The sequence below is a fragment of the Hippichthys cyanospilos genome, chromosome 1 (assembly GCF_059441005.1).
Source record: "Hippichthys cyanospilos isolate Australia breed blue-spotted pipefish chromosome 1, RoL_Hcya_1.0, whole genome shotgun sequence".
NCBI lineage: Eukaryota > Metazoa > Chordata > Actinopteri > Syngnathiformes > Syngnathidae > Hippichthys > Hippichthys cyanospilos.
Window position 1 is genome coordinate 4,536,063 of NC_142369.1, and position 131,438 is coordinate 4,667,500.

The following is a 131,438-nucleotide window of genomic DNA, read 5'->3' on the forward strand; positions in this document are numbered from 1 at the left end:
AAATAAGACAACTGAAAGACAATACGGCTACATTTCGACGAAATCTTAAATCATCATGGTGAGATTGAAAATCCTCATGAAACGATTAAGGTTAGCCTTGCTTTTGTGCGACGAGGCCCTCGGTTAGCTCGCTCCACATGTAGCCATGTTTACATGAAGCCACTTCAATGTGGCGACATGAGGGCTTTGATACCATAAGATGCCTCGCACACACACGCACACACACACACACACACAACTATGATCTTAGAGTTATTACGATGCCGTCCGCACACTGTGTTGCCTGTGTTGTTAATTCTGGAATGAAAAGTCAAACAAATTCATCTGTTGGAATTGAATGGCACATTCAAACACACAACACACGTGCATCAAATCCTTGCTCGCATTCCCAAGCAAAGTTGCACCTGTTGTCTACTTTTTTTTATTATTATTATTTTATTGGAACCCCAAGATTTGAGAAGAAATTTGTTAGTGGCATTTTGAAAAAAAAAAAAGGTGCTAAAAAAGTAGAGAAAAACTATTAAGGTGATGATTTTCTGTTTACTTTAGAAGTTATTATCCACTGTATGCTGTGATACTGATCTGGGAAACATTAAAGACATTCATAGCCAGTGTGTACCTGCCGTCTTCATTGAAAATGCTATCCGATTAATGATATTAACGTTAATAAACCTTCTGAAGTGCAATCATTTATAGATATCACAACTCGTCTCCCTGCCAATTGTTTGACGTATCGGTAACCACAAGATGGCGCCAGACCCCGCTGTTTCAACCACAACCTGATATTTGGGTGGTGGTGTGGCGGTGACTATCGAAGTTTACGTTTCACATTATCGATACACATGATCGTGGTTCATTCTGTATTTTAAACATTTTATGTATACGTATGCTTTTCATTTTTTATGTTTCGACTATTTATTTTTTTGTCAAATCTAACGAATAGGTTCCCCTGCTTGTGGCGCAATCTGTAAAGTTATATGCTGTTCGAGCGCTTGTTTTGAATTTATTTAGGGTTTTTTTTCACGGTTTTATTGCTGATCCAGTCACTCTTTAAGAGTTTCGGTGAACTGTAAAACGATTTTTGTCATGTAAAAATGAAAAAGTGACTGATGATTCTATTTCCGGGTCACGGCCGGATACTTCGTGGTAAAATGCCGATATGGCAACAAATCAAATGTTAATCCTGTTTTTATGACTATTATTATCCGCCGCAGATGAGAATTCCGGTAAGACGTCTTTGGTTTGAGTATTTTTTTCTTCTTATTTACACAGTTTTGAATAAATCACAATAAACATTCCTTGTCAATACAACGGAGAACAACGCAACAGAACATAAAACAATAACACAAATACGTATAAACAATAACACAAATACGTACAAACAACCAGACATTCCAAATAATCATGGTATCCATACATTGAAAGAATATTATTGCCACACTTCAAACAAATTAGAATAAATATCCAGAATCATTTTTCCTTTCCTACTGTTTACAAACTTAAGAAAATGAAAATACACATGAATATTAGTTTTGAATATTTTAATACATGGAGTGAAATTAAGAACAAAATAGCTTTATGAATGTTAAATTTCCCAAATCAAATAAAAAAGGCAACTAATATTGCTGATGTCATTGGGTTTGAAATGTGTAATATACTTTTATCTTGAAATTTAATTTTGTGATGTCCTCTGTTTTCCAATCACTTCAGGAAACAGACATTTATTGACATTAGATGAGCGCTATAAGAGCTACTTCCGGTTTTGTTCTACTTCCGGATCACAGCTACAACCGCTTGTCTCAAGATGCAACTGTGCTGAGCGGCGTGAAACGCGAAGATATTCAACAATTATCAGCCTGGGGTAAGTGCTATCGCGTTGGAATTGTAATGTAATGTGAATCCGACAACGAAAATGCGTTTAATCGCGGCAGTTAGCCTATTTTTCACCCAACGCTACGATGTGCGTCGCTCGTGACGTCACGCAAACGGGGCCCCAGTGGAATTGAGTCGATTTTGTTCCGACGCAGACGTTCGATCGGGACATGAGCGAACCTCGCAATCCGCGAACGTCGTCGTCGTCGTCCGCCGCCGACATCGACCCGGTGGAGTACACCCTCCGCAAGCGGCTTCCCCGCAAGCTGCCCAAGAGGCGCAACGACGTCTACGTCAACATGAAGACCGACTTCCGGGCGCAGTTGGCGCGCTGCCAGAAGCTGCTGGACGCCGGCAGCGGCCACCGCGAGATCTTCGTGCACGGCTTGGGCCTGGCCATCAACCGGGCCATCAACATCGCGCTGCAGCTGCAGGCCGGCAGCCAGGGGGCGCTGCAGCTGGCCGCCAACACCTCCACGGTGGAGCTGGTGGACGACCTGGAGCCCGAGGACCCCGACGAGGCCGCCGAGCCCATGACGCGAACGCGCAACAACTCGGCTATCCACATCAAAGTTTTTTACCCCGACCCCCAGTGAAGCCTCCGTCTTTCTGCCTCATTTATTCGCGGGACTGAATTGGCGGGCGGAAGGCTACTTCTGCCTCACCGAAATATATCAGTCGAGTCATCCTTGTGCGGTGTTTTGTCCCGATCTTTTCGAAGATAAAGCTTTCAAAGAAAACACTAAGGAGCTGAAATTTCACCCAAATGGTGACAACGTCGTCGTTAGTTATCACACCGCCAGAAGTGTGACATCCTTTGGCTGAAATACTGCGAGATTGATGTGGAAGAAAATCAACTGGTTAAATATGAGTATTATGCCTGTTAAAATATATATTTTAGGGAGGGGTCATTTTCTTGCCACATTCTTGCAGTATTTCCACCGCTGCATTTGGGTGAAATTTCAGCATTCCTGTCTCCTCTTTCAATACTTTTCCTAAGGTCAAAAGTCTTTGAAGTGAAAATGAAACGATTGGACAAAACACTGTACAAAAACATTAGAAGTTTTAACATAATTTCACCGTTCTCTCGTGTCCTGATAAGATGTTGTGATACTTAGCTATTTTTGCCTTTTTTAAGCACAGATTGCTTGCCAAATGCAGCTACAGTAGCGCTTTAAATTAAGAGGACGTTTTGCTGCGTGGTGTGGCAGCATTCTAAGTTTTGCATGCTTGCCAAATACAGCGAGTGTCCTTTTAATTTTGCACCCAGTGTTGTTGTTGTTGCGTTGCATGTCCACCAGGTGTCAGGAGTTGATTGGTTTCACATAACAGTTTTTCATCAAGTTCCGAACATTTGCTCGATGTCTTGTGTCTGTAAACTACAAATAAATTGAGCTTGTAAGACAACAATTTCACTTGTATTCTTCAACTTTGCAATAGTACACTTACGGACGCGTACTTCGTTCACTTGGGAAAAATGTGTGTGTGTTTAAGGGAATTGTTAAAAACTGGAAAAATAGAAAAAAAAGATAAAGAACAAAAGTTATCTGAAAAACGTAAAACTTGGAAAAAAAACGCTAAAAAAATAGCTCTTCAAAAACAAAAAATGAAGAGAAATGATTGAAACCCCAAAAACTGAGGAGGTTAAAAAACGTTTGTCTGCCATTAAACAAAATCCCGGCAAATGCTTTTTTTCAATCCCCCAAAAAATCGAAATGACTTCTTCAAAAACTAAAAGCCCCCCCCCCAATAAATGAAAAGAACTACAGCAAAAACTTATAAGAATTGTTGAAAAAAAAAAAATCCAAAAGCTAAAAAGAGCTGTCTTCAAACATAAGAAAATTAAAAAAATATATATATTCTTGTAGGTTTTTATTCTAATTTTATTCAACATTTTCATTATATATATATATATATATATATATATTCAACTGAAAATGATCCAAATAAAATGCATGAAACAGAGAAAATATGAATTTGAAAAACAAACTAAAGCTCCAAAAAAAAAAGAAAAGCTAGGGGTGGAAAAAACAAAGCATCCACAAAACTGGAAAACAAATTCCCCGCTAACAGGAAAGCATGAAAACCGAAAAGCGTGCTTGCATGTGATTTTCTTTTTCCCAAGTGAACGAAAGCCGCTTTTCTCATGCCCCGACGCGGAAGCGTCAACTTGTTTTGAGCTCCCGTTTGTTGACTTGCCAGCAGGAAAGACGAGGGACACGCGTCTTGTTTCTGTCCTTTCTTTATCCGAGAATAATATTTTGCATTTAAATAGCAACTTGTACAGTGATTGGACTGGTGTGATGTGAAAACAGGAAAGGGGAACAAGTGCAAACATCCTCCCAAAGCATCTTGCCCAAAAACAAGGAAGAATAAAATGGACCGGTTTGGGAATTGCTGAACTGGCGTCGGGTCCGCGCGGATTCCGGGGACGGGACCGCTTTCCCGTCGGCCGTTAGCTTGCAGGATGTTTTTGTTTCTTTTAGCAAGCTATCACCGCGCGGGGGCTCGGCTTGATTGTTTTTTGGGGCGGATAATGACGAAGCAGCTCCACGGTTCTCATGTCCTCGTGACCTTTCGGCCCGCAAATTGAGAAAAAATACAAAGCTTCAAAAGTAGAAAATCGGTATAAATAGTCAATGTTTACAAAAATAGGCAAGAGTAAAAACACAAGACGGCAAAAGTGTGAAGGCCCTCGTTCACCTTTTTCGGGGTCATCCATCATTCTCCGGGTCCCCCTTTTTTTTTTTTTTTTTTCCACTTTCAAAAAGGTTCAGGGACGCACGTGCGGTCCCAACTGGCACAAGGGCCGTGCGTCTTCCATTTTTCTCTCAGCGTGTGTCCACGAGGACATTTCAAGGTGCGATTCTTTCACTTAGTTTAAAAAAAACGAAAAAAAAAACAAAAAAAGAAAAGATGGTAGTGGCAGTTTGCTTCATTTTTCGGTCTTCTTCATTCCACACCACTTGTAGCAGCTAGCAAGTAGGTCATTAGTGTCGCCTAGCCGGGCCAAAGCGGCTAAAGCTTGGAGATGGGGGGCGGGGGCGAGGGGGGGGGGGTGTTTGGGGTTGCGGGGGCATCAGCTGACGTCTTGCTGACAGGCCTGCGCGTCGCTGAGGAGCAGGCGAACTTTGCCCCGCAGGAAGTTGACGTGCACTTGGAGCAGGTCAGCAGCCGTGGTGGCACGCCAGGTGCTCCCCGGGCCCGTCGAGCTCTCCGGAGCCGTGTATTCCTTCAAAGAGGCAACCCAAAAAGAAACAACGCTTTCAAAATGACTTTTGTCAAAGTTAAATACAACTGAACTCCTGGTTGTTGTTTTTTTTGGCAGAAGTTGGCGTTTATGTAATTTCCCATGTATTGTGTGCATTTTTAAAATTTATTTATTTATTTTTTGCTCGAGGAGTATTTCGGCCATTTTTTAGTCATTGTTTTCCCCCCGCATCATTTTCGCAGCATTTTAGTCAAAGTTATTATATGTAATGTCTATTTTGATCATTTTTGGATCATTTTCTACCACATCATTCTAATAGAATTTTAGCCAAGGGATGGGACACTCTTAGTTGCGTGATAACTAAGTGGTCGTGCCTTTTTAACTTTGACAGGGTGGCACCATCTGGGTGAAATTTCAGCTCCCTTTTTTTTTTAATTCTTCCACACCAGGAGATGGCACACCCCTGCTAGAGTGATAACTAAGTGGTCATTCCATGTTGAACTTTGACAGGTTGTCACAATCTGGGTGAAATGTCACCCCCCTAGTACCTGTTTTTGACCATTTTAGGTCATTTTTTTCACATTTTTGGGCCATATTCTTCCACATCATTCTCGCAATATTTTAGCTAATTGATGCCACACTCCTGGCAGAGTGATAACTAAATGGTCATACCATGTTGAACTTTGACATGTTGTCATCAACTAGGTGAAATTTCAGCTCTCTAGTGTTTGACCATTTTGGGGTAATTTTCTTTCACATTGTTCTCTGAGTATTTTAGCCAAATAAGTAGCACATTTTTGGTAACGTGGTAACTAAGTGGTCATGCCATGTTGAACTTTGACAGGTTGTCACAATCTGGGTGAAATTTCACCCCCTTAGTATCTGTTTTGACCATTTTTGGGTAATTTTGTTCACATTTTTGGGCCATATTCTTCCACATCATTCTCGCAGTTATTTTAGATAATTGATGCCACACTCCTGGCAGAGTGATAACTAAGTGGTCTTGCCATGTCGAACTTTGACATGTTGTCGCCCTTTGGGTGAAATTTCAGCTTCCTAGTGTCCTTTTGAACCATTTTGGGTCTGATTTTTCCCACATCATTCTCATAGTGTTTTAGCCAAGGAATAGCACACTACTGGTTGTGTGGTAATTTAGTGGTTGTGCCTTGTTAAACTTTGACACAATGTCACCATCTTGGTGAAATTTCAGCTCCCTCACGTCTTCTTTCAATGCCTATCATGTAAAGATCAAAGGATCGACCCAAATACTGCACAAGGGTTAATTAAAAAAAATAATAATTGAATCAGAAATAGCACTGTACATTGGCATAACGAGACAATGATGCCATCTACTGGTGATTGTGCATCAATAAAGTTTTTAAATGACAGTTTTGTTACAGTTGTGATCACCTGTGGGCAAACTCAAATACGGAGCGAGTTTGTGCAGCTAAAACTGCTTCCACGATAGTGTGGGAATCGGAGAGCATTTATCAGGTCAAAGGTCAGTGGTTTTGGTGTTTTCCTGGCTTCTTGCACCTCATCCAAGCAAGCCTCCGCGGACCTGCTTTTGTTTGTTCCCTGGGGCGCAGTCATGCCTTCCCCAGACTTTTCCCACAAAGCGCACGGTTGTCCAAAATGTCTCGGTAAGTTGAAGGACCCAAATAAAACCGCCGCAAATTTGACGCCGTGAGGTTGGGGCCTCGCTTGTCCAGCCGACGGGAATGGAGAATGAAAGCGCTTTCAGGCGTGGTTGAAGGGCAACGTGTGATCAAAGAGCAGACCGGCTTGGCTCTTGTTTGAAGACACAAAACAAGCTCACTGTTTGACAAAAATGGAAGCGGTCAGCATGCTGATCCTTATTTGGATCAGTGATACTTTGACTATTGCTTCTCAAAAGGGGTGAGAAGTGTGTGTGTGTGTGGGGGGGGGGCACTGTATTTTTTTTTAAGCAAATTAATCGGAACATGTATTGCTAACGTATTGTTATGTTTTATAGTGAATGGATCTTTAATCTGTATATTCTTTTAAGGGTGCAATGTTGAATTTGTTCATTGAAAACTATCAAGTAATGATTATTTTTAGAAATTGTTTCAAAGATGACGAATCATTTTTCAACATATATATTATTTTGATAGAGATTTTACATTCTCTATGAAAATATCGTATAAGATGAAAAAACATTCATTTCGTTGAATTTTAATAAATAAATATATATATATATATATATATATATATATATATATATATATATATATATATGTATATATATATATATATATATATATATATATATATATATATATATATATATATATATATATATGTATATATATGTATATAATGAAATCTACAAGATTCATTTAAAATAATTATTGATTACTTGAATCTGAATTTGAAGAATTTTTTTTCATCATATATAATGTTTTCATATATATATATATATATATATATATATATATATATATATATATATATATATATATATATATATATATATATATATAGAGAGAGAGAGAGAGAGAGAGAGAGAGAGAGAGAGAGATAGATATAGATAGATAGATAGATATATGATGAAAAAATGATTTGATTTGTTACAATTTAAACAAGACCGAAGTTTACAATAATTATTGATTACTTGGATCTGAATTCAGAATTTTTTTTAATCAAATACATAATATTTTCATATATATAGATCTATGGGGGGCCCTCTGCAAAATAATTGCGAAGCACAGGTGGAACAAGATGGGCGGCTTTATCATTGTTCTTAAAAGGCTTGTAATGTTAGAAACGCTTTGTTTTGAGCAGTAGTTTGAGTAGTTTTTCCGCGTGAACGCCATTGCAGGTTGTTCTTCGGAAGAACCGAAGCAGCTGGGGAGGAACCAGTATACGGTGACCGCGTGGTGCCGACTCACCGGAATGTTAAGGCTGCGCAGGACACCGTTGATGCTCAGCACGTTCCTCAGCAGGTTGTCGATATGTCCGTGCAGCGCCGCGTTGGTGACGGAGCTCCGCAGCAAGCCCAGGGCCTGCTGCAGAAGCCGCAGGCCGCACTGCACCTCCTGGGCCTTCTCCAGGGCCTAGTCCACACGCGCAAGCCCCAACGTTAAGAACGGGTAAGCAATCGACAGAACTAAAAAAAGAAAAAAAAAATGGCGGCGGCGGATCTCTTACGTTTTTGCTCTCCCAGACCTCAAAGTCTACTCTGCTTTGGGGAACGCTGACAGAGTGGGACAGGGTGCATCCGTCCCGACATGACTTCTGAGGAGACACGTTGAGGTTGAGTTGGATGGACGCAAAGGCCGTACGGCCATCACGGCGGGCTCACCATGGCGATTTCGGCGTCTTGCGCTTCCTTGATGAAATGGTTGAGGACCCTCAGGTCGCAGATGGGCCTCAGTGGGGATGCGAGGCTTGGACAGGTCCACTCCAATACCAGCAACAGCAAGGCAAGTAGTCCTGCAAGAAAATCTTCTGCTAAGTTCCAACCCCGTGTTGATATCAGATGATAACCGCAAAAAAAAAAAAAACAACAAAAAAAACTCTATTGGATTTTATTGGTCAACATTCTGCTCAAGTTGACCAGTCTGCACCGTGTTCTTTTGTATATAATAGAGAAACAAGTACCGTATTTTCCGCACTATAAGGCGCACCTAAAAGCCTTTTTTAAAAACAAAAAAAAAAGCTGATGGTGCGCCTTATTATCAGGTGCGCCTTATATATGGCTCAATATTGAGATTGGGATTCGTAGACGGGGAATGAAGTGATAAAGTAAGCTTTACCTGTTTCTTTTGTGTGTTTACGGTTGAACAAGGTTGCTCATAGAATTATTATTAAGAGTTATTATTTGAGTTATTATTGTTATTACTTTGAGTATTACTATATTGTGATTGAAAAAGTTTTATATAAGCCTTATAATCCGGTGCGCCTTATATATGGACAAAGTTTAATAATATGTAATTAATTGTGTGCCTTATAATCCGGTGCGCTTTATAAATGGAAAAGGTTCAAAAATATGTCATTAATTGAGGGTGCGCCTTGTAATCCAGTGCGCCTTATATATGGACAAAGTTTTAAAATGTGGCATTAATTGAGGGTGCGCCTTATAGTGCGGGAAATATGGTAAAATTCAAGTTTAAGTCAATAAATCTGTACTATATGTCAATCTATGTAATATGCAAAAACTAGTCAACTTCATCCTCGAGTCGATAAAATGCACTAGATATCCGTCTGTATAAAAAAAAAGAAACTAATCAACTTCAACCTCGAGTCGACGAATCTGCACTAGATGTCCATCTGTATAAAATACAGAAACTAGTCACCTTCAGGATCCATTCAATTAGTCAGTAGTACCATAGTCAATCCATGTAATTATGAAATTACTTCTGGAACAAATTAATTTTGGAAGTAGAAGTACCACTGTATCTACATATTGCCATCCGTGAAATGTGCAGCATTGAATAGCTGTTAATATTTTGTTTGTTTGTTTTTTTTAAACAAAATGAAAATATTATATATATATATATATATATATATATATATATATATATATATATATATATATATATATATATATATATATATATATATATATATTTATGTATATATGAATTTTTTATATATATTTTTTTTATATTTTTATATTTAAATATTTTTATATATATATAAAATGTATATATATATATATATATATATATATATATATATATATATATATATATTTAAATAAATTGTCCTGTATGACCTCTGTGACCCGTTTTGTCGGATGCCCCCAATAATTGCACTCTAGGCAAATTGCGCCGCACGTCATCGGGACTTAATGCGGCCTTCATCTGATGATCGCGCGTACGGTCCCGCCCTGCGTCACACTGGGGCCGCCGTGAAAGAGCGCATTGAGCTCGAGGTGCACAGGGGCCAGGCGGCGTGCCCACATGACGAGACAACAGGAGATGCGCTCTTGTTTGCCAAGCACACCCGCTGAACCCGACTCCAATCAACACCGTGCTTTAGCGGCACCGTGCAAAACGGCCAGAGACCAACCGCCGCAACTACAACCCAACCATTGGTCCGATTCCAATCACCTTGACAAAATTGGGCAAAAAAATTCGCAAGGTTAGCCGCGTGCTGCGCCACGTTTGAGTTAGCATGTAGCGTAAGCCGACACTGCGGAACAATAAACAGAAGGTGTCTCACATGATGGAATGTGCTTCATCAAAACTGCTCTGTTTGGGTTCACAAATCATCACGTGAGGACATCGTGCACAAGGCTTTAATGAGCCTCATTTTTGAATGGCATAGCTCACAGGTGTCAAACTCAAGGCCCGGGGGCCAGATCCGGCCAGCCGCGTCATTTTATGTGTCCCGCGATATGCCAATTGTGACTTCGAGTGTCTGGCTAAAATATCGACTTTTACAAATTTGGGGGGAGGCACGAGAGGTGGTCAACTTACATTTTTTTCGCTGGGCCGACATTCGTCAGAGCCCCGCCCCCTTTCCATCATCTTCGCCCCGTCATTTTTTTTTCAAGCCAGGCGAAATCGTAATGGTCGATCCGTCAGTCCGTCAGTGTATTTTTGCCCACCCTTCCGCCGCCACTAGAGAGCGAAATTTGACTTTTTTTCTCTAGTCCGTCATTGTAATCGTCGGTCGGTCAGTGTGTTTTGCCCACCCTTCCGCCCCCACTAGAGGGCGACATTTAACAATGTTTTTCTGCTCCGTCATTCGTCAGGCGCTTTTCTACTTCTGTCTGTGCTCAAACTATTTCTTCTCTCTGTTTTTTTTTTACTTACACATAAAATTAACACCATGTCAGTCATGTGAAGACAGTTTCATTATCATTCGTCTAAATGTCATCTTTCACATATGCTACAAGTAAAACAAAGTTTTGCTGGGTGGGCTTGAATAGACAAAAAAAAAAAGCCTTTAATTATGGAATTTAAAAAAACCTAGATTTTACATTTCTTGGCCAAGAGACAATTAGATCTAGATATGCAAATGATGAGGACGTCATGCCAATCTACCAGGCAAAATCAATTGATCTGCGGGACATTCGCGCCGCGCGTGCGTAGCGCAGAAAAAAAATGACCGAATAGAACGTAAACTGAACGCCAAACACAAGCCTTCAATAGCTCACCAGGCTTCAATCTGAAGGATTTTGTGGACCATTTGTGGCTATTTATTGGAAAATGGCATCAGAATCCTCTTTTCAAACTTTTTTTTTCATATATGGGACACATCACATTATAAGGCGCATAAGAATAGGAGCTACAGTAGTGGCTGGGCTTTCGTTATGAATCCACTAGATGGAGCTGCGCTAAAGGGAATGTCAACAAAATAATCATAAATTAGTTTATTGATACTTTCTGAAGAACGGCTGAAAAAAAACCATCTCTTATCACATTCAGCTGTTTATAATTCATAGGTGTCGAACTCCAGTCCTCGAGGACCGGTATCTGGATGTTTTCGAACCCTCTCTCTCAAACACACCTGATTAACACAAATGATTAGGATCATTTTCAAGCTCCCGCAGGGCTTGTTGACAAGCTAATGATTTGACTCAGGTGTGTTGGTGTGAGAAAACCGGAAAACATGCAGTATACCGGCCCTCGAGGACTGGAGTTTAATGCCAAGACCAATCAAGAGTTTAAGAGAATATATTTAGGATTCAATTCAATTTTAACCTTAGTTTTTTGCTTCCAAATTGCAACCAAAAACCTTGGAATATATTGGTATTTCGTCCCCCCCAAAAAATTCTGGATTTATTTTATAAAATTGTGCTTTCTTTAATAAAATTTCATGTTTTTTGCACCCTGTCCCCTTATAAATTACTTCACGTATAGCATCTTAGGGTGTTATAAAAACTGTAACATTCATTATGACCAGCCCACAAAGTTGGGGGTCTGACGATCAACTCAGAAAGAAGGCGCCAAGTCGCGCTTTTAATGATTGACGGATTCATTCGAGACGGTCAACACTTTCTTGAAGGTATGCAGTAGCGGCAGAAGTGCGCGCAAATCATTATCCTCTTTTGCAAACACAACAAGCGTGTTACTCCACCGTCAGGATTAACTTTGACCTCTGCCCCTCCGCCGTTGCCTACGTGAGAATGTGGCGACCCGCGTTATCACCTGCCGCGGCGGAATCCAAAGGGCTCCCCCGAGCCGTGTCCGCCAGCTAACTTTTTTGCAAACGCCGTCCATCACGAGTAGCTTTGGACGGGCGCGCATGAGCTTGAGGCGAAATGTGTGAGTGAGCCGAGGAGGGGATACCAATCAAAGCTGCGTGGCCTCCTGACCTCTTAGGCGTGATGTCACTTCCTCCAGGGCTGCAATCCCGAGCGCAACTTCTGCACGCCCCGACGACGTGATAGCTTTGTTCTAATCTGCACAGTCAGTGTCTATGCGATGAACTCTCCGCACACGTTTGTAAATTTAAGCCGCCGGTGTCAAACTCAAGGCCCGAGGGCCAGATCCGGCCCACCACATCCTTCTGCGCGGCCCTCCAAATGTTGTTTTGACTTTTCTGGCTGAAATATCAAACTTGCAAGTTGTTTTCCAAAAATCAAACATTTTTTACTTCCCGATCTGTCTTTTGAACAGTTTTTCCCAGCCTCTGATTTAAAACTAGGTCGTTTGTGCTAACTATGCTAACATCAATTCCGGGTTGTGGCCAGCTTATGACATTTGGAAGCCTTTCGATGACTGCGAACTCCCATCATGCAAAAGTCTTCAAAAGTCATATTACCGTATTTTCCGCACTATAAGGCGCACCTAAAAGCCTTGATTTTTGATGGTGCGCCCTATAATCAGGTGCGCCTTATATATGGATCAATATTGACATTGGGATTGGTGGATGGGGCACGAACCGATAAAGTAAGCTTTACCTGTTTCTTTTGTGTGTTTACAGTTGAACAAGCTTGCTCATATTGACATTGAGTTATTATGCTATTGAGACTTTAGATTTATTATTTGAGTTGTTATTGTTATTACTTTGAGTATTACTATATTGCGATTGAAAAAGTTTTCAAATATGTCATGAATTGAGGGTGCGCCTTATAATCCGGTGCGCCTTATATGTGGGAAAAGTTTTAAAATATGTCATTAATTGAGGGTGGGCCTTATCCTGCGGAAAATACGGTCCTCTGAAAACGACAGAATTAATATCCCTATTTCAATTTTATAAATGCAGGGTGTTTCATAATGGTTGAGCCCATTCTAAATGGCCATATCTCTGAAACTACTTGATTTAGGTATGCATAAGCAGGCCTTGCCTTGAAATTTATGATGCCAAGTCCTAATTTGTTTTGTAGTTGGTGCCTTCTTTGCAAAAATTTGTGAAGAAGGCACGCTTCACTGTCCGAGCTTACGCTAACGCAAAATGCCTTTTCTTTTGAAGTCATATTGTCTGTCACAGGCTATTTTGTAGCTATAACTTCCCTCATTGGGAAACCAAGTCTGATTTTTCAAAATTGACTTGGTTTAAACAAATTGATGACTTAAGTCATTTTGAAATCACAAGTCAAGGATCGCTTTGTTAAAGTTACTGTAACAAAACTATAACATATTGGAAAATCTCTACATTATTCTTTACTATACAGCGGTACCTCTACTTACGAATGCCTGCTGGAAATGTAACATAAGAATGTACAAATTAAACGTCCTAAAAAGGTGTCCTTCTCGGCACTCCAACACATCAGCACCACCTCAAGGCAAACAAGTGAACTGCATTCATATTGTCAACTGCTACGAATAATATGATTCATTCAAAGGGTTTGGGAGTGTTTTTTTCATTATTCTTTTCATGATATATTTTGATTATTATGCACGAGTGTCATTTTAATATTTGTTAGCGTTTTTGATGTATTTTTCAAGCTACGCACAAGCTATGGCTAACATTGTACATATTCTCATAAAAACACATATATAGCATAGCACTTTGGGCTGTCCCGTCTGACGTTCATGTTGTTAGCATGTCCTTAACACGTAAGCTATGACATCACACAGGAAGCACTTCGCATGACCCCAAAGTAAACGTACATGCTCAAAATAATTCATAAATAAATATTATTGGTCCTGTGGAATTGTAAATAATTCTTGGATCACTGGAAATGTAAAATAAGAACGTACAAATGAAACGTCCTAAAAAGGTGTCGTCCTCTGCACTCATCACCAACACACCAGCACCATCTCAGGGCAAACAAGTGAACTGCATTCATATTGTCGACTGCTACAATTAATAGGCTTAATTTAAAGGGTTCTGGAGTTTGTTTGTTTTTTTTGCTTATCCTTTACATGACATATTTTGATTATTATGCACTAGTGTAATTTTAATATTTGTTACCTTTTTTTATGTATTTTTCTAATTTAACAATATTCATTTAAAGCGTGTAGGAGCATTTTGGGGGGTTGGAATGAATTGATGAATGAATGATTAAATGAGGCTATTAACGTGTAAAAAGCGGCTCTGCTTATGAAATATTCGCAAAATTCCTCCCGTAACAAATTAATTTCAAAAGTAGAAGTACCACTGTACATGACGAGATAACATTTTGGAGATAACTTTCGCAAGGGATCATGGAATTCGACGGCCACGTAAAACGATGTGGCCCCCCGGGTCTTGAGTTTTACACCTGTGGGTTGGAAACCACATGGCTCAAAACAAAAATATTTCAGTTAGTACATCATCCAAAAAAAAAAAAACGGTTGAGAACGATTTACTGAACTGCCTCGAGTCACTTCCTCTGAATTTCAAGACTTTTCCTGATCTCTCCAGCCTGTTACTTGTTTCGTTTAATTGCCGTTTCTTTTCTCCCTTACCAAGACGCCCAAAATAACTTTTCTTCCGAGAAACTTCACTTGAACTTTTGCTCCGCTCCACAAGTTCGGCTAAGTCTAATAAAAAAAAAAAAATCACTTTTTGTTTTCCTCGTACTGACTGTGGGCTGCATGGCCATTTTTGATTAAAATAAACACTTTTGTGTGGATCAGTGGTTGCTTATATGACTTATAGGGAGCATTTTTTGACCGTAAAAAGGTTGAAAACAAATCTAAATACTTTACCGGCAATTGAATGTCTGGTCTCTAAAAAAAAAAAAAAAAAAAAATAGGAAAAATCTTAAATGATGTCATTGGGATTGATTGAGTTAGAATGTTTTGTAATACCCACATGTCATTTCAAGATACTGCACGTTCCGCACTATTAGGCGCACCTGAAAGCCTTCAATTTTCTCAAACGGTGCGCCTTATAATCTTTTTAAGGCGCATAAACTGTGACTTTTCGTTTTTTGGGGGACGAAAAAAATAACAAAAGCAGCAAATGAGCAAATCCAATGGATTGCTTTTTAATGCCATGACAGGAGCACTTTTTTTTTCTAATTGAGAGCAAATTAATTGGAACATGAAGCAGTTGATTATGAAATTGTTTTAGTGCAGTTTTTGAATGTACTCAGCAAATCCAATACAGTGCTTTTAATGTCATGCAAGGAACAGTTTATTTTTCTTTTCAAATGAAGAGTGAATTTATGAATCAACTTATTGCTCAATTGTGTAGTAGAGTGAAGTTTATGTATGCATGTATCGGAGGATCTAATTCAATCATTTTTAACGCCATGCCAGCAGCAGCTCAATTTTCTTTTCAAATTAAGAGCAAATTCATTTGAACATATTGCTAAATTGTGTGCTAGTGCCGTTTTTGCATGTATTGATTTCATTTTAATATGATATATATATATATATATATATATTTATTTATTTATTTAAAGAGTATCTGTAAAAGAAAGCGTGATTTTATAAAATAAATCAAGAAACTGTTTTTAAGTCAACAAAACAATAACCCTAACAGAAACCCTAAACCCCAGCCACTTCTGTAGCTTCTATTCCATGAGCCTAATAATGAGGTGCGCCCTATATATGAAAACACCTTTAAAATAGGCTATTCATTAACGGTGCGCCTTATAGATAAAAAATAGGGAGCATCCGTGTCATATCTATTGAAAAAATGAAATTACATTTGTGTTTAGCGATAATTCTCTTACAGTTCCAATTCGTTTGCTCTTAATTTGTGAAGAAAACGTTTGTGCTCCTGTCATGTATTAAAAAGCATTGAATTAGATTTGACTGATGCATCCAGAAACTGTTCAAATCTCACATACCCCCTGAGGTGTGTTCGGGTACACCCTTTTGAGAACTGCTGATATGGAGCAAAAACACTGATGAGTTCTTGTTTAAGGGAAGCTCAATCTAGTGAAAACTTTCACGTTACAATACATCAGCTCTTAATTTGAAATTAAAAATTGTACTGTTCCTCTTATGGCATTCAAAAGCATTAAAGTAAATGGAAACATTGCAAAATACAGGCACATTTTTAGCAGAGTCCCTATGACATCATTTAGCAATACTGTACTTTGCACGATGTTCATTTAAAGAAAATATTTTTTAAGAAATGATTTTTTCTTCATGTCTTGAAAAAAATCATTACATTAAATTGAAACTTTGCAAAATAGTCACACATTTTGTAAATCAGTCCTTATAGCCATTCGCCAATACTTTGCATCATGTTCCAATCAATGTGCTCTTAATTTGAAAAAGTACTGTTTCTGTAATGCGTTAAAAACATTAAAAGAAATGGAAAGGTTTAAAAATAAAAGCACATTTTTAGCAAAGAAATCCCTATGACATCATTTAGCGATACTTTGTTCAATGTTAATTTAATTTGATCTTAATTTGGAGGAAAAAAAATTTAATTTTTCTTTCATGGCATTAAAAACATTAAATGAAATAGAAACATTGCCAAATAAAGTCATGTAACGCGTAAAGGAACCTTTATAATCATTCCCCAGTACTTTGTTTCATGATAGAATTAATTTGCTTTGAATTTGAAAAAAAAAAAAAAAAAGCCTATTTCTCTCATGGCATTAAAAGTAATTAAAGTAAATGGGAACTCTGCAAAACAAATGCACTTATTCTGCAAAGGACTCCCTATGACATTATTGAGCAATCCTCTGCTCAATGTTCACTTAATTTGCTCTTCATTTTGGGAAAAAAAAATTCTTTCATGACACTAAAAAACAACTGAAATTGAAACGTTGCCAAATAGAGTCATATATTTTGCAAATGAGTCACCATAACCATTCGCCACTACTTTTTTCATGTTCCAGTTACATTGCTTTTAATTTGAAAAAAGCCGTTTTCTATCATTTCGTTAGAGTCCCGATTACAACTTTGCAACGCTATGCTTCGTGTTCCAATTATTTTGTTCTTGATTTGAGAAGAAAAGCCCACTTTTCTTGTCAGCGTTAATTTAGATTTTTTTTGAAACCCCTGAAGTGTACCCGCATTTGAGAACCCCTGGCCCAGAAATAATGCATGTGTTTACCAATGCAATCGATTCCCTGCGTGCCATCCGCTGCATTTTCACCACACCAAAAAAGTACATCATCGTATCCGACTTGACCGATTCGGGACCCGGACAAAGTTCTCTTGCATTCCAGAAACTGGCTCCACTAAAAACGCTGAGCAAATCAGTCAAAATTCCGAATCTGATCTCGATTCGGTGCAGAAAAATGATCACGTGCACGACAAATCCAAAAGCGCTCAAACGAAACTTGGCGCTGTTGTTGTTTTTATCTGTTGACGTGATCCTATTTCTTTTTTCTTTTTTTTTTTCTTTTTTTTGGGGGGGAGCGTGAATGAGCGTCCAAAATTCCACGGCGGACAATGTCAACATCGCCTATTTGCGCACACATGCTGGATCATGCTTGGTCAGCACATGACGCACCTGATCGGACAACGTGACGAAGCTCTCGGACTTACCTCTACCGGTGTTCTGCAACATTCGCACGAGGCTGCCTCATCTTTCAACAACATGCCAGCAAATGCGCATCAATCAAGCGAACGGCGGCCAGAAAAGTTGCAACTTCCCACCTCCCGCACCCACTCCCCTTTAAAAACAACACAAAAAAAAAATCTCCGTGCAGGCGCGAGGAAGTCCGCCTCCATGCGTGGTGGATAGAACCAGACCAGACCCCCTCCCTCCCCCAGCAGAAGCGTTTGCATCACCGCTTGTCTTTGGCCCCAACTTTTTTTTTGTTTTTGCCTCACCACACCCACCCCCGCAGCCAAAGGCGCGAACGGCGTGGGCGAGGACGCGAGTGGACCGGAGGCGGAAAAAAAAAGATTTAAAAAAAAATTAATAATAATGATCCCGGCTCACTCACCGGGAAAGTCCATTGTGGTGTCCGCATCGCTCGCATCGGTCCCGGTAATTAGAAAGCAGGATCCACGCCACTTATCCGGTAGGTGTTTCTAAAAAGTGTTCCTTTTTGTTTTGGCAAATACTTGATGCCCAAGGAGATAAGGTCGCTGCATTGTCCGCGTGGTGACAAGCCCACTGCCCCCAAAAACTGTTTTCGCTCATTGTTAAAGGCTTTGGTGGCTGTTTATAAAGAATGGGTCCCAAAAGGTAAATAGTGGCTGGCTAAAAAGGTGCGGAGACTTCCCATCCATTGTTTGGATGCTTTCTATTTGATTACGCGGGACAAATTATTTTTCAAGTGGCTCTTTATGTCTACAGAGCAGGCAGTCCTCATCATGCAACAAGGCAGGGACAGGAACGCACTTCAGGGGGTAGATTTTTTTTTTCTGCAGGTATCAACAAATCAAAGTTAATGGAAGGTAATTCCGTGACGTGAAATTAAGAGCGCATTTGGGGGAACTTGAAGCAATTTATTGCTCGAGTGTCTATAGGGTGCTCAAGTGTCTTATAGGGTCGTTTATGCACGTTTCAGCAAATCCAATCTGTTGCTTTTCATTGGCATGACAGGGACGCTTCAGGTTTCTTTTCAAATTGAGAGCGGGTTAATTGGAACATGTCGCTTATTGCGAAATTGTGTTAGCGCTGTCCATGCATGTATTCAGCAAAAGTGTTTTAAAGTCACGCCGGGAGGAGTATTTTTTCTTTTCAAATTAAGAGCAGATTAATTTGAGCATGAAGTACCCTATAGCTAAATTGAGTTATAGTGCAGTTTTATAGTGCATATTTGTGCATGTATCAGCAAATCCAATCCAATGCTTTTAATGCCATGCCAAGAACAGTTTGTTTTCCCTTTCAAATTAAGAGCAAATGACTTTGCACATGAATTGTCTTACTGCTAAATTGTCTTATAGTGCAGCGTATTTATGCATGTATCATCAAACACAATTCAATGCTTTTATGGCAGGAAGAGTTATTTTTCTTTTCAAATTTAGAAAAATATCATTAGAACACAAAGTAGCCTATCGCTGAACTATGTTTGCTATGCCTGGACTCTATAAAGGTGTAAAAATACGTCTTTGGGATTGACTGAGTTGAGTTCATTTTTCCGATTCCAGATTCAATTGAGCACCTGTGGAAATAACTGCGTAGGAAAAAAATGCTGAGTAATGATCCGCATGGGAGCTGGTCTTAGGTTCATACCCCCCCATATCCCCACCCCCCCCCCCACCCCCAGGCACAACTCGGCGGTTTTCCCGATTATCTCATACATTCCTTGACATATCTCCTCAATGTTCAGTTGTGGCTTACTGCATCGGAAGCCCCCTTCCTGATCTTGTTTCCATCACCCAATCAGAAGGATGACAATTTTCCGGTCCAGGAAGAGGCAACGGATTCCAGGAATCTTGTCCCTGTGAGCTGGCAGTGTTTCAAAAATAGGCGAGACACCATATAGCTTCCTTGTGATGCCATGACGCTAATAGCCTTCAGACACACACAGGAGACACCGCCCCCATTTCACTAGCAGTTAGCACGTCAGACCTCCACGGGAAAGTCAAACACTCGCCATGACCCCTATTCAAAGCCATCGATCCTTCCCCAGAGTTCTCTCCGTGCGGCCCATAGGATGCTGTCATGCAGGACCGGGAGGGGGCAGGAAGCGTGTGTGCGTGCGGGGCTAATGCAATGTCACACACTTCGGTGACGCAAGTGGCAGACGCCATGACACGGGGGCGTTCGGTTCGCATAGGTTTGAGTGACACGCTCCTCCTTTTGCTGACCTTTTTCAGCGTATCCGGAAAGTATTCGCACAGCTTCACTTTTTCCACGTTTCGTCACGTCAACAACCTCATTTCAAACTTTTTTTAAACCCCTAAATGTAAGACACGCTTTTTGTTGACAGAAATGAAGGCCAAAAGTAGGGGAACTCAAAGCTTAGATTTATAGTGGACCCCCGCCATACGAAATGAATCCGTTCCGGAGTTGGGCTCATAAGGCGAAATGGTTCTATGGCGGGCAATAGAAACTAATGCTAATGAGCTAATGCTCGCAAAACCCCTGGTAAAAACATCAACATTTTGTACCTGCGTACTACAAAATAGTATAGTAAGTACTACTCATATATAACATACATGTATGTAACTAACATCATAAATAAAATATATTTAAGGGATTTATTTATCTTTGAGTGACGTGACTTGAGCTAGTTTACGGCCACAATCCCTGACGAGGTTAACCGTGCGCGTGCCGTCTTGATCATTCTTGATTATCTCCAGTTTCGTTTCCATGTTAATCGTCTTCTTACATCACCAGCAATCCTGGGACCCATGGCTAACCAATTCAAGTTTGAATTAAACACTAAAATGCAAAAAACATATCATAAAAAATTTGAAGTCGAGCAGCATCCGTATTTTCCCCGAGTTTAGGTTGGTGTGCACATGCCAAAAAACTGCAATTAATAAACGAGTCAAAGAATACCGTGTTCTCTAATCGGCAAACTCTTAATTGAATCAGAGGGTAAAATCGTAACTTTTACATGGATCCTCTAATATTTGTGTGTGTGCGCAAGAATGTTTTTTTTTTCTAATGAGAGGGTAGCCAACACCCTTGACCAGGGCTTATTTTAATATTAAGCCAATTGAGCACTGTAGTGATGAACGGTGATCATTGGGTGGCAGTGTTGCTCACGTTGGGGAAGAAAGCCAATTCACACTACACATACATTACATAATCGGGATTCAAATTAAGGGATGGAAATCATTCTTTCATACTATGCCACCCTTGTGCCAGCTAATCGCAGGGCACGGAGGAACCAACAACCATTTATGCACCCAATCACACATAAGGACAATTTATTATGTCCAATACACCTGCCATGCATGTTTTTGGAGTGTGGGAGCAACCTGGAGCGCCTGGAGAGAACCCACGCGGGCTCGGGGAGAACATGCAAACTCCACTCAGGAAGGCCAGAGCTAAGTCAATTTAAACTCAGGTCCCTGAACTGTGAGGCGGACGCGCTTATCACTGCTCCTCTGAGCCGCCACACTCAATTTAACCCCCAACAAACACGGTATATAATATACAGACATGAACTCATGAAAAATTGAAGAACTTTCAATGAGAAATGTTCCCAAACTGTTGGTGTCCCCTCCCCCCACTCTGAAGTCAAAAGTGCTCTGGAGTAGGTTTTAATCCAGGACATCTCAGTATATTGCTGCATTCATTTTCCCTTTGATGATGACATCCCCGTAGCATGATGCTGCCACCACCATGCTTCATGGTGTAGGTGGTATTGACCTGGTGATGGGCGGTGCCTGGTTTCCTCCAAACATGACGCCAGGCATTCACACCAAAGAGTTCGGTCTTTGTCTCATCAGACCTGACTCGCTGCTGCTCTCAAATGCTGGCAGCCACGTGCGCCTTTGCGTGATTAACGACATGCTCAATCGGCGTTCAAGTAAAGGAGACAATGTTGACCGATTGTCGCAGTGTTTGCTCTCGCAGTGGGCTGTTTGCTTTTGTCTGAACCAGCATGAGAGCGCGGGGAGAGGGGGACAACGTACGTGCCGCGAGCCATGCTTCACGATCAGAGGGATCGAGGTGGGAGGTGACTGCGGGGGGTTTCAGTGTCTCTGTCTTTGTGTGCGTAGGTGTGTATGTTTTTGTGTGCGCGCATTGGCCTGCGTTTGTAACGTTGATCGGTTTGCCAAGACCAATGCCTGTGGGTCTACGAGCGTATATCCGGGCCACTGCCGCCGGCGCTGCGCCTTTCCATTTCTGGTCCACCCTAGGCAGCTCGGTCTACTCCTCTGGCGCGACACAAGACAGGAAGCTGACATAAAAGAATGGAGGGGAGGGGCCAGGGGGGACACCGGAGCCGAGGTAGGAGCCGCCGACCGGGGGGCCGGAATTCCTTGTTTGGGCTTGTATGCGTCCACGGTGACAAGAAGACGGCGACCTTGTTGTGATCCCGCCTCAGTGACATCATATGGCTGGGCGGGGGGCATTCCAGGACATGAACCAGGTGGCCCAGATTTCCCTATTTGGAAGCTTGTTTGATCACAATTGTGCCCCGTACGTGTGAATGTGTAGTGAGTATAGGTTACGTTTTAAATACAATGTTTCCCACAATGCATCTTGATTCAAATGGTCCATCGAAGCTTGAAGATAGTTTTTAGCATCTAGCCTTCCCGTTAGCCGATCTTCACCAAATATATGCCAATGGGTCAAAAATAAGCGACTCCTGACTAGTCGATTCAAGCTTGGAGTCGACTAGTCGCTAATCACTTGTTTTTTTTACATCTTGGCTTCCTATTAACCACCTTTAGTCATTTTTAGGCCAGCCTGTCAAGATATATCTTTTCATGTCACAAAACAGTCTCATCGTGGAGGCCGGTCCAGTCTACTCTAGCTTGAAGTGCCAATTTTCGCTATTTCTAGTCCAGTCTGTCAAAGTACATCTCTTCGTGCAAGTAAACAGTTACACTCGCGCTGTCTAGTCGACTCAAGCTTGGAGTTGAATTGTCACGAATCACTTGTTTGCAGCGTCTTGTTTTCCTATTAGGCAATTTTTCCAATTTCTAGGCCAGTCTGTCTTTGTGCAACAAAACGGTTACACGAGTGCAGTCTGTCCACTCAAGCTTGGAGTCGACTGGACACCAATCACTCGTTTTTAGCATCTTGTTTTCTTATCAGCCAATTCGTTGCTATTTCAATGACAGTATGTCAAAGTACGTGTCTTTGTTGCAATACGGCTACACGAGTGCAGTCCAGTCGACTCAAGCCTGGAGTCGACTCGTCACCAATCACTTGTTTGAGCCAGTTTTATCTACGGGGCGCAAGTTAATGGCGCTAAAAACAACTGAGGGTCAAATCAAATTTCATTACCGCATTTTCCGCACTATAAGGCGCACAGGATTATAAGGCGCGCCCTCAGTCAATGACATATTTTAAAATATTTTCCACATATAAGGCGCACCGGATTATAAGGCGCACCCTCAATTAATGACATATTTTCAAACTTTTTCAATCACAATATAGTAATACTCAACGTAATAACAATAATAACTCAAATAATAACTCTAAACTCTCAATAGCATAATAACTCAATGTCAATATGAGCAACCTTGTTCGACTGTAAACACACAAAAGAAACAGGTAAAGCTCACTTTATCACTCCGTTCCCCATCTACGAATCCCAATCTCAATATTGATCCATACATAAGGCGCACCTGATTATAAGGCGCACCATCAGGTTTTTAAAAAAATTAAGGCTTTTAGGTGCGGAAAATACGGCACATTGCTAGCGATAGCAGAAAAAATTGGACTGTGCAACCCGTTATGGCCCGGGAAAAAACATTGTTTTGATTCATGTATTAAAAGACACTCATCTTGAACTAATATGTTAGAACATGTTTATTTGTTCAGCAGTTCTGTTTTGTTTTTGTTTCATTATGCGAAAGCCTTCAGCTGGCATTGATCCGTTCGGTTGTAATCCCGCAACAACAATGATGTCATTAGCATTCCAAAACATCCTTGGCATCCCTGCGACACAAATGAGAGCACAGTAGTGGCACTTCCTTGTAGTGGAACTTTGTCAAATGTCACACGTTTTCCTCTCTCCGCTTTCTTCCGTAAACAAGGAGACCGTCAGCCGTATCCTTCACAACCCCGGCGCGGCCTTTGACAAAGTGTGGCGCTGAGATTCAATTCCTGTGTCCACATCATGAGCAGCGTCTGTTTAACATGGTCCGAGCCCGGCGCCAAACGACAAACAGAACATTGTTTGATGAAGCGTGTTCATGCTTGTATGTCCCAGCGAAGGCAATTCGCCAATGATTGACTTGCATTCTTTTTAGGAACAATTCAGAGCGTATACTGTACCTCCAAAATAACGACAACGTTTGACTTGTAATTGTTACCTTTACAAATGGCGTTTACATCAACTATTGATGAATTTACGTTTGATTTGCCACGAACGCCCAGTCAATCCCAAAGACGTATTTTATCTTTTTTTTCAAGACTTGAAATCATACCAGACTCATACTTCCATATTTTTTTTCAAACGTCTGCCTAAAGTAGTGTCTAAAATGGCTGTTTCTAAGTGAATTAAGCACTTAAGTAACCAATTACTAAGTATTATAGAAGTCAAACACTTAAAGTAATCAATTACCTTGTTTAGTACTTGAGTGCCCGAGGTGATTGAGTTCATTTTGTGCGCATTTCCTAAAGTAATGGATTACTTTAGCACTTGACCTCAGTTACTTAGTACCTCGGTTACTTCGGTCGGTAATTAGGCACTAAATTGGGTTACCTTTGGTACTAAGAATATTAAGGACTAAAGTAATCAGTTACTTTAGGTAAAGAAGCTAAAGAAATCAAATACTTTAGATCGTCAAATATTAAAGTCTTCAATTACTTTTTACATTAATAAATTACTTCAGGTACTTTAGGGGGTAATTAAGTATGTAAATTAATGGATTCTTTTATGTACTCAAACAACTAAAATAATTGGTTACTTATGATAATCCATTAGTTTAGTACTTGAGTCCCCGAGGTGTTTGACTTTTTTTTTTTGTGTGTGCATTTCCTAAAGCAATAGATTACTTTTGTACTTGATTACATGAGATGATCAATTACTTTGTACATTTATCAATATCCCCATCCTTTATGAGGTAATTAAGCACTAAAATAATGTGATAACACTTTTACTAAGTGAATTAAGTACTAAAGTAATCACTTACCTTAGGTAATTGTAATACTTTAGGTAAGCATTAAAGTATTCAATTCTTTTGTATTTGTTACTGAAATGCAGAGGTAAAAACGTAAAGAATTTACATGGCGATGAAGTTATTTTATTTTTTTCGTCCCTCAAAAATGAAAACTGGCGGTTTATCACTGTATAAGGCGCACCTGATTATACGACGCGCTGTCAGCTTTGGAGAAAATTGAAGACTTTTGGGTGCGCCTTATAGTGTGCAAAATGCGGTCATTTTTTTAAATTCAGGGTTAGCCCATCCTTTAGCCAAACTCTTTAAAAATTAATGAACAATTCTCCTGAGTGTTTGACAAAAATACAGTTTGCTGCTATGCAATTGTGAATGAAATAAAACTCGAGAATTTAAAGAAAAATCTCAGTTGTTAATGTCAAGTAATTGTTTAAAAACCCTTGCGATGAACCTGCAAAAAAAAGCTTCAGGAAATTCGAAAATTGCTCCTCCAATTAGATCCAAATGACCATGGCCGTTTCTAGCCCAATTTTTGGGGTGTTCAAGCACCCCTACATTGAACCCCAGCAAAGATTTGGGGGGGTTATTTTTAATGTATACCCTCTATAAAAATCATCTGTGTCCAAATGATTAAATGTTAAATGTTGTTACTATATTTGTAGGGGTATCTCTTGGCATATTTTATTTAGCAATTCCAAAAGACAGAATGAATAACATGTTCATCTGCACCAAATGTTTTCTAAAGAAGTCACTATAATGCCGCTTGGCAAGAAGTTGCTTCATGTTCTTACTAATTTGCTCTTAATTTGAAAATAAAAATGATCTGATCCTGTCATGGCATAGAGAAGAATTGTCTCCGTAAATTATTGGGGAGGGAGGGTACTTAATTCATGTGAATTACTGTGGCTTTAAGGCAGCGCTGTGAGGAACCCCCATTTGGTTGAAGAAGCTCTTCGGAAGCAATGTAGCAGGAGGTTCATCCTACACGCATGAAACATGGTGCAGAAGGGCCTCCACGGTCTATTCGCCTCTAGGTGCACTTTCCCCCCCTGCTGGAAGTATGAAGAGCTGCCTGGAGAACAGCAAAACATTTGCACAGTTGCAGAATGTCCAGCGGCATTGCAAACAAATTACTATCGTAAGTATTGTTTTTATTTAATAATAATAATAATAATAATAATAATAATAATAATAATAATAATAATAATAAACATTGTCATTGTTTTTCTCAGGGACAAACAATAGCTTGTGACTGTCGTCCTCAAGGATACTAACACAAACCCTTTTAATAAAGAAAAAAAACTGTATGAAATTGAATTTAATACAACTTTTTCTGTATAGTATGTCTTTGGGTCATGTAATTTAATGGGAAACAAAAAGCTTTTTTTCTTTTTTTTTTTTTTTACAATAAATTCTACGGAGCCACCCTTGTCTAAACACGGTATTTTTGTTAATGTTTTGTTTGTTAAATATTAATTAAGCAGCAAAATCCATCCATTTGTATCCTAATCAGGGGACACCCATATACAACTATGTTCAAATTTTCAAAACAAATCTCTATAGGTTTTGTAACCCTTCATTTGTCCGAATAAAAGAATGCGATGTTTAAATTCGTTATAGAATGCATTAAAACGCGTTTTTTTCCCAATACATTTGCACTAATGTGTGTGATTTTTGACATCAGCGTCAATAAATATTAAATCTAGCGATTCACTTTTTTCTGTATTATTTTTCAACAAAGGCAAACCATACATTTTTCAAGCTATCGAGATTTTTTTCTACAGTATTGTGAATAAAATCACATCAAATCTGCCATTACAAATTTACAGAGCTACAGTTCACATTCATATATTTTCTGTAACTCTTTTACTTATATAAATTTGATATCGATAGAATTTATGAATTAATATAAAGTTTTGTTTTAGTTATGAGTTGACGTCGGTGACGTCACTTTGTAGGACCTAGGAGTTCGCATTCATATATTTTCTTTAACTCTTTTACTTATATACATTTAAGATGGATAGAATTTATGGTTTAATTAATATAAAGTTTTGTTTTTGTTATGAGTTGGCGTCGGTGACGTCACTTTCTAGGACCTGTTTTCCTGCAGCACTTCCCTGCACTCAGCACGGTAGAAAAATGCAGTTACACCAAAACAGGAAGTCGATGCAAACCGAGTCATTTGCTCTTACAAACAGTTAATGTAGTTGTTCAACGTTAGTCGTTGCATTACAACAGCTCGGCGTTGTAGAAGTCTTTATAAATATGGACCAAAACGATCGGAACTCCGGTGATGACATGGCGATTGATTGGGGTGGACACGCTGCTGGAAATGTAAGCATTAAACCGGGAGTGACCCCTCTGTTGACGAACGTCCACGTTGGTCTACCGCCCCCTGCTGAAGATCCTCTAAAAATCAGCCTGGCCCAAGGGGACTACCGCTACTACCATTACGGCTGCGATGGACAAGATGACAGAGGATGGGGCTGTGGATACCGCACCATCCAGACCATGGCTTCCTGGCTGGGATTTAACATGAAAACGCAGGTCCAAAAGAGACCTCCGCCAAGCATCCCGGAGATCCAGCGAGCCTTGGTGTCCATGACGGACAAGCCCAGCTCCTTCCTGGGTTCCAAGGAGTGGATCGGGACATTTGAAGCTTCTCTGGTGCTTTCTTATTTTTACGATGTTCCCTGTAGGTTGGTGCACGTCCGAAGCGGAGGAACCGAGCTGGAGCTGGTGGCCGTGGAGGAGCTCCATCGGCACTTCGATGAGCAAAGATGTCCCGTCATGATGGGCGGGGACAGGGACAATTCGTCAAAGGGGATCTTGGGGGTGTGCTCCGGAGCGGCCGGGAGCCACCTTCTCATCGTTGACCCGCACTACTATGGAGGTCGGCTGGAGAGGAACCAGGTGCAAAAGCAAGGCTGGGCAATGTGGAAACCGTTGACTGTATTCAACCAATCTTCTTTTTATAATCTCTGCTTGCCTCAGATCAGCAGAAAGGTCGCGTGAACGAGAAACGTCAAAGATTTTGTTTAGGGGCGCAGATAGATTTTTTTTTTTTTTTTAGTGGGGGGCAGGTATATAAGAAAAATTATGACATCACGGAAACATAGGAAACCAAAAGGACATGGATTGACCACTTTGTTTTATGGAATGGTTATCTTTTAGATAACAAACCTATATAATGAATTCATGTTGAGTACATGCAAAAAAAAAATAGAAAGCTACCTTTACTTATTTCCTTTTTATGTTTAATATACCATGCTTTTCGTTCAATGTGATGGTGTCATGGCAGGAACGCCTTTGCATGATTTTTCTTTCCTTTTTTTAACTTCTCACCTCTATAATTTGTTTTTCATTTGTTATCATTTATCTACATGTGAATAGTCAACATGAATAAATATACTGCGTTCCCTCGCTAGTTGGCGCTTCATCTTTTGCGCCCTCGATAATCGGGATTTTTTTTCTTTAAAAAACGATGGTGTTTGATGACGACGACGAAAACGACGATGTTGACGATGATTAAATGTTGATGACGACACGGCGATGAAGATGACGGCAGCGATGAAGACGATGAGGACGATGTTGATGACCACGCGACAATGAAGACGTCGTTGAGGATGTCGGGTGATGACGACGATTGTGTTGACAACGTTGATGATGACAGTGCGATGAAGGCATCAATGGCGATGATGTTTGACAAGAACGATGGTGACAAGACAATGACGACGATATTGATGACGACGATAACTGACAATTATGATTATGACGAAGACGAGCACAATCTTGACAGTGACACGTTGATGAAGACGACGATAATGACAATGTTGATGGCGACAACAATTAAGTCGATAACGATGTTTGATGACCGACGACGGTGACGCTCATGACATTGACGATGATGACGACAACAACGACGATGGCGATGATCATGACGACAATGACACTTATGACTACGACAATGTCGACGATGATATCGCGACATTGAAGACGTCAATATGCAACAACGATGTTGATGATGACGACAACGATGATAACGATGTTTGATGACCGGTGAAGACGACGGCGACGATCATGACGACAATGTTGATGCGATCATGACGACAATTATGACGATGACGACATACAAACAGAAAATCGAAACAATGCTTGAACAACGATAATATTACATTTAAATCCAAGTGGATGAAAGAAAAATAACACTCTAAAAAGTATTTCACAAAACTACCCACCAGTAATAATATATATAATACAATGTAATAATATATTTTACCTTAATAGATCCGCAGACACGGTCGTGTTTACTTTTGAACGATAGCTATTTGCTCATCTGAGGATACTTTAAAGGGGAAGTCAACCTAATTTTCTTTCATTGTAATATTACTGGTACAGGGCTCATGAATGCGAGCGAGACGGACTCTTAGACTTTTTTTCCCCTCCCAGAGCTATTGACTCAGAATAACAATAAAGCAATAACACACCGAAATAACATTTAACGATTTCACTCCTGTGAAACTTTAATTCCTATTGTTCATTCCGTTCATTATTTGTGTTTAATATGCACTAATTGCTTCAGTATAATCAGGGTAATCTCGCCATTCGATTCTATCCACCCCAACTGGTTCGAACAAGACTTTTTTAATGATATTGCCTTAATGGAGCATTAGTCAAACCGCAAAATCCATCTATTTTAAGCCATTTTTCAATTTGCTCTCGTCTGAAAATGACACCATCAATGCTAAGGCTAAAGTGAAATAATCTGAAATGATCATGGGACCCTTGCCACTACCAATATGTCCGCCGCAAAAGTGCGTTAGCTGGGTTGGCGTTGCTAGTATTCATCGCTTCAAGCTGTCACTTTTAAAAGTGACATTTAGCACGTTATAACTTCATAATCGAACTTTTTTCGGATGTTGGGGGAATGCGCTTACTAGAGTCCGTATTTTCACTTTCAAACGTGTTTTTTTTTTTTTTTTTGCAACACGAAGATTTTTTTTGCTTGAATACTTTTGCCACCTCTGATTGGCCCGCCCGCTTGTCGGTGCAGTCACGTGGTATTCCACGGACGGCCATGTTTCCGAAACACAAACAACAAGACTAGCAAGGCTGCATACACACACACACACACACACATACACAGATGCGACCGTTGGAGGAAGGCGAGGGAGAACAAAAATACGACATTGGCCACGGAGCGCGGCTTCCCGGGAGTCCCATCGTGTTGAATGAACGTGTTGACGAGTGTTCGGACAGCCATGCGTGCAGTCGTTGGGCTGTAGGCGACGCAGCCTGACTGGCGCTTGTTCTCGCAAACAAGTGACGAGAGGTAAGCCGCGCTCGCTTCGCTCTGCTCGGCTCCTGCTTCCTCTTCCTCGCTAGCTTGTTAGCTTAGCAAGCTAGCGTTAGCCGCCGTGCTAACATGGCGTCTTGTTCCCACTTGCTCCAACCCAACGCGGCGTTATTTTTGGGGGGGATTTCTCGCTCCTTTCTCGCCCTCCGTTGTGGACTTACCATGCGAGCGCCGGGGGTTGGCGAGCAGGCCCGAGGAGCCTGATACTCCGCCCCCCTTCCGCCATCATTGCTGCTGGTGTCATTTGAACCTCGGAGGCCTCGGCCACCGACGCCGAGCTTTGGTGCTGTTACCCTGCACAAATGAGGGGACCCCCCCCCCCCCCCCCCAAAAAAAAAAAATCGATTCTTTCGCCAACATATCGTAGTTTCCCAACATTGATATCGCGTGGGGTATTTGCTAAAGGCTGCAGCTAGCTCTTGACCCCCCCCCCCCCCCACTCGTTCCTATTGAAGGTGCACCACGGAGCGAAAGCGACGTAAAACGCCGTTTTTTTTTCCTTCAAGTCAAAGTGCGTCGCAGAAATAAACGCGAGCAAATACAATTTTCGAACGAAACGTCACCAAAAACATTCGAATACGGTTGGTATGCAGAAATGGAAAAGGAATGCTAGGAAAGTCATTGCAACAATTAATGAAATCCACCCTTAAATTACAGTTGGATTTACATAGTTATTTACAGAAAATGTTTTCATAGCGTGGGAACTTACACTGAATGACGGATTTAATTGTTTCTAATCAAAGTAATGAGTAGAGTTGTTTGAAACCATTTGTTTTTTATTTGTTCAGAACAAATGCAGTACGTGTGCTCAACTTTAATCATCGATAAATACGATTGCATACTGATACCACTAATATATTTGATACTTTTTAAAAAAAATTGAAATTATTGGCAACCACATACCGACACCACGCTTACATTTGATCTTTTTTTCAATAAAATAATTGTCAATATTCTATCCTTGTAATTTGTTATCTCTACTTTGATTTTTTCAAACTACCCCAAGAGATTGGCCGATACCTCCATGCAAGTAGCCATCTCGGGACCCCCGTCCAATTTTTTTTAAATGAAGGTTTTCGTAGACGGTTTGCTGATCATCTTACTTGGGATGTTCTTTTCCCAAGTGACGAATGTTGTGAGATCAGAGTGTGTAACGTTGCCATTCGCTGTTTGTGTATTGTTCAAGCACAAGTGCAAGGGCTGAAGGAGACAAGTCAAACCGTCTTTTCTTTCTCAATATGTGTCAAAGTCCACTGGAAAAATGATCCACACAGCCGCGTTGTTGACAACAAAAAAGCAATAAGATGGCGCTTGACGAAAGTTCATTTTTACAAAGTTCTGTGCAAATGCTCCAAAACGGATGCATGCTATATCAAATTCTAAGTGCAAATATATATATATATATATATATATATATATATATATATATATATATATATATATATATATATATATTAAGCATTGTAAATTATTATGTGACTTATTTTGCACTCGAATGAACGTTATTCAAACACAAATATGTGGAGAAAGTCTGCCTATTTTTGCGGATATAAATTGACGCTTCCTAATCCAGGGATTGAAAATGAGGGGAGAAAAATTCTACTTGTACACAGAGAAATACAGTACTCCAAAATAAATCCTGTGCAATATGTTCAGATGACAATCATTTATACTTATTTTAGATGCTTTGATGTGAACTAGTTCAAAGATTGTGCAGAAAATAGTAATTTATTCATAGCATGTAGGCAACTTGATTAAATCCAACATTATGTAGTTTGTAAAAACTCTTGTTTTTAAAATGATTTAGCTCATTTACAAATCTTTGATTTTATTTATTTTTAATGACTAATGAATAGAATTTATTCAATTTATTGTCCAGCCAAGGTCTGATTATAAACACTCAAGTTGTGGCATCAGGGTGAAACCTCACAATATGGTAAATCCCAGATTTTTTTTTTTTTTGACAAAAATCTTAACTATGGGTTACTGAGCAATTTAATACGACGACAATGGCTTTCTGTCTTTGATGATGCAATGTTTATGGTTGAACAAGCACGCTGCCCAGCACTATGATATGTTTTTACGGTAATGTTGTCGGTGCCCTTGTGCAGGATGGTTGCTGAAAAAGCTACTGTGCACTTCCAAGTTTTGGCTAACAGTCGTCTTTTCAATTTAGAATCAATTTGAGCTTTTTCATACTGTTTGCCAGGCCTTTCACTTTCCAAATAACAATGTTTGGACTCGGAGATAACCCAAACACATTATACAAGCACAATAATAAATCACTTTAAGAGGGCATAGTCCTCTAATGTGTTCTCAGTGTCAACAAAGATGATATAACTGGACTTCTCATTAATTAATTGGGATGTCAACCCTATTTATTGTTATTTTATTATTATTATTATTATTTTCATTTTAACACACACGCTTGAGATTTATTATTCATTTTTAATACGGTGCAAATTAGTACAAGCACATAATCACTATTAATCATAATTCTATAACATTCATATCAATCATGAAACATTTCAAGTTTTTCATTTATTGGGAAAAAAAAATCAGCTAATTTTTATACTTTCCAGAACAAAATCATCTTGTGGGCCGGATTAAAGACACATGCAGGCCAGAACTGGCCCGTGGGCCTTATGTTTGACACCCATGCTCTATGCACTCAAAACACTGTATTCTGTTCAATATTGGTTAGTGGTGGTCATTTCACATTTTGCTGCCAGCTAAAAATTACGTCACAGGACTGCTTATTACCCGAGCCCTGAGCAACTGTGATGTAATTTTCAAGCGTCAGCCAATGAGAAAATACTTGTCCCCTGTGATGGATTAAAAAAACAAAAAAATTCTAAACTTTTCTCAACTCATTCTTATTCCGCAAACGCAACATTAGAACGCTTCATTTATATCATATTGTGAAGATTGACTTCTTTAACCGTTCCTTCGGCTATTGATGCTAATGCTAAATAGCATCTTTGTTGCGGTACTATAACCCTTTTAGAGGATACAAAAGTTATTTGGCCAATTTGAGCAGTATATTGTGGATAATTACCTTGATAAATAAAGTATTTTCATGTACATATAATACCTATAAAAACACATTTTCCTCTTGCGATTGACTAAAAATTATATAATCGGCTCAAGCCTTAGGTAACAACCAATCACAAACCAAAAACATGTTAGCCACATTTACTTTGTAAAGTTAACTGCTATGTTAATGTTTGCTTGATTTTGCAAATAACTATTTTTTCCCTTTTTTTTTTAAATATTGTATGTGTGTGGGTGTGTGTGTGTATATATATATATATATATATATATATATATATATATATATATATATATATATATTTTTTTTTTTTTTTTAATATTATAAAAACCTAATTTCAATATTATTACTTTGGAAGACTGTTGCATTATGGGAGTCCAGGCTAAGCCAATCAGAAGATGTTGAAAGGCTTGCAAATGTCCTAAATTGGCCTCTAGCACCACCCGGTGGTTTTGGGGTGTCAACAACAATTTCTATTGTGACTTGTTCGCATTGAAAGGATCAGTGGAAAAAAGGGGAAAATGCAAAAACATCGGGTTTTAAATATGTCCAAAATTGACAATATTTCCCATTGAATGGGAGTAAATGAGCCCCACACGAGCTAAATTTGACACCTATAAGGTGTCCCTCTTGACCTCCCGTTTGCAAGCATTTAGAAGGGACAGCAGGATGGCATATTGAAAGTTAACATGTTTTGACAATCTATGCAACATTTTAGCCTCCTAGTATTTTTTTTGTATGCTTTATCTTTCATACCACACATCACAAACATCCAAAAGCCCGAATCGGGTAAAAATTTCCCCCAGCGATTAAAATAAACAAAAAAACAACAACAAAAATCAAACCAATGTTTTCAACAGCTCTTTTTAGTGAACTGTTCATGAATGAACGGCTCGTTTTAAAGGGCCAAATGTCCCATCATACGTGTAAAATGAGTCAAGGATTGGATCAAATGGAGCCTGCTCTATATTTGTTTTGTTGCCATGACATTTTTTAAAGACAAATAGCTGGCACTCCATCAAGAGGACTGCGGATTTCTCTCATCGTTTAAATAGAATTCTTAGGTTTCTGATTTTAGCACTCGCCTGGAAATAGTTTGCTGTCTCATTTATTCAGGAAATGTGTGCATGTATTTTTCTTAGCTCCGTATGTCAGGAAATCTGAACTGCAGCCGTCCACTTCGCCTTTATTTTCCAAATTGTGCATCATTGCCAAAACAACATCAATAGAATTACAGGCTGTAATGTATCAGGGTGTGTTGCTCAGGTATTTATTTTTCTTTGTTTTTTTTTTTTGTTTTTGTTTTGTTTGTTTTATTCCAGTGGCGCAGAGGAAAGGAGGACAGGAAGTCGAGGCGTTACCTGGAAGGGTCTCCGTCAGTCCACATTTTAGTCGGAGCGAGCAAGACGCCAAGAAAAGGGAAAGGAAGGAGAGAGTTCACGGACAAGAGGAGGTCGCCTCTGCTCTCGGCAGCTGTTCCAGCAGCCTCTTTTTTTCTTTCTTTTTTTTTTTTTTTTTTGCTTTTTTTTGGGCTGTGACTTTTTAAATGTTCCTTTCTTTCATTTTTTTTGAACTGGTTCAGGTTCTGAGTTTAAATGTGAGATCTAACTGCTGTAAAAACTAAAACAGATAGAGAGGCAAGGGAGAGAGGACTAATACTAGCAATTACTCTATTTTTGTTCCATCGATAATTTCCAAAGTTCCTTTAATTTTTTTCAACGTTGGACAACCTTAACGGGCTGTGAGTAGCAGGAGCTTCCATTCTCCGATCTGAAGCCCTTCCTTTGCAAGCTCGGACTGATAACCTGGTACCCTCAAGCACCTACAACTGGCAGCTATTCTTGTGGATGTGTATTTTTTGAGGAGGGGGGCGCCCTGTGACCACAGCTCAAGCACCACTCGGCCTTTAGTCACCCAAGCCTAACTAAACCTAGCCAGCTCCAGCCTGGTCCTGCCCAGTCCAGCCTACTCCCATATCTCTGGACGGGGTAAGCTTGGACACATGCCATCACTAGCACAACAATACAAATGTGTGACGCTACGAATGCGTTTGTGTTCCAGATACTCACTTCTGTGTGGACGTGAGGAATATGACTGCTGAGACTCTCAACTTCGGCCCAGAATGGTGAGGGACTGCACAGTTTGTCACCACAGATCCGCATGCAAAATATGCATCGGCGTTAAAGAGACTCTTGTGGTTATAATTGTGTTAAAAAGGATTAAGAAATAACATTAGGTGGTTAATTTGATAATTGTAATTGAAATTCAAGTTGCTCTAGTGTCTACGAAGGCCCCGCAAGTGATGAGTTGATGAGGCGTTATGGAGCATGTCGGCAGGATGACTCGTTGAGTTGAAATTGTTTCACTAAATACTGACACCTGCTGGACTTTCAAAATCCCGCTGAGTTGATGACCTAGCGCAGGGGTTCTCAAACTTTTTGGAGTCAGGGACCCCTTATAGAAAGCAAATTCTCCAAGTCCCCCCATTGGAAGTGTTTGCAGAAACAAAACAAAAAAATCTTTTAACCCCAAAATCATTTAAAATCATTTAAACCAAACATAAGTGCCCTTTATATTCAGCAAGATATTCAAATTGACAACAAGTATATGTTATTTTTCAGCTATGCCTCCAGATAACAAACCGGGTCAATTTCCCCCCAAAAGGTTGCTGCCATTTATTTAGTCAAAAACAACATTAGAAAATAAAATGCCACTTTAGCTTTACTGGCGTCATCGCTTCGTTAGCACGTAATTGTAGACACAAAATGCATTTTGACAAATTAAAAAATCATTGCATTTAAAAAAATATATAAAACGGTTGAATTGAATGCTTTATTGAAGAGCCATGAATTATTTCATGTAATATAAAATGAACACACACACACACATATATATATATAATTTTTTTTTTGTATTACTAACCCAATGTTCTGTCCGCCCAAGATGTTCCAATGGCTTCTATCTCGGTAGACAGCCAGCCAACAGCAAATGAGTGTAACTCTTCTGTAATTTAGTTGTATCAATTGTGCAGCTCTCACTCACTGAATGGTAAAACTGTAAAGAAAAGAAAATACACTAACGCAGGTAAGTCCCATATGCAGAAATTATAATTCTTGTACGGAAATTGCATAGATCAAATCAATCATTTATCTGAATTGCAAATGATAGTCTTCTTAATTCGAAGTGTTAATCAGATGCAAACAAGTATGATTATCAATGCAAAACGTTTGCATATGCTAACATTTACCAAAAGGAAATACCTAGCTCAAACGAAAATTCTAATGAGCTAAACACATGCAAGGCAACTATATAACACGCTGAAGATAACACTAACGTTAGCTAGCATGTTATCTACAGTCGCAACTTGGTATCAACACATGACTAATTTTGGGCATACTGCCATAAATGATAACATCACAACAAAGAAAACACAAGTCATGGGCCAGATCTCACAAAGAGAAGGAGCAATTCTTGCGCACCGACAGCATATGCTCCCAACTGAAGCCCCACCTTCTCTAACCAGTGCACACTGGTCCACTCTTAGTTGAATCAGACGGAGCCATCATCATGTTTTCCTTTCGGTTTTAGTAATATTCCTGTGTGTACACAAGAAAGGACTCGGACTGTGGTTCTGTCTGCTCGCTTCTTTTATTGAAAAATAATGCCGTAACAGCCTCGGCTAAAATGAGCCTCTGTTAGCTCTAACAGGCACATTATGGCATTTTGCAAACAGCATATCCTCACCCCAAAAATTGTGCCTAGTTTGAAAATAAAATAAAAATGGCACACCTCCTGTTAGGATTATGTTATGACTATTTGACTTATTTTTTTTCTTTTCATTTTCTTCAAAGTCTTGGGCAGTTACGGCCGCCTCCCGATTTTGTAGATATGAATGCGGACAAAGTCATCGCTTGCATCTGAGCTCCCGTTCTGCTCGCTGGCGGATGTTTGCGCAGCCATTTGGAAGCGTAGCCTGCCGTTTGGTCACAGTCCATTTTGAACAGGCCGGCACTCCGGCGAACGTTCCTGGTCCGCTGCCAGATGCGGAGCAAATTTCTCTCCCTCTGCACAACTGCAGCTGCTTGCCTGTCACGCTGGTCCCAATTCCACTACCTTTGAAGCAAAATAAATAAATCAATAAATAACCAAAAAAAATGAGGAATAATTTGAAGAAATTGCTCACGTGTAAGAAAAATTGCAGTTCATTCAGTGTGGCCAACACACACAGATGGTTGCTTTATGAATCCAATGAGGAGTTAAGAAGGTTTGACCCAACAGGCTTCGCGGTTTTGCTCAGTTCGTTGCGCTTTTGCCAACACCGTTCTCCCTCCTCCTCGCCGAGGTACATATGGTTTAGATGTGGGCCTGTGAGTCAATAACGCTCCGCTGAGAGGCAAGTGAATGGTGCCATTGTTAAGTTGCCGGCCTTGAAAGCTGGTCCTCCTTGTAACAGCTTTTTTTTTTTTGCTCAAATTGAAAAGTTAATATATCACATAGCAGAGCATATTCAGTGTGCGGTTGATTTGTTATGTCATGTGAATTTAGTTTCTTGTCAGGTGCGTGAGAAATGTTTTTTTTTGTTTTTCCAGATACATTTACATAGTAGAGTTTATTCTGCTTTTTGTGTACTGTATTTCCCCAAGTACAAGTTTTTGTTTTTCCTCATTTTCCACCCCCATATTAGGAGGATGGACTTAAAACTGCAATACTCACATCAGACCAATTTTTTTCCACGTATCTGTATTTGAATAAAATTAATTCGAATGCAAAATAAGTAATATGTCATTTACAAGACTTAATCCTTTGAATACTAAATCTTTTTTTTTTTGTATTTAAAATTTTATATATATATATATATATATATATATATATAATATATATATATATATATATTCCAAGTCTAGGGTACTCGGAAAATTAGTTAAAAATAGAATTCCCACTTCCATAACGGCAACAGTATGTTATTTGATGTACGATGTAGAAATGCCTCTAAAAGTAGCATAATTTTGTCATTTTAATAACACGCACATCATGTGCTTTAAATTCAAGATTCAAGAGATTTATTGTCATACAATGTTAGAAAAATATTGTTATTCTTCTGACAAATACTGCCATTTCAATTCAATTTGCAATTTTCTTCAAATCCACCTGCCTCGCAATAATTAAAAATAATTTGGGATATCCCGATCACATTTAGCACTAGAGTCCTAGGCACCTGATTTTGATGATTTTCCATTACTGAGTCCCGATTTGATATACGTTATACACAGTAAATAGAGTATCCAAATTGTTTTTTTTTTTCTTTCTTTCATATATAAAAAAAAAGTGTATAACCTTGTCTAATATATCTAGTGAAGCAGTGGTTTAAGCCAAGTCACCTAAAACATTTAAGCTTTCTCCCACTGGCTATGTTTATGTTTGCTGTTTCCTGCTAGGTTGCTGTGTTGCATGTAGTACACGTAAACATTTTTTTTTTCGCAATGTCTGTACTTCTCGAGCTATGAAAAATGAAAGAAGAATGAATAGAATGAATTTTTCCTACCCACTGACGTCAGCTGTTAGCATGTCCCTTGTTTTGTGTGTGTGTGTGTGTGTGTTGTGTGTGTGTGTGTGCTAAAGAACTGATTTAGCTCCTGTCTTATTTGATATAAACACCATTCTTACACTTTTCTAAAAAAAAAAAAAAAAAAATCCAAACGCTTCAGCGGTAGTCAGTTTTTGTACTGTTTAACTGCCTTTCTCTCATCTTTCCCTCCAATGCCAAATTGTTGCTAAAGTTGAGCTGCGTCTGTCCCAACTCAGGCTCCGTGCACTGTCCAGTGGGGGGAGTGTGACATCCCCCCCTCCCTCCCCCGCCATGCCAAAGTACAAGCTGGCCGACTACCGTTACGGCCGAGAGGAGATGTTAGCACTTTATATCAAAGACAACAAGGTAGGTTGCGCCCCACGCAGCTCGAGGAAGCCTCGCAGTAACGTTCCGAGCCGTCTGCCGATGGCCGTGTTCCCTGATTGCTGTTTATCTTAGGTCCCGGAGGACATGCAGGATAAGGAATTTGCTGCTATTCTGCAAGATGAGCCCATGCAGCCGCTGGCACTGGTGCCTCTCACTGAGGAGGAGCAGGTCAGCCTCTCAGCACAAAGCGCAACGACGCGGCGAGATGAGCCTTTCCATTGGCTGACATTCCTCACATTCTTCCCCACTCTCGCCCTGCCAGAGGAACTTCTCCATGTCTGTGAATAGTGTGGCTGTACTGCGGCTCATGGGAAAGGGGGCGGGTGGAGCAGCCCCGGCCGGAGTGGTCCGAGGACGGGGCACCACGCGAGGCAGCAGAGGTGAGATTGCTCCGATGGAAAAGTACAGATAACTCTGGTGGTGGTTCTTAACCTTTTATTCATTTTTTTTTTTTTTTTACCACCAAACTAGCGCAAACCATTTTAAAATTAATAATGACAACATCCTCTAGCCGTCTGCTTTGCAAGTTTATTTTCTACGCCTGACATAGTGTTCTTGACAACAAAAGCTAATGTTTGTGGTGGAACCCATTTTAAGTAGATCTTTTTTTATTGTGAAAAGCCCAACAAGACGTGTGGCTCATTTTATATATGCGAGTGAACACAGCATTTTGTGGGTCTGGAAAATGTCATAAATTTCTAAGATGCTTGACTGAATGAGGTTTAACTATGCTCAAGGCTCCAAAATTGAGATTTTTGATTAAAGTTGGCCATTTAACTTATTCGTTGACCGCTATTTTCAGACAAATCAAGTTTATTTGTATAGGCCTGAATAACTGCTTCTCGGGTTAAAAAGAATTCATACAGATCATAATTACACAACAGCATCCCCTAAACAAAGCTCCCAGAAGGGGAAGGAAACATTCAAAAATCCCATCTGGGGAAAACAAAAAACCTTCAGAAGGGACCGCAGGTAGGGGGAGTCCCCTTCCAGACTCAACAGGTTGCATTAGATGCAAAAAAAAAAAAAAAAAACCCACACTGTGCCATATTATGCTTCGTTCACACCCAACGTGAAATATCGTCTCATTCATTCGGTAGGCTTTCAGTCGCCAGGTCTTAACAGCCGACATTTAGCTTGTTCATACAATCGCGCCAGAGGTGGGGGGTGAGCTTTTTGTGCACTTTACAGCGGATCCAGGAAGGAGAGCCCCGCTGAGAACTTTCTCATTTCTGGGATGTAGCAGAGCCAATGTTTTCTCCTACATCACCTTTCTTCTTTTTTTACATTGTTGTCCCTCTCTTTGCGGCAATACCCGCCCGAAAATAAAAAAAAAGTTTCAATCGCAATCAAGTGGTCGATACCGTGCTAAATACTGTGCTGTTAATGCTGCACTATTGCTATCTTGGCACAGTAACTACAGTTTAACAGACAGAAGTAAATACTGCAAATACCAGTTATCCAAAGTTGCCCCTCCGCCATTCAACAAGCCAGGTGAGTGCTCTTACTTGGCTCCATTTTTGTATTGAAAGCTCAGCTGACCATGTTGGATAGCTCCAGGTGACCGCAAACCGCTCGCCATGATGCATTCCTGGCCCCCTGTGTGAGACGTTGAATATTCCCGAAGCCGATTGGCTGTCGTGACGCGACAAGCGATGAAAGTTTAAAAAATAAAAATGAACTTGGGGCTAAATTAGAGCTATCTCATGCCGCTATCAATTTCGCATTGCTCGCGACGCGTCGTTCGCCTCGCCCAATGTTCCATTGCGCAAACTACATTGACTACAATATAAAACTGTCCGCTTTTTCGCCTTGTTCACGTTTGGTGTGAACGCAGCATTAGGCAGGAAGTGTCCTGTGCAAAGAGGCCTTGAATGATGTACAAATGTGACTTTGCGACTGAATGAGTTAATATGTTCAAAAATGAAAAGTGTTGGGGTTCATCTGAAATGGGAGCTATTTAGGGAAATAGTTAACTGCTGTTTTCCTCCAGTTTCTCTGCCATCTTGGTGTTCGCTCACTTCCTATTTAGTGGGCTTTGTCCAGTCACATTTGTTTCAGTGTGTGTTTTTGTCCGTGCGCAGGCCGGGGCCGCGGGGAAGGTGGATTCTACCAAAGAAGTATTGAAGATGCTGAGGTCGGTTTTGGCCGTAGCTCCAGAGAGATACACCGGAGCCAAAGCTGGGATGACCGGTAAGGAAGTCAGAGCTTCCTCTTCTTCCTTTTTCGTTTTTACCACATCTGAAGAAGATTGAATTGAAGGAATGTTCAAAGAGGATCTTAGTTTAACAAGCAATCCAACCCCCATTTGCAGAGGTGAGCGTCGATTTGAGAAGCCACTCCGGCGGGAGGTGGGCCGCGCCGGCTTTGAGGAGTCTGCTGGTACCGGGGGCCCCGGGAGGAAAGAGTACACAAGGGCTGACAGCGATAACTGGCGCACCCTCCGGGAGGAGCAGGAGGGGGAAGAGGGGGAGCCGGGAAGCAATTGGAGAGTTGCCGGACCCCGCAGGGATGGTATGAGCAACACAAACACTCCCTCAAGAGGCTCAAGCTGGAGACTGGGCTGAGCAGGGCTTCTTTTGGCAGATGGCGGTCCCCGCTCAGCAGGCTGGCGGGATCACGGTGGTCCGAATGACAGTCGCCGTCGCAAGTTCGATTTTGACTTTGGTGGTCCCGAGAACCTTGGCACCGGTAGCCGGCGACGTGCCGGGAGCGAGGGGCCTGAGGACGACAGGGACGGCCTGCCTGAGTGGTGCATGGATGAGGAGGACGGCGGAATGGGAACTTTTGACTCCTCTGGCGCCTTCATGCCTATGAAGGTGAGTTTTGGCAAGCGTTTTTACCATTTGTTTGTGGGTCATTGAAAATCACTATCACTGAATGGATTTTTTTATGGAACAAAAAAAAAGAGGTCCTTAAAGGCATTATATACAACATTCAGAGGCATCCATACATCCATTAGCTTAACCACTTATGCTCACAAGGGACGCGGACATGCTGGAGCCTATCTCAGCTGTCTTCGGGCAAGTAGGCATCGTACTCTCATTCACATTCATTGGCTCTTTGTTCTCCAACTGTTGCAAAAAGTTCCTCAGGAACTCCAGAATGTTACACATCTAACCTCACCTTTTATTTCTGGCTTCATATTAAAGTTAAAAAGTAAAGGCATGCAACCTTTTGCAAAGGCGCCACAATAACACAATATTGTGTTTGTATGCGTCTAGTGACTAGGTTTAATTTACCATAAACAAAATGGGCTGAAGTCCATAACTTTCTTCATGTTCAAATTAATTTACACCGAAAGTTAAAAAAAAAAACTTTCCTTTCATCAATGTCCTACATAGAACAATAATTCCACTAAGACCAACAATAAAACATGAATCACTTTAATACTCCTTTTAAAATTACAGTAAATCTTTTTCATTACAGATCACTATGTATTATTATTAAACTACTCTATCAATGAACTAAATAGGGGTAGCTTGGTGGCGCAGTGAATAGCACGTCTGCCTCACAGTTAAAGGGACTGAGTTCAAATTCACCTCACTCCTTTCCTGTGTGGAGTTTGCATGTTCTCCGTGAGCCTGCGTGGGTCCTCTCCTCTCCAGCTTCCTCCCACACTCCAAAAACATGCATGGCAGGCGAATTGGACATATTTAATTGTCCTTAGGTGTGACTGGGTGCGTGAATGGTTGTACGTCTCCGTGTGCCCCGCGATTGGGAGGCAACAAGTTCAGGGCGTTCAGGGAAAAAATTAAAATCCACTTCTTCGTCGAATATCGAATAACATACTGTTGCGGTTATGGGGGGGAGGCGAGGCAATGTGCGCATAGAAGCAAATACTGCTTGCAACAACGAACTGATTTGAAGTTTCAATGCTTTATTTTTTGACACAGCTGTATATTCATTTGTCCAAGCCCTAAAAGTCATCATCACTATGTAATACACCAAATAGCTCCTCCCATTTAGGACTCGGACTCTCCTATCCCTTCGTCAATTGTTACAAACATCCTTGTTGCTCTTCCACGGGTAGTCATCTTGGTACCCGCCCAATTTGTTTATATTGAATCAAATCTCCACTTGTACTCGGAGAAATGCGGTATTTTACAAGCTTAGTAGAAGATACCTGTTGAAAAATGCAATTGACTGATGAAGTGTGCATGTGTGTATCTGGAGTAGGACTTGGACCTTATGTGTGTTCTAAAATTGCTGTAATATGCATGAAATTAGACTTGCTCATACCCGCAGAAACTCTGTTTCAATGTTTAAATACAATTCCAAAACGCTAGTCTGTGTTGACGTTTCTGTCTTGATAAACGAGCATAGCTTTTTAATTACCCCTTAACCTTTGCCGGTGATCTCTTAGAAGGGTGGCAAGGAGACAATCCTGGAGGAGGAGTTGGAGTTCAAGGGCATTGAGGAGGAGGACGAAGAGGAGCTCCTTCCCGACACGGAGAGAAACGGAAGCGACGTAGACAAAGACAAGGGTTAGTGGATTCTTTCCGATAATCTCAGGCACAAATCACCTTCATCTGTCCATTGATGACTTTTTCTTTCTGTCTTTTGCTTCCTTCAGAGAGTAAGGAAGCCCCATCAGCTGCAGTCGATGGGGAACCCAAGCCAGAGGCGCCTTCCTCCTCCCCCCCTGCCCCATGTGCCCCTCCCTCCATGGAGCCCCAGCCAGGCAACAGCGGCCCAGCAGCGGACGCCGCTCAGCTGAGCAGCAGCCACCCTTTAAAGGACGCCAGCCCACCAAGTGAAGGTACCAAGACCAAGTGTTGGCGTTTTGCTTTGATAGCTGCTTGTTTCCTGAAATGGCCGCTCCCACTCCGTCGCGCTGTCCCTCCTGGACAAAATGCCCGTTAGCGAGGCCCGCTGCGCTTGTCTGTGTGTGAGATGTGGCTGTGTTTGCAGGATCCAAGAGCAAGGTGAGCCCCAACACTGCCTCCTCCTCAATGCTGCCTCCACCACTCCCATCTTCTGCTGCTGCCCTCCTCCCCACGGCTGCTGGAGGAGACGCTGAGGATGACGAGGGCATGAAACACCTGCAACAGGTATTTGGTCCGCTCTCATTCACTGAGGTCAAACCTCAGCCCCGATCTGAGGAGTCCTTTCTGCCCTTTCTTTCTGACGTTAAGGACCAAACCAGTTACCAAATAGAACGCTGTCTTCTTTTATATAATATTTTCCCATTAAAAATATTTGTCTCAAACATTTCTGTCTTGATAACGACGAGCATGACCCCTTGACCCCTTTCCTTTGCCGGTGATCTCTCAGAAGGGTGGCAAGGAGACAATCCTGGAGGATTTTATGAGCACAACTTGATGAGTAAAATATTTAACACTTGGACCTTGAATGAAAAAGACCTCTAAAGTGTATGTTAAGGCACAGTCTTTGCAAAGCTCCTATTTTGAACATCTCATTAAGAATATCTTTTTTTTTCTTCAAGGTTTTCTGTTCTACTCGCGACTTACTAATTTTTATACTGCTAAATGTTGCCTTCACAAGAACAGCATGCATTACTTTTTGGGATGTTATATGCCGAACATAAAGCTGTTTTTTGAGCTACTTCTTAATTTGAGGCCTCTTCCACACCAGTTGCCTTCTTTGACATTTGGTTCTTAAGATCGCAAATGATAAACTTAAAAAAAAATGAGGTATTTACACCAGCCCTAGCGATACATGCTGCAACTCCACTTGCTATACCTCGGAATATATCATTAAAACCTGGTTTTTAATACGACAAGGCGACTATGAATAAGAAAACCAACTAAGAATGAAAATATGAGTTGTAATGGACCCTGTAGAATCTTTGCTTCCTGACCTTAAGCATAATGCAGTGGTAAATTTTGAGGGGGGAAAAAAAACTATCATACAGAAGCTTATGAGCCGCAGACACACATACTAAACTGCTTCAGTACGACTTTGTTATGTCGCAATTTCATGACGAGCTGAATGCTTTTCGTGTGTGTTTAGGAGGCAGAGAAGATGGTGGCGTCTCTGCAGGACACCTCTTTAGAAGAGGAGTGTTTCACGCAAGCTCTGCAGCAGCAGCAACAGGAGAGCAGGAACACCGCAGCCGCTCTGCCTCTGTCGCACGAGGCCGCCATGAAGTGGTTCTACAAGGACCCGCAGGGAGAGATTCAGGGTACAACTGCCGATTCACGTCGTATTTTTCCAATGGCCTTAGTCTCACCAAAGGGATTTGACCGCACATGCAGGTCCGTTCACCACGGTGGAGATGTGCGAATGGTTCCAGGCTGGCTACTTCACCATGAGCCTCCTTGTCAAGCGGGGCTGCGACGAGGGCTTCCAGCCCCTGGGCGATGTCATCAAGATGTGGGGCCGTGTGCCCTTCGCCCCGGGGCCCTCCCCGCCGCCCCTGCTGGTGAGACAGCCACCACCGGCGCAACGCCCGCAGCCCGCCCGGGGGCCCGCCGGGACTGTGAGTCCGAACTCGGCCTGCATAGACCATGGGAAGGGGTGGATGCACGAGGGAGGGAAGATGGATAGACAGGCTACGGTAATAGATTTTTACATCTTCTATGGATTCACAGACATCTGTACATGCATCAAAAGATGTCTTTCCTCTTCTGTGTTTGGGCTGTTCCGCCTCTGTTCATTCTGAGTGAAACCCTGCTTCTTTAAAATTGCGTAGGAAAAACAAATCGACACTTGAGACCCGCTGCTCTATCCCAATTTTATTAAATATGGAAAAAGAAATTCCCAGCACTTTTTCATCTATGTTGAGTGACACGCAACCTTTGTGTTCTTGACAATGTTTGTGTGTCTTACTGCAAATTTCAACTTCAAAATATGAGTCGGAAGGATCATTTATATCAAACATTATTGGACCAAGTGCTAGAATTGGATTACATGTTAGCACCTCTTTCCAAAAAGGCATTTTATTAGTTTATTTTGTTAAGTTAGGGCTGTGTTTGATAAGGATTCCATTTGAAATTGGTTGGCCAAGCCTATTTTTTTGCTCCCCAAAAAATACTGGTAACTAAAAGAAAACATTGGAATTTTGAAAACCCAACCATTGATTCAATCTTGGTTGAAATTTGAAATTTTGGCTTTCCGTGTTATGAATGACGTCCACGTGACTTTCAATTTCACCAAAATTTAACAGGAAGGGGTTTCAAAATGAGGCGGGATCAGCAGTTTGTAGTCAGAGATGCTTGCTTTCCTTTCTGGTGGGATTCTTGCCACAAAGTAAGAGTTCTCTGTCATCACCCTCAGGGGAACCTGGACCAGGAACGTCTGAAAAAGCAGCAGGAGCTGGCAGCGGCAGCTCTTTATCAGCAGCTCCAGCAGCAGCAGTTATTCCAGCTCATTAACAGGTGAGTGCGGCCAAAGCTCAGAAGCTTCTGTGTGTGGCTCGCGCTTCAACCGGCATTTACCTCCTGACTCGCAGGTGCAGTGAGCAGGGTATGATGCCTTCGATGAACAGGTCGATGTCAGTGCCAGATACAGGGTCCATGTGGGACATGCATACCTCAGCTTCACAGCCGTCAGGTGCGCGCCGGTCCGCAAATGTGCTTGAGCGACGATGGCACTGCGTTCTGCTAAAAATGCCCTGGTGCTCTGCACGTAGGTGGTGAAGCCAGTCTTTGGGACATAACAATGAATCCTTCTACTCAGGGTCCAACTCTGGAACAGCTTCAAAAGGTTTGTTTTTGGCCCTTGAAATGACGCATTCACTGCAGATTATTTTTGTTTTTACCTTTTTAAGTGCTCCCTGTAGAATTTTCTTTCTAGAGCCAGACTGCTTCACAGACATACACACACATATATATATATATATATATATATATATATATATATATATATATATATATATATATATATATATATATATATATATATTTTTTTTTTTTTTTTTTTTTTTTTTTTTTTTTCATACAAAGTCCAGATATTCAATCCCAGGTATTTGTGTGCACTTCAGTATCTATGATAATGAATTATTTCGGCTCGTAGTTATAATAGATTGAAAATCAATAATATACCAATGTATTTATATACTAATAGAATTGTTTATTACTTTATCATTTCAAGTAATTGAACATTTTATTTAATTTTTTTAGTGCCATCCTTTAGCCAAACGTGTGAAAAAATTGGGGGGGAGGGGGGATAAGTACCTGAAATTTAATGACAGGAAAGAAATCATCTGTGTAATGGTATTTGATGTTTATTTTCACATTTTATCTTTATGTTCCCAAATATTTACAGCGGTTGCATACAAGTAACACTGATGCCGTTAATAATTACATAAAAATCCATACCGTGGCCTTGTATCCTTCAATGCATATCATGAAATTTTGTGAGGTGATTCTGCCGACCTGTCAATCACAATAAAAGGGAATCTTATCTTTATTCGATGACATTTGGCAAATCAGTGGGCCGGAATATACACAGTGTAGAGAAGAAAAATACTTTTTAAGGGTATTTTGGGGGTCCACGATTGTGTTATTGACAAGATTTCCATCCAGCTCCAGCAGGAGAGGCGAGATGCCGAACTCAGGGCGAAGCGGGAGGAGGAGGAGCAGCAGCGTAAAAGAAGGGAGGAGAAGAGGAGGCAACAGGAGGAGCAAAAGAGAAGGGAGGATGAAGAGCTCTTTAGACGCAAACAGGTGGAGAGCCCCCCCTTCCCCCCCATCGTTCCCTCCTACCTTCGCATTGTGGTAACGCATTTGTGGTGTGGTGTGTGGTCGGCAGCAGGAGCTGATTTTGAAGCTGCTGCAGCAGGGGCCGGTGGCGGGCGGCTCTGGCTGGAGCGGGGCTTCTTCCTCTGGGCTCTCCAAATCAGCCAAGCCCCTCTCACTCCTGGAGAGGCAGCAGGAGGCTGAACGCCTTCTCAAGCAGCAGCAGCATCAGCAGCAGCAGAGAGCCCAGCAGCAACGGGAGCGGGTAGGAGCCCGTATTACTTACAAGGGCAGCAATTCGCCATTTGTTCAATGAGCCTTTAATCTGAAGAATATTTTGTCGGTTATCCCATGAATCCGACATAAACAGGACACTATTTCAAATTGACAGTGCAGTAAAACGAAGCTAGAGTTATTTGTCATGTCAGTATGTAAAAAGACCCCCAAAAACTTAAAAATATGTTTTGGCAGTTGAATGGGTTAACGTTCTCATTTTGTGTGTGATCTGCAGCACTCGGGCATGTCGATGGGAAGCTCCTCCATGGGAGGCCAATGGGGAGACGGCGTGGGCATCTGGGGGGGTCCGGGCGGCATGGAGGGCAAAAGCAGCGGCGGCATGGGCATGTGGGAGGAGGCCATGAAGAACCAGGCCGGCCTGCGCGGCAACGGCAATAGCAACTTGGGCTTGAAGAACAGTCGCAGCAGCCCTTCGCTCAGGTGCGTCTGCCTTGCCCCCGCTTTTCTTTTGGCGACAACTTGGCTTGGCCCCAACCCGCACGCCCGCGTCTGCACCTGTCTTTCCAGCGAGCAGTACATGATGCGTCGTAAGCGCACCGACGAGGAGGAGAAGCTGCTGAAGCTGCTGCAGGGCATGAAGCCCCAGGACGGCTTCACCACCTGGTGCGAGCAGATGCTACACGCCCTCAACGCCTCGGCCAGCAACTCGTCTTCTCCGGATGGTAAGCGCTCTCCCGTCGCTCTATGCGCGGCAGAGGCCACCGTTTTGAATATGGCATCGCGGCCATTTGCAGTGGCTACAATCGTGGCCTACCTGAAGGAGGTGGAGTCTCCCTATGCCGTGCTGGATTTCATCCGGTCTTACCTGGGAGACACAGTGGAAGCCAAAGAGTTCGCCAAACAGTTCCTGGAGCGACGTGCCAAACAGAAAGCCAACCAACAGAGGCAGCAGCAGCAGCAGGTAAACAATAAGCCGCCCCACCACAAATCCCGCTCTGCCGTCTTGGCGGCACTTGTGAAAGCCTATCGCTTCCTTTTCCCAGCTGTCGAAGGAAGTGGCTGGCCTGAACATGAACTTCCCTCTGCAGGTAAAGGTTTATGCTGACACCTTGATCAGTTTAATTGGGGGGTACACTTTTTTTTATTGACGTGCGCTTTTTGAACAGGACACCATGCGAGGTATGAACGCAAGCGCCCTGCAGTCTATGTTCCAGGCCAATCACATGGGCAAGGCTGCTCTCTATGACAACCAAGGAGGGAAGATGAAAAAAAAACAGCCCATGATGCTGCACTCTGATCCCAGCATCTTAGGTAGGTCACCTCACGAACTCACCCACTTTATGCCACTTTACACAACACACACACACACATCATGTGTTATAATTGGACAGCCATGATCTACGTCATTACTGAAGTCAGGGGTAGACTTATAACCGTGTTTTTGTCAAACTCACCCAAATTGAAGTAAAAATGTTTAAAAAAAAAAGGGGGGGGGGGGGCGTGTGGTGAACTTGTACTCTGAAAAATTGTTTTGCTTCAATTCAATAAGTCTGGCAACTCCTGCATTTTGCCCCGCCCGCAGGCTACTCATTCCACAACACGGCCGAGTGTCTGAGCCTGAATGAGATGGAGATGGTGGAGGATTACTGATGTGATGACGACGCAGCAGCAGCAATAGCTACCTGAGGCCTTCTTGTCTTTTAATCAGACAAACCTGATGACGAATGTGCACTGCTAGGGGAACCCGAGGGCCGGGGGAGGGAGCAGTCCTAAGAGGAGGTACGGGGATGCAGGGGGGGGGGGGGGCACACCCCTCTCTTGTGGCTGTGACAAAGAAAGGGGGTGCCCTGCTGCAGCAGTTGAGCAGGGACCACGGGGGTGGGGGTGGGGCCTGCGTTTCAAAGAAACATGGGTATCCTCCGGCACTCAACATTTTAAGCACCTTATAACCACTAATGCACTTTATTGAGATGGGATTTGATGATTTTTTTTTTTGTCTGCGTGCGTGAGTGCGCGTGTGCTCCGAATCAAGTGTGCATGCGGTATGTGTGCATCACAACTGGAAGTGTTAACACAGGCGGGGGGGGGGGGGGGGGGGGGGGGTTGTGGTGAGCGTTTCAAAGTCGGGGACCTTTAAGTTGAGAGCAAATCCTTTTTCTCAAAAGACAAACACTGTTGCTATTTCTGTTTTGCATTTTTTTACGTTTATATATATAAATATATATAAAAAAGTAAAGCTATTGAAAAGTGGATTATGAAAACTTGAAGATTTGCACTTGCCTAAAAAAAAAAGAAAATCCTTAAAAAAAGGGGGGGGGATTAGCCGTAGAAGTGGTTATTTTTGTGAATGTGTGTGATTGACTGATGTGTGATTGGTTCTTGTCAGTAATATACCAGTGTGCACAATGTCTTTTTTTTTTTTAATTTGCTTACCAATATGTGTGACAAACGTGGCCATTTTTGAGTTTTTTTTTTTTTCTTCTTCTTCTTTTGTACTTTGCTGTTTGCGTGCGCGAGTTGAGGGCGAGAGAGGGCGATTGCACAACACACCCTTTCCGGACGCAGCTCTTTCTCCCGACTCCGTCAATTGCGTTTGAGCGAAATGGGAACGGCGGCAGATGAAGATTACGTGTGTGCGAGCGAGATTTTTCTTTTCTGTCGAACGAAATGAGTTGAGACTACAGGTACTCATTTTCAATAATGTGCTTTTTTTTTTGTTTTTGTTTTTTGTGTATGAATGCACATTTGTGCCTAAGAACTTGGATGAGTGCGTGGCCATTGAGACATTAGCTCTTTTTCAGAGTGAGTGTGACGTGTGTCAGTGCTCAGCACAGTGTATGTTTTTTGATATATATATATATATATATATATATAAATATATATATATATATATATATATATATATATACATATAAATATATCGTTGATGTTTCTAGTTTGGAGGCGATCCCATCAGAAGGTTCGATCACGTTGCCTTTTGTTAGCTCGAACTTGTGAATGAAAGGTTGAGGGGAAAAAAATTGCAGCATCTTAAGGGTGCATGCAAAGTTAGCATTGTTACTTGTTCGTTGTTGCAATTTGATAATGACGAGTTTTCTTTTTTTATGAGAAATATATACAAAATATACATTATATACAAAGTTTAAAAGTATTTGGACTAAGATGATGAGCACTTGGGGCTGCTATTTTTGTTGCGTGTGTGTTGTTTTTCTTTTTTTGTTTTGTTTTTATAAGTTGTGATACTTTTTGTTTCATTCTCGCCATGTGAAGTGTATTTCTTTCTTAAGAAAATATTGAATGTATTCCAAAAAATGACAAGAAACCCGTGCTGATATATTTTTTCCTCAGAAGATTTCAAAAATGGAAAGAAAATACAAGAACGCTTCAAAGAGGAGATTTTTTTCTCTTTTTTTTGTAAAGTACACAGCGTAGGAGGAAAAAAACTGTGGATGGAAACAGTTGAACACACTGCCTCTACAATCCTGATCGTACAAATGGTGACTAAGAATGAAAAGAAAGGACTATTTCTATTCCATACTGGAGCTTTGGTTGTTTACAAACCACATGGATATCAGTGGGTGCAACCCCCAACCCCCGCCCTATTTGTTTTGTTTGTTTTTTTTCCCCATGTAAAAATGGGCAGGGTTTGAAAGTGCGCTTCTGCCATGATGGACATTAAGTGGTGATTTTCAGGAAAGATGGACAATATCTGCCTAATTGGAGCTTTTTTGGGACTGTGGTGCAGAGAGGGGAAATCCAAGGACTGCCCCCCCCCCCCTTTTTTTTTTTTTCTCGTAATTTGTGTGCGTGGAATGGGGCACAGGGCCAGTCGGAGAAAGGAACTGAGAGGCAATACGAGTCCCGGGCTCAGTCCTCATCAGCACTCACCCTGCCCGAACCAACTTCACCTATGCACTTTTGTTTCAATTCAAGCTGTGAGGTACCAATTTTTTTCCGGGGGGGTGGGGGCGGGAGCACAACGGGAGGATGATAACGTCACTGAAAAAAAAATCCCAAAAAGAACTGAAAGACTGGAGCCTCCTGTATCCTGTACATAAGCATATTTTTCTATCACCTTTCAGAGTAGACTACGAGATGACCTGCGAGCAGATGAAGGAAAACCTCGTGATGCGCCATTTATGTCTTGAGTCCAGATTTTTTTTTTTAAGACAAAAAAAAACTTTTTAAAAGACTTTTTTTTTTTTTTGGAGGGGGCTTAAAAGACTTTTTTTTTGGGGGGGGGGGGCATACAAACAAAAGAGTAGCTCCAGCAAGGAGGACTCTTAGTAAATGGATGTTGCCGTGGCTGAAATAACCACACAAGGTCCGACCCAAACTTCGACACCGGTAAGACCCACGAACCTGGATCACTTCATTGATATCTTGCCTTTCGCTTAATGTCCTCATCTCATCTTCTTACAGGCCCGCGCCGCTTCGGGATGAATCCGACCCGGCAAGCTCGGACCTTTTGCGATTTCCCGGACAGATGTGAGGACACCCACCTGAAAAGTGGGTCCTAATCTACCAGCAGGACCTGTTTGCACGGCAAGGACAAAAAAAAAAAAAAAAAAAAGGCCACTTGGGCTTGGAGCGGATAAGGAGCCGGCGCCGAACCCTGAACTTAAGCCCTTGTACGAAAAAAAAAAAAATGTGACACAACTAACACTTTGTTCCATGTCACATAGATATACACACACACACACACACACACACCAGTTCAATTGGGGCTTTGTAAATACTGTACATTTTTCTTTTTTTTTCTTTTTTGCATTTCCCCTCACTAGTTTTGCTTTAATTCTCCACTTCAACATGCCTTAAAATTGTACAGTCCAGTCATGAATGGCTTAACCCAAAAGAATACAGAAGCGCACAACAACCGGCGCGGTCAGCTTTTCTTGACCAACATGGATGTATATATTTTCTTGGCTAATTTTCTTGGCTTTTAATTTTTGTCAGGGTTCACTTTTTTTTTTTTTTTTTTTTTTGAGGAGTAGTGTTGTTTAGATGCGCAACTGGTGCAGACAATATAAGTTCTAAAGTCTGTACTGTTTGGAGCTGAGCTGAAAGGACAGAAGCTAGATTTATTGCCGCGTGACCAAATATCAATCGGCTATATTGAAACGGAAGCCAAAATCCAGATCATCATTCAGTTCAGATGAATGGTTTGGAGGCTTATTCTTTATACAGAATTTATACATTTACTACTCTTGGATGCTAACTACGAGTCCCGTATTTGATGCATGGTTTGGAACTAATACATTTTGGTGTCCTAATGTGATGTCAGGTGACACCAGGTTTCAGATTTCTTTGATGCTGACAATTACAGGTGATTTACAGATTTATTTTTGAATTAGCAGCATTTATTTGACTTTTATTGGAACGCATTTGTGTCTATTTTGATTGAGCCAAAAGTTATGACATGTAGACTTAAGCCATGCCGGGTCTATTCGGTAAAAATGTTTGTTTTCAAGATAAAGCACAGCATTCTTTGGTTTGCAGTAGAAATTGTTGCAGTTAGTTCGCTGCACTGCTGATTTTATGACGAGATTTACATTAACTTTGTATGTAAGAATTGTATGCATATCTGATCTGGCTGTATTTGGCATTTGTAAAGGAAGGGAAAAAAAACGGACGCTAACCCAATCAGCTCAGCTCCTAAACTCTCTCGTACACACGCATGTGTGCGCATTTTATATAATATATATATATATGCTCCCTACAAATCTGAACACGGTTATTATTTACTAATACTGCGTTTGTGTGAACTAACACACATGATCGTGTTTTGATTCGTGGGCTGCATATTGAAAAGAAAATTGACTTCCAAGTTGACAAGAGTATATTCTTTTGGTGGATAAGGAGCAACTGAAAGATATGTAAATAATTCGGGTTGTTTTGTTTGAAGAACAAAATAAATATTAGCAGTTAGCAACAGACTATAGTGTTCACTTGCTTGGGAAAATACGCTACACCGAGTCTCGCGAGACTTTCTGAACACATGGCTTCCCATCAGCCCGGCCCTTCTCGTTCAGAAAGGAACAAACTCCGAAATAGGATATCCACCTCGTACAAATAATCAACTGGATGCTGGAGGAGCTTCACGGCCCTGCAGTATAATCTTCATCTCAATCAGGAAGGACAGTTCAACTGCTCTACTAGACCAAAGTCCGGAAGGAGCCACAAGTCGGGTGAGGAGCAGTGTTAGCATGCTAATGTGAACGTAACGTACACTTATTTGCGCCAACAAATTCAAAAGAGTGACCTTTTTTCCTCAGTTAATTCGTCCAAAGCATAGTTGGGACTCAACGATCTCGATTTTGCGGGAAATTATGTCTAAAATAGGATCGTTGTGGTCCTTTTGTATCATTACTTAGGCGCGACGTTAATTACGTCATGCTGTCGCATAGTTTATACGTACTTATTGTATCGCGTAGTTTATTGTCACTTTCATGAATGAACTCAAGTAAATCTAGTTTTATATAAAAAAAAAAAAAAACAGACGTTAGAGTAAATAAGTACACAAATACTGTGTTACTGATAACTTTTTTAGACGATCGAGGGCATCAAATTGGATAAAGGAATGCAACATTTGTTTCCCAACAAATTCACAATAAGATCCGATAACATATAGTAAATGTTCATCAATGAACAACAAGTGGGAAAACGTGTTTTTAAAATTATTCGTTTGTGAAAAGTAATGTCGTTTTCAATTTAATCACACTATAGACAAATGTTTATACGGCCGAGAACGGCCAAACAATTGGTCTACCCTTTTTTACGTGTCAGAATTAAGTAGTCGTAAGTTGTAAATATTACCTGTAAAAACTAACTATCCAGCAATCTGCCATTTTTGCAAAATCGTATTTTTTAACCAATTAGCTCAATTTCAAACCTTCACTTTTTAAACTGGCAAATCAATCGATTTTTTTACCTCGCTGTACTTGACATTAATGTCTAACAGCGATCACTGGTTGCACACAGTTCCTTTTTAAATGTTGCTTTGATTTGACAAAATGTGGACTTGTTCGTCCATATTTTCACAAGAGCATGTTGTTTTTTTTGCAGGTTTGTGGATGCTGTAATGTCCTCGCTCGCCAGCATATTAAGAAAACCACACTGCAGGAAGAAGGCAGACCCCAGCCGTTTATTTTTGACCGCCCGCAGCCAGGGAGAAACCAAGTCATGTCTGACGTGAAGACGAGCCCCGAAAGCGCCACGGCAGAAGGGCGGGAAACCGAGTCGGACTGCGAGCCACCTCGGGATGCGGTCCGGGAGGATCGGGATGAAGCCTTCACCCCTGCCAAACGTCCCCGATTGGGTGAGGAGGACCTTCAGCCAGCACAAGTGGAAATGGAGCAGGAAGACCAAGGTAGTTTTTTCATTGTGGGACATCATGGCAAGTGAGACACTTTCCACCGGCAAATTTCATTTCTGGTCTTAGCAATAGCCGACCTAAAAGCCAAAGATGATGGAGATGGAGATGACGTGGCTGCGGGTGGGGGCACCAAAGAGGAGGAGGAGCAGTGCCAGCAGGATGCACATGGGTAGGGCTGCACAATAGGGCCTAAAGAAAAAATACATTTCCACTTTGGCTTAGCCTGGACCCCCGTAATGCAAAATATCTTCAAAAGTCATAGTACTCCAATTAGGACATAATATATATATTCCAATTTCATAAATATAAAAATAGACAGTGTAGGTACTTTTGCTATTATCGCATTTTTTACAATTGTTGATATGTCCCGCCACATCATTTTATGCGGCCCTCGAAATACTGATTTGATTTCAACTTTCTAGTTAAAATACTGAATTTGCAAGTTGTCTTAAAAATAAATAAATAAATAAATAAATATTGGTATCCTCACACATTGGTATAAACACACTTAAAATGTATTTATTTTTTTCTTTATTTATTTATTCAAGCCTTCTGACAGAAACTATACACTACAATTAAGCCAATGATAAAAATGAGTCTGGCACCCCTGCTTTAGATTCTGCAACACCGGTGTCAAACTCAAGGCCCGGGAGCCAGATCTGGCCCGCGTCATCATTTTATGTGGCCCGCGAAATGCTGATTTGACTTCAAGTTTCTGGCTAAAATACTGAACTTGTTTCTTTTTCCAACAGCTATAAATGGCTGCTAAATAATTAGACTTTCCCTTGAAATGCCACAATGAAGTACTGTAGGTAGTTCCCATGGTTAACATGTCTTAAAGCGGCCATCCAGCTCAATTCAAATCTTCAATTATTAAGATGAAGAATCAATCGAATTAATTTGATTTATCGCCCAGCCCTTCGGATGGGGGCCGTGATGGAGAAATGCATCCAGAGGAGGAGAAACCCAACGACTCTGCAGATGAGCCCAATGAAGAACAGCAGTAAGTTGAAACTACACTGGTACCTCTACATACGAAATTAATTTATTTCAGAAGTTATTTTGTAACGTGAATTTTTGAACTACAGCTGCTTTTTATCTGTAAATAGCTTAATTTATTCCAAGGTTAAAAAAATGCTCCTTGAACCTGTATCAGAGGTCCCCAACCACTGGTTCATGGCCTGCTATCGGTACGTGGATCGGCTGGTGCCGGAAAATGATGTTTTGCAACCGATTTTGTTTATCCTTCACCAGTTCATTCATTTGTGCTTGAGCTTTGTTTTTGGCGCCGCCTCTGGCCCTTGTTGATATTACATTTTGCAGTGAAGAAGGACTGTGGTTCGAATGTGTTTTTATGAGGGTATTTACAATGTTAACGGTAGCCAATGGCAATTTTATCTTTTGTAAATTGCGGGTGAGAAGTGTGCATGAAACGAGTTGAGATGAGAAGTGGAAGACCACAGTCAACATCGGTGCAAACAGTTGTGATGAAATAAAGATTGGCGTCTTTTTTTTTTTTTCAGGCACTTTGATGCACTTGGGTTTTTTTTCCTGATTAGACAAAACTTTAACCTGTATAAATGCTGTAAACATAGATAACAGTCGTTGAAAGTTAATTTATATTGCTTTTTCCGTCGTCAATGTTAAAAAGGATCAAGTTTGGGTATACTTATACAATTTTTATGGATAATAATCTCATATTTGGTCAGTGTTGCTAGTGGGGGCTGCGAAATGTTTTCTTTTTCCTGGAGGGGGCTTTGCAAAATATTCATGGAAAGCACCAACAATTTCCACCTTTTGTATTCTGAATTTTATTTTGTAACTAGATAATATTGTTCCAAGAGACATTTCGTAACCTGAATTTTTCGTAGCAAGAGGCGTTTGTAAGTCGAGGTACCACTGTACTTTTATACGCCATTGTGTAAACATTCTTTTGTTGTCCTGCAGCGTTGCCTTAGACTTCTCCCAGACCCCCCAAGTCCTGACGAGTTCCTGGAGCGAATACTCCAATTTTCCCGAGAATTACCTCAAAGGTTGCAAATGGTAAGAAAAAGAAAACATTCCAGGTCAATGTAACGTAGTGCTGTGTACTTTTGTCCCGGACAAAATCAAAGCAACTTTGCGCCTCGGGCTAGGGCTCCAGATGGTTCCTGTCTCCTGAGCAACAGCGCAGACAACGTGCTCCGTGTCTACAACCTTCCCCCGGAGGTTTACACCTACAACTGGGATGTGCTGCCCGAAATGGTGAGTCGTTCCATGGGTTTGCTTCTCGCGAATGGGGGGAAAAAAAAAAAAAAGACTTGAAAAGAAAATGATTTATTTTATGCCCGGCTGCCCTGTCATCAACTTAACGTCATTAACCCCTGGGTGTCCTGGGTTAAGGTTGTACACTAGCAAGCTGTACTGAACGGCATAGACAATAGGAGAGCAGGACAATGAACGCGAGGGATTCTGACCAATGGGAGAGCAGGATACTGGTGCAGTGGGATGGCGCGTTAAACGCGTGTGGGAATTTCAAGTTTTCAACCAGGAGCGTGCAAGTTTTCGCTCGTATAAAGAATTTTTTTTCAGTTTAAGAAGCAAAAATTTGGCCGAATTATAACTCGTAAAGTGACTATTTCGTGTATCTAAGGGTTCAACTGTATTATGACTTTTGAGTCAATCATCGAAGTCAATGAAAGGCTTGCAAATGTCTTCAATGTTGGCCGCTCGCCAACACAAAAATTTCTATTGCACCCCGTTTGCGAGCTGCCGTTGGATTCATGCAAAATCAGGGAAAATCCATGACAAAACATCAGATTTTCAAAGTATCCAAAATTGACAATATTTCCAATTTTTAATGGGAGGAAATGTGCCCGACATGGGCTGAATTGGTTTGCAAACTCGTTCCCTGTATTAAGCATGATGGTGTTTTAAACCCCCTAGCTGGCTTTGCTTTCGTGTTACACTTATATTACTGCGTTGTGTTTCAATTGCAGTTTAACTGTCGACCCACAGACACGGTGTTAACTTTAAGTGCAAATAAGAAAACTGAAAAAAAGAATTAGTACGAGTGCTGACGGCTGTAGACCAGCGCCTGGCGATTGACGGACCAGAAAAAAAAGGTCAAAGGTCTCCTGGTGGTGGTGGAAAGTTGGGCATAAATATATCGGGGGACTGAACGACCGATGATTACAATTTCGTCCGGCTTGAAAAACTGATGGACAGTTGATGACGGAAAGCGGATGGGGGCTCTGACGAATGTCGGGCCAGCAAAAAAATGGAAGTCGCCCATTTCGGCATTTAATTGCCCTGCACTTTTTCTTCCCCAGAGTCCAGTCCTGAAAATGGCTGAAGGGGACACCATCTACGACTACTGCTGGTACCCCAAAATGAACTCTTTGGATCCCCACTCGTGCTTGTGAGTCCTTGTCCGACCGATTTCATCCCCGACTTAGCTGAAAGATTTTTCAATTTTGCGCACGGCTCCAGGCGAGCAGCAGTAGGGCGTGATGGCACGAAGCTGGTGGGCACCCCTTCTGGAATAGGATTTGAATTTAAGGCTGTCCAAAAATTATTTTTTATATGGTTAATTAGGTAGCCCCACAAAATTGTCTTTACCCTTGAGGTCCACTGTCATGGGCATTAGTTTTTGTATCTTTGGACTTAGTGGAGTGACATAACTAAGTCCTAGTGTTGACAGTAGAGGACATCCTGGCCTTTCCAATCATGTCTCAGATACAACAGTGGACAACAGGTGACACAGAACAACATACTGACTCTCAGGAGGATATGCCTCCATGTTGTTATATTGTTTGTCTACATGTGTTGCTGCAAAAATGGTGTTCGGCTATCTATCTTTTGAAGCTTTTTTTTTTTTTTTTTTTTTTTACTTTGCTTGGGATATCCCGATCACGTGATCGGAAATCAGGGCCGATGTGTTCATTGTCTTTACTTTGAAGCAGGGGTCATAAACTCATTTTAGCTTGTCGGCTGCATAAATGAAAATCTATTCCCAAGTGGGCCGGACCATTAAAATCAACAAAATAACATTACAATTAATCATAAAAAAGTTCTACATTTATTGAAAAAAAAAAGTGCATCTCATTTCTATACTTTACAAGATCATCGCCCGTTCACAGGCCAGAACTGACCCGCTGGCCGTATGTTTGACATCCTGCTTTAAAGGGCTACAAACATCAAAGCGATATAAAGGAATTGTGTGTGTGTGTGTGTGTGTTTTTTTTTTTTTCATTTTAGATTCCCAAAATAAAGTTCTTGTGAAAACATAAAACAGAAAAGACAATTTTGATGCAATTTTGACTTCGGTGCAACAGATGTTACCCGGGCATCCCTACCTTGTTCAATGACGTCCCCCATGCAAAATACTTTTTTGAAATACCCCCTAACCACAGCAAAAAAAAAAAAAAAAAAGATTGTTTTGATGATGTTTGGTGTCTCCAGTTTTGCCAGCAGTAGCCGGGACAACCCTGTCCACATCTGGGACGCCTTCTACGGCGATGTGCGGGCCAGCTTCCGTCCCTACAACCACCTGGACGAGCTGACGGCCGCCCACTCGCTTTGCTTCACCCCCGACGGCTCGCGGCTCTACTGTGGCTTCGACAAAACCGTCAGGGTCTTCGACACCGAGCGGCCCGGCAGAGATTGCGAGGAGCGGCCCACCACAGGTCAGGCGTGAAAACTGGTACTTTGGGAGAGTCCATTTGGCAGACATACTGTCGCGGTAGCAAATTGGCTTGAGTCAAACAACATACCGAAGGTTCTCGGACTCCATTTGAGAACTGTTTGAAGAAAAGCCAGCTGTTTGAACGTGAGAGGCATAAATTGGGTTTGCATCCATGGGAGAGAACATGTGAGGAATGTGTCAAAGAAGAGGTGAGAGAGACAGATGTATGTGTGAGAGGTGTGATAAACATGTTTGTGAAAGTGTGTGAGGGAGACTGAGTTTGTGTTCATAGGAGAGAAACGTGCGAGGAAATATGCCAGAAAACGTTTGATTGCGAGAAAATCTAGTGCGTGAAAAGAAAATGCGAGATTTATGTGAGAGCTACAGACTGTGTGATACATGTTTGTGAAGCTGTGAGTGTATATGTGAGAAAAATTGAAAGTGTGCATGGGAGAGAAAAAGTGTGGCCCGAATGTGTGAGAAAAATATTTGAGGAATTGTGTATAGAGAAAACCGAGTTGGTAGCCGTTGGAGGAAAAACATGAGCCGTGTGTCAAAAAATATGCGAGAAAATGTCTGTGAGAAAAACTGAGTTTGTTTCTTGAGAAAGGAGTGGGTGAGAGACGTGTGAGAAAGATGTTTGTGGAATTGTGTGTCTCGTTTTTTAAGCCTTTTTTTTTTTTTTTCCATTCGGTGGGCCACGCGCAGCAAAGAAGCAAAGCGGGCAGAGCGGCATCATCTCCTGCCTGGGCTTCAGCCCGTGCCAGTCGCTGTACGCCTGCGGCTCGTACTCTCGCTGCGTCGGGCTCTACTCGTGCCAGGACGGCGCCCTGCTGGCGCTGCTGCCCGCCCGACACCACGGGGGCCTCACGCACCTGCTCTTCTCCCCCGACGGTTACTACCTGTACACGGGCGCACGCAAGGTAGGCTCATATTGAATGACGCGGAAGGATTTTGGTGAAGAATGTTTTTTTTTCTTCATGAAAGATAGGGGATGATGTGGAAAGAGATTGAATGCGAGCGGTTAAGGAAGATATGGCATGATACATTCTATATCATACCATAATTTCCATTGGATTTCATTCTACATATTTTATCTTAAAGTATGGCTAATGAAAGGCACGGAATGATGTGGATGGTAGTCAATAGTGTTATGATAATAGTAAAAATGTGAAGTGAATTGAAAGAAAATGAAAGATGTGGAATCATTTGAATGATGTGCAATGATTTTGTTGATAAATGTTCAATATTCAGGTGAAAGCATGTAGAATGAGATGGAATGGGTTTGAAAGGTCTGAAATGACCTGGAAGGATTTTGATGAGAAGTACACTTTGTTGGTGAGAAATGATTGAATATACTGTACTTGTTAAAAAATGTTCAATAGGATAGTGAGAAAAGTGGAATGATATGGAATGGGTTTGCGGAATTGCGGAAGAATTCGGGAGAGATGTTATGAAAACATGGAACTATACGGAACAGTTTTGAAGGATATGGAAATAGGTCTGCTAAACAATGGCTGACATGTTGGTGAGAAAATGAGGAATGATATGGAATAAGAGAAATGGAATGATTTGGGGTTGAACTAACAGATGTTGAACGATATGGTATACACTAGTTAAAAATGTACGATATCTAATTGAAAACGTAGACTGATGTGGAATGGGTTTGAACGACACAGAAGGAGTTCAAATGACACGGAATGACACTGGTGAAAAGAGGTGGCGTCAAATCTGATGGCAATGAGAGATTTGGATTGAAATTGAATGAGAAGGAATCGTAAAAACATGCATAGCACACATGTATGCATAACACGCACTGTAAAAACATGCATAGCAGAATAGACGGATAAAAGATGTGGAGTCCATTGAACGGCATTGAATATTTTGGTAAACGTTGTGGAATGATATAAAAGGACATGGCATAATACTGTTTAAAAATGTTCAATCTGTCGGTGACAAAAAACAAGATAGAATACAGTATGTTTGAATGGTATGGAATGACTGATTAGAATAGGTGGCGGGAAACCTAATGCTAATGGAAGATAAGGATTGAGAGCGAATAGTAAGGAGCGACACTAAAAAAAACAATGTGGAGCAGAACGGACCGATAATAAAAGACGTGGAATATTTTGGTAAACGTTGTGGAACGATATGGAAAGACACCGGTTGAAATAAGTGGCGTGAAATCTAACGGTAATGAGAAAGAAGAAATGACACTGTAAAAAAAAAAAATGCAGAGCAGGATGAACTGATAATAAAAGATGCGGAATACATTCCGTGATGTGGAACACTTTGGCGAACATCGTGGAATGATATAGAAAGATGTGGAATAATACTGGCAAAAAATATTTCATATTTTGGTGAAAAAACGGTATGAAATAGGTTTGAACGACATGGAACGAAACTTTTTGAAATAAGTGGCGTGGGATCTAATTTTAATGAAAGTTACGGAATGAGATTGAATAATAAGGAATGACGGCGTAAAACAAAACGCGGCGCAGAATTGACCAGCGGTAAAAGATGTGGGATCCATTGAAGGACGCGGAATATTTTGGCGAACCGTGGAACGAAATGGGACGTTTTTGAAAGAATTTGCACCGATACGCCTAGGACCCCGAGATCCTGTGCTGGGACCTCCGAGAGCCCGGCCGGGTGCTCTTCTCCCTCCAGAGGAGCGTGGCCACCAACCAGCGCATCTACTTCGACCTGGACCCGTGAGCGAGCGCTTTTTTTTTTTTTTTCTCCCCGCCCGCTGCCGGCCGCTTCCCGTGAGCATTTGCGCTTTTCCAGGTCGGGCAGGTACCTGCTGAGCGGCGACACGGAGGGAGCGGTGTCGGTGTGGGACACGCGGGAAACTGCGGCGGAGCGGCACCCGCTGCGCCCGCTCCTCGCTTTCCGGGCCCACTGGGACTGCGCCAATGGCGTCAGGTAGGGACCAACTGCCTCGCTTGGATTTTTTTGGTGGCCCGCCAAATGCTGATTTGACTTCAACTCTCCGCCTTCAATACCAAACTTGCAAGCGTTGTCTTCTTTTCTCGCCTTTATTCCTTCACTGCTTCCTTCCTCCCTTCCCCTTCCGTCTTTCTTCCCTTGACATTTCTTTGTTCTTGTATTCTCTCCACTCCTTCCTCTTTTCTTTCCTTCCTTCACCGCTTCCTTCCATCCCTCCTTCCTGCCTTCCTTCTTCAATCAATCAATCAATCAATCAATCAATCAATCAATCCAATTTTATTTGTACAGGCCCGAATCAGCAAAGTCTCAAAGGGCTTCACAGGTGAAAAGAGGTCATGTCGAAACCTCTTTTGAAAAAAGAAGTCATACACAGACATCTTTTCGGTGTAGGGTACGCAACAGCATCCCCTGTCAAAGCTCCCAGAAGGGGAAGGAAAAACTCCAAAATCCCAATTTGGGGAAAATCAGAAACCTTCAGAAGGGACCACAGGTGGGAGGAGCCCCCTTCCAGGCCACTGGTTGAAGTGGATGCTGCACGTACCTTCTTCAATTGCCCTCCCTTTCCTCCCTTCCCTTCTTCCACCTTCATTTCTTCCCCGTCCATCATTCCTTCACATTCCTTCCCCCCCCTTTTTCTTTTTTCCTCCCTTTTCCTCTCCTCTCCTTTCCTTTCTACCCTTCCTTGCGTCCTTCGCTCGTTCCTCTTCTCTCCTTCCTTCCTTCCTTCCTTCCTTCCTTCCGTCCTTCACATCGATTCCTTTTTTCCCCTCTTCTTTCCTTTCTTCCGTCACGCCTTTATTCCTTTCCTCCTTCCTTCCTTCCTTCCTTCCAAACTTTTGAAAATTTGTGAGGAAAAAAAGCCAAGCCTTTTTTTCTCCCACACTCTTTCGTTTGAGTTTTTACCGGCCTCCGATCTCAAAACTTTGCTAAATGTGTGAGGAACCCACAAACTATTTGACTTGAAGGTCATTCCGGCCCTCTGACAGAAAGTAGATCCACGCGCAACAGATACCTACATTTGCTTTGCCAGTGGATTGCCCCCTGGCGGCGAGAAAATAAAAACCTTCAGCACAGCTGCATTGATATATATGGTATGATTTTTGAAAAGGAATTTGTTTTTTGCGCACAGCATCCATCCGACGATGCCGCTGGTGGCCACGTCCAGCGGGCAGCGGCACTTCCCGTGGCCCAGCGACGGCGAGGGCGACTCGTCGGAAGGCGAAGAGGACGCCGCCCTCGAGTCGGCCCGCGCCGACAACGCCTTAAGCCTGTGGTGGGCCGGACCTTGCGGACCCCCCGCCGCCTCCGGGGAGCTTTCGGACATGCAGGGTTGAACTGCCGACCGACCTTTCGCCAAACGCACACACCCAAAAAAACAAAAAAAAAAAGCGTTTTCTTCAACACTCACGCAAATGAGGACAGTTGACCCGCACGCTCGGTGTCTTCATTTTTCGAATGTCCTTTTTGGGGTACGCTGTGCCACAGCTTCAGCTTTTTAAACTGCCCATCATACGCGGGACACTTTTAAAACAAATAAATTTCGGTTCACTTTCACGCTTGTCAAATGAAGATATTTTTTTACCTCTGTTCTCGAAAGGATGCAGCTCTCCTCTTGTAAAAAGACCACTGGGCTCACACGCGGCTCTTCTCGATATTCACCGGAAATAAACCGTTTTCTCCAATACGTGTAGTTTTTTTCACAAGTTTGTCACTTTTTCTCACAGCAAATTATGCAACTTTATTTTCCCAAATGTAGCGTTATTCTGATAGTCTTGACTATCAAAGTGAAATGATACTGTGAGAGATATCAATAATAAGAGCCTGTACAAAAGGCTGTCAAAAAGTCTTCTGCAAAAGATTCTTCATTACAATCCCAGCATTACCATATGAGGGATTGTTTATGTCTGTGCGGCCCTACGTGCCAATAGGTGCGCAAGCAAAATGTTTTGATATGGTAACATGTACATCCAATCATTCCATCAATATCGTCATTTTTTTTTCTCTTGGAAACGTATTGTCGATGTTCAGGGTCCCTGAAAATGTACCAATCCACGTTGGTTCCGATTGTGTGGGCCACCGGCTTCAAAAGATGCCCTCCACATTGAAATAACTTGAATCTTGCAGTACAACAAGTCCCCACCAGAGCGCGCACACGCTGAACGAGAGCTAAGTCGAAAGGTTTGACTTGACGTTCGGAGCAGCTCTTTTTTTTTTTTTTTTTTTTACCGTACGTAAGACGCTCGTTTCATTTGAAAACGCCAACAGATTTTTTTTTTAGGCGTTAAAGGTGGACTTCTTATTATCATGCTCTAATATGAAAGTTATTATTAATATTATGGTCTAGTATGAAAGACCTACGTTGTTTTTGTACTTTATTAAAATAGTAAGTCCACTTTCCCCGTCCGCGTGCTGCGATCTCGTTGGCCGTTTCCGGGTGAATGTAACGAATGATCCAATTGAGCCCAAAAAGCGGTATCGAGCTGTACTTTTTGCTGGCTCCGATTGGCTGAAAGGAGCGCTTGAGCGAGCAACGAGAGCAAATTTTTTGGCGGCGCACACACTAACCAGGTACATAAGCAAAAAATGCTCAGAAAGGGGTCATGCTTTGCTGCTCACTTGAAAAAGTTGATTCCTATATTACAAATGTACTGAAAAATATACGAGTTTCAATTGGGCAATACGTTTTTTACGTAGGCTTTTGCCACTGGAATTTCCTATGCATCTTTTTCATCTACTTTACAGTATAACTAGCTAGCTTCAATTGTCCGTGTCCAAAAAAATGTAAACAAAAAACAAACAACTTCTCCACGTAGACAATAATATATTGATTGTAGTGTACGATTGTGATCACTTGCTTTCTGTGGGGCGCATCCTCCGCTTTTTGCCAACATTTTCATTTGTGGAAAAAAAAAATCAAGCGCTATTTCGCCATACGAAATGAATGCTTTCCGTAGTAAGGTGAGGTGAAAGATCGTAAGGCGAAACGGTCCTATGGCGGGCAATAGAAACATGCTGCTCGCGAGCTAACCACATAAAACCTCGGGTAAAAACTACATATATAATATGCATGTAGAACCACGGCTCAGACTGGCTTCCGGTCTTCGAGAAGTGTCAAATGGCCTTTACTACACCGGAAGGAGCAATACACATGCTTTGAATGCCTCGTCGAGTAGAAAATGCTTCGGTACACATTTCTTGAATGCAAACAGAAAAGTTTTGATTAATTACCGGAAAAATCAAACAACACGGGGTGAAGACCTACAAGAGCAATCGCAATTCTGGCTTCCTTTCGTACTCCCGACGCTGACTAGCGTGACTGTCCAGACAGACAAGACGGCCTGCCTGCTTTTTAGGGCTGATACGCTGCCACTTATTTTCATGTACAGTATTCTATATTTTCGAGAGGATTTGGAGATGCGAGTGGCACTGACTACATCACTAATTATCCGCTTAATAATCAACTCAAACCAATAATTCAATTGTGCATATCAGCAACTCTTTGAATGACGCAAATAACAATTATTAACTTGTAAATCAAATTGCAATTTTGCGCAATGCCATCGGCTTGTTACGACTAATGATCCGGATGATCAATTTATACGTCCAATCGCAATTTCTCAGGTGTGTATATGATAGCAAAGTACGAAGTTCTATCGGAGCTCGAAATACGATTGCTGCTTTTGGCTGCTCCCCCCCCCCCGCAAATTATGGAACGTTTACGTTTAACGCCAACACTTATTTAAGAATGACAATAAAGAAGAATGAATGAATTAGGCGCCGCAAAATGTGCTTTTTCTTGCTGCGCGCTCTGAACCAACGTCATCGGCCGAGGAATGGAGAAGGGACGTGGACGTCGGCGAGCGGCTCCCCTTCTAGAAGGGGGGGGGGGGGGGGGGACAAACAACACAGGCAACCACGTAGCAATAGTCAACTTAAAAAATGCCTTTTAAAAAAATTCCCCCTTGCCATTTTCTCTATGCCCTTTTTTAAAGTTCCGCCTTGTCATTTTTCTTCGAAAGAAAAACGGCATTATGTTCGCGGCGGAAAAGAGGCTTAAAATAAATCTCCCATGAAATAATTAGACTTGATTAAGCAAACGTTTCATGAATTAAATCTACGCACAGCTCATGAAACGTTTCGCTAATACGGAATTCAGTACAGCAATGTTTCAATAAAGTACAGTTAATTGATGACATCACCAACAATTCTATTTGGCAAAAGACGCTTTGAAATGTTACGCCATGGTCAGGCGACAAATGGCCGCGGCCCAAAGCCATCGCTTTCCTTTGGGCTTTGGAACGTTTGGTACGGAATTTGGGGCTCGGGGGCAGCCAACGCCCGAACCCTTTCGTGGCCGGACTCAAACGTAAAAACAAAAACAAAAAAAAAATCCGACGTTATTTCTAGACAGCACCCTGGTTGCAGTTCAAAATAACGCAAAGGATTGTGGCAACGGGTGTGCAACTGATTCAAACGGCGAGCTCTGCGGGAGCTTCCAACTGATTCTAATAATTTGAATCAGGTGTGTTTGCGAGGGACCGTTCAAAAACATGCGGGATACCGGAGTTCGAAGTCTAGGAAGCCGCTAGCGTCAAATGATTCTTGCTTGTTTTTTTTTTTTTTCGCCACAATGTAACCCGGTGCCTACAAAGACAAAAGGCCTCAATTGGACGAAAACAAACAAAAAAACGCTCCAAAAACTTTCAAGAAAAGCCTTGGAAGCGAGGGTTGCGGGTTGACCTCCGGGCAAAGCTGCTGTGCATGGCAAACAGAAACGGCGCCCGCGACAGCCTGGACGATATCGTTTTGCGTCATGCAAGGTAAACGCAAGGCGGCTTTGGAACAAAGTCGAGCGTAAATTGCGGAACGAGCGTCTTCCCCTGACGTGGCTGTCTGCAGACAATAAGGCCGAAAAGGGAGAGTCAAACGAAGGACAATTTTCGTCATAATCAATCGTGGCAAAGTTCCATTTCTTTTTCAAAGCGCCCTTTCCCTTTTCATTTGCTTGGTGAACTATAAATGCTCTTTCGGTGTGCTTTACTTAACAGGGTCACTTTTTGGCTGGATTTCACTGGAACGACAGGCAGAAATTCGGACTACAAGAGTCTGGACAAAAGAAGAGCGGCAGCCAAACAAACGTAGACAACAACGTGTTTCTTGGTTGATTTGTGAAGCTGGTTATTCACTGTCTACAGCCGCTTCTCCTCACGCGGGTCGCAGGCTTGCTGACGCCTATCCCAGCTGACTTGGGACACCCTCAACTGGTTGCCGGCCGATACCGCTATGAAAGTCAAGTTTCAACGTTTAATGAATAAATGGCCCGTTTAGAGAACGAATGAATTAATGAATTACGTGCTTGTGGACTGAAATCCGCATTTGTGCCCAAATTCAATCCGTGAGCCTCTTTATAAATTAAAAGTGCCACTTGTTCCAAAAATGCTCATTAGAGTCCGCAATGTTTTATTCGTCATAAAACCTACATTGAAAGATTTATTTACCTAATGAAACGTGATACTTGTAGTGACTGAATCAAGCGATTTTAGTTATTGACGCATTTATCGAATGAATCAAACTTTTAATGAATGAATGAAACGTTTATTTCATCGATTAATCCCTGAAGAAAACAGGCATTTAGTTTCGTGCATTTCGTACATCTGCTCGTCCAAATTTGATGGGCAAATGGACAGAATGGCAATTGCACTTCGACTTCTATCCCGGGTACTCAACTCGTCCTTTACCCACCCACTGATGACGCAGCATCTGGAGCTTCAAATCTTTTCGGCGGGCGGCACACGCTTTCGGCGGCAGTTGTCCGTACGCAACCTCGAAACTTTGAGCATTCGTTTGCAAAGTAACAAAGAACACGCAAGACATGTTTTTTTTTTTCACTCTCAAATGGGCTAATCCTTTATTTTCCATGTCAACTTTGCCAAGTTACTATTAGTCGGAGATTAGCGCTTACGAAAGGTTACAAAAGCAAAAAAAAAAAATCATGCGCGGTGACTTTCTTCGAATCCGGGCGGTGCCCCAAAAGATCACACGAGTAGCCCGCAAACAACTTACACGAGATAGATCATCGGTCATTTTCTATAAACAATTATACATGGCAGATTACACTTGATTGACATAAGAGTATTTAATGATTGTGAAAAATCTTGAACATGACGCCCGGTGGCTTTCGAGGAAAGAAGACGCCATTGACTTCCCTTGCTGCACGTCACTCACTCGTCACCTCGATTGGGCCGGCGGTGGGCGGAGCTTATGTCAAGGCTGCACGATGCACGGAGGGGAAAGCAAATGAGAAAACGTGACGCGCGTTCTTTCCAGGCGCAAACGGCCACTCACCCAAAGTTCCCGATGTGGAATCCGTCCAAAGGATAGGCGCATGCGAAGGGAAGTCTCAGAGGAAGGGAGGACGCCTTGTCCAGTGGGTCGAAGCGTAAAGTGTTGGCGTAGATGACGTGTGTCCGGTTGACCTGAAAGACACGTTCGAGGAACGGAATCGACCACATTGTCTCTCGAACCCTTGTGCAACACTTTGCAAACTATACGCGTTGCATTTGTTTTCTCCCCGATTTTGCAAATGCTTTTAAAGGCGGAATCGTTCAAGTAATTATTTCTTCTCCTTCAACCACTCAAATTTTTCAGTGGCATCACTTCTACCGATAAACGCCCACTAAAACATAGGAACGCGCTTATCTACGGTCTTCCGTCTGTGACGTGGCGATGGGCGCTTTACGACGCGGCCATTATCTGGTCTCTACCGCCACCTACCGTCTTGAGGTGAGCAAAGAATGTTCCGTTTGCTGACGTAGTTTGACCGCCGCTCAAGCGAATGTTGGCAAAATCGCAGGAAAATCAATGACAATGCATCGCAAAAATTGCAATTATAATTAGCAGCCTCTGATTTAAAGTTGTATTTGAGTGAGGATCGCGCTTCAAATCTATTTGACCTTACAGTCACAACGGCCCTCTGACAAAAACGATACCTACAATTTGGCCCATGGTATTAGATGCGGTGTCAAACCTATGGCCCGCGGGCTGGTTCTGGCCCGCAAGCGGGTTCAATTTGGCCTGCGGAATGATTGTGTAAAGTATAAAAAAACAGCCGAATTTCTTCAAGAAATGAAATACTTAGAATGTTGTCTGAAGGATAGTAGAACTACCAATGCTTTTGTTAATTTTACATTGAAGTATGCCTATTTTTCTATTATTATTTTGTCACGATCATCTATTATTTCTATTATTTGGACGATTTTCAATTTTTATTTTCCATTTTTACTACTATTATGCCAATTTCACCAGTTTATTCAAAAAAAGTTTACGAAATCAAGCACTTTATAGAAATAATAGTGAAGTGTCGACCGCTAAAATCAGAGTGGCTCCTTTCGTCAAATTTTAGAACCTTTCGTGGGCCTCGAGTCAAAAGGTTTGCCCACCCGTGGTGTCATAGGAAATGCATTATGTCAATAAAATGTCCCCACTCTCAACAAAAAAAAAACCTCCGTGCGTGTGTGTTTTAAATAGAAAGCAACATCGGTACAAGGGACCCAACCAAAAAACTGAGGAGTCAAAAAGAACCCATTTGTGGGTGAAAAAAAAAGACCAACCCACAATTGTGTCAATTGGACTCGGCCCATTTTTCCCAAGTAAGAGCAACATTTTTTTTTCTTTCATTCTTACCGTCACTTGATTTCCGCAGTCATCCACCTTGGCGTCCATCTCATACCACACGAGCTCATCTTGCACCGCGACCCGGAAGGACTCGCAGGGCGTCAGGTGGCCAGAACGAGGGTCGTAACCGGCGTTTCTCAACACGCCTGAACCCACGCGGATTAGGACTTGATCGGGACCGCAAGTGAGGTCAGAAAGTGTGAGGTCTAGATGAAAAAAAGGGTTCAGTCGGTTCGGTTTTATGAGATGTTTTTAGGGCCAAAAGAAATATGGCAGCTTACCTTCACAAACGACACTGGCATCCAAGGTGTGATCCGTTGACATTCCCCCATTGCTGCAGCTGGTTACGGAAGGTTCATATCCACCGCAGTTGACGCCGCTCAACCAAACCGGTCCGCTGCCCTGTCCAAAAGCTGCATTCAAAGGCGCTTGACGAGCCCTGCCGCAGCCCACCTCCCGGCACACCACGTCGGCGTCCGTCAGGTCCCAGTTGTCGCACCGCACGGTTCCCCATTGGCCGGCGTAGAAGAGCTCGACTCTTCCGGAACAGCGGCCGTTGTCGGCGTTGACCAGCCTCACGGGGACGGGATCTAAAACCGCCACGTGCAGATCAATGCCGCCTGCATATTTTGCCTGAACATCTTGCCAAATCCCGAGCGGAGCCCAAAGAAAACGGCTGCAAGCTTTTCCTCCGGCACCGCAGTAAAGTCAATCGTTCACCTTTGTTCTTACCGTCACAAACCACTCCGGCATCTCGATCGTGACCGCAGCTCTGCCGCCCAATTTCCTCGGAGTAGCAGCTCAAAATCGAAGCTTCGTATCCGTGACACTTGACACCTTCCAACCAGACGAGTCCGCCGCCTCGCCCGAAAGCCGCGCCCTTTAGTGCCGCGCGAGCCGGGCCGCAGCCCAGCTGCTTGCACAACACTTGGGCGTCCTTGAGGTCCCAGGCGTCGTCGCAAACCGTCCCCCATAGGCCGCCGAAGAAGAGCTCCACTGTTCCGGAGCAGCGACCGGGGGAGCCGACCAGCCTCGCGAGTACTTCCGGATCTAACGTCACATACAAATCAAAGGAATACTCACCTTATGTTTTGGGTGGTTCAAAAGCCACGTGAAAATTCTGAGCAAAAAACATTGGAACTTCCTCCGAGATTTCAGTAAAGGCATTCATCACCATTGTTCTTACCTTTACAAACCACTCCAGCATCCTCATGATGTCTACAGTCGTGCGTCCCAATTGGCTTAGCGCTGCAGCTTAGTAATGAAGCTTCATCTCCTTTGCAATTGACATCATCCAACAGGATGTCTCCGCTGCCTTGTCCGAATCGTGCAATCCCGGGTGCTTCGAGAGCCCTGCCGCAGCCCATCTGCCTGCACACCACGTCGGCGTCCTTCAGGTCCCAGATGTCATCGCACACGGTCCCCCATTTGCTGTTGTATAAGATCTCCACTCTTCCGGAGCAGCGACTGGCGGAGCCGACCAGCCTCACGAGTTCTTCTAACGTCACATACAAATCAAAGGAATACTCACCTTATGTTTTGGGTGGTTCATAAGCCACGTGAAAATTCTGAGCAAAAAACATTGGAACTTCCTCCGAGATTTCAGTAAAGGCATTCATCACCATTGTTCTTACCTTCACAAACCACTCCAGCATCCTCATAATGTCCACAGTTGTGCGTCCCAATTGGATTAGCGCTGCAGCTTAGTAATGAAGCTTCCTCTCCTTTGCAATGGACATTATCCAACAGGATGTCTCCGCTGCCTAGTCCGAATTTTGCACTCCCAGGTGCTTCGAGAGCCCTGCCGCAGCCCATCTGCCTGCACACCACTTTGGCATCCTGCATGTCCCAGTCGTCATCGCACACGGTCCCCCATCTGCCTTCGTCATAGACCTCCACTCTTCCGGAGCAGCGACTGGCGGAGCCGACCAGCCTAATGGTCTCACCTGCCGCTAACAAAGTACAGATCAAAGAATTGTTGGCAACATATTTTGGAAGGGTCAAAAGCCACACCTCGAGAAAAATGCCAGGTCAGCACAGGTCCGCCCGTTCCAGAAAAACAATTCTTCTGTGTGTGTGCTTCTGTGTGTGTGTGTGTATATATATATATATATATATATATATATATATATATATATATATATATATATATATATATATATATATATATATATATATTATATACTGTATATAAGTCCTTACACGAGTCGCATGCAGTTTGAGCTGCTTGGTCTCCAAATATGAGTTGGCAAGAAAAGTTCAACTCCCCAAAAGTGGATACGTTTTTTTTTTTTTTGTTTCATGAAGAGCGGGTAATTTTCTAAGTATCCAAACATCACAATGCGAGGGCAAAAGCGCACCTTGACATTTAGGTCAGTGAAGCTGCATGAAGTGAAAAAATGATTAGATTGTGTGAGCGATAACAGAGTACCTTGCTGGAAATCAACGATCCATTTTGTATCTACTTTGCAGCACCTGTCCGCCACATTTTCAATGTGAGTTTGAAACAGTGTTTATTTCCTCGAGTTTGGAAATGAGCCAAAGTAAGATCTGACCTTTAGGGGCGCCAACAGCGGACGATAGTAAATGAGCCATTCCATGGAGAAACGTATTTTCTATCAAATTCAGAGATTCAGATCGCTATTGCAGTACAAGGCCCGGTTCGCCAAGTCAGGAGAACAGTCAGAAGAGTGAAAGTTTCCCGACCGCCATGCAGTCAGTATCCGACCTGACAGTTAGCCGGATGCAGCGCCTCTCAGACATATTATAAAAACGACCACAGGACGGCACTAAAGGACAATGTAACTGCTCCACACATTTCGTCTCATCAAGGTAGACGCAATCAATCAGATGAGGAAATTCTATTCCCAAGTGGGCCGGACCGACAAAATCACGGTATATATATATATATTCATATCATTTTCAAACAACAGCTTGAAATTCATTTATCTTTTTTTTTTATACTGTCCCGAAAAGCACAACATCACCGTGGACCAGAAACATTGCAATCGTCGAGCATTTGAGGTTTTTCATTTAAAAAAAAAACAAACAAAAAAAAAAAACGGTTGCTCTTGGCAATCCTGCTTCCGAGGGGTGGCTGCACACGTATTTGATTCGGGTTTCAAAGTTTCGTTGTTTGTGCATTTTTTGGGGGGAACGAGCCAAAAGTCAGATGTCTCCGGCACACCAGCGACTCGAGCTGGCACCATAGAAAAAGGCCCGTAAGAAGCATAGGTAATATACAGCAGTAGACGTGCAGAACTTTCAGGTGTGGACTTTTTCAACCGAATTCGGATGATGCGACTTTTCGAGCAGAAGAGTGTCAAGTCGCATCACCAGTCACTAGAGTCACTAGACCAACATCAAGCATTTAAGAAATAGCATCAGAATAAGAGGGAGCCTACCAGAAATCCGTCCGATGTTGAGCATCAGTATGAGGACTCCCAACTTGGCAGACATCTTGCAAAGGTGACTGAAAGAAAGACGGTGTGGCATCAGGTGGACGGCAACGGAACGATTCAAAAGCACTCGCTTTCGTTTGTGCCGGACTTTGAGGAAGGATCGAATTCGCGGAGCTGCTGACAATGTGGCAGGCAAACAGGTGGAATGAATGCGCTGCTGCGGGCGCTCGCTCGCTCGGGGGCGGGGCTAGATGACGGGCGGGGCCTGGAGTGGGCCTGGACGACGGCCTCGGCCTTTGGCATGAGAAAACTCTGCTCGTGAAAAAATGTACAGCGCCTGATCGAGAAAATGTCATTCGAACGTCGACTGCAAACGAATGTAAAAAGATTCAAATACAGACGTAGGAATAGGGAATGCTGTCGCTCTTTTTGTTCTGTTGGGAAAATGTCATAGTCACTCAGCCAGCAACTTTTAACATGCTTTTGATTGACAGCGCTTCTTAAACTTTCATTTGGATTCCATTTGTGTGACAACACCTTCATTAAGATTACAAATACAGATTCGCGGCCCGAGTTATTTTTATTTCATGTTATGTTTTTTCATTTACGGCCGTAGGGGAAGATCGATCGCTGTCGAAACAATGCGTTTGAAACCATCGCCTTAAATTAATTTAAAAAAAAAAAACTCAAAACGATTTGTCTTTGAATTTTGCCTTCCTTGTCTTCACTTTCACAAATTTTGACCCGTGAATCGTCAACTTGCGGTCGTCGTCTTTATTGCCGTCATCATTGTCTTTTTAATCCATGTTTGTTATTATCGTCGTCGTCGTAATCGGTCGTCTTCGCGGTCGTTCTCGTAATCGTCGTCGTCATTGTCGTCGTCGTCTTCATCATTGGTTATCTTCGTCATCACCCTTACTGTCGTCCTTGCTGTCATCGTCGTCGTCATCATCATTGGCATCTTTGTCGTTGCTATCATTGTCGCCGTCATCACCTCGGTCATCGTTGTTACCATCGGCGACGTCGTTGTCGTCGTCGTCGTCGTCCTTGTCATTGTCGTCGTCGCTGTCGTCTTCGTCGTCATCGGAGTCATCGGCGCCGTAATCATTATCGTTGTAGCCGTTGTCTTAACTGTCGTCGTCGCCGCCCGGATCATCATCGCCGTCATTGTTTTCAACATCGCCGTCATCGTTGACATCATACTCATCCTCATCATGGTTGTCTTCATCGTCGTCATCGTCGTCCTCGTCGTCGTCGTCAACGGCGATGGGTCGTCATCGTCGTCGGCATCGTTTTCAACATCGGCGTCGTCATGGTCGTCGTCCCCGCGCGGGGTCATCATACTCGTCGTCGTCCCCATCGTCGTCGTCTTCACGGTCGTCGTCGTTTTCTTCGTCAGCGTTGTCGTCGTCGTCGTCGGCACCTTAGTCGCCGACGACACCATTGGCGTCACCGTCATCGGGATCCCCGGTCCGAGCGGCCTCTGGCGTACACTGGACGTGTCGGTCAAAGCTGCCGGGAGCCAACGGAGGTTTTCTTCCTAATGACCTCCGATGCAAAGGCCCAAACCACGGAGAGGGGATGGATTCCGGCCGCCTCGGAAAACATTCGGCGGGATAGGATCAGGGCTCGCTGGCCGATCGGGACAGGGAACGCCATCCCCGCATACCGTATGTGACCAACGCGGCGGCAAGCCAAAGTAGCGTACGGGGGGACGAAAGGGCCCGCGAATGCAGGCTCTTGACCTTTGGCTTTATCTGGGGAAAGGTCAGCCCCGTCGGGGCCTCGTACTCGGCTGCCGGATCGCTCATTGTTTCGGTCGTCCGCACGTCTCCTTCAAAATAGGACTTTTAGCTTGTGTTTCTCCAATAAAAGGACGTCTGGTTGATTGTCACGCAAAGTGCTGCTGGTGCGTGAACAAACGGAGCGCTTTGTTCTCAAGCCGAACCCAAAAACAACCGCTTCCAAACGTGTCTCGCAAAAGTGACACTGTTGCAACTTACGTTCAAATAAAGAAACAATGTGAGCGTATGTTGCTCTTTAGTCCGGGCCTGGTTACATTTGTCGGAGCGGTGACGCCAGTCCCGATTCCTGACCAAACTATTCCACTGATTGCTGGCAGAAAGACACAACCGTTTGCCATTTAAACAAAACAAAACAAAACCCCAAAAAAAAAAGCACCTTTATTTGCCAATACGACGCATTATCCCAATTGTGACCGTTCATACACCGTATCATTTACCTTCCCACTTTTTTTTTTTTTTTTTTTTAAATGACATATGGTTTGAATGTTTTCATACCTAAGAAAATATGTAGGCTTAACCCCTGGGGGAAATTTGGACCAACTCTGGCTTTTTTATGGTTTTGATACGTGATATCAAGGGAAAAGCGCACAGAATAAAACACTAGGGGGGTGAATATAATGTTCAAAATGCCTTCGCTTCTAAACGCTTGCGAAAAGGGAGGTTGAGAGTTAGACCGTATAGGTTTCAAATTCAGCCCATTTCGGGCTCATTCACCGCCATTCAAAATTGGAACTATTGTCACTTTTGGACATTTTGAAAAGCCCATGCTTTATAATGCAATCACCCGATTTTTGCAAAAATCCTTTCAACGGCAACTCACCACGGGATCGCAAGAGAAATGTTTGTGTTGAAAGGCCAAAACCACCGGGCGGCGTTTTCAGGCCTTTCAATGACTTCCATGATTGGCTTAGCCCGGACTCCCATGTGCAATTGCAAAAGTCTTCAAAAGTCATAATACTCTAATTATGCAATAAAAAATATTCCAATTTCATATATTTATAGATATACAGCGTAGTTACTTTTCCTATCGTTGCATGTTTACAACTTTTGTACATAAAGGAATAGGGCTGATGCCATTGAACATTTTAAGGGAGACAGGTAAACATATTTTTATATTTAACGATGCTATGACCCTGTTCAAGTCAGCCCGAGTTGGGTGATATTAAGGCCAGGCTCGTGAAAAATCCCCGTGATTAAATGGGTTCATGCTAACAAAGAAGGGCAATTGCCGTTTCAATTTAAAGGCTAACAGTTAGCATGGTTCAACATATGTCGGCAGGATCCATTTGAATCACCCTCCGAAACTACTGGGAGTACAGAAAAAAATGCAACACGGAGGTCACATAGCTCATAACTTTCATCGCATCCCGACTCTTACAAAGATACATTTTGGGCATGCTTGGAAAATATATCGCCTTGGATATGGCCAACTCGGAAACACGCAGGACCAAAGTCTTCTTCGTTTGCTACATTTGGATACTCCCACAAAAAGACGGCGGCACATTTTGCACTTGTGCTTGAGTGCTTGTGTGTGTGTGTGTGTGTGTGTGGGGGGGGGGGGGGGGGGGGGCAAAAGGAGGGATGCAAATTGCGACTTGAGTGACATGCTTGTCAAGGTTGCCTCATGCATGCTAAATGAAAGCTGCTTTGTTCGACTAACACAATTTATATAGCGTTGGGCGTAATGCATCACAAAAAGGTAATTATTGTCATTGCGTTTTACCGTGACATGGTAGTGTAAGGCATTACACTCAAAAAATAATTACAATCTGACTCGATACAATGACAGTAACGCACGCTACAATGCATTAGAATATAGAGCCTACACAACGCTCCTAACCCGTTTAAATTCATTATGTTAATTGAAGCGGTTGAAAACATGAATGCTGTTCATTTGGATGCCTTGAGATGGCGCTGGTGTATTGTTGCTATGCGGGGAACTTTGTTGCGGTCGACTATTGTCGTTGCACGTTTTTGTTTTTGTTTTTCCCTTGACAATTCCAGCGGTCTGGGCATCATTGAAAAATCCGATATGATCGATAATATTTATTTGGGGATTATTTATTTTTTGAGCATGCAAGTTTCCAAAAGTTTAGTGCTGCATTTCGAATGCCAAATCCATATTTGCAGGTATGTTGGTGAGAGTAATGTACAAGTGATGCAACAGTAGTGTAATAGCTTACATTTCAAATAGTTATATTATCCTTTAACTAATTGGTTCGGAGTGACAGTTAAGTAATAAATAAAAAATACACTTGGAAGACAGAAACTTGCCCAACACTGCTAAATACTGACATCTGCTGGATTTGAAAAATCTCTGCAGGCAACCCACCTGACTGACTGAAAGGAAACCGATTTGATGACCTAGATCAGTGGTCCCCAACCTTTTGATCACCGCGGCCCGGTCAACGCCTTAAATTTAGACTGCGGACCGGGGTGGGCTATCTGTTCTAGAAAAACACATAATCCTTGTCACTACGCCTCAGATTTATATTGATTTATATTGCGGACCGGCGGGGGGGGGGGGGGGGGGGGGGGGGGGGGGGGGGGGGGCTGGCTGCTTTAAAAACCACATCACAAACGTATGGGCGGGGTATGGTATGGACTTTTTGACCACTTGGGGGGGGGGGGGGGGGGGCTGGCTGCTTTAAAAACCACATCACAAACGTATGGGCGGGGTATGGTATGGACTTTTTGTCCACTTTCTTTTTAATCGCGAGAGGGGAGGGGAGGGGAGCGAGCTTGCTGTGCACTTCACAGTAGATCCGGATAAACGAGCATTACTGAGAACTTTCACTTTTCTGGGATGTGATAGAGCCAATATTTTCACCGACACCACTTTTATTCTTTGCGGCAATACTCGCCTGCCAAAAAATAAAAGTTTCAATGTCGCCATCGAGTGGTCGTGACCGTGCTAAACATTGTGCTGACAATGCTGCGCTATCGTTAGCTTAGCACAGTAACTACGGTTCAACAGCTGTTAAGTGAAGCTAACGCAGCGCATAGCAGTTGTCCCAAGTTCTCGCTTCCGCCTTTCGACAAGCCAGGTGAGGGCTCTTGCTTGGCTCTGTTTCGTATTGAAAGCTCAGCTGGCCGTGTGGGTTCGCTCCCGGTGACCGCAAAGCGGCCGCCGTGATTCATTCCTGCCCCCTTAGTGAGCCGTTGAATGTTCCCGAAGTTGATTGGCTGTTCGCGACGCGAAACGCGGATAAAGTAAATAAAAAATAACTTCACTCAAAGGCGCCTCTCCCTCTCGTCACCGCGCGCGGCCATTTGCGTCGCTCCATTAGCGTCGCCCGACGTGCATTCGCGCCCAGTCACGCGAACTCCATTGACTACAATACAAAACGCTCCGCTTGTTCGCCTCGTTCGCGTTCGGTGCACGCATACCATTAAACTATATCATCTCCAAAACATTATTTCGTGTGCAGCCCACGCGGCCCGGTACCAGTTGATCCACGGACCGTTACCGTCCGCGAACCGGGGTTGAGGACCGCTGCCCGAGATTACACGATAATATCGTTCACGTCTTTGCACTTGTGTTTTTGAAACAAATAATGGCAACGGCGCTGCTTAGCGGAGCACGTAGAAGACATGACGGTGATTGAAAAGTCTATTCATCCGGTGCTGCGAAATCACATCCACCGGCAACCCGTTTGTCTTTCTTTCTTTGTAATTCGGTTTAATTTTGCCTGCTTGCATTGGTTTGCGTTCCGGGAACTTACCTTACGTTGCAGTTTCCTGCTTGACGCATACTTTTTTCCCGTGAAATCGAGACAGTTAAGCAAAGCACACCGAAAGAGCATGAAAAAGAGAGGGCGCTTTGAAAAAGAAATGCCACGATTGATTATAACGAAAAATGTCCTTTGTTTGACTCTCCCTTTTCGGCCAATTGTCTGCAGACAGCCACATCAAAGGAAGACGCTCGTTCCGCAATTTACGCGCGACTTTGTTCCAAAGCCGCCTTCCGTTTACCTTGCACGACACAAAACGATATCATCAAGGCTGTCGCGGGCGCCGTTTCTGTTTGCCATGCACAGCAGCTTTGCCCGGAGGTCAACTCGCAACCCTCGCTTCCAAGGCTTTTCTTGAAAGTTTTTGGAGCGTTTTTTGTTTGTTTTCGTCCAATTGAGGCCTTTTGTCTTTGTAGGCACCGGGTTACATTGTGGCGAAAAAAAAAAAAAACAAGCAAGAATCATTTGACGCTAGCGGCTTCCTAGACTTCGAACTCCGGTATCCCGCATGTTTTTGAACGGTCCCTCGCAAACACACCTGATTCAAATTATTAGAATCAGTTGGAAGCTCCCGCAGAGCTCGCCGTTTGAATCAGTTGCACACCCGTTGCCACAATCCTTTGCGTTATTTTGAACTGCAACCAGGGTGCTGTCTAGAAATAACGTCGGATTTTTTTTTTGTTTTTGTTTTTACGTTTGAGTCCGGCCACGAAAGGGTTCGGGCGTTGGCTGCCCCCGAGCCCCAAATTCCGTACCAAACGTTCCAAAGCCCAAAGGAAAGCGATGGCTTTGGGCCGCGGCCATTTGTCGCCTGACCATGGCGTAACATTTCAAAGCGTCTTTTGCCAAATAGAATTGTTGGTGATGTCATCAATTAACTGTACTTTATTGAAACATTGCTGTACTGAATTCCGTATTAGCGAAACGTTTCATGAGCTGTGCGTAGATTTAATTCATGAAACTTTTGCTTAATCAAGTCTAATTATTTCATGGGAGATTTATTTTAAGCCTCTTTTCCGCCGCGAACATAATGCCGTTTTTCTTTCGAAGAAAAATGACAAGGCGGAACTTTAAAAAAGGGCATAGAGAAAATGGCAAGGGGGAATTTTTTTAAAAGGCATTTTTTAAGTTGACTATTGCTACGTGGTTGCCTGTGTTGTTTGCCCCCCCCCCTCCCCCCTCTAGAAGGGGAGCCGCTCGCCAACGTCCACGTCCCTTCTCCATTCCTCGGCCGATGACGTTGGTTCAGAGCGCGCAGCAAGAAAAAGCACATTTTGCGGCGCCTAATTCATTCATTCTTCTTTATTGTCATTCTTAAATAAGTGTTGGCGTTAAACGTGAACGTTCCATAATTTGCGGGGGGGAAGCAGCCAAAAGCAGCAATCGTATTTCGAGCTCCGATAGAACTTCGTACTTTGCTATTATATACACACACCTGAAACATTTTGATTGGATGTAAAAGTTAATCATCCGGTTCATTAGTCATTTAAAACAAGCCGATGGCATTGCGCAAAATTGCAATTTGACACGTGAGTTAATAATCCATTCGAAAGAGTCGTTCGTAAGATTTGATGGCGATGGGCAAAGTTGGAAGTTTGAGATGGCGTCGTTGTTGCGCCATTGGAATTCTGAGAACGTACGACGCACGAAATGCAATTCGGCGCGCTTGTAAGTCTTCACCCTGTGTTGCTCGATTTTTTCTGCGAATAAACTTTCTGTTAGCATTCAAGCGATGGGATTTTAGTGCCGTTCATTCAACCATGTCAAAACGTGAGGCGAGGGCCCCCCCCCCACATCCGGAAATGGCGTCACGGCTCATGGCTAAAACTTGACCAATTTAGCCGTCATCCTGCTGCCTCACTGAGCGCCTGTCTTCCGCAACGTGACTTCCATTCTCGAAAGGCCAACCGGAAGTGTGTCACTGACCGTTTTAAAAGCCCACCAAGCCGCAACCAAATTCTACAAAATAAAAGTGCCATCTTCCTGGGCACAAAAATAAAATCATTCATCCTGCAACACAAGGGGAATAAAGTAAGCGCCATCTCATAGTTGCGCCATCTGACAATTTTCTTGCCAACAATGCTTTGGAAAAGAATCGTTTTTGGTGTCTTTTGGATGCAGTCACATTACCATCTTTGAGATCTTTCAGGCCCCGTTTTAATCCAATATGTCCGCATTTTTTTTCTCAGTTGTGTACGGTGGCCGACTGCAAATGGCAGAAAACGAACAAAACAGGAATGAAGCAAAAAAAAACAAACAAAAAAAACCGAAAGAAAATACACCTGCAAATACGTAAAAACAACTTCAAATAAAATTGCAAACACTTTTCCCAAAACGGAAACACGAACCGACTGGAAAACCTTTAAAGAAAAATGTTGCGCATGACCTTTTCACAACGGAAGTGAGCCGAGGCCCACTAGGGGACGCCACTGGACCAGAAATATTCTGACACCACTGAAGTTAAGAACGTCTTAAATTGACAAGAATAAAAAACGATTGTCTGTAAAAATGGTATACCTAAATCTGTATCCATCCCAATTGGCACGAGGAAAAAGATTTAAAAAAAAAGAAAAAAGAAAACGTCCACTCTGATTATACAGGGGTGCCAAACCCTCGGCCCGTGGGCCGGTTCTCGCCCGCAAATTGGTATAATCCTGCCCGCGGGGTGATTTTGTAGTCTTTTATGGTTATTGTACTACAGTCATCAAAAATGTGAATAAAATCGCAGAGACTACAACGTCCACACTCCACACACATTTTTTTTTCATTAAAAAAACATACTTGTTTTCATTGACACTAACGTGTTGAAGACACAGAGGTAGTGCGTGCGCGTCCATTGGCAAAGTCTATTTCTTGATTTTCTTCTGGCGGTCCAGAAACTTTTGTCTTCTCTCGACGGGGATTTCGTCCAGGCTGATCCCGTGGTTGCTGGCCCTGGGAGGGGACACGGAGGACACGGTCGGCTTGAGGGAGGTTTCAAGTCCCTCCCCCGAAACAAAGAGCGGCGAGGCCTACCCGCCCTTGAGGTCCGGCGGAACGGGCAGAGCTTTATTGAAACCGTCTCGGCCCACCAGCCAAAAAGTGTCCTCGGAACCTTTCACCTAAGACAACGCGGATCAAGGACCACGGCGCAGCATGTCCTCAAAAAAAACGAGCGCGGCACGCATGGCCTACCTGAGCTTTTCGGGTCTCCATGTGGTAACCCAGTTTGAGACTGGTCAGGACCTTTACCGTGCTCAGACTGATGTGGATTCGGTATGCTGCAGAAGAAGCCCCCAACAAAGAAGGTCACACGCGTTCGGAACGCCCTTTTTTTCTTACATCCCGCGCAACATGGCCACAGGCCCGGATGGCGGCACGTACGAAGTCCGGACGCTTCCATGTGCGAAGCCGTGGTCACGGTATCGCCGAACAGACAGTACCTGGGCATGGTCAGGCCCACCACACCTGCCACCACCGGACCTGCGCACAAGACCCCATCTTACAATTCATTTGCTCTTCATTTGAAAAGACGTGGCAATACAAAGCGCTCAGTACCATTGGCTGATACCTGCGGGGATCGCTGATCTCGACTCTCAGAGGAACAAAAAAGATTTGACGTATAGAATGTAGATAAACCACAGCCTTAGTTGAAAACTTGATCTTGAAACATACTTGAAACTTCTAAAACACATCTTCAAAACCCTACCCTTACCCTATTCACAATTGTGACCCTAGTTTAAAAGCCTACTTTGAAACCCAAGCCCTACTTTGAATAATTTCACACCATATTTTGAAACTCTATAGCTACTTTGGAACCCTGTAACTATGTAATTTAATACCATACTCCGATACTCTATTTTAAAACCTTAATTTGAAACCCAAGTTTGAAACCTAATAGTTACTTGGGAACCTTACTTTGAACCCTACAACCCATTTAATACCATATTCTGGTCCTCTATTTTAAAACCCCACATTGAAACCCTTTTTGTAAAAACCTTACTTTGAAACCCTACAATGAACCCCTATAGCGAGTTTGGAACCCTACTTTGAAATCCCAGCCCTCCTTCTGGAATCCCATAAGCCAGTTAAAAACATAATGTGAAACCCTGTGAAGACCTTACTTTAAAACCTTCCTTTTTTCAAACCTGATTTTGAAACATTCGTTTGAAACCCTGTAGCTACTTTGGAACATTACTTTGAAACCCGAGCACCACTTTGGAACCTCATAACCCATTTAAAACCAGAGAATGAAACCTATTTTAAAACCTTCCTTTAAAACCCAACTTTATAGCCCTTTATTCAAACCATACTTTGAAACTTTACAGCTACTTTGGAACCCTACCTTGAATCCATTTAACATCATGCTGTGATCCTCTATTTTAAAACTCTACTTTAAACCCCGAATTTGAAACCCCATATCTACTTTGGAATCCTACTTTGAAACTCTACACCCCATTTAAAACCATACTACAAAACGCTATTTTAAAAGTTGACTTTAAAACCCTACTTTATAACCCATTATGCAAACGTTACTTTGAAACCCGAGCTTGACACCCTACTTGGAACCCTTTACCCCCTTTAATATCGTACTATGGATCCTCTATTTTGAAACCTGACTCTAAACCCCTAATTCGACACCCTAGTTCGAAACCCAATTTCAAATCATTTTCTGAAAAGCCTACTTTCAAACCCTACTTTCAATGCTTGCACGCGTGTCCTTCTCATGTTCAAAGAAATGCCCGTCGGCCATTTTTACCCGAGTGGAGTCCAATTCTGATCTTGACTTTAATCTCGGGCATGTGCTTGATCTTGAAGGCCCCGATGGAGTGCAGGATGTCCAGCGACATGTTGGACACCTCGGCGGCGTGACGGTTGCCGTTGCGGTTGGGCACGCCCGACGCCACCATGTAAGCGTCGCCGATCGTTTCCACCTACATAGAAAAAAAAAAACAAAGACACGACGAGCGTGAGGCGAAGACGTCAGACGATCCCGTCCTCACCTTGTAGACGTCATGAGACGCGATGATGGCGTCGAACATGGTGTACAGGTCGTTCAGCAGGTCCACCACCTACGAAACAAACAAAAAAAAAATTGTTTTGGACGATTTTCCCATTTTTAACTCGTTTTATGCCAAAGACGAAATTTTACGTTTTAATCTTCAGACGTTCCATCCCGGATACGTGCTTCCGATTTTTTTTCCCAAGTGTTTGGCTAAAAGAAGGTCTAATATATATATATATATATATATATATATATATATATATATATATATATATATATATATATATATATATATATGTATATGTATATATATATATATATATATATATATATATATATATGTATATGTATATATATATATATATATATATATATATATATATATATATATATATATATATATATATATATGTCTGGTACTAATTAGTTGGGCACCATAGTAATTGATTATTTAAGTACCTAAAGTAATTACTTAAGGTACACTAAATGTATCCTAAGGTAATCCAGTACTTTAGGTAATCAATGACTCAAGCAATCAATTACTTTGTGGATTTAAATGCTAATCCATCATTTTAGAACTTGAAAACCTCAAGAAATTGATTACTTTTAGTACCTTAGTACAGAAACGACAACTGAAGTTATTAACTACGTTATACTAAAGTACATAAGGTAATCCAACAGAACTTAGTACTCAAGTTCTCATTCATTTTAGTACTTTGGTGCATAAAGTAATCCAAACCTAACGTAAGTGAGTACTTTAGGGATTAGATTACTAAAGTAATCAATTACTGAATGGGTTGAAGTGCTAGCAAGTCCATTATTTTAGCTCTTAAAACCGACAGAAATGGATTAATTTTAGTACCTCAGTACAGAATTTTGTACTCAAGTTATCAACCACTTTAGTACTTTGGTATATAACGTAATCCAAGCCTAAGGTACAGTGGGCCCCCGGTTTACGAGATTAATCCGCTCCATTTGTTTGTCTCGTAAACCACACCCTGCTTGAAACAAAAAAAAAACCAACAAAAAAAAGGGAGAAAGCCTTCTCTTTTAGACGAAACAAGCTTGACTCAGGTTGTGCTCTTTTTCTCAGTCTCTCTCATTGATAAATCAAACAAAGTATATGGAGAAAGGTTTTACGTCGTTATTGTTGAGTCTGTTGCGGAGAGATGCTCACCCGGCCAATACTCTTTTTTTTTCTTTGTTTTTTTTTTTTTTTTTTGGTGAGCGGCCGGTACCTCGATGGGCTCACTGAGAGCCGAGATGGTGGTGAAGCCCACGATGTCGCTGAAGTAGAGCGTGCAGTCCGAATAGTGCTCGGGGCGCACCGGCTTGCCCTTCTTCAGGGCCTGAGCCACCGACCTGAAAAAGACGCACCGTGACGGGAAGGCGCGCGCGCTCAAACGGGCGCCGAGCCGTTCTCACTTGGGCAGCAGCTGTCCCACCAGCTTGTCCGTCTTGTTTCGCTCCACCTCCAGTTCGTCCGTCCTCTCTCGGATCAGATCCTCCAGGTTGGAACTGTACTGCTCCAGCATCCGAAGCATGGAGTCGATGATGTTGGCCTTCTTCCCTCGGTTGATGCCCCGAAACTGCCTCGGAAAAAAGATGGAAACCCCTTTTATTTTGAAGTTGTTCATGGAACAGCGATGGTAAAACACGCCGCCAAACATGATGAGACTTCAAAATAAATGTGAGCATTCGTCTTTGCCCGCTTTTATTTTGACGTCGTTCCCGGAACCAAGTCGCGACGGCTGACGCGAGCCTGTTCTATTGCGCAAAACCGTCGCGGGACTCTCGATGAAAATAGCAAAGTGTTGTTCCGGTATCGACCTCGCCATTCTTAGCGAACGGCGACCGGGCCCGGTCCCGTTCCTGACGAAGAAAGCGCTCACCTGCTTGAAGACGTCATCGAAGCCGGGCCTCTTGGCGGGCTCTTCGTTCCAGCATTCGTTCATTAGCGTCAGACACTCGGCCGGCGCCTCGTCCACCGAGACCAGCGGGCGGCACACGGGGGGCGGCTGCTTCAAGCGCTCCACGATCTCTGGAGGAACCAGCGGCGTCAGTGGCGGCGCCGCACGCCCAACCCGACCAAGGACATCCACCCTGACCTGGGGCGGGCATGTCCATCATGGCATAGGGCGGACTTCGGGAGATGACTTCTTGGATGATGATGGAGAAGCTGAAGACGTCCCCGGCCATGGTGCCGCCTCGGACCGGGTGCCGCAGCAGCTCGGGCGCCGTCCACAGCAGCTCTGCCGGCGCACGCACGGCGCTCTTGTCGTGAAGACATCGTGCATTTCCTAGCCCCTAACCACAACAGGTTGCCTAACCTGATTCCAATTTGAAGCTAAACTCTCAAATCAAGTCTTGACCCTCGAAAAGAGCTCTGAACTCAAAGTGGGCCCCACAAATACAGTTAAAATCACACACACACACACACACACACACACACACACACACACACACACACAAAAGGGTTGCCACCAGGGGGCACTCTACACTAGTAAAACTAACAGTTGTATTACTGTCATGTTGGTGCAGTATTCTAACTATCCGAGTGGGTGCTGCTCTTATTATACACACCACCAAGGGATACTCTTCAATAGTAGGCCCGAGAGGCGTATTGCGGTTGTGTTGGTGCAGTATTCGAACAATCGGAGGGTGAAATTACGTTGGTGCTGCTCTTATTATACTGGCCACCAGGAGGTAATCTTCAATAGTAAACCCAACCAGTATATCACTCTTGTGTCCGTGCAGTAGTCTAACAGTTTGAATGTTAAAATATGTTGGTGCTGCTCTTATTTTACTCGCCACCAGGGGGCACTCTTCACTAGTAAACCCAACCAGAAGATTCGTGTTGTGTTGGTGCAGTACTCAAACAGTTGGAGTGCTAAAATATGTTGATGCTGCTCTTGTTATATTCGCCACCAGGAGGAAATCTTAAACCAGAAGATAAGTGTTGTGTTGGTGCAGTATTCTAACAGTTGGAGTGTGAAAATATGTTGCTGTTGGTCTTGTTATACTCGCCACCAGGAGGAAATCTTAAACAGTAAACCCAAATGGCATATTGCGGTTGTGTTGGTGCAGTATTCGAACAATCGGAGGGTGAAATTACGTTGGTGCTGCTCTTATTATACTCGCCACCAGGGGGTAGTCTTCAATCGTAAACCCAAAAGGCGTATTGCTGTTATGTTGGTGCATTATTTAAACAAAGATTTGGATAGATGGACGGAATGTAGGTGGTCCTCACCTTGTGGGTCGTCCAAAAGGCTGAGGCCCTCCGAGTGAAGGATCATGGGAATTCCGTAATCGGTGATCTTGAGGACAAAGCGCCCGTCCACCAGACAGTTTGTGGACTTGAGACGGCCGTGACTCAATCCCCGCAGATGGAGGTGCTTCATCCCCTGAAAGGCGAGCCCGCTTTGGTCGGACGGGATCCGAAAGGTGGGAAGAGGACGACCTCACCTTGATGAGGTCCATGAGGAGGGACGACTTGAACATCCAGTCCAGCCTCATGTCGGCGTCGGCCAGCAGGTCGGCCAGACTGCCGCGGGGGCAGTGCTCCACCACCATGGCCACGATTCCCGAGTCCACGAAAAGCCCCAGGTAGAGGTTCAGGTTTTCATGTCGCATGTCCCTCAACTAGAAAGATGGATGTTGAGAGGGGGTGCCGGAGTCCAGCCGTGCGTCTCTTGCCTACCTGGCTGAATATCTTCTGCGTGTGTTGATTGACGGCCGTCACGGGCCCCGTCACGGGCAACTTCTTCAGCCAAACCCAGTCACCCTGAAGAAATAAATCATTACAAAACAGACAAAACTTTGCAGAAGTTGTTTGAAATCAGGAAGACATACTGTTGTCATTTAGGGGGAACACACACACACACACACACACACACATATATATATATATATATATATATATATATATATATAATATATATATATATATATATACACACACACACAGTGGGCCCCTGGTTTACAAACTCCCTGTTTTACAAATTTTTCATCTTTCGAACGTGGACCGCGGCGTTGTTTGTCCCCCTCTTACGCACAAACCTTTCGTCTTACGAACAATCCAATGCTGGTCAGTGTGTCCGCATTATTTTTTTCGCTTTGCTGCATCAACAAAACTAACTATTCTTGCATGTCACAGAAACGCCAATATGCTATTGGTCTTATAAGGTTACAGTCACGGTCTCAGTCACGGAGATGCCGATATGCTGTTGGCCGGCGTCACATCAATCACAGAAATGCCGATACGCTATTGGCCGAACGCCTTCATCTAGCTTGATGGCACAGCTGGTCGGTGTGTTGTGAAGACTTTGCAAACTTTATCTGTTAGACGTGGCTTCCAAAATTGCAAGTGGCAGTAAAGGAAGAAGTAAGAGGATGATGACAATAGAAACCAAGCAGGAGATAATAAAAAAATACGAAGGAGGCGCACGCATAAGTTAACCTTGCTCGTGAGTATGGCCGTAACCGCTCAGCAATCTTCTAAGGGCAAGACTTTCCTTGCCGGGGGACGGACCTCGCTCGACAACAAAATGGAGAGGCTTCTTCTATTGTGGATTAAAGAGAAGGAAATCGCCGGTGATATGTTCTCATTTAAGAAAATAAATAAATAAATTCTGCGGGTTGGTCTCTGCACCATTCCGCCTCCACCCACCACCAGTTCAAGTCACGTCGCCCCAAAGGCAAATGTCATTTTTTTTTTTTATATTTATGTTATTTAATTTAACTGTACAGTAGATTATGTTACAAATTTTTAATATGTGTATAAAGTCGTGATATTTTTACCTAAGGTTTTTGCACGCGTTGCACGTATTCACTAATTAACACAGGTTTGGATTGCGCGTCATACAAGCAATTCGAGTTACGAGCGTAGCCGCTGAACCGATTAAGTTCGTAACACGGGGGCCCACTATATATATATATATATATATATATATATATATATATATATATATATATATATATATATATATATATGTATAGTGATCCCTCCGGGTTTTTCCAGGAAAAATTAAAAATATTTCAATATAAAAAATAATTAAAAAAAATAATCATTTAAAAAATGAAAAAAAAGGCAAAAACTACATTATACAGTACTGTATTCATCAAATAACGAAGTAATATTAGTTAATAACTGTTAAGAATTCTTCAAGCATTAGAGTTCGTGATGTTTGTTATCTTATTTTGAAATGCATGCTTTCAATTTGTCTGTGTTGCATTTCCGTTTCCTGTTTTACGTTCTCTGTGCGTCTTTCGTGCTCATATTTATAGTTTATTATCATTTATGTTGATAACGCACGCTACTGCCTATGTTTAGTAAGCGATGAGAGTTTATTCTGTTTATGTGTTCGTTTGTGTAGAGGTTGCACTTTATAGTTTGTAGTTGTTGTGAGTTGTTGCTAACCCGCTAATGTCGGCTAAAAATACAGTAATTTCATAGATTAAGTGTTTATATGTTAGTTGACTGACTTTAAGATTGTTGTTGATTTATTATTCAACAGATACTACATGATACACCATACATGAGCCAAAATAAATGTGAAGTTCAATGTGAAGACTCTTTCACCGGAGTCTTGGTGCAGATAACCAGTCCTGAGAACAAATTCTCAACAAACTAAGTAATATTAGTTATTTAATGAATATACAATAATGTTAATAAGGATAATGTAATGTTAAATAATAGGAGAAAGGAGATAAAATACGCAAAAAAAAAAAAAAAAAAAGGATTGTTTATGGTTACTGTGGCTATATTGGGGCGTACATAGAAATCTTGGAACTGATACCCTACTTCGCAGGTTTCAGACTTTGTGGGGGGTTGACACCCCCCATTAACCGCGAAGTAGGGGGGGATCTAATATATATATATATATATATATATATATATATATATATATATATATATATATATATATATATATATAATAGAAGATAAAAGAATGACGCGTACCTCCAAGATCCCGATATTGGAGCTCTCTGGCGTAGACAGGATGTAGCTCCGGGCCACCGAGCGGAAGGGCGTTTTGATTTCCAGGAGACTCCTCATGATCGACTCGTCGTTCAGCTTCTACAGGTCCAGTCAGATAAGATAGCGTTAACCGATACCGTATGACAATTCCCGTCTTTTAGAGTAATCAGAAAAAATGATAAAATTCTCATCAAATGCGGGTTTTTTTTTTCTTGACAATATTAAGCCATTTGAGCACTGTAGTGATAACTGTGACCATTGGATAGCAGTGTTGCAATACATACAACACACATTACATACTTGTAGTCTAAGAAAGGAACAGAAATTAATCTTATATGTTTACATACATCACACAGACAATTCTGTGGGCCTTGAAAAATGAGTGAAAACGTGAAATATACGGGTAGTGCAGAGGTCGCCTTTTTGGATAATATTTGACACTGAAAGAGTTAACTAGGAGTTAACAGGAGTGGCTGCCTTCCTGTGCAAAATTTTCCACCTCTTCAAATGCTTCTATAATACAGCCATAGCAAATACATTCACCAAAAATATTTTGCTGACATTGACAATGTCCTTCTTTTGGGATGTTCTTCTTTTGTGTGTGTGTATATGTATATATATATATATATATATATATATATATATATATATATATATATATATATATATATACACATATACACACACACAAAAGAAGAACATCCCAAAAGAAGGATATATATATATATATATATATATATATATATATATATATATATATATATATATATATATATATATATATATATATATATATATATATATATGTACAGTGATCCCTCCGGGTAATTAATAATTCAATAATATAAAGATACAAAAAAAAAAGCACTGAACTTCCATAAACATGGCCGACAAGGCTTGTTATAAATGAAGGAACCTCCGCAAAATGGGCGAGAAACTTCGCCGGAGCTCTTCGAGCAAAACCTCAAACACGTCCGACCTTTCGGCTGACTTGAGTGTCGATGAAGACGATGTCATCGAGCGTCAGAATGAGTTTGGAGGTGTTCTCCGATCCCCTGCGCTTCCTGTACAAAACAAATTGGGACCCAGTGATATCGGGAAGAAAAAAACTGCGGACCATTTTTGTTTTGTTTTTGGGTTGGGGAAGTATGGTTTCGTTATGGAAAAAAAAGTTTTGCATTACGGCATTTCCATATTTCGGACTGAGCGTCCTTACCTGATCCAAAAGAAAATGGCTGCCAGCATAATGCATATCAGGGTGATGCTAAAGAATCCCGTGGCGGTGTCCGTGTCTATTGGCAAGCGCAAACACGCATGAGCACTTTCCCTAGGTCGCAAGCCCATATTGGACCAGAAGGGAGCGCACCTGTGCAAGCCTGGTCCGGATTGAACCAACAGAAGCCGGCGCTGGGAGGTTTCCCTCCCGGGAAATGGAAGGAGCGTCTCAGCGGTTTAAGGGTCCCGAACGGGCCGGTGGCATGGGCGGCGGCCAGCGTGTGCGTGGCCACCAGCTTGTCCCCGTCGCAGTCCAGAACCACGTAGCCGGCTTGCATGCCGGTGCCATCCGGGCCGCCGTACAGCACCTGGCGGCGGCCGCGTTAAGAAGCCGGGCGGCGCTAGTCCAGTTGGCCACAAATACCCACCTGGTTGAAACCCCGGTAGCGAAATCCTCCGTCGGACCGGAGCAACTGGTAGCCCGTCACCCAGCGCCCGCCGCCCGCCTGACGCCGCTCCTCCACGGCCTTGGCCATGAAGTAAACCATGTTGAAGATGGTTCCGAAAAGGGGGGACACCTGTTGGGCAAACATTCAGCATCATTAAGGAAGACAACTAGGTTCTTGTTCTCGCGAGGAGAGCCAACAGGAAGCTGGTTGTCTTCCTTCCTGTGCTCTCGTTTGCCTGAACCTGACACTATTAGATAAGGATTCTTTGGCACATAGTGTATCATTAAACAGGTGACTTGAGCTTTTTGCACCCTGGCAGACATCATCTGGTGTCCAAACTATGGCCTGGCACCATTTGTGGCCTTTCTTCCGCTTAATAATTGCTAATCTTAGGAAATTGCTCTTGTATTGGTTGTGAATGGAAATGGAATTCAGCTGCTGTTCAGTACAGGTGCCAATGTTGTTTTCTGCTGGGTAACTTTGTCTCTGTTTACCCACAAAATCGTGTAAAATCCTAAATGAGAAGCCTTATAAAAAAGCTAATAAATGAAGACATTAGCCATTTTTTTCTAGCATTCCCGTCATTCGTCGGTCCGTGGGAAAAACGGGCAACCGTCGGCGGCGGACCGACGGACAGTTCGTCGGTGCTGCCCAAGCGCCCACCTCTGGAGATCACCATTCACCATTTACCAGACAAAGGCAACATGTCACACCGTTCTTCCTCACGACTAAATGTAATATCAACAGCGGCCAGAAGCGACGCCAAACAACGCACAAATATATTACAGATCTGTAACTTGTAAAGGATAAACCAAATCGGTTCCAAAACATCATTATTTTGGGTGCGGCCCAGTTGATCCACGGTACTGGGTCGGTGGGGGGGGCCAATAGCATTATAGACAAAAGAAGCAGGTAAAGGTTCCATGGAAAAATCGCCAGCACAGTTGGGTCTCCTACCTCCATGGGCGCCACGGACGATCGGATCTCTCGGTTTATTTGCGCCTCGCGGAAAGCTTGGTAGAAGTTCTGATCCGACGCCATGGTGATGGTCAAAACGGAGCCGTAGGCGTGACGGAGCTGGGTGCTGTTTCTCAGCTGGGGGAAAACCGTGTCCTTCCGTTCAAAAGGAAACAAAACAACAGGCAAATTGCTGTGAAACAAATACTGTACTTTGAAGTCATATATATATATATATATATATATATATATATATATATATATATATATATATATATATATATAACTTGAAACCTGTACAAACACTGTAAAAAGTGTTGATAATTAACACATATTACTTTTTGGTTTTGTTAACCCTTTCAGTGTCAAGTGTTATCCGAAAAGGCGACCCCTAAAGTGCCAGACGATTTTGAGTATTCTGACAGATCTTTCAAGGTCGAGAAAATATTATGACTAAAAAGAAAGTGAATGTAGAAAAACAGTATGATTCTTCTTTATTTTGTTTTTCAGATTGTAGACATGAAACCAATAATCACTGTTTGAAAATAGGTCATTTGAGTGACTAAGCTATTTTGGACAAAATGAGAAAATGAGCTTTTTGTGAATAGCTGTTTTTTTTTGTGCACAGCATAGATTTTAACATTTTTTTTTATTTAGTGGCATTTGAAACATTGCAGCAGTCCTGACATTTATTGAAACATGAACAGTATCAATGACAATATCTTTATGATGGTGAAATTTCACATTATGTGATTATACATGTTCAAAACCACATAGCTTATTGCCTGTCCAAAGATCGATTTTCAATTGCCTATTTCACTTGAAACCATTTGACTCATTCAGTAAAACAACTCAGTATACTTTACCAGAGATTTTTTTGTAGTCGCTCCCATTTTCAGTCCTGGTTTCAGCTTTCTTGCTGGTAACAGCATGCTGGGAATGTGGAAAAAATTTGCATTCTTTCTCTGATTGGTTGTTGGCCAGGGAATGCAAGATAGGAGTTTTTTTTTTAGATTAGTAGATTTATAATTCCCTAATTAAGGGCGTTTTTAGTCAATTCAACCTCAGCAGTACTTTGTTTTACTTGTAGTGTATTTGACAGATGAAATTTAGATAAATTTGGACAAATGTTAACGAAAAATTCTTCTGTAGTTGTAGGGCAGGCAGTTTTATGTAAATGTAATATGTTTTATGTCATGTAAAGCATGATCATGCCATCCAGTGGACATGATTGCACTCCTGTCCCCTGCATTTCTCAAATGTGTCACATTAAACATCCATCCATCCCTTTTCTAGAGCTGCTTATCCTCACAAGGGTCATGATGGTATTACAGTGTATTTTTGACCATCTTTCTGCCACTACCAGAGGGCAACATTTGACTTTTTGATTTCTGGTCCGCCATTCATCAGGTCTACTTCTGTCTGCACTCATACAAATGATTGTTTTCTGTCTTTGTACTTACTTAAAATTACCATGTATGTGGTTCTACAGTTACACTGCAATTGAAACATAACACGGTAATATAAGTGTAACACGAAAACAAAAACAGAAAAAAGAAATAGTACAAGTGCAGACAGAAGTCGACCTGACAAATGATGGACGAGAAAAAAAAAGTCAAATGCCGCCCTCTAGTGGTGGTGGAAGGTTGGGCAAAACTACAGATGGACTGACGATTACAATTTTGTCTGACTTAAAAGAATGACAGAGGGGGCAGGTCTAACGAATGCCAAAATGTAAGTTGTCCACCTCTGATAACTACACTACTACAGTGCGCGATTGACTTCATTTTAAAAGGAGGGCTGGCCACGAGTGTCATCTATGTCATTGTAGTCTCGTCACTGGCACACAACAACAAAGTATTTTACGCGACGGAAATTCTCGTCCACGGGACTGAAAGAGTTAAGGTTAAAAATGATAAGGTAGAAAGAACAGTTACCTGATAGGGTAGCGCGTAGAGTAGGGCGTCATACGGGACGAAGACGTATCCGGCAGCCACCATGCCCATGTCCAGAGCCGCCAATAGAAGTTGTCCCTGGTCCTCGCCTCCGATGAGGACGGAACTCATGCACAAGATGACCACTGGAACAGACGCCCAGGAAGCAACTAGTTAGGAGGGCTATCCTGATTTCAAATACAAATTTAACGCTCACAAAATCACCCTCATTTCTCCGAAATGCGTATATGGTATTTACTATCGCCGTGGAAAAGACGTATGCGAGTTGAACAACTGCTATGCGTATGACGCTAAATTGTGTTGAGTTTGAAATATTTTTGTGTGTTTTTGTTTTTACGGATCTGGATATGCAAATGAAGATGACGTCACGCCGAGGTCAGTCCATCTGCGAGTCACGCACGCAAACGTCTTTTTGATAGCCATTTTATTCTATGCACGATAAGGAGCACCTTCAACGAAGGGCCTATTCTTAAGCTGTGTTCATATATAGGGGCACCGCATTATAAGGCGCATAGAATTGAAGCTGCAGTAGTGGCTGGGATGCAGAGGTAAAAAAAAGGCTTCTTTTTCTTGTTTGCCTCTTTTATTCTCGTTCGTCCTTTTTCTTATTTGCTTCTTATTTTTTGGCTCTTTTTTTCTTGTTTTCATCTTTTTCCTTGCGTGTGTTCTTCTCTTGTTTGATTCTTTTTTGTTTGTGTCGTTTTTCCTGTTTGCGCCGTTTTTCTTGTTTGCTTCTTCTTTGCTTCCTTTTTCCTGTTTGCATTTTTATATGCATCGATTTTCGTGGATGGTTCTTTTTTCCGGTTTGCGCTTTTTTCTTGTTTGCTTAATTTCTTTTGTTTGCATCTTTTTTCTTGTTTGCATCTTTTTTCGTGTTTGCTTTCTTTTTCTTTTGTGTGTCCATTTTCTTGTTTGATTCTTTTTTCTTGTTTGCTTCTTTTTCTTGTTAGCTTACTTTTTATTATTTGCTTTTTCTCGTTTGCTTCTTTTTACTTATGTCCTTCTCTTTTGAAAGGCGGTTTCGATTTTTGTTTGCTATGACCTTTTTTTGTCTGCTTGGTACTAATCATGATTTGTCCTTCTCTAACAGTGACAAGGTTTGCTCAAGGCGAAAATGCCCCCAGAGATCCACAAACGTTGGTTGGCTCCTACTACTCCCGACACAAATAAATTTGTAAATGTCGGTGCGACAAGAGCGACATCTGGACAAATTGAATGAGCCCTGCGATTTGACTTCCACGGCCACGTTTAGAATATGAGGAGAAAGCAGCGCTGACCTTTGACCTTGTCCGCATCCCTGATTGCTTGAAGCGCACGGCGAGGGCCGTCCTTGCTCTTTGTTTCCATGGCAACAACGGGGCCCACCGGCAAGCCAAGGGCCCTGAGGGCGGAGGCCACCTCCTCACCCGTGCTCCTCCAAATGTCCGCCGGAGCTGAGAAGGGAAAGAGGACAGAACCGGGCCGGTGAGCCGGTGCCAAATGAGAGCCGCTAGCGCTCCTGACCTGAGATGACGCCCACGTGCGCCCAGTGGAAGAAGCGCAGCACGGTGAAGAGGACCTCGCTGGGGCGAGGGACGGGCGGCAGGTTGGGCCAATCGGCATCCAGGCAGCCGGGAGAGGCCAGCCCCACCTCCCAGTGTTGAGCCAATAGGGAGGCGGCGTGGCAAAGTGCGGGATTAAAGGGGCCCACGTAGGCGTGGCCGTAACCCTCCATGTCGGCGAGTTCTGTTAAAGCTTCACACAACAATGTTTTTTTGGACACTGTGCTAAAAAAAAAAAAAAAAAAAAAAAAAGACAAATTTGCAGGGCCCCCCTGGAGGGGGGGGGGCATTGTGATACCATTGGGGCACACCCCAGGGAAAGGGCTTTGTTTTTGCCATATGAAGTGTAATTGCAATACAATAATGATTGGCATGATTTTTTTTCAGGCAGTTTGATGCACTTTTTTAGTTTTGTTAGTTTTAGACTAACCTGTAAAACCTGTAACCTGTATACACGCAGTGAAAAGTAGTTGGAAAGTTAACTTATAATGCTTTTCTTCTATTGATAATGTTAGAAAGGATACAGTTTTAGGTATACAAATTCAATTGTCATAGAAAATCTTATTATCTATCTATAATCGAATTTATTGTCAAGTGTGGGGGCGCGGAAGGTTTTCCCTTTCCTGAGGCAGGGGGGGTTATTTGCAAAAAATAATTGAGAAGCATCGACATATAACATGAACTTTGAAGACGTAGCGCACGGTAGACAAGGATAGCGCTATATGGTGGATGGCCAATACCACACCTCGTCACTATCTGGCCGCCCAACACCTAGGGGTAAATTTTGGCTTGTGCACAAATTAATCATATTATGTGGCGGGATAGGATGAGATCTCGTACAACAAGATTAGAAAGCCATAAGACACAGGTATCAAACTCAAGTAGTTCAGTACTTCAGTTACCCTACAATAGAAACAGAACACCGTAATATAACTGTAACACGAATACAAAGCCAGCTAAGAGGTTTAACCCCAGGCTATAATACAATATGATCTTTATTAACCCGCATCTGAGGCAATGCAGGTGGGACGAAAGTGCAATTAGTAATCATGTCCGCTGAATGGCATTATCAAGCTTTACATAATAGTCAGTTGGTGGATGTCCGTTCTCATTCAAAACTGCCTGCCCTACAGCTATTGAAGATGCTTTCGTTAACATTTGTCTAAATTTGTCTAAATTTCATCTGTCATATACACTACAAGTAAAACAAAGTTTGCTAAGGTTTAACTGACCGAAAGAACGTCTTTAATTAAGGGAATTAAAATGTTCCTGGCCAAGAGCCAATCAGAGAAAGAATGTAAATTTGTTTTGCAGCCATTGGTTACTTGAAAGAATGACCGCCTTGCAGTGGAAACACATCCCATAATGCCCTTATCAGCAAACAATTGCTTTAAACATATTTAAGTCAACTTTATTTATAAAGCACATTTAAAAACAACCTCAAAGGGCTGACCAAAGTGCTGCACAATTACTAAACTACAAAAAGAGTTATCAAGCACAAATATAATAGTAAAAAAGTAATGTAGTAGTAAAAAGGTAACAAGTAGCGAGCAGAATTTGTAACTAGGCTGGAAGGAGCCTTCAGAAGGGGAAGGCCCCTGTCCGCTCTCCTCGCGACAAAAAAGGCCCTTGTCTTCTCTCTGCTTTTTTGCTCAGTAAATGTTCTAGGTTGCCCGAGTCTAATCAAATATGATGGCGCTTTTTTCTCCTTCTCAGCAAATGGGCCGCTGCGTTTTGGACAGTTTGTAATCGGTGGAGTGCTGACTGGCTGAGACAAACATACAAAGACTTACAACAGTCCAGGCGTGCTGTAACATTATTGTGGATACGTTTTTGGATGGGCGGAAAAACTTCTGTCTGAGAGGTAGGATTGAAGCCATTTCAGAACAGCATTATTATTGCCCACGCAAGCGGGACAGGAGAATTTTTACGATCTACTGTATGAAAAGCGGCTGTCAGATCCAGAAGGATCAGCAGAATTACCGGAGTCAACTGCTTAAAAGCATAGTAACACTAAAAAAAATCTCTCAACGCTTAATTCTAAATATTACTTTGGGTTGGCAAAATTGTGTACAGCAGTGGTTCTCAAATGGGGCAACATGAAGGAACTTCATAGGGTACTCCAGATTTGAAATAAAACAACAACAAACATGTAAAAATCCTTTAAGAGAAATTATTGAATTAGTTAAGTGTTCCAGGAAATATAAGTTCATAAAACACACTGTTCAGGAATTTATTCAATTTCATTGTTTTTCAAAGCCAGATTTTTTCTCCCATAATAGAATGGTTCAACCCTACTTGTCATGTGCCACCTCTCGTTACCTGTCAAGGCAACGATTTTTTTTTTTTTCTGTGAACACATCTCTACTATGATCCCGAAAGTTGAACATTTTTCTGTGGACAAGTATTGATTCAGAATGAATCCCCAAACTGCATGCTTTATATTTAGTATTTTTCTGTGGACAAATACTTATTTATATATTTTTTCAGAAGAGGTCTGACACTTTATACTGATTATTTTTTTGTGGAAAAATATTTATTAATAATGAAGTTATTTCTTGTTGATAACAGATTTCTTCGATGATCCACAAGAAGACACTTCTGGTTGATTATTTTTTTTTATGACCCAATATCAATGAAATAAAAGGTTCAAAATTTTACTAAACCAGACACTGAGAGCATGTGTTCAGTTTTTTTTTGGTTTGTTTTTATTTTGTTTGCTTTGCACTGGTTTGGGGGCACTTGGCTGAAAAGATATTTCTCAGAGGGTACGCCACTGAAAAAAGGTTGAGAACCACCGGTGTACGGTTTGAGCTTTGGTTTATGAAACCAGGATTAAGAAAGGGAGCAACTCCAAATAAATCTCTGATAAAGTCAGCTATGTTATAGCTGGGAATGACAAGTAGCGAATTGAGTTTCTTCACTCAACTGAACTGCTTGGTGGCGCTGTAAAGTGACGTATGTCACATTGACTGCAGACTGATTGCAGCTTGAGCTATAAATAGCTTGTGATACAGCAAGATAGCAAATAAAGACTTCCCCATTAGGGCACGCATGAGACGAAGGCAGATTTACCTTTGGAAGTGGAACATTCCTCATCCAGTAGTTTGACATCATACCAATATCCTCGGCTGAGGCCGGCATCCAGCCGCAACCTGGAGAGCGCCAAGTTGGCCGCCGCCGCAGGCAAGGCCCTGGAGAACATGGGATCGCAGGACCAGGGACCGATCAGGGCCAACTTGAAGGTGGCGCTCCAAACCTGCGCCACGCTCAGCCACCACAAGCACAGCCCCAGCGAGCGCCTGCCCGCCGACATCCTCACTCTGCAACCAAGGCGAAGAACCCCAAAAGTCCCCATTTAACACAAAAAACTACATTTGTGTGTGTGTGTTTGTGTGGGTGTGCAAGTGCGCAGGTAATCCAGGTCTCAGGGATATTTTTACTTGGCAGCTTTACAGGATTAAACACCTCCACCGAGCAGTCAGGCAGGCAGCGAATGTCACACTCAAGGATTGATGATGTCGCAAAAGTTGTTTCTTCAAAAATTAATACAGCGTTCCCTTCTTTAGAACAGGGGTTACCTTCCTAGAAATACCTGCAGTAACTGCATTCCATGAGATTTTTTTTTTGGGGGGGGGGGGGCTTTCATTCTCAGTTCATTTTTAGTTTGTTTTGTTCGTTATAAAAAAATACATCAAATTGCCTTTTTTTGTTTGCTTCAATTTAGGAAAAGTTTTGAATGGCAGTAACTGAGACAGACACGGGCCAAAATTGACATCTGCAGGGTATAACTCTCGACATCCCGTTTGCAAGCAGTTGCAAAGGACAGCATATTTAAAGAAGACATGTTTTGACAATATACGCAACATTTTAGCGTCCTATTGTTTTCTGTATGTCTTCCCTTTAAAACCACAAATCAAAAACATCTAAAAGTTGGGTCAACATTTTCTCCAGGGTTTAAAATCCCCAAAAAGGACCTTTATTCATTTATTTATTTTTGCTTTTCAAACCTTTTTAGTCTCACTCAAAAGAAAAAAAAATAGAAAGAAATTAGCACGGTAAACTCACCATAGACAGAAAAATCCAGAAAAAGAGCTTGTGTTTTGTTTATTTGTTTTTTTCCAATAGTCTGACTTAAATGCAAGAAAAATAGTAACGTAAAACTACGATAGAAAAAAAATTGTGGATATAAAAGAATCTTTTTTTTTCCTTTTGTTCCATTTTTAGTTTATTTTGTAAGAAAAAAAATCATAAAAAACTTTTATTTTGATTAAAGAAAATAAAAAGACAAAGACAATAGCAAGAAAAAAGCAAAGGTAAACTTGCACTAAAAACTGTTTTGATCCTGGAGGAAAATCCACCCAAAAGCTTATGCTTGTGTGTATGTTTTTTTTGGTTTTTTTTTGCTTTTGTTCTCTATTTGTAGTTTGTTTCTTTTGCTTAAAAATAATACATATAATCTTTTTTGAAGAGAAACAGCAAGTATTGACATAAATTAATTGTATTTATTGTATTCATTTTTGCGATTTTTCTAAATATTTTTAACTTTTTTATACATGTATGAATGTGTAAAACATAAATATATGAAATATATTTATGAAACATTTATGTATAAAATATTGTATATTGTTTATACTTTTTATTTTTATTATTTATTATCATTATTATTATTATATTTATTTATCATATACTTATTGTTTTAGTTTGTTTCTTTTGCAAATATGTATAAATAAATACAATCATAATTTGATATTTTGCGACCTTACGATTAAAGGAAGTAAGAAAACTAGCTAGATAAACGTGCAATAGAAAATGTTACAGTCATTAATTAACTCTTGTGCACACACTTTGCAAACTATACACATTGGATTTCAACCACTTCAACCACTCAAATTGTTGATTGGCATCACTTCATATGTACGTTATTAACACCCCAAAAAAAAATTTTGAAAACTACTATGGTCTGTCTTTGTAACCAGTGATGTGATGATGACAGTTTAAGACATAGCTTTTAACTGGTCTCTACCACCACCTACTGTCTTGAGGTGAAACAAAAGTCAAGAAAGAATCATTTGTTTGCTGACAAAGTTCGACCGCTGGATGTTGCAAAAAAAAAAAATCGCGGGATAATCAATGTCGTAAATCCTATTTAAATGCATCTCAAAAATGTAATGATAATGGTTTTGTATGGTCCAAAATTTGGACAATGGTTATTTGTGTACACAAAATCTCCCACGTCCAGCTGCAATCACGTAGACATGTCAGAACCATTGCATTTTAAAATTTTACACGTTTTAATCATCTGCTGGAAATTTCAGCACTCTAGTGTTTTTGCCAATTGATTCTTTTAAGATACAAAAAAAAAAAAAAAATCACAGGAATTTCCATAATAAGGGTTAAAAACCGCAATAACTGAAGAACACTATAAAGCCATAAAAAGAACTCTACAAGCTTTTTCCCTGGACTTCCATGGGATTAAAAAAAACAACAACAACAACAACAACAACAACAAAAAGCTAGACATTACCTTTGTCTCCGAGCTTCATTTGTCCAGAGAAACGGCGTTCAAAGTGACGCTGAGTCAGGCGGCCAGCACCACAAAGAGGCTTTGGCTTTAATCTCGTTTAGCTTCAGGTGACATCTAATGAGAGCCTGATGTCAGGTGAGCTGGCCATCAAACATCAACACATTCAGTGCATGGTCTTGGCCAGCAGACATTTCTTTTTCCGGTACCCGTGTAACTTGACTTTTTTTTGGCAACTTTTTCCCGTTTGAAATCCCACTTTTTCTTTCGACCTGCACGGATGACAACGAGCATGAAAACAGCTAACAGTGTTAGCATTATCCAAGCAAAATATTGCATGTTTGCCATGAGATTTCTTTTTTTTGGATGACATCACTAACTACACGAATAAGGGTCATTTTCTCAGTTGTGAGTTGCTAGCATTTAGCGCTTCTTTTGTGGCTCTTTTTACTTTTTTAGCAAAAGTATGGGAAGGTTAGCAAGCTCAAAAGGACAATTTATATAGTCATTTTCAGCAGTTACAAAAAACATATACAGTATTTTCCTGTACAGTTGAGGTATTTTTAAGCCTATAAGCCGCAATTTTTTTTCTCATGACTTGAGCCCTGCGGCTTATAGTCCAATGCGTCTTGTCTGTGTTTTTTGTTGTTGTTTTAAAGAACCATCGCATGTGCTATAGACCAATCACGGCTCACCTCCCGTGTGCCATTGGCAAGCTGAGTTATGATTGGTCATTGAGTATATGTGATGTCATGTTAACACCCGGGTGTCCGGGGATTTTTCACTAACCTTGCCTGATCATCACCCACTTCGAATGGGTCATAACATCCTCAAATATAAAAATATTTTTACTTTCAAAAAATGTCCAGTAACATCAGCCCTAGCCATACATTTGGATATTTAAATATTTATATTCAAAGGCCGTTTTGTTACAGAGAATTTTCATTCACAGCTATAGCAGATCTAACGTTATGCGTGCATGAAGTAAAATGCTTCCTTGCAGCAAAATAAACACTTTCCTTGCAACATTTAGTTCTTGGATCAAACCCTTTTGTCAACTCCAAGTCCCACAATGCATAGCAAGAACTTTGCATTATGGGAGTCAGGCTAAGCCACTCAATGAAGTCATTGAAAGACTTGGAAATGTCATAGGTTGTCCGCTAGTGCCTCCCCGGTGGTTTTGGGGTGTAAACGCTAAATTTTCTATTACTTTATACGTGAGTTGCCATTGAAACGATGAATGCAAAAATTGGGGGGAATTCAGAATAAAACCTCAGGTTTTCAATATGTCCAAAATGGACAATATTTCCAATTTTGAATAGCAATAAATGAGCCCGACATGGGCTAAAGTTGACATCCGCAGGGTGTACCGCTCGACCTCCCGTTTGTAAGCATTTGGAAAGGACGGCATATTGAAAGTCCACGTTTTGACGATCTATGCAATATTTTAGTCTCCTAGTGTACGCGTAGTATTTTTTAATGCTTTTCCTTCGATATCAGACATCAAAAACGTCTAAAAGCCCGAGTTGGGTCAAAATTTTCCCCAGGGGTTAAAGACACAGCAAAAGACAAAATGGCCACACCAAGATTGCTGAAAAATAGTAGATTAGGCTGATTCATCTTTCATTCACGATCGGACGAATGAAAGCACATTGGACAAAGTACTGCATTGTAAAGATCCTTTTTGCGCGTGCTTCAAAACTGACGTGGGAATCTTGGCAAGCGTTTGGACCGGGAGCCGACTTTCACTGCTCGAGGCGGCGCTTGGCCATTGAGAGGCAATCTACTAATCCAGATCTGGATTAGTTTGACCGTCCCAGCTGGTCTGCGGCCAGGAATAGAGACGGGATTAGCCTGGCCGGGCAGGCTCTGCGAGAGCAAGATAAGCGCAGCACTCCTATATAGGGGCAAACGTGAAATGCGGGCAAAAAGAAAACAAACTCTTCAATCACTTCCACTGCCTTTAATCGCTTCACTGTGCCATGACACACACACACACACACACGTAATTTACTGCTGAGCAACCTCAAATAACTCAAGACAAGGCGCATTCCATTCCAAGGTTCAGTGGGAAATCTTCATGTTTCTGAATCCCGAGTTGTCCCTAAAATATATATATATATATATATATATATATATATATATATACATACAGTGTATATACAGTGCCCAGCGTTAATGAGTACACCCCCTCTGAAAAGTAGCATTTTATATAATATTTAAATGAAAATAAAACAAATACTCCCAAAATATTCACAGATGAAGTTTATTATAACACCTGAACAGATAACTGAAACAAAAAAGTTTAATATAACTTAGATGACTTAGATTTTTTAGTTTAACAGAAATGAGGGTGGCGCAGAAATGAGTACACCCCACAACAAAAGTGCTAAATTCAGAACATTCAGTACTTTGTATGTCCTCCGTAATTTGCAATGACAGCTCCAAGTCTCCTGGGCATAGAATGGACAAGTTGGGAACATTTGGCAACATCAATCTTTTTCCATTCTTCTACTATGATCTCTGAATTTCAGAGATTGGAGGTTGGATGGAGAGTGACACTCAAGCTGTCTCTTCAGAATTCCCCACAGATGCTCAATTGGGTTGAGATCAGGTGACATACTTGGCCATGGAATCACTGTCACCTTCTTGCTTTTCAGAAAGGCTGCAGTGGCTTTAGATGTATGCTCGGGGTCATTGTCGTGTTGGAATAGGGGACGACGACCGAGGGCATGAAGGGATGGAAGCATCTTAGTGTTCAGTATGTGGCAGTACATTGCTGAATTCATGCAGCTCCCCAACACCAGCAGCACTCATGCAGCCCCACACAAGGACACTACCACCACCACGTTTCACTGTGGGCACCATGCACTTTTCTTTGTATTCTTCACCCTTGCGACGCCAGACAGTTTTGAAGCCATCGGTTCCAAAGAGATTGATTTTGGTCTCATCACTCCACAGTATAGAGTCCCAGTAGCGCTCATCTTTCATGAAATGGGCCATAGCAAACTCTAGACGGGCATTCTTGCGGCGGGGCTTTAGGAGAGGCTTCCTCCGAGGACGACATGCATGCATGCCATTCCTCTGCACTGTCCGGCGTATTAGGTCACGAGACAAAGGCACTCCAATTACACTTTGTACTTCCACAGATAAGTAAGTCCCTTGTACTTGCATGCCGGTTTTCTTCAACCTTTCTCATCACTAGACGTTCCTGCCGTGGTGTTAACTTTCGTGGTCGACCTGGACGTCTCTGTGCAATGGTTGGAGTTCCAGCTTTCTTAAACTTTTGAATTACTTTTGCAACTGTATTCTTACTAATAAGTAAGGCTTTACTTATGGTCTTGTAGCCTCTACCTTTCTGGTGTGCAGAAATTATTTTCTGGCGCAGATCTGGTGTCAGTTCTCTTCCATGTGGTGCCATTGTGGACAGCAGGGGTGGTTTGCTTCAGGTGACACCCTTTTGTAGCCAACTGCCTAATGAACACCTGTGTGATGACTAATTAGACTCACCTGTTGTCGAATGGTTAATCAATTAAACATTAGGAGCCTAAATTGTAGCTTTGATCAGAGAACTACAGTGGGGTGTACTCCTTTTTGCACCACAGAAATTGAACTAAAACTGAGAAATATATCATCTGAGTTATATTATTTAACTGTCTTATGAGTCAAATCTTCAACAGTTGCTGTATGAAACTTAACTTATGCACATTTTGTAAATACCATTTATTTTCAATGATATATTGTGAAAAGTATAACTTTTTAAAGGGGGTGTACTCATTAACGCTGGGCACTGTATATATATATTTCTTTATTATTATTTTTTAAATAAGGTAACTTGCTACCTGAGACTGTCATTGTGCGTCTTGTACTCCATGACGAAGCTGGCGGGGAGGTTGAGCACTCGTCTCAATGTGTCTCTGATTCTGGACGTTGTGCTCTGATCGTTGGACGTCCTGTTCCATACAGAAAGAAAGTCTTCCTGAAACACACACACACACACTTGGCTCATCATGCATGCTGATTATCACGTGTGTTCATGTGTGCGGAAACGACTGCACACTAGAGTTTGCCTTCGCTAGCTAGCTTTAGCTAAATAGGTCAATGTAAACAAGGACTGCTGACAACATAAAATGCACCTTTCAACCAGGATTGTGCAAAAACAGAATCCCAAACTAGAACTTACCTTTGCACCAAATTTTACCTACCAAACCAGTATATGAATGATAATTTATATTTTTCTGCATTGTAAATTTGAGAAACCGTCCTGTTTTTCTTTTAAATAAATAGTAGTGTCGAAAGAATTACTAGGCCGGCCGACTACGGCCTTTCAAACATCAGCCAAATGACCGATATTTGCTAATTATTTAAACTTTTTAATTTGATGTACTCCCGCAATTTATAGCAGTTGTATACAAGTACCTCAGGTGTCATTTACTGGTGTATTATATATATATATATATATATATATATATATATATATATATATATATATATATATATATGGTTTAAACCCCTTAGCTGGCTTTGTTTTCATGTTACATTTATATTACTGTGTTGTGCTTCAATTGCAGCGTAACTGTTGAACCACAGACATGGTGTTAACTTTAAGTGTAAGTACTAAAACAGAAAACATCATTTGTAGGAGCGCAGAGAGAAGTAGAGCAGCGCCTGACGAATGATGGACCAGAAAAAAAAAATTGTGAAATGGAACCTTCAAGTGTTGGCAGAAGGTTGGGCAAAAAATACACCAGAGGACCAACAATTTAAATTTCGTATGGCTTGAAAAAATGACGGGCAAATGATGACGGAAAGGAGGCGGTTCTCTTACGAATGTCGGACCAGCAAGTTTCCCACCTCTTCTAAATTGTAAATTCAACATAGTCCCATGTATTTCAATAGAAACTCTCCCAAATTGTGGCAATGGTGTCCCACCTGGAAGCGTATGGACACGACAGCGCCACATATTTCCTCGCCCACCATGAACTGCTCGCCCACCATGGCCAGAATGACGTTCTCCCAGAAGCGGCTTGCCAGGCCTTTGCGAAGCTGGATGATCCATTTGCCACCGTTGCGATTGCACTCATCCTGAAAGCAGGACAAAGACGCCGGGCGCCATCAAGCCCGCCCGCAGACAAGAGCGTTGGAGCGTAGGCGTGAGCCCTCCTCACCTCCCACATGGGTTTGATGCCCTCCTTGAACAGGAGGAAATCGCTAGGTCCACCCAGGTCTCCCGGGCGCACCAGATGACTGTAGAATTTCCAGAACTGCTCCACCTTGCGTTAGAATTAGAGATGAAGAACACAGCTTGTGTAAAAGTGTCCTTGGCAAAGGCTTTTCGCCTTTTCAGACCAAAGCGCCCTGAAGCGTCCTCGCCATATTTGCATTTTTTTTCTTTCTCGAGCTAGGGTTGGGGGCGTAAAGTGAATTTATTTAGTGGGAGGCCTAAGCTTGTCTGTCTGGTTAGGGTTAGGTTAATTTGAAGACTGCCGTCATTTACGAGCTCATTTCAGCTATGCTATGGATTGTCTAGATTTGAATTTTACCATTTTATCACCAATGGGGAAAGGGGGGGGCTGTTTTTTGCTACCAAAGTGTGGAAGGAATGAAGCAGTGAAACAAGGAAGGAGATAAAGGAGAGGAAGGAAGCAAGGAATAAAGGAAGGAAAAATGAGAAAAAGGAGAGGAAGGAAGGAAGCAATGAAGGAAGAAAGAAGGAAAGAAGCAAGGAAGAAAGCAGTGAAGGAAGGAGAGAAAGGAGAGGAAGGAAATGAGAGAAAAGGAGAAGAAGAGAGGGCGGGAGGAAGGAAGGAAGCGGCGAAGAAAGGAATGAGGGAAAAAGAAGGAAGATATGTGAAGAAAGAAAGGAGAAAGAAGAAAGCAGTGAAGGAAGCAATGAGAAAAAAGGAGAGAAAAAAGGAACGATAGCATGTGAAGACAGGAAGAAGGAAGCCGTAGAAGGAGTGAAAAAGGAGAGATGAAAAAGGAAAAAAGGAAAGTAAAGGAAAGAAGGAGTGAAAGGAGGGGAAGGAAGGAGCAGGGAATGAGGGAAAAGGTGAAAGGAAGGAAGGAAAGAAAGTAAAGGAAGGAAGCAAGGAAAGAAGCAGTGAAGGAAGGAATGAGAGAAAAGGAGAGAAAAAAGATAGAATGCAAAGGAAGGAAGGAGAAAAGGAGAGGGAGGAAGGAAGGAAGCAATGGAGGGGAAAAAGAAAGGAATGAAGGGGAGGGGAAGGACAAAGAAGAGAAGGAAGAAAGGAATGAAGGAAGGAAGGAAGGAAGGAAGGAAGGAAGGAAGGAAGGAAGGAAGGAAGGAAGGAAGGAAGGAAGGAAGGAAGGAAGGAAAGAGGAGGAAGGATGGAAGGAAGAAATGAAGGGGAAAGGATGTGAAGAAATGAAGGAAAGAAGGAAGGAAGGAAGGAAGAAATGAAGGAAAGAAGGAAGGAAGGAAGGAAGGAAGGAAGGAAGGAAGGAAGGAAGGAAGGAAGGAAGGAAGGAAGGAAGGAAAGAGAAACAACTCGCAAATTTGGGATTTAAGCCAGAAACTTGAAGTGATGATGAGCAATTTGCTAGCGACGAGCAAATGATGTGGTGGGCCGGATCTGGCCCCCGGGCCTTGACCGTGACACCGGTGCCTTCGCTTCACAAACGTGTTATTGTTGGTGTTTAATGCATGGTCTAAATGAGACAAGCGTTTTCCTCATAACCGGAACTCCAGAGTCACCAGCAGCTTTGCTCTTTTGTGCGCGTACCGATGCCACGGTGCCGATCCGTCGAATGTTTTGTTCGTAATTCCGCGTGCTCATAGGACGCCTCGACGTTCTTCGGAAGTACCAGAAGGTGTAGTTGTACTGGAGAGGATGTTCCCCAGCCGCCGGACTCACCGTCTGCGCACAGACGCGATAGGTAGAAAAAGCCGGCTGGTCCAGAGGTGCCGCTTGGCGGGGACCTCACCTTGCCACGGATGTTGGCGACTTCCCTGTTGTCATGGCGACATCTGGTTTCTTCCAAATCTTCACCTGGACTACAAATTCAAACATGGATCGTTACTGTTTATATTGTTTCAACTAACAGGGCCTAACCCATGTACTCAGTGTTATTTAAAAAAAAAAAAACTCATCTGTGGAGGGAAGGGGCGGAGTTATTGATGACAAGTGGTGGCCAGCGCCACCCCTTATCAAGCGCTGGCCACGCCCACACCCAGGGAAAGTTTTTTGACATACTGATACTGATTCACTGCGGAAATATATTGATAATACGTGTGCTAGATTTCACTTAATACTATGTATTGAAGGTGTTTGCTGATAAGTTTCACTTCTCTGCCATGTTTGTATCATTATTATTACTATAATTATAAAATCGTGATGGGACAAAATGCCAGGGCCTGTAACCTAATCTTTGGAAGTGGGAACTTTTTAACTAACTTTTTTAACTACAGTATACCCGGAAATAAAATGAATAAATCAATAAATAATCCTAGTAGTCCTTATTGTACTCAAGTATTATTACTTCAATATCTGGGATTTAATATCGGGACTATTAATTCATTCAATGCAAAGAGACGTATTTTCATGTTTTTTAAGAGTTTGGACATTAATTCCTAGATACTTATGTATCACATTATTAACACTTAAGTATCTTGAAACCAACATACTTAATGTACTTGTATTGATGTATTGATTACATATTTAGTGCCTGGGATTGAACGTCCAGACACTTAACTCATTCACTACCAAGGACGTATTTTCACATTTTTTAAGAGTCCGAACATTCATTCTCAGATACTTAGGTATCGATTTAATACGTAAGTATCTTAAATATGAATGTAACTAATATACTTAAGTGTCTGGGATTTAATATCCGGACTCATAACTCATTTGATGCCAGGGACGTAATTTCACCTTTTTTAAGGGTCCTTCATTCCCAAATACTTGAGTAATATCGAAGGAAGTACAGTATTTTGAAATTGATGTCCTTAGTGTATTTAAGTATTTAATACCGGACGCTTCACTCATTCAATGCCAGGGGCATATTTTGGCGTTTTTTTAAGAGTTTAACACACAGCAAACAAACTAAAAAAAATTTTTTGCAACGCTCCTGGAGTAGAGTGAACAGCACATATTTATTTTCGGAATAGAACAACAAAGTGTACTATTTATATTAAATTATTTCGTTCCAACCGATTTTTACCAAGCAGTGTGATTAGCATCCTTTCGGGCGATTTGTTTGGTTTATTATTGTGTATCATTTTAAAATGATTATGCTGGATACGTGTGATACAGACTTTCGTTTTTAAATATGGCCAAAAAAACGTAGTAGCAAGTCGACAAATAACGAGTACGTTTATAATAAAAATAATATTTTTCAAACTCAATAATTGCTTCGGTCAATTTTGAATTGAAAACGAATGCAGTTGTGTGCCTTTTCAGTAAGCTAACAGTGGCTAATATTTCAGAATCGTTTCATCATCTAGATCAAAGATTGGGATGTCCTACCAGTCTAGCGAGTCCATTGTTTATCAGACAAAATATCTTCAACCGACGAAGTTTAGTTACGTCCTTCTGTTTTTCAATTTTTTAAGTTTATTTACACTCTTGACTCTCATCTTCACAGCTTGCAAAATTCATGTAGTGGTCCTCCAACGCGCCTGCGCACAAAAGAGCGGAAGTTGTCTAACGCTACGGTGCCCGAGAACGGACATTCGAAAGTTCAAATACATCGAACATTTTTTAAAAAATGGTAATTAAATGTGAGTGGCAGAATACATTAAACAGTTGAGACGGACGCATACACAAAATCGTTAAAACAGACGGACGAAGGGGCAAAATCCTTGTGTTTTTAATCACGTGGTAATGTTCAGACAGGACAACCCAAGTCACATGACATCATACAACATCTCGATTGGCTGCACACGAACTAAGGTGATCGGAATAAAGAAGACTTGTAAGGAAAGTACACAAAAGTCAATGAGACACACTTCAACAAAATGTAAAAATTGTATAGAAAAAAACATCCTTGTGACAACAGAGTGACTGTGGCTGCCAACAAACCCAACATTAGACCTGCAATTTGGGACTTTTTGTAGGCAATTATTTTATTTTTGAAAAACAAAATGAAACAAAACCTCCAAATGCTATTGGGGAAGGGGAGGGGGTCTTTTTTTTTTCTCCTGCAAAGGTACCAATCTCTACAAACAGTCATTTTTCATGAATAAATTCATATTTCTTTCCAAGACATGATATGACAGTCAAAATGTAATGAGCGATAGAAGTCCTATACAATTTCATCATCATACTATTACACAGTTTATTCTAAAAGGCCCATTAAAAAAAACATGACTTTTATCCTGTATATCAAATTTACCTGATAAGCCACAATTTCTATCAGAGCTTTTTCATGGCCTAGCATTACGGTAAGGTGGGGTCATTGGCTTCTGTTTGTTTTTTTGTTTTTTTTTTAACGTTTCATCTTTGCTTATATTTAAATGTGCACTTATTTGAGGAATGATATGAAGTTTTATTTTGTGGCAAATGATTTCCAGCAATAAGTTTGTGCATTAGGACCCCAAGATTGAGAACCACTCAAATAGATGACAAGAAATGCCAGTTGAGGTTCCAAGACATAGAATGAATAAATAAATAAATACATAAACAAATAAATACATGTGATGCGTTTTTACAAATGCAGGCTTATGTCGCTAAGATCAGGTTCAAAATATTGACTTTTATTTACCAGCCAAAAGGTTCAAATTGTAAAAAAAGAATGAGAAATTGATGCAATTGAAGTGCTGGGAAATACGGGAGTTATGAATGTTGGTAAATGATTATTTACTAGATGAAAGTCATCGATTACTTCAGGCATTCAAGTGCTAAAGTCATTGATTACTTGTGTACTTCATACCTACTCAAGTCCCTGTAGTAATTGATTACTTTTATGTTTAAAGGACTCAATTACTTTAACCAATTAAGTCCTACAGTAATCCATTACTACAGGTAATATGATCTAAAAGTACTAAAGTGATTAATTACTGAGGCATTCAAGTAATAAAGTAATTGATTACAGGTAGTATTCTGGTACTAATTATCTACTTCAGTACATAAACACCTATCCTACTTTTTAGTTTAAATTAATCAATTGATTTAAGCATTCAAGTGTTAAGGTAATTGATTTTTTGTCCCTAAAGTAATTTTTGACTTTTCTGTTTACAGGAAGCAATTAGTTAAGGCAAATAAGCACAAAATTAATCCAGAATTTCAGGTAATTAGATCTAAATTATTCAACTACTATAGACATTCAATTCCTAAAGTAATTGATTACTGAGACATTCAAGAATTAAACTACTACTTTAGTACTGTAATAGCCGTTCGATTACCTAAAATAATTGTTTACTTTCTAGGTTAAATTAATCGATTATTTTAGTCACTCAATTGCTATAGTAACTGATTACTCTTGTACTTAAATATCTACTAGGTACTTGCGTATGTATTAAAGTACCAAAGTAAATAATTATTGCGGCATTCAAATATTAAAGCAATTGATTACTTTAGGCAATTCTAGTACTAATTAACTACTTTAGTACGCAAGTGCCTAAAGTAATTGTTTATTTTCTAGTTTAAAGAAATCAATTACTTTAGGCATTCAAGTACTAAAGTCATTAAATACTTTAGCACTGAAATAGGTACTTTCTTGTTTAAAAGAATCACATTTTTTGTAATTCCTAATCAAGTACCAAAAGTAATTGTTTACTTTCTTGTTTAAAGTATTTACTATAATACACAAGTGCTTTAAAAATATGGAAAAGATCCAAATATGTACCCGGGTTTGAATGCCAGGGCTCATAAAAAAAAAAAAAAAAACATGTCTTTGGTATTTAATGAGTTAATACTGTATATGAATATGTCAATTTTTATTTTTGGAGACATGAGCCTGATTTTGTAAAAAAAATTAACAAATAATTAAATGAACAGCACGCTTGAGGTCAGGTAAGGTGCAGCGTGACTGCGGTGGGTGTACGTCAAATGGAGCCGGGGGACGGTGGGCTGCGATTGGTTTGCGTGTGAAGCGGGATAAAAGTCAGGAGCGCGGCGTGGTGAGGTTTTGCGCTACTTGTTGTCGATGCGCAGCTTGAAGGAGACGCGTCCGGCGAACTTGTCGCGCTCGCTGCCGGGGGCCAGCGTGTTGGAGGTGATTTTGCACTCCACGTCGATGTCGGTGTTCTGCGAGGCGTTCAGGAACTTGACGGCCACCAGCGGCTGAGTGTAGTTCACCTGGCGCACACCAAAGCACAACGTGAAGCATGATGTTGCTCCTTCTCAAATATTGTGGCGGGGCCATGCCATGGGGGGGTTTACCCCAAGGAAAAGGCTTTCTTTTTGCCATTTGACGTGCGATTGCAATAAAATAGGGACTGGCATCTTTTTTTTTTCGTTATTTCATGTACTTTGATGCTATTTTTTCAGTTTTGGACTAACCTGTAACCTGTATAAAGGCTGTCAAAAAGAGGTAGTAATCAGTGCAATCTATAGTAACACACATATATAGCAGATATTATCAATTTCTTGCAGTGGTAGTTGGTTAATTGAGGAGAAATTGTACAACGCAAGCTACCTTGTTTATAGTGGGCCCAGCACTGGCTTGTTATGTTTGCAAAAGTTGTTAAATGCCACTAGAATTTGTAGATAGAAGTATAATGAACTGCTGGAATGCTATTTCATCTTATTGCGACCATTGTGATCACCCGCTGCCATCTTTTTCGAAAGCGCAAAGATGCATTGTCACAGCGGGAGTGAATGGCTTGATAAACAACAAACCAGAAGGAAGACAACCAGCCTTTTCTTGCGAGGAGAGTGGACAGAAACTTGCATTTCATATACATACACCCCATCCGCTCCTCATTTATTCATTTGGGATAGCCCGAGTTACAAAACCATTGCTGCCCTTAACCCTTTCAGTGCCAAGCGGTATCGGAAAAGGCTCACTCTAGAGTGCCAAATATATTTAGCATTTTCACTCATCTTTCAAGGCCCACAGAATATTGTGTGCCATGCTATTTCCATGTAAACATGGGTGCTATTATATAAATGATTGATCTCCATTCCCTATTAGAATTACGAGTATGGAATGTACGTGTTGTACATATGTATGAAAACACTACCATACATTGCTAAACCTACTGCCATTTTTTTTAAATGCTGTGATGTTTGTATTGGTCTCACCTGAGCTTTCTTCCCATAGTACGGGTAATACATGAGATTGAAGGTCCCATTGGGAGGATAATACGCCAGAGGTCCAATCTTATCGCTGTCCTCCCTCTGCACCCACACACAAGCCATTTGACTGCTCAAACAGGACACAAGCAATCGGAAAGCATTTTGCCTGCCATTTGCCATCTACGCGCTATTCCAACTTTAACCCTTGTGTACACACTTTGCAAGCGATACACATTGCGTCCTTTTTCCTAATTTTGTAAATGTTTTTAAAGGCGTAATAATTAAAGCTATTTATGTTTTTTTTCCCTCAACCACTCAAATTGTTCAAATTGTTCACTCAAAATCACTTCTATCCATACATATGTAGGTTACATTTATTAAAACGTGCAAAAAATGTGAAAATTGGTATGGACTGACTCTTTAAGACATGGCCATTAGCTGGTCTCTACCGCCACCTACAGTCTTGAGGTGAAACCAAAGAATTTTATGTTTGTTGACTTGGCTTGACTGCCACTCAACGGAATGTTGAAAAAAATCACAGGGAAATCAATGTCATGAATCCCATAAAAATGTATAAATGTCATTTTAAAAAAAATTGTCATTAGAATGGTTTTATATGGTCCAAAATTTGGACAATGATTATTTTTTGTACACAAAATCTCGCACATCCAGCTTCAATCACATGGAAATGTCAGAATCATTGCATTTTGAAATTTTACATGTTTAAATCATCTGCTGAAAATTCAACACCCTGGTGTTTTTTTATTCTTTTATCATAAAAAAACATCTAAGGGATTTCCATCATTTCTAACATGTGCTACAAGGGTTAAGGCTTCTTGCTTCCGTTGAGCTTACCAACGGCTCTTCTGCCGCTTTGAACGACTGCGCAAAAGAGGACAGACACAACGTGTACACAAAGACAGTCACGTGCATGCAGACAGACAGACAGACAGACAGATGTGCAGACAGACAGGCTTACTTTGGCTGCGCAGGTGACGAAAGGAGACTGGCCGTCCTTCCCCGGGAACATCCCGATCACCTGAATGCAAAAAAGACAGCACGGCGGCTCGTCAAAAATACTCGCTCGTGCTGGCCATTGTATCTTAAAAGTGTACTGTGTTATGCAGTATTTCGATACAGCAAAGGCGTATTGCCATACGTATTTCCATATAAAGTGGACCGCCGCCATATTTTTTTCCAGTATTTTCAAGTGTTATGATAAAGGAGAGTGTAAAACCGTCTGGTACTAAAAGAATTAATTACAGACAAAATATTCATGTTTTAATTCTAAAAATGGATAAGTAAGTGGACTCCCCTGTTAAATGGATCAATGTAGTAACGGTTAAATGGCTCAAAAGGTCACTGTTCACAAAATTTACAAAAAGTTTTTTTTTTCTTTCTTTATAAATAGACGTTCCCACTTTGAGTGACGCGATTGAAAAATCGCGGTTTATTATTGGCAAAGCTACTGCTGAGGGGCAAAGAAGGCTCGAGAGCTCCCTCTAGCGGTTTGCTTGAGTCTGCACGCCAAAGCAAGGCCAAGGACCGGGAAGGTTCCAGCCTACCCTGTTTAGTTTGATCAGCACGCAAGGCTGCCCTTGGCTGTAACCGTAGAAACGGTCGGGAAAGCCGGAGCACTCTTCCAGCACGGACCGGTTGAACTGGCACGAGCGCTTGGGATTATTCCGGACCTGAAGACACACAGGTGAGACGGACGCAGACAGCCAGGAGGGAGACGGAAGGTCTGACCTCTCCGCTGTCCTCCTGGATGAAGTACTGGTCCGGAGGACAGGCGTCGTTCATCTGGACCTGCTGGCTGTCGTCGTATGCTGCCGACACACACACACACACACACACACACACACACACACACACACACACACACACACACGCACCATTGTTTGAAACCCTAATTTAAAACCATAAACTCATCTGGAACTTTTCTTCTTTGAAAACCTGATTCCAAATCCCAAACCTAGTTTGAAAGCTTACTTCTAACCGTAAATCTTAGTTTGAAACCCTAATACTAGTTCAAAACCTCAACCCGGGTTTGAAACGCTACTTTGAAAGCCTAGTCCTTGTTTAAAACCTGAACCCGGGTTTGAAACGCAACTTTGAAAGCCTAGTCCTTGTTTAAAGCCCTACTTTGACATACAAAGTCTAGTTTGAAACCCGACGTTTAAACCCTGAACCTAGTTTGAAACCCTCCCTTGAAACAAAATGCCTGCTTTGAAACCCTATCCATAGTTTGAAACCCTACTTTGAACCCCAATGCCTCATTTGAAAGCCCACTTTGAAACCCTAAAACCAGTCTGAAACCCTACTTTGAAACCCCAACTCTAGTTTAAAACCCTACTTTGAAATACAAACGCATTTGAAACCTTACTTTCAAACCCTAAATCAAATCTGAAACTCTACCTTGAAACCCAATTTGCGGTTTGAAACACTACTTTGAAACCTTATCTGCAAACCAAAGCCGAGATTGAACCCCTACATTGAAAACCGAAGGCTGGGTTGAAACCCTAGTTTGAAACCCAAAACCTGGTTGACAACCCCTCCTTTAAAGCCCTACACGAAGCCGTAACCCTGGTTTGAATGTGTCTAAAACCTTAACTCCAGTGTGATACCAATTTGAAACCCTAACTCCAGTTTGAAAACCTAATTCATAGTCCTACACCCAGTTTGAAACCTACCTGTAAACAATTAGTTTGAAGCCCTACCCTGAACTCCAAATCCAGTTTTGGAATGTTAACCCTTTTTTTTAAATTTACTTTAACAACCCCCTTGTTTTAAACCCTATTGTGTAACATTAACCCTTGATTAAAAACATACCTTGAAACCCTAACCCTAGTTTGAACCCCTAATTTGATAGCCATTTTTGGAACCTCATCTTTGAAACCCTACCTTAAAACCCAATTTCTGGTTTGAAAACCTACTTCGAACCCCAACACCTAGACAGAAACCCCACATTGAAAACCAAAGCCAAGTTTGAAACCCTACTTTGAAACCCAATCCGATCCAACTTCAAAACCTTACTTTGAAACCCTAACCCAAGCATGAAGCCTTCCTACCAAACCAAACCCCTGGTTTGAAATTCAATTGTGTAAAATTAACCCTTGATTAAAAGCACACCTTGAAACCCTAGCCCTAGTTTGAAACCCTACTTTGAACCCCAAAGCCTGGTTTGAAACCCTACTTTGAAACCCAATACGACCCTAGTTGAAAACGTTACTGTAAACACTAATGCGAGTATGAAGCCCTACCTTGAAACCCAACCCCTAGTTTGAAACCCTATTTGGTTCAAATTGACGCTTAGTTAAAATATACCTTGAAACCCTAACCATAGTTTGAAACTTTCATTTCATACACTAGTCGTTAATACTTTGAAACTCAAACCCTACTTTAAAGAGCTGCTTTAGTTTGAACCCCTATTATGTAATGTTAACCTTCGTTTAAAAACGTGCTAGCCATGATTGGAAACCCTAACCCTAGTTTGAAACCTTACTTCTGAACCCTATCGATGGCTTGCCGAACTAAAATGGAACCCTGTTTTCAGCGCGGGCTTCTTACGGGTCAAAAAGGAGTCGAGGTTCTGCACGAAGCCTTCCCAGCTTTTGCTCTCAGCCAGCGAGTAGGTGAGTTCCAGCTGATCGCCCTTGGGACGAATCATCATCCCTGAAAGAGGGCAAGGGGGTCAGCTGGGGTCGGGCCCCCGGCGCCGGGCGCCCCCGGCCTACCTGGCGTGACCAGCCGGTCCTGCCACGTGGGCTTGTAGTCGTCCAGCGTCAGCAGCATGATGTACATGGTCAGCGTGAACATCCCGGCCAGGAACAGGTAGAAGACCAGGTAGAAAAGCAGGATCAGACCTGGGAGGGGGGAGCACACTCGTGATTTTGGGGCCAAGGGGGCGCGCTCCCCTCCCCCGTCACGCTCTCAATATCCATAAGCTTCTTGTGTGGATAAGCCCCGCCCCCTGCCGATGACCCAATTCAGAATGAATAGAGGGGGAGGGTGCCGGGCCGCGCATCTTGTATTTTTTGTTGTTGTTTTTTCACTTATTGACACGGCAAATACAGAAAGTCAGAAAATCCTCCCAACACGGAATGACCTCCTGCAGCCTCCGGTTCTAGAAGCACAAAAGTGAAAGGGTGTTCAAGAGGAGCGGAAAGTCGGTAAAAGTGTTGCCACGTGCCCAAGATTAACGCGATTCAACTAACGGGATTGACGCCATCCTTGCACTGATCTCACTCGGGTCCATGCCCGGAAAGTAAAAGGATTTTATTCTCACTTTTGTCCAAAACGTTGAAGTTCCTTGACTTGAATGTTTTCTCTTTTTTTACTTTTACATAAATGCATACTCATACACACTCAAAGTCACAAAAATGACCTCAATCAAAAACTTGATCATTTGAGGGCCTGCATTATTACTTTTTAAATGGAAGGGCCACTTTGAATTTCTTTGCCTTGAATTTATGAATCCACGCACTGCAATTGACATCTTGAAACGTCAAAGGTCCGATTTTACTGAAAGCATAAGTTCAAGCCATACACACTAAAAGTCACAAAAATGACTGTCAGCAAAAATTTGATTTGAGGGCCCCATATTAAGAAAAAAAAAGAAAAATGGAAGGGCCACTTCTGAGTTACTTGACCTAAATTTATGAATCAATTCCCCAAATTGGACAGAAGATCCATTATTTTAACTGAATTCATCAATTCAAGCCATACACTCACAAAGTCACAAAAGTGACTTCCATCAAAAACTTCATTGCTTGAGTACCCCATATTAAAAAAAAAAAAAAAAAGAACGGAAGGGCAACTTTCTTAGACTTGATTTCATGAATCCATCCACCAAAATCGACAGCTAAAGACGCCAAAGATTTATTTTTACTTTGCTGGGATGAATGCATAGATTCAAAAGAATGCATCTATACTGCCTTTAAGAGGCGGGGCCTGGTGGGATGACACGCGAGTGTCTGCACGTGAGCCGTGGTTAACATCAGCTCCAGTGTGAATGTGCTAACTGCTCTCCAGGCATTTTGTTTCCATTTAAAATGCTGTCAAGTGGCATTCGACGGTGCTCACAGCGGTTATTTGAGAGACACACACTTGAAGAAGACTTGTCCTCGGAGGTATGGAAAACATTTCAACAGATTACAATCCACTCAACTGCGTCCTGGCAAATAATCCTGATTAAAGTACGCACACACACCCACATAGACTCCCCCCCCCCCCCCCCCCCCCCCACCGCGAGATGCGTTTGTTCATCTGTGTGTGTGTGTGTCCTTCAGCTTCCATCAAGGCCACCGCATTGGTGCATGCTGGGATATATGACATCATCACAGGAAGGTTATGCAAAGAGTGGATGTCCTTATGTTTTATGCGAGTGTGCGCGCTGCAAAAAATAAGGTAACGCGAGAGCCACTAGGGGGCAGCATCCACATCGGACATTAAAAAAAAAAAAAAAAAGAACATGACATCGAGCACCACGCATCCACGACTCAATTTCTCCAAATGAAAATTACATTGGCGAAATGACGGAAGATGACAGGTCAAGCATCACTTTTTTTTTTTTTTTTTTTTTTTTGGGGGGGGGGGGGGGGGGGGTGGCTGCGCGCGTGCACGCGCGCGCGCGACTTACCCCAGCTGGCCGCGGTTCGACCCAGCAGCTCGTGCGTGCGCGGGTTCCAGAAGAACTCCCGCCACTCGCCCGAGCCCTTGCTCTCCTCCTGCTTGGCGGCGGACATGATGAAGAGGAGGAAGAGGATGAAGGCCTGGCGAGAGAGAGGCGAACGACGATGAAGATGGCGATGGCGAGGGCGAGGGGAGGAAGATGCTGCGCCGCGCAGAGGACGAGCGGATGGCGTCACTTGCGGCGCACCTCCCCGCGTGACGTCACGCGCGCGTCTCTACGCGCCTGCGCCCCGCGCTTCGTCACGCATGGGTTATTTGCTCCATTACCCCCACCAGCCGCGGTGACTGTAAACAAGATTATTTTCTTTAAATTAAAAAAAGCATATCTAAAATTTGTGTTCAACATTGTTAACTTTTTACAGGGTTTATACAGTTGCGTTTGAATAGTGCTTAAGAATATGAATATATATATATATATATATATATATATATATATATATATATATATATATATATATATATATATATATATATATATGAATCCACATAAAATGGAAACATTTGAAACTACTGTAATTGATACTGCAAAAAAGATTATATCAACAAAATAATTAAAAAAATATAAAGTATAAAATGACGAAACAACGTTTTTTGGTTTGCAATTTTGGAGAGTACAGGTGGATAATTTCATTTTTAACCCGTGTGTCCAGGGATTTTTACTATCAACCAATTTTGGATGAATTTGAAAGGGTGACATCGTCAAATATAAATATATATATTCACCTTCAATCCCTCAAAATGTTCGGTGGCATCTGCCCTATCCCTGCAAATATATTTTTTTTTCACCCACTTTGTGTACAAAAACTAAATATGCGATAATAGCAAAAGGAACTATGCTGAATATTTATGAAATTGAAAAAGGAATATTTCATATGCCATAATTACAGTATTACAACTTTTGAAGACTTTTGCATTATGGGAGTCCAGGCTAGGCCAATCGTGGAAGTCATTGAAAAGGTTACAGATGTCATAAGTTGGCTGCTAGCGCCACCCGGTGGTTTTGGGGTGCCAGCACAAAAAATTCTATTGCGCCCTTTAATGAGTTGCCGTTGAAAAGATTAATGCAAAAATCAGGGGAAATGAATGATAAAACATTGGGCTTACAATATGTCCAAAATTGACAATATTTCCAATTTCGAATAGCAGTAAATGAGCCCGACATGGGCTCAATTTGACACCTAATGGGTGTATCTCTGGATCTCACATTCCGGCGCTTTTCAAAAAACGGCAAATGTATAGGAATGGTACCACTAAGATCAAATGGCATCCCAGCGGTTCATTAAGCTTCTATCTACAGATTCTACTGGCTACTAGCAACGTTAGAAACACAAGTCAGTGCTGGTCCCACTGTCAACAAGGGAGCTTGCGTTGTCCAATTTGTCCTCAACTAACCATCTCGCACTGCGGTAATATATCGAGAATATGAGCTATATGTGTGTTACTATAGATTACACTGGTTACCATCTACTTGAGGCATTTGGTTTTATTATATTCCTATTATAAAATATAGATGGGACAAAAAAAAAACATCCCACGGCCTGTAACCTAATCTATGTAAGTGGGAATTTTTTTAATCTTAACCCTGAATAAAGTAGTTTTTAATATATTCAACCTCAGCAAAACTTTGTTTTGCTTGTAGTGTATGTGACCTATGAAATTTAGACAAATTTGAATGCGGTTTTGAAAACCACCTACAAAAGTTGACCAGTTATAAATGAGAACCAACGTCCAGCATTTGAGTATCATATAATGTATCTGTGTCAAACTCATTATCGTGGGCGACATTGTTTTTATAGTTTGTCAGAAGGCCGTTATGACTGTGAAGTCGTATCAATTTGAAGTGTTGTTTTGAAATCACTTTTTTTTCAACCCTCAAATTTTTAAAAGTCAAAGACAATTTGGAAGTTTGGTGTTTTAGCCAGAAACTTGAAGTCAAATCATGATTTCGGGCCTCGAGTTTGACACCTGTGATGTAAAGCATGATAGTGCCATCTAGTGGACATTTTTGCCAATTGCACGCTTGTCTCGCTCAGGTACAGATTGATTTTCATGATGGTGTATTATAGCGTGCGTTTAAGCAGAGTTGAGTTTTTTCATGTTACACTTATATTATTGTTAAGTAGGGTTACAGACATCAGGTTAACTTTAGGTGTAAGTACAAAAATAGAAGAAAAAAAAAATGAGTGCAGCATAGCTTACATGGTTAGCTGAAGTTGGCCGCACGGGTTGAAGACAGAAGTTGGCGCAGGGTGGCGGACGTTCCCAACGATTACAATTTCAGCGTGGAAAAAAACGGCGGACTGACGATGACGGGAAGGGGGCGGGGCACTGACGACCGACGCAACAGCAAATCATGTAAATTGCATACCTCTCGTCATTGGATTCTAGGATGTGTTTTTTTTCCCCACTTACCTCACTCTACACCGTGATGTCCTTTGTACTTTATTTCGCGTGCCAATTACGGAGGAGTGCGGAGGACAGAAAATGTCAAAGTGCGGTGAAGCGGTCATCACTGATGGAAGGGAAGCCATTTATTCTTTGAGGAAAATGTTGCAAGATGAGTTTGAAGCGTGTTTAAATGTTGACTTTTTTTGGAGGGGGTGTTTATTACTCGTGAAATTTCACGAGCCACGTCTTAATGTCTTGACTCTAAACTACCGAGAACAGGAAAGGTTCACATTATAACAGAAAGCCTTGGTGTGACCATGTGACCTGGACAACAGTGGCATTGGGGTCTTTGGAAGCGGACTAGCAAGAATGGAGTCAGTAGCGGACGTGTCCAGAATGTGAAGCGGCTGTTGCAGAATCTGCCTCCTGCAGGAGATTCCGGGCCAGCGGCCTGCTGACGTGATAGTTCTGACCCAGATGATCGTCTGTCCACGCGGTTCCGGACAGCATCTGCTCCACGTGGGGCCCGGGCGTTCTTCCGAGGTCGTAAGGACTGAGGGCGGAGTCCCTGTCCACCAACGGTGCCGGGTGAAGATGTGGCCCGTCAGGTCTGAAGGGGCTATCGCCGAGTGCCAAAGTGTTCATCTGCAGTCCTTGGTTCTGCTGGTCCACACTGTAAAGGTGCTTCTTGTGGAACTGAATGGGTTCCTGGTACTCCAGTCTGGCTTGGTACTGCTGCTTCTTGTGGAGCTGGGTGTGGTCTAGGTGCTCCATTTGAGCCTGGTAGTGCGGTTTATTTATAATGCGGTCCTGATCTTGTGCGTCCACTTGGGCCTGGCATTTGTTTTTGACATGATTGGAAGTTTGTTCCGTCGGATCCAGTTGGATAGGGCACTGCTGTTTCTTCAGACTTTGGGTGAGGTCTTTGGGCTGTCGGTTCCTCTGACGCTGCTGTTGCTTCTTCTGGCCTTGGGTCGTTTCTTGTTGAACCGGATTCTCCAGAAGCTCCATCTGAGCATGGAACTGCTGCTTCTTTTTGCTTTGGATCTGGTTGTGAACCTGATTCTTGATGTCTTTCCAGTGCCGCCCCCTGAGGACAGGCTCCAGGTCCAGGCATCTCTCACAGATCTCTTTGCCTGGCACGGTTTGTGCCAGCACATGAACTCCCAGTTGTCTCCAGATGGCCTCTTTCTCTGCAGACGACCACAGGCGACGATGGACCTTCTTGGGCGGAGCGGGGACTAACAGACAGACACGGCGATGAGACCCATGAGGAGACATTTGGCTACCGACAAATTTAGGCACCCACCTGTGACAGGAAGCTGCAGTGGAGACTCCATGCTTGTGACTGAGCTCTTGGACAGGACTACAGAAATGCAAGATAAAGAGGCAGGTGAAACAGCATGGACAAGAAGAATATGGGGCGGTATCAGCACGGTATCAGGTGATAAAGCACAGCCGGGAATCAGTATCGCAGGGCAAAAAAACGCATCGGGAAAAACACCAGCGACAACACTAAACCAGAGATGGATGAAGGTTTCTGTTGTGCTGTTCATTTGTCAGGGGTTTTGGGGAAGAAAAAAAAATCCTCTGTTTCTTTAGATTTTGTATTTGTTTTTTCTCATGACGTTTCACTTTTACGTCCCACTTTTCAAAGTTGTACCACTTTTGAATTCACGGTAAGGACTTACTCAATAGCGGGTGGCCAGAGTTGCCATCAGCGAGGCTTTTGTCCTGTGACTTTTTTTTACCCCTCGATTGGGTCGATCGCTCCCCGGGGTTCTCCTCTTGATCTGCTGACACATTACAAGTTAAAAAGTTGTCATTTAATGATGGGCGGGGAGACCCGGCCCGAGCGCTACCTGGCTTCGAGGCCGGCAGCCTCAGGTTGTTCCAGTCCCTCCCCAGGAGGTGATAAAAGTCACTGGTCTTGGCTGCGGTCTCCCCATCGCCGTTTCGGAGGCTCTCCCCAACGGCGATGTCGCACACGGCCTTCAGCGTGGTCTTCAACGACAGCGGGAGGCAACTCTGGCGATAACCGCACGCCTTCCTGGCGGCGGCCAGCGCCAGGCTGAGGTTTTCCGGAGCCAAGAGGTCTTGCAGGGTCCGGATGCCCGAGTCCAGAGATTTAGCAGCTAGGAGGAATCTGCCGAGGCTCCTCAACTTCTGACTGACGTGGTCATACCCCATTTGGCTGCTGTCTTGATTCCCCATCAACGTGTTTCCATACTTACAGATCAACCAATCAGATTTGACCTGGAGGAAGGAGACCGGTTCAGAGTACGACCTTGGGCTGATGGATAAGAAGACGCAAGCTGACCTGGTGTGAAACCTGGTCCTGATTCATGCGGTGTAGGATTTCGCTGCAGCTCTCAGACGCCCCATCCGAAATAGGCAGGAGGCGGGACGCGGCCGCCTGGACTCTGCGGCGCTTCCTGGGAGCTACGGGCTGCTGGGATCTGGAGGTCTCGTCTGACGGACGGAGACCAGTGTCCTCCGGCGACTTGGCGCCGCCCTCGTTGGTCGGCTCGGAAGAGGAAGCCTTTGACGGCTCAGCGGTAGGGCCAATCGAATCTTCAGAGGGGTCTGCGCCCGTTTTCCTACGACAAGAGACCTGGTGCCTCCACAGGTCGGCACGCAAGAAGAAGCCGAGGCAGCCCGGGCACGGGAGGTAATTCCTGGCATCCACTTCCTGAGAAGGCCGTCGCCCAGGCACAATCTCGCCGCTGCCCTGTCTGATCACCTGGTGGACACAACTAGGGTTGGAACCAGTCCTCCTGTAATTTGAGTAACCTTGGGATCGAGTAGTGCTGTCCCGATACCGGTGTGGGGATGAGTGCTGATACTGGGTTGAAATGCTGGTATCGGCCAATGGCATTTTACCATGCAAATATGAAACTTGGAATGCAGCATCAGCGAATTCACTGCACGCCGGGCCAAGGTATCCTATTGCCCTGGAGTAGGTACTCTTGACCAATGACACGGCAGGGCAGCTTTTTTCCTCTTAGAAGAAAAAGAAGCGTTTGTCCGTGCCGAACGTCTATAAAATTCAAGAAAAAAAGAATCCAAATGGGGTGGTATCTGTATATACACCTTTGATTACCAAATAATGTGTGTATACGAACACCTTGGTAGGCTTTTATTTTGAAGTTGTTACAGGCACACAGTTGCCATTCCTACTGATCACTATGTTAAGCATAGCTGAATTTTCATTAAATTGGTGATTTCATTTCACAAAAACCCAAACTTTCTGTGAGTAGTACGTGAGGACGTGCAGGTGCGGATAGCAAATATTGGTATTGGGCCAATACCAGCCATATTTCAAGGTATTGGGACTCGCTCTCATGGACCAGTTTTACCATCACAAATTAGAACTACCAAAATGAATAGAAAATTGTTTTTCATGTCATAAAATTTGAAGGAAAATGATATGTCATTGACTTTTGGGGAAAAAAATTGGAATCAAAACTACGGTATCGGTACTTAACGTAATGACTACAGGGACCATATAAGCCAGACAAACAGACTCATGTACGGTGCAGCTTTTTCTCTAGCGCTATTCATGCTTTTAATAACGTCAAAATAAGGACGCACTGAAAATAACCCTAACAATTGCAAACCTTTGTAACTATGATTTTCATTCTAAACATGGGGTCTAAAGTTTGACACCTGTGTTCTAAACCGTTTATTCTATATCTCGATTCCATTTATTCATGATGAACCAATCAGAACACTGCTCCAATTTCATTGTATTCTTGCTGTAACCATAACCATGTCATAAAGGTTTTCTATACTAGTACTCCATACTCTACTCAAGGGTTGAGTACTTGTACTGGTATCGGCCTAACAAAAAATGATGTTGAACATCCTTACGTTGTTACAAGACGGCGATTGCGGCTAAAACTAAGATCTAGATATTAATCGTAAACATTGTGCAATTCAACGAACCTCAACATTGTGCTGGTAGTTGCCTCTGCAGCGCAGCTGCTCCAGCAGCAGGTGGCGCTCCTTGGAGCCCACAGGCAGGACGCTGGCTTCCAAAACTTCCCATTCGTCTGCGTGTTTCCTGAGCAGGTGGCGAGCGATCTTCACTTGCGGCCGGCGACAGAACAGGCAGTAATGTTTCTTATCCCAGTGCCGCTTGCCGCCACTCACCGCCCTCTTCACCGTCACGCCTGCCTTCTCCTCTTGTCCTCGTCTTTTTCCTTTCTGAAGTCGTCTCTTTCCCTTCAGGCTGCAGCGCTTGGTTCTCTGGCTTTGCCTGACCGCGCTGGCGACTCCCTTGCGGGGACCGGGGCCATCCGGCTTTGGGATTTCGGGACTCGGACAGAGGCCGCAGTCAGCCGCGCCGTCCTTCTTGGCCGTCGCCATGGAGACAAAAGGTCTTTTTGGATCAGAGGGAAGCCAGCTCAAGAAGACAGTGCAAGTCTAAAGTGCGTTTGGGATGCTTTCTCTGGTTCTGTTGTTGATATTGCACGTTTCCTTGCTCCACGTTCAATCCAGTAACGCAATGAAAGCGAAGAGAAAAGATGTTCTTTGAAAAGCAATGCCCACTGTCACAAAAAAAAATTAAAAAAGAGGTTATCTGTCACTATTCACACGTTAACTATGTCACTAAGTTAACTTTCTCAGTCTGGTGTAGGCATGGGACGATATCAGAATATGACGGTATGATAACCTTGAACAAAAAATATTAGTATGGGAAATACAGCAGTAAATATATCTTTTAGAAAAAATTTCGGTAGCCCTTTTTCTAGATTATATAAAGTTTTATTTTTAAACAAAATATATAAGACGCCATTTTTTACAATAACAAACATTTACCATGCACAATAATATTTAAAAAAAATTATAAATGCACATCATGTTGAGAAATGATTGATTTGAAATGAAGTAAATAACTAACTAGTTAATTATAGAAACATTAGCTGTGGTAGTTAGCTGCAGTAGCTAACTTACAGTGGTACCGAAACCGACAAACCAGGAAGCGGATCTGATTGGCTGCGGGAGCCACAGAGTATGAGTCACATCGAGAGGAGGCTTCCGCTGCAGGCTACAAATTGCCTGTTAAGGCAGACCCACATGGGAGGAAAGAAAAAATACAATTTTTGTCACATTTGGAAGGTTTTAAATGACCGCGACTTTCAAAATCGCAAGATATTGCCATCGCTGTTATCGGCCCATGCCTCGTCCGGTGTATTGGCAGACATTTTTCTGTGGGGTGACCAGGACAACATCACCTCTGTCAGAGTAAATTTTTTAAGCACATTTATTTTTATCACTATGAATTAAATGTAAACATGCCGGTAAAATAAAAAAGTGGTAGGTTGAAATGGCTCTAAGAATCGTATGTAAAAATGGCAGGAAAAAAAAAAGGCGCGTTATTAAGGCGTTCACTCAAAGGGTGGTTAGACATGGGGTGACCGTTGCAACCATAGCTTCGCCCTTGTCCTCAGTATATATCAGTGGTGTCCAAACTATGGAGCGGCGACCATTAGCAGCCCACAACATTTGCAAAGAAGGCAAAAAGTACAGAACAAATTGGGACTTGGCACCATAAATTTCAAGAAAAGGGCTGCTTATGCATACCTAAATCGCCAGGATGGCCGTCAACGTGTGCAGAGTCACAGGCGGCGCTCATATTGAACATTTATGAAAATGTGTCATCGAACCAACAAATATTTGTACTTTTCTTTGTAAATCTAACCCAAAAAAACTTTGGACCTTCCACATAAAGTGTATTTAGTTTCATTAAGATCCATCAAGTAGTTTAAATATTGGAATTTAGAATGGGGTCAACACTTTTGGAACACCCTGTAGAATGTTTATGGAATAGCAAATTCGGAACGTGTTAGAACAGTTAACTAGTAAACGTAATGGTACTGAGTGCAAAGTGTCCAAAGTATGAATACTTTAGCAAGATTACTCGACTTGATATCTTTGATACACGAGTTGACTAGCTTGACGGTTTCGATAGTTACACTTGGGACTTGCTTATTTAGACCCATCAGATGTGCACACCACTTGGCTATAATTCGCTAAACGAGAACAGACTATGTAGATTATATATATATATATATATATATATATATATATATATATATATATATATATATATATATATATATATATATATATATATATATATATATATATATATAAGAGAATAAATACGCAATGGGTACGGTAATAAAAGACAAAAACTGAAAGCAATTTGTTGCAAACAAATACGATCATTGAAGCATGAACCCATTTGCCATCACGTCCCCTAATGATTTCAAACGTGAGCGCATTCGGCTTGAAAGCACACCAGTGAATGTAACCTATATTTGTAATACTTTATGATTTTACGTCAATTCGTGAACACAATGACGGCATTGGAAAGAATGGCGGTTCATATAAAGAAAAACAATGAAAGACACGAACCAGTAAACATCAATATGGTCCCGCCATGCCTTGCTTCTTCTTTGACGTCTTCTTTGGATGTGTGGAACACATACGCAGCACAGTACAACCTTGCTCGCCACCTGCTGTTCCGAAAGTGAACTATGAATGAAACGGTTTTTTTTTCAGTCTTTGTTTTACAATTCAAATACTCAATGTGTATTTCACAGTAAAAAAAAAACACGACTGAACAAACTAAACAATAAAATAAGACTTAAAAACAAACAAACATTAGTCTTAACGCGCGCCGTGATTGGCCAAAGCCGCACCGCCCACGAAGACCGCGCACGCGCTCGGTGAGCAACCAGGCGTGTTTACAAAGTTTGCCCGAGCGAAAAGTTTGTGTTTCGCCAGAAAATCCGGCAGACTTCCGACAAACTCCCCCCGAGGTCATCTCCCATGATCCGCTTTGCCCCGCTCAACGTCCCGCTGAGGAGAAGACTGCAGACGGCCGCCGTGTTGCAGTGGATCTTCTCCTTCCTGGCACTAGGTAAGAGAGAACTTGCATGATTTAATCTAGCGAGAGTATTTAAACCTTGCGGAAATCGATATACAGTTTTGGAAGAATATCAAAGTATGCATAACATATTAACCACGCACAACTGTATCAAATAATACTAAATCAACTAATGTTTTTTTATATTCACAGTGTAATACAAATCTTTTTTTTTTTTTTTTTGGGGGGGGGGGGGGGGGGGTAAAGTCTGTAAAGCATTCCTGCCAATTTACCCGTGTGTCCCTTAGCCCAATGCTGCCTGGCCTCCTTCATCCTCCTGTCCCTGTCGGCCTGGTGGACGGCGGCGCTGCTGTACGCCGGCTGGTTGTGGTTGGACTGGGACACGCCCGACCGTGGGGGTCGCAGGTGCCAGTGGATCCGGCGCTGGAGTGTGTGGGAACATTTCCGTGATTACTTTCCCATCAAGGTGTCTCGGCTTGCGCAACCAAATCGCCGGTGTGTCGCGCAACGCGGACTTGACGAGTGGCGTTTATCTTCAGCTGGTGAAAACGGTAGATCTGGACCCGGACAAGAACTACATATTTGGATTCCATCCACATGGTGAGCCGCAGGACTTTGCTCGCCTGTCTATCTGTCCACCTGACCCGTCGCACTCGCCCTGTTTGCCTGGTCAGGTGTGCTGGCCACCGGAGCCTTCTGTAACTTCTGCACCGAGGCCACGGGGTTCTCCGCTCTTTTTCCTGGACTCAAGTCTCATCTGCTGATGCTGCCATTCTGGTTCCGAGTGCCGTTCTTTCGAGATTACATCATGTGTGGAGGTAAACAGCTGTATGTTTGTCTGACTTGGGGTCATTCCGTGTCATTCGATCCCACATGACCTTCTCAGAATACCCTGTAAAAATTCTAGAAAAAGACTTAATCGGAACAACATGTTAATCGGAACAATCTAAAATATTAGGCCCTTCTTGTTTTTTTGGCATCATGCTCTGAGAATCGACATTTAATCCTAATCCTACGGGGGCCCCCGCGCTCCTATTTTCCATGCGTCATTCTTGTTTCTCCTGAAAATATGAGAATTAACAGGGAAAAATTCAACAGTACCTTAACTTATTCAACTCTTAAGCATGAACTTACATTCAGTTCTAGGCACTAATTTACATTACTTTGTATTTTGTTTATCTCTATTTGGGGTCTTTAAAAAAAAGCAGATATTAAATGGATTAAATTCTAAAGTAATTGATTAAGCTCCAAAGTAATTGATTACTGATTTCGGTCGTTTCAAACTGAATTAATTCCAATTTTTTGCCAAAAGGATTTTTTAAAATGGGTCTCAATTGATAGCTAGTACGGTTTATATTGGGAATCAGGTGAGAAACGCAATGTATTTTCACACTGGTAAATAGAATATTAGGGTGAGAAAAGCAGAGGCTTTTGTTCTGGAAACATATGGGAAACATTGCCCCCTAGTGGTAGGATGACAAAGTGCTTGACTTGACATGTACAGTTGCCATCTTTTTAATTGTTAATATTGCCAAGGATCAGCTTCAATAATTGTGGCAGTCAATATAGTGATTGCGATTAAAATTCGATTCATTGTGCAGCCCAAATATGATCATTATATTAGGCGCACCGGATTATAAGGCGCACTGTCAGTTTTTGAAAGAATTGAAGGATTTTAGGTGCACCTTTATCGTGTGGAAAATGCGGTACTCTTTGAAACGTGAATATCAGAAAAACCTTC

At 42.1% G+C, this 131,438-nt stretch overlaps 12 protein-coding genes across 32 annotated transcripts in view; 6 read left to right on the forward strand and 6 right to left on the reverse strand.

Annotated features, from left to right (window-relative positions):
- nlgn2a (neuroligin 2a) overlaps window positions 1-614 on the forward strand; it is a 201,680-nt gene extending 201,066 nt beyond the window's left edge. For all 7 annotated transcript variants that reach the window (XM_088407472.1, XM_088407499.1, XM_088407490.1 and 4 more), the window contains one exon: window positions 1-614. This exon is cut by the window's left edge and continues 4,594 nt beyond it. The gene's annotated coding sequence lies outside the window, so the exon portion shown is untranslated.
- A 1,105-nt stretch (window positions 615-1,719) lies between these two features.
- Window positions 1,720-3,282, forward strand: pop7 (POP7 homolog, ribonuclease P/MRP subunit). Its single transcript, XM_088418439.1, has 2 exons — window positions 1,720-1,861; window positions 2,028-3,282. Exon 2 carries the CDS (start codon window positions 2,043-2,045, stop codon window positions 2,466-2,468), a length of 426 nt encoding a protein of 141 aa, XP_088274565.1. The 5' UTR covers window positions 1,720-1,861; window positions 2,028-2,042; the 3' UTR covers window positions 2,469-3,282.
- Window positions 3,283-4,098: 816 nt separating this feature from the next.
- Window positions 4,099-18,668, reverse strand: epoa (erythropoietin a). 2 transcript variants are annotated; one of them, XM_088429781.1, is made up of 5 exons: window positions 18,294-18,668; window positions 8,409-8,539; window positions 8,255-8,341; window positions 7,996-8,160; window positions 4,099-5,104 (listed from the first exon to the last, which is right to left on the reverse strand). In XM_088429781.1, exons 1-5 carry the CDS (start codon window positions 18,304-18,306, stop codon window positions 4,952-4,954), a joined length of 549 nt encoding a protein of 182 aa, XP_088285907.1. In that variant the 5' UTR covers window positions 18,307-18,668; the 3' UTR covers window positions 4,099-4,951. The 2 variants fall into 2 exon arrangements, with proteins under 2 accessions (XP_088285907.1, XP_088285898.1); XM_088429772.1 differs by lacking the exon at window positions 18,294-18,668 and adding an exon at window positions 17,890-18,081.
- Window positions 18,052-28,483, forward strand: ufsp1 (UFM1-specific peptidase 1). 2 transcript variants are annotated; one of them, XM_088429754.1, is made up of 3 exons: window positions 18,052-18,371; window positions 25,970-26,194; window positions 26,289-28,483. In XM_088429754.1, the coding sequence occupies exon 3, from the start codon at window positions 27,322-27,324 to the stop codon at window positions 28,069-28,071; it is 750 nt and encodes a 249-aa protein (XP_088285880.1). In that variant the 5' UTR covers window positions 18,052-18,371; window positions 25,970-26,194; window positions 26,289-27,321; the 3' UTR covers window positions 28,072-28,483. The 2 variants fall into 2 exon arrangements, with proteins under 2 accessions (XP_088285880.1, XP_088285890.1); XM_088429764.1 differs by lacking the exon at window positions 18,052-18,371 and adding an exon at window positions 22,225-22,352.
- Window positions 28,484-30,155: 1,672 nt separating this feature from the next.
- gigyf1a (GRB10 interacting GYF protein 1a) lies at window positions 30,156-50,079 on the forward strand. Of its 4 annotated transcripts, none has more exons than XM_088431820.1 (25): window positions 30,156-30,388; window positions 34,787-35,452; window positions 35,526-35,589; window positions 39,267-39,396; window positions 39,490-39,585; window positions 39,680-39,797; window positions 41,502-41,610; window positions 41,732-41,931; window positions 42,004-42,236; window positions 43,784-43,904; window positions 43,994-44,179; window positions 44,332-44,471; window positions 45,394-45,565; window positions 45,639-45,940; window positions 46,660-46,760; window positions 46,835-46,935; window positions 47,015-47,088; window positions 47,910-48,050; window positions 48,136-48,327; window positions 48,574-48,779; window positions 48,867-49,021; window positions 49,094-49,260; window positions 49,343-49,387; window positions 49,466-49,610; window positions 49,882-50,079. In XM_088431820.1, exons 3-25 carry the CDS (start codon window positions 35,555-35,557, stop codon window positions 49,947-49,949), a joined length of 3,237 nt encoding a protein of 1,078 aa, XP_088287946.1. In that variant the 5' UTR covers window positions 30,156-30,388; window positions 34,787-35,452; window positions 35,526-35,554; the 3' UTR covers window positions 49,950-50,079. The 4 variants fall into 4 exon arrangements, with proteins under 4 accessions (XP_088287946.1, XP_088287956.1, XP_088287963.1 ...); XM_088431830.1 differs by having other exon boundaries at window positions 48,139-48,327; XM_088431837.1 differs by having other exon boundaries at window positions 45,639-45,862.
- Window positions 50,080-50,405: 326 nt separating this feature from the next.
- wrap53 (WD repeat containing, antisense to TP53) lies at window positions 50,406-64,974 on the forward strand. Its single transcript, XM_088425933.1, has 13 exons — window positions 50,406-52,646; window positions 52,722-54,487; window positions 55,365-55,668; window positions 55,741-55,843; window positions 56,591-56,677; window positions 57,622-57,717; window positions 57,810-57,918; window positions 58,986-59,074; window positions 60,118-60,341; window positions 61,049-61,263; window positions 62,951-63,054; window positions 63,131-63,268; window positions 64,422-64,974. The coding sequence occupies exons 3-13, from the start codon at window positions 55,482-55,484 to the stop codon at window positions 64,624-64,626; spliced, it is 1,557 nt and encodes a 518-aa protein (XP_088282059.1). The 5' UTR covers window positions 50,406-52,646; window positions 52,722-54,487; window positions 55,365-55,481; the 3' UTR covers window positions 64,627-64,974.
- Window positions 64,975-69,183: 4,209 nt separating this feature from the next.
- Window positions 69,184-80,101, reverse strand: LOC148428696 (scavenger receptor cysteine-rich domain-containing group B protein-like). 3 transcript variants are annotated; one of them, XM_088423761.1, is made up of 9 exons: window positions 79,898-80,101; window positions 75,571-75,879; window positions 72,601-72,912; window positions 72,153-72,464; window positions 71,699-72,016; window positions 71,248-71,556; window positions 70,976-71,172; window positions 69,638-69,768; window positions 69,184-69,562 (listed from the first exon to the last, which is right to left on the reverse strand). In XM_088423761.1, the coding sequence occupies exons 2-9, from the start codon at window positions 75,824-75,826 to the stop codon at window positions 69,514-69,516; spliced, it is 1,884 nt and encodes a 627-aa protein (XP_088279887.1). In that variant the 5' UTR covers window positions 75,827-75,879; window positions 79,898-80,101; the 3' UTR covers window positions 69,184-69,513. The 3 variants fall into 3 exon arrangements, with proteins under 3 accessions (XP_088279887.1, XP_088279896.1, XP_088279903.1); XM_088423770.1 differs by lacking the exon at window positions 75,571-75,879 and adding an exon at window positions 74,371-74,438 and having other exon boundaries at window positions 72,601-72,918; window positions 79,898-80,096; XM_088423777.1 differs by lacking the exons at window positions 75,571-75,879; window positions 79,898-80,101 and adding exons at window positions 74,371-74,438; window positions 78,505-78,635 and having other exon boundaries at window positions 72,601-72,918.
- Window positions 80,102-82,040: 1,939 nt separating this feature from the next.
- Window positions 82,041-102,646, reverse strand: LOC148428697 (retinal guanylyl cyclase 2-like). Of its 3 annotated transcripts, XM_088420028.1 has the most exons (24): window positions 102,515-102,646; window positions 100,063-100,310; window positions 96,950-97,180; window positions 96,724-96,879; window positions 95,429-95,571; window positions 93,492-93,647; window positions 92,514-92,663; window positions 92,237-92,453; window positions 92,087-92,162; window positions 91,850-91,934; window positions 90,853-90,969; window positions 88,591-88,674; window positions 88,356-88,532; window positions 88,141-88,294; window positions 86,999-87,142; window positions 86,783-86,931; window positions 86,316-86,479; window positions 86,129-86,252; window positions 84,889-84,957; window positions 84,645-84,819; window positions 83,270-83,368; window positions 83,081-83,166; window positions 82,922-83,007; window positions 82,041-82,840 (listed from the first exon to the last, which is right to left on the reverse strand). In XM_088420028.1, the coding sequence occupies exons 2-24, from the start codon at window positions 100,301-100,303 to the stop codon at window positions 82,753-82,755; spliced, it is 3,171 nt and encodes a 1,056-aa protein (XP_088276154.1). In that variant the 5' UTR covers window positions 100,304-100,310; window positions 102,515-102,646; the 3' UTR covers window positions 82,041-82,752. The 3 variants fall into 3 exon arrangements, 1 of the variants encoding a protein (XP_088276154.1); XR_015866205.1 differs by lacking the exons at window positions 82,041-82,840; window positions 82,922-83,007; window positions 83,081-83,166; window positions 83,270-83,368 and having other exon boundaries at window positions 84,740-84,819; window positions 86,316-86,483; XR_015866203.1 differs by lacking the exons at window positions 82,041-82,840; window positions 82,922-83,007; window positions 83,081-83,166; window positions 83,270-83,368 and having other exon boundaries at window positions 84,740-84,819; window positions 86,129-86,483.
- Window positions 102,560-111,167, reverse strand: LOC148428698 (eukaryotic translation initiation factor 4E type 2-like). Of its 4 annotated transcripts, none has more exons than XM_088420101.1 (7): window positions 111,001-111,167; window positions 109,460-109,529; window positions 109,258-109,392; window positions 107,680-107,784; window positions 107,444-107,596; window positions 106,354-106,490; window positions 102,560-102,783 (listed from the first exon to the last, which is right to left on the reverse strand). In XM_088420101.1, exons 1-7 carry the CDS (start codon window positions 111,015-111,017, stop codon window positions 102,678-102,680), a joined length of 723 nt encoding a protein of 240 aa, XP_088276227.1. In that variant the 5' UTR covers window positions 111,018-111,167; the 3' UTR covers window positions 102,560-102,677. The 4 variants fall into 4 exon arrangements, with proteins under 4 accessions (XP_088276227.1, XP_088276252.1, XP_088276244.1 ...); XM_088420126.1 differs by having other exon boundaries at window positions 102,638-102,783; window positions 106,354-106,464; XM_088420118.1 differs by lacking the exon at window positions 102,560-102,783 and adding an exon at window positions 104,460-104,615 and having other exon boundaries at window positions 106,354-106,464.
- A 154-nt stretch (window positions 111,168-111,321) lies between these two features.
- On the reverse strand, window positions 111,322-120,599 carry atp1b2a (ATPase Na+/K+ transporting subunit beta 2a). Of its 2 annotated transcripts, XM_088420089.1 has the most exons (9): window positions 120,356-120,599; window positions 118,452-118,580; window positions 118,285-118,389; window positions 116,464-116,543; window positions 116,280-116,405; window positions 115,694-115,753; window positions 115,570-115,596; window positions 114,721-114,816; window positions 111,322-113,772 (listed from the first exon to the last, which is right to left on the reverse strand). In XM_088420089.1, the coding sequence occupies exons 1-9, from the start codon at window positions 120,459-120,461 to the stop codon at window positions 113,608-113,610; spliced, it is 894 nt and encodes a 297-aa protein (XP_088276215.1). In that variant the 5' UTR covers window positions 120,462-120,599; the 3' UTR covers window positions 111,322-113,607. The 2 variants fall into 2 exon arrangements, with proteins under 2 accessions (XP_088276215.1, XP_088276206.1); XM_088420080.1 differs by lacking the exon at window positions 115,570-115,596.
- Window positions 120,600-122,921: 2,322 nt separating this feature from the next.
- Window positions 122,922-129,704, reverse strand: LOC148428700 (uncharacterized). Of its 2 annotated transcripts, none has more exons than XM_088420045.1 (7): window positions 129,223-129,704; window positions 126,745-127,349; window positions 125,117-125,539; window positions 124,659-125,052; window positions 124,488-124,589; window positions 124,106-124,162; window positions 122,922-124,037 (listed from the first exon to the last, which is right to left on the reverse strand). In XM_088420045.1, the coding sequence occupies exons 2-7, from the start codon at window positions 127,165-127,167 to the stop codon at window positions 123,172-123,174; spliced, it is 2,265 nt and encodes a 754-aa protein (XP_088276171.1). In that variant the 5' UTR covers window positions 127,168-127,349; window positions 129,223-129,704; the 3' UTR covers window positions 122,922-123,171. The 2 variants fall into 2 exon arrangements, with proteins under 2 accessions (XP_088276171.1, XP_088276179.1); XM_088420053.1 differs by lacking the exon at window positions 129,223-129,704 and adding an exon at window positions 125,680-125,836 and having other exon boundaries at window positions 126,745-126,863.
- Window positions 129,530-131,438, forward strand: part of mogat3a (monoacylglycerol O-acyltransferase 3a) — a 6,222-nt gene continuing 4,313 nt past the window's right edge. The window contains exons 1-4 of the mRNA XM_088420066.1: window positions 129,530-129,730; window positions 129,985-130,163; window positions 130,237-130,297; window positions 130,372-130,515. Coding sequence (XP_088276192.1) covers window positions 129,640-129,730; window positions 129,985-130,163; window positions 130,237-130,297; window positions 130,372-130,515 — 475 coding nt within the window. The 5' untranslated portion in view covers window positions 129,530-129,639. The remainder of the gene's footprint in view (window positions 129,731-129,984; window positions 130,164-130,236; window positions 130,298-130,371; window positions 130,516-131,438) is intronic.

What these genes read in the sequence shown, in the direction of transcription:
- pop7 (XM_088418439.1), top strand. Translation starts at nt 2,043, where the DNA reads ATGAGCGAACCTCGCAATCCGCGAACGTCGTCGTCGTCGTCCGCCGCC.
- epoa (XM_088429772.1), bottom strand. Translation starts at nt 17,911, where the DNA reads ATGTTGCAGAACACCGGTAGAG. An exon ending in GTTGCAGAACACCGGTAGAG is followed by an intron (nt 8,540 to 17,889) that starts GTAAGTCCGAGA and finishes ATTTTCTTGCAG; the next exon opens with GACTACTTGCCTTGCTGTTG. An exon ending in TGCGCAGCCTTAACATTCCG is followed by an intron (nt 5,105 to 7,995) that starts GTGAGTCGGCAC and finishes GCCTCTTTGAAG; the next exon opens with GAATACACGGCTCCGGAGAG.
- ufsp1 (XM_088429754.1), top strand. Translation starts at nt 27,322, where the DNA reads ATGGACCAAAACGATCGGAACTCCGGTGATGACATGGCGATTGATTGG.
- gigyf1a (XM_088431820.1), top strand. Translation starts at nt 35,555, where the DNA reads ATGACTGCTGAGACTCTCAACTTCGGCCCAGAATG. An exon ending in TGCCGGACCCCGCAGGGATG is followed by an intron (nt 41,932 to 42,003) that starts GTATGAGCAACA and finishes TTCTTTTGGCAG; the next exon opens with ATGGCGGTCCCCGCTCAGCA. An exon ending in CTCAGCTTCACAGCCGTCAG is followed by an intron (nt 46,936 to 47,014) that starts GTGCGCGCCGGT and finishes CTCTGCACGTAG; the next exon opens with GTGGTGAAGCCAGTCTTTGG.
- wrap53 (XM_088425933.1), top strand. Translation starts at nt 55,482, where the DNA reads ATGTCTGACGTGAAGACGAGCCCCGAAAGCGCCACGGCAGAAGGGCGG. An exon ending in AATGGAGCAGGAAGACCAAG is followed by an intron (nt 55,669 to 55,740) that starts GTAGTTTTTTCA and finishes TTCTGGTCTTAG; the next exon opens with CAATAGCCGACCTAAAAGCC. An exon ending in CGAGGAGCGGCCCACCACAG is followed by an intron (nt 60,342 to 61,048) that starts GTCAGGCGTGAA and finishes GGCCACGCGCAG; the next exon opens with CAAAGAAGCAAAGCGGGCAG.
- LOC148428696 (XM_088423761.1), bottom strand. Translation starts at nt 75,826, where the DNA reads ATGACGGTGACGCCAATGGTGTCGTCGGCGACTAAGGTGCCGACGACG. An exon ending in TGCTGGAGTGGTTTGTGAAG is followed by an intron (nt 72,465 to 72,600) that starts GTAAGAACAATG and finishes ATGTGACGTTAG; the next exon opens with AAGAACTCGTGAGGCTGGTC. An exon ending in TGCCGGAGTGGTTTGTGACG is followed by an intron (nt 71,557 to 71,698) that starts GTAAGAACAAAG and finishes TGGCGGTTTTAG; the next exon opens with ATCCCGTCCCCGTGAGGCTG.
- LOC148428697 (XM_088420028.1), bottom strand. Translation starts at nt 100,303, where the DNA reads ATGTCGGCGGGCAGGCGCTCGCTGGGGCTGTGCTTGTGGTGGCTGAGC. An exon ending in CTCTCAGTGAGCCCATCGAG is followed by an intron (nt 84,958 to 86,128) that starts GTACCGGCCGCT and finishes TTTGTTTCGTAG; the next exon opens with GTGGTGGACCTGCTGAACGA. An exon ending in CGTCTCATGACGTCTACAAG is followed by an intron (nt 84,820 to 84,888) that starts GTGAGGACGGGA and finishes TTTTCTATGTAG; the next exon opens with GTGGAAACGATCGGCGACGC.
- LOC148428698 (XM_088420101.1), bottom strand. An exon ending in GGATCGGCACCGTGGCATCG is followed by an intron (nt 107,785 to 109,257) that starts GTACGCGCACAA and finishes TTCTAACGCAAG; the next exon opens with GTGGAGCAGTTCTGGAAATT. An exon ending in TCGTGTCCATACGCTTCCAG is followed by an intron (nt 106,491 to 107,443) that starts GTGGGACACCAT and finishes TGTGTGTTTCAG; the next exon opens with GAAGACTTTCTTTCTGTATG.
- atp1b2a (XM_088420089.1), bottom strand. Translation starts at nt 120,461, where the DNA reads ATGTCCGCCGCCAAGCAGGAGGAGAGCAAGGGCTCGGGCGAGTGGCGG. An exon ending in TCGAACCGCGGCCAGCTGGG is followed by an intron (nt 118,581 to 120,355) that starts GTAAGTCGCGCG and finishes CCCCCCTCCCAG; the next exon opens with GTCTGATCCTGCTTTTCTAC. An exon ending in ACTATGGGAAGAAAGCTCAG is followed by an intron (nt 113,773 to 114,720) that starts GTGAGACCAATA and finishes GGTGTGCGCCAG; the next exon opens with GTGAACTACACTCAGCCGCT.
- LOC148428700 (XM_088420045.1), bottom strand. Translation starts at nt 127,167, where the DNA reads ATGGCGACGGCCAAGAAGGACGGCGCGGCTGACTGCGGCCTCTGTCCG. An exon ending in AGGACCAGGTTTCACACCAG is followed by an intron (nt 125,053 to 125,116) that starts GTCAGCTTGCGT and finishes TCCTTCCTCCAG; the next exon opens with GTCAAATCTGATTGGTTGAT. An exon ending in GCTGCCGGCCTCGAAGCCAG is followed by an intron (nt 124,590 to 124,658) that starts GTAGCGCTCGGG and finishes ATGTGTCAGCAG; the next exon opens with ATCAAGAGGAGAACCCCGGG.